The sequence below is a fragment of the Leiobunum rupestre genome, chromosome 10, assembly GCF_980474605.1.
Source record: "Leiobunum rupestre chromosome 10, qqLeiRupe1.1.hap1, whole genome shotgun sequence".
Classification (NCBI taxonomy): domain Eukaryota; kingdom Metazoa; phylum Arthropoda; class Arachnida; order Opiliones; family Sclerosomatidae; genus Leiobunum; species Leiobunum rupestre.
Window position 1 is genome coordinate 49,738,265 of NC_143393.1, and position 144,179 is coordinate 49,882,443.

Sequence of the window (144,179 nt, forward strand, 5' to 3'; positions counted from 1 at the left end):
ACTCCGATAAATATTAATTTTTTGGTTGTAGCGCCTATGATACAAGCTACCCCGCATTTGGCAGAATATCGATGACCGTGGCTTCTTTGGGACCACCCTCCATCAATAACGACGCTGATGTAAGGCACGCCGTTGTCCACGTCACCCCTTTCAATTGCCAGCGCTTTCTCCATTTCTCCAGCGGCAGCCATTTCATCGGTGAGCGATTTAGCCCAAAGCTGTAAAAAAAAGGATTACTTCGTAAAATATACATTTCTAAACGGACTACGCAAACCAGGGCCGGATATCGGGGAGGGCAACACACAAAAAAGGGGCCACCATAACCCTTCTAACGATACCAAATACTATGCAAAATTCGTTCTTCTTTGCAAAATTTGCATTGAAAAAGAAAATCAGATAGTAGACCATTCCGGGTTTCCTTTAAAAATTCAAACTTCCCGCCAATCGCGACACCACAGCGATGAGCGTCGAGATGGCGGACACCTTCGATGAAGTGCTTGATGTCAACAATCCTATTTCCAGACAACTTGAGAAACATCTCATTTGGTTTGGGAGGAATGAAATTGCGTTGTGGCGGCGTACAAGGCTCAATAATCAAGCGGAGAAGATGAATCCATTTTTCCTCCCAAGTATCTTTCACTTGTTCTTCAAACCAACTGTTTTCAATTTTTGACTGGATGAGCGGCTATTCGCCTTTAGTTGGTGTTATAGAAATATTTCTCACTATTTCGACTTCTTGCGGATAAATATTAGATACAAATCGACGTCGTTTTGGGGTCGAGAATAAATCTTCAGAGGCCAAACTTCGGTCAACTTCCCTTTGGACATATTCATTTTCAATTTCTATCGCCCTAAATCCAGAGTTAGACTGTCGTTGATTCGAGGTCGAAGCCAAATTTTGTTCAACTTTCATTTGATAATTTTCGGTTGAAATCGCGGATTCTTCAGTATCGAGAATACAGTTTACTTTCGCCTTCCTGGAAAACACAATACTCAGTCGGAAATTGTAAACGGTCTGCGTATCGTGTATGGTACAAGTACTTACTGATTAGAAATCCTTTTATTTCTGTGGATTCTTTTCCGTGACGGTGGCTTACGAGAAGCGTGACGAGGGGCGGAAATTCTACCCATTTCGCGTTTAGAAGCGAGATTCAATAACAAAGAATTCTATTCGTTTAGAAGTCGCAGATTTATGTAAACGCTAAATAACTTTACAGATTGGCCGTATTCAAATTTAAAAAAAACATCGTTTTACTTAACCTTATATTAAAATGTACCATAAGGGTTTCGTAAAAATCTCTACCAGGGGAACGTTGCCCAAAAGACGTTTACATTGAGTTGGGAATACATAGATATATTGAGATGGAATAAATTATAGGTGAAGCATTAACCCTTTTCCGACTTTTTAAAAACGTACTCGCGCTAAAAAATTACCTCGTGGAATAAAGTGATATAGCGCGCGTTACATTTCAATTTTGCTATTTTTTAAGAAAGTCGCTCACCAAGACCCTAGCGACTTCAAGCGTCAGGCAGGTTAACTACTAGAAAAATGTGGTTTTAATTGAATAATAAATTAGTCTTTCGAGCTAGCCGTTTTCAATCGTAAACTAGATTTATGCCAAACCTATCGAGAACACTTTTAATTTTAAAAATCGGTCCACTAGTAAAAAAAAAATTCAAGGCCGCCAGTTTCCAAGTACTATAGTTAATAAAATATTTCTAATTAAACGTTAAAAAGGAATTCGAATGTACATCTTCAATCATTGACTAGTTAAGGTTTCAAAGAAAATTATGTAAAAACACGCGGTTTCATATCTTAATTATTGTAGAATTGGCGAGTGTCGTAAAAACGTCTTATTTCTATGGTTATTGCTGACTTCCCCCTTAATGAAAAAAATATATGCATTTTAGATTTCAGTAAGTGATAAGTTTTATCTATAGGCAATTGGATGAGGTGCTTTTAAATAAGCCAAATATTGCACCAGTCGTGATGAGAGGCCCTGGCAAGAAGATTAGGCAAACGCAACTAAAGGAAATCTTTCAAGAAAAGTAAAAATCACTTTGTTAAAAATTAACAAAGGTTCATAATATTTCTAATACAAAGACGAAATTATGAGTTTGATTATTTTACAAAAGGCTGTTGCCCTAAAATTATCTGTTTTCTATGGTGCCGATAAATCTGAATCACTACAGCAGTTGCCTATTTTCTTAGTTGGATTTCAACTACATATAAAATTGCCTAAGGTGGTGCCTTGGGTATTAGCCTAGCTGATTATTATTATTATTATTATTATTATTATTTGTAATCTAAACATTTCCCGTTTTAATTTGGACGCATTGATATTACAGCGCTAATACGTCGCAAGAGCCACACAAGAGACGAAGAAAGAAACATCATTAATAATGATAAATGTACCCCAAATACTGGGAAGAAAGAAAAAACAAAAAGAGATTGAGAATGGCGCAAGAGCTCAGGAAATTAAGAGAGGAATTGCAAACCAGCCACGAAGAAAAACTTGAAAATAAAAGGCTACAACATGAGGAGAAAATGAAATTCAATAATGAAAAACTACAAGTTTAAAAAAATTATAATTGAACAGTTGAAGAAATAATGACCAAAATATTAGGATTGATGAATTGGAATTGTGATACTAAACAGTGGCAGCAAGGTTGTGAAAAGTTATAGACGTTCGTGTTTACGACATTTGTATGAGTTGCTGAAACTGTCTATAAATAAGTAAAAAAATTAAGTATTATAAAAACTCTAAAAGCCCAAAGAAGTTGAAGGCCTTTGTGGCGGATCCTTTCGATGTAAAATTTTAATTTGATTTATGCTAATAATCTTCTGTTGTACTTTGCGTTATTGTAGAGTTCCATAACTATAAACCAATCATAAGAAAATTACAAATTAGGATGTAATTTATCTAGGAAAAAATGGTAGATTTCAACTTATTATTTAAATATTGACAATTTGTTTAGTAAAATAAACATATTGTTATATTCTTATTGTTTTATTTTTTCTTATGCTCAAGTTCAAACAAACTTTGAGCAATCCTATTTCTTAATGGCATAGCTTTTACTTTTTGCCTAGCTTCACTTTCAGACAACATCTTCTTCGCCATCATCTGAATCTGAACTGATATTTAATTCAACTAAATCATTAAAATCATCTTCATCACTCAAGTTGTGGAGAACTGAACAAGATATTACTTTGTCGCAAATGAGTTCAATGTCTCTAAAATCTGTACTTGTAACAAATGGAATCTTTTCTTTAAATCGCCAATTAAATTATCTACTTAATTTCTTGTTAAATGTTTTCTACACTGAACTTAAATGACCATTGTCTTGAAATGGCGTCATACAAAACGTCTCTAAGGGATAGGCACTATCTCCTAAGAGGTATCCATCTGTAAGGGTAAACAACTAATTAAATTACTTAACAAGTACTTTTTAGAAAATTATCAATAAAAATATGTTGCCTTTGCAGATTTCTTTAAGATCTGAGTAAATAAAACAGTTCGTCAACACACGAGCATCATGGACGAACCCATGATATCCCGCGAAAACGTCCAAAATATTTTTATCTGCATCACATATAATTTTAATCTTAATTGAATTGAAAACGCAAATAAAAATATAACTTAATTTGAATTAAAACAAGTAATATAACTGTAATTAATAATTTTTTCTTTTAAAATATGTCCACCGGTGAGATTTTGAAGCATTTATTCTGATATGAGTTCCATCTACACATCCTAAGATGTAAGAAACATTTACCATGTTATTTCAAAATATATTCTTGATTCTTATTTAGCTAAATAAAGCAATACCTAAAACAATTAGGGAAATCCGAAATCTGTTCAAATCGTATCCTTAAACTTCCTTTATTTTCCGGCCAACGTATAGCAATTGCCGATATATAATCTAAAAATTAGTTTTCAACCGCCAAGAGTTTAATTTCAGACTAATCGTAAACCAAGTCGTGAACTATACTGGACTTTTTGGTGACGTCCAAGCTCCAGTGGCGTAGCTAGGAAAATTTTACCCATGGCAAACCATAGAAATTGCGCCAAAAACACGACGCCAAATCAGATCGCCAAAATAAAAATTAAAACATAATTTGGCGCCCCCCGTCGAGTTGCGCCCATGGCACGCGCCATGTTTGCCATACCCTAGATACGCGTCTGCCAAGCTCTGCCCTAAGCAGCACTTAAAACAGTTCGGTACTGGTGAATAGTTTTCACCTAATAAGAGTAACGTCTTTAGTGTCATAAATTAGCAGCCTGTAAAGATACTAAATGCAGCTACAGATGCTGTACTTAATCATGATATCGATGTCCAAGACATTTTAAATGTCTTGATTAAAAACATCAATATTAATCACCATGAGCAAGAGAAACTTCTAAATGGACGTGGTGTTGTAGAAGAAGAGCCCTACACTTGTTGCACTTAAAAGCTGAAATCGAAGCCTTAAAACAAAGATTTGACGTACAGATCTACAAGCTTAGACAAGTTGAAAATATTCTCAAGGATGAAGTCAGGAAGCTATAGACGGTGGAAATAAGTTGAAAGTAATGAAGCTTAGAATTGAAAATATGAAAGATAGTGATGGAGATATCTTGTTCTACTAAGAAAAATCTCATCGCACTATTCCAACTACTTAACCCGGGGAAAACTAATTGCATTCCCAATAAGGTATCTCCACCGGACAACTCAGAAATTTGAATGTCAATGAACAGTTTTTAATTATCTTAGATTGTTGTAGACTCCCTCTTTGTTCGACTGGCCAGTTTTGTCCAGTTTTGTCTTGTTTTGTTGTATTAGCCTAATGATTCAACACGGCTTTTTTATTTTTTACTTTATTTTGTTCGGTTTTTTTTTATTTATCTTAATGTTCTGTATTCAGTCTGTTTTCCAAACTTAAACCCATTTTGTGCTTCCGCGTAGTTTCTTCTTTAAGCGAAATTTTACATATTATTACGTCTTTTGAATTTCTTCGCTCTGCTGTCGGGTACTGCAAGATTGTACACAAGCTATAACTAGCTTAACGATCTGTATCTTTTCTTCTTTCAAATAAATAAATAAATTTGGGTTTTCATCAAGTACTATTAGTAACATTTGTACGTTGATTAATTTCACTTCCTTTCGATTAGGCCAAATCATTATATGGCCTACTAGAGAAGGCATAGATGCAATCATGCCGGAAGAGTTCAAAGCTAACTATCCTACCACTCGCGTTCTTCTTGACTCAAGGGAAATCAAGGGCGAAACCCTATCATCTTTGATCTTGCATTCTGGAAGTTATTCCAATTATAAATCTTGCTATACAGTAAAAAGGCTTCTTGGTATTAGCCCAAATGGTTCTCTGACTTTTGTTTCGTATTTATTTACGGGGTCAATATCGTACCCATTAAGAGATAACGCATAGAAGTGTATTTTTAACTTAGAACCATTTTTTTCGTAATCACGCAGTAATCAATTCCCACTACTTTAAACGGATTTGACTGCTCTATTCTTACGCTTCGGGAGGTCCGGCCAGGGCCTTTTTATCCAATGGGCACAATGGGCACTGTACCCAGGGCTTACGATGGTTTGAAGGGGCCTACGAAAGTTTATGAATATGAAAACATTCAAGTAAAAACATTTCTTCTTAGAAATAAATATACGAAGGTCTTAAAATGACACTGGATCCGACGGCCTGTGCCGTTAATCTCTTACATTTAAAACAATTGTTGACTACCAATTTCGCTATTGCTACCTATCGGCTATCAACCAGTAGCACACCCTTTATTGCGTACTTGCATTACTAACTCCACCTTACAAAACTTCGTGGGCTTTTTCGGTTAGTAATCTAGAAAACCTAGTTGTTTTATTAAGTGCTCTAGAGGGCTTTTTATCATGGCGCTCTACTTTAATCTACCACATACTCGTAAAATTTTGTTTCAGGAATTTTCAATTTTATCATTCTACAGGGTAATAACTAAAAAACGATACAAAGCCAATTACTCAAAATGTGTTTTGTGTAAGAATTTGAAATTTGCAGGTTACATAGAGGGTGCTGATTATTATTATTATTATTATTATTATTAAAATGACAATGAAAATTTCAATGACCTTGAACCAGTTATTCAAGGTCATTCAAATTTTATCTCGAGAACCGTTAGGACTAGAAGAATGGTTCCAATTAAGAATGTGTTCTACGTTTAATTTTAAGTCTAAACAGCTGGGACTCGATCTAATTTGACCAATGGTAAGCCGAGAAATGTTAGACCAAAAACCATATGGTCGTGTGTGGTATTCTAATCAAGACACAACATTTAAGGGCTTATAAATCGAAAACTTCCAGATCTAATAGATCAAAATTGTCGTGACACTCTAAACTGAGTGGGGGAGTTCGAAATTGGTAACTTATGATGACCTTGAAACATTAGTTCAAGGTCATTCAAAATTCATCTCGAGAACCATTAACACCCTGTATAAACGTAAGCCCCTACTCTATAGGTTTCCCTAAGAAAACTATACCTCTTTAAATATATAACTTTATGAATTCCGGTTTCCACATTCTACAGTTTTGCACTCATCCTCTAATACTTCCGAAGGTAATTCAGTTTGGTTACGCAATTGGGGCCAGTTTTCTTAAGATTGTCTTAAAAAAGGGGGGCCTGCCTACCAGAGCTTACCACTTTTTAAGTCCTTCGCGGAAATACCTCTCGAGGCTATGTCAGCGGGGTTCATCACCCCAGGGAAATCATCCCATCTATCAATTATCGAGTTTCTTCTAGTTTCCGTAACACGTTTGGTCCGTTCGTTTGATCCACCCGAAAGCCACTGTGGAGTCCGTCCGAGACGTCTTTCATTTATTTTACTAATCTAGCTCCTAAGAGGCACGCTATAAGCTCTAGGTGGGGAATTGCTTGAGTGGGTTTCGTCAATGGGGCTACTCTGGTTTTTCACGTGACGAAATACGCCCCTATTGTTTGATAATTAGCTATATATCTTTAATTAATAACCATTCCGTAAGACTGAGTCGAAACGTCACAGAAAAAAAAGGATTCCCACCTCACTAACGTTAGCCGGAGCCTCGTGAAAAACGTATAGAGGAAGTTTAATTTCATTTAAATATTTTAATTCGTTACGCCATGGTTCGAATTCTAAAGGTAAATGCTCTGTTAACTCATGGTCCCATTTTATTTTGAGACGACACAAATTTTGAAATAACAATTTTCCCCTGATTACGAATGGCGAGAGTATGCCATGAGGATCAAATATTGGCGCTACAGTGCAGATTACGTTTCGTTTGGTCTTTTTTTATAATAAGTTTTTTTATTCAAATTATCATTTAGTTTTTATCAATTAAAAAGATAAAAAAATCCAAAATACTGGCTCGGGTTTTAAACGTGGCCAACAAATCAGGTTACTTGGACAGAACGTACTATAAATTTTTGCTTTCATTCTTAAGGAACAACTGCGTTTTTCGACCCATGTTGCGGCTAATTCAGACTAATATAAATTATATATATATATATATATATATATATATATATATATATATATATATATATATATATATATATATATATATATATATATATATATATATATATATATATATATTTGTTATCGTAGTTGTAATTTATTTCTTGTACGCAATCGTTTAATATTTCTATAAATGTTTTATGGTCAAGTTTTATATGAATAATAATATGCGCTAAATATTAATTTAACACTCCCTGTATCACTCTTAAAAGTGTTTTTGTACACGTTGTGGGCAGGTAATAAAATATATTTTCATTTCATTTCATATATATATATATATATATATATATATATTTATATATATATATACACATATATGTTATTAATACGAATTTGTATAGGAGACATTTAATGAATCATTCAATTTATTTTATTTTTAGATAATTCCATTACAGATATTTAATTTAGTTGATGTGTTTTTAAAATACTCATTCACGCTTTTTTCATTTCCACAAGGGTTAAAATTTTCACATTTTATTTATAACTTTCAACAATTAATTTCAAAATACAAGTCCGTCTAGAGGTCGGGGATGGTTAACTTTTATTCAATAGATAAAGCTCTCAAAATTATTCGTAAAACGTTTTGATCAAGTAATTTATATTTCTGTATTATACGATTAATTGTTTTATAAATTTGTAAAATTAATCGGAGAAACGACGTTTTTTTCGATAAAAAGCTCAAATTTTACGAGTAATACATATTTTTTAATCATCTTCCGAAATATTAACCGGAAAATTTCTTTGTTTACATTTTTTTCCAAAAGAAAAATCAATTTAATTATGGATAATGATTAACCATTACCGACCTCTAAGTCCGTCATACGTTTGGGTTATTATTAACATTATATCACTCATAAATTAACGAATTAGATGTGTTAAACTTTTACGTATTTCAAGCGATGAATGATAAATTATTTAATTTATTGCGATTTATTTTAATGCCAGTGAATTTACTCATTAACAACAGTCTCAAAGAGGACTTTATCGTGCCTTTATCACAGCTTTACGCTTTTTCACTTATTTCACAATTTCTTGAATAAAAGCGAGACATTTTTTAATTAAAATAGACCTTAGAATGATTGATATTAATATAGATGGCGTAGAATCTACCCTATAAATATCGTAATCGGTAACGGCTAGAGTGAACGCCACTTTGCCTTTGGTTCCATCTAGTAATTATTTTTAAATTTAACGAAATCCTCCACAATATACATATATTTCTTTTAAAACTTGAATAATCTATTATATGTTAGAATTTGTTGTTTTTTCGTTTAAATTGACGTTGTGGCTTTTGGAAATCTTGCGGGATGTCGTTGGTTGAGTATTGTAAAATGTCCTCCGATCGGCGATATCATCTTAAGCTCGCTCGGGTAAACGGAACGATTTGAAATCGCCGCAGGAACGGGTAAATCTGTGTTCGCTTTATTTGTTGGACGGGTAGATCGAGTCGGTTCTCTGCCTATCGTTTGTAGAAAGAAATGTAGTTGAAGTTCTCGATAAGGTCCGCCTTCGAGAATACCTTCGGTTGGGGTTTCTTCGCAAAATAGCCCTGATGTACGCGCTGTACACCACATTTTGAACCTAAACCAGGAAAAAGCCGTAAGATTACAATTCGTTCCTTTAAGAGTCAACTCTAAGAGAGTACCAATTTAAAATACTAGATGGCAGTCGATGCCGAGGGGTAAGACACTCTGCGAACTCGGTGTACACTGCCGTACCTTTGACAGTGCTAAATGGAACTCGCGAACTCTTGAAAATATGTACCTTTAACAGTGCTAAATGCACGAACTCGGTGTACAGGTTATGTGAGACCGTCTTACCCCTCGGTCGATGAGGGAGAAGTTGAAATTTGATCAGAAATGAGACAACGAAATTTTTATTGATTGCAGAGTGGTCAAGTATTATTGACGGCACAAATGTATTTATGTTAACAAAGAATATCTCGCTGCATCTAAAGCCCCTGTTTTCATGATTCCAGGAAGATATTCTACACGGCGACTGCGAGAGATCATACAGTCGCATATTGTGTTCACCCTCTTTACCCGAAAAAAGGGGAAATAAAACTTGAGGGAAATCGGAAGGTCGTGGTCTAGTATTCTCTGAATATCATTTTCATGACGACATTAAATACAATTTAAAATTGTTTTTTTTTTAAATAGTTCAAACGTTTGACCCATTTCTTTAAAGACAGTAAAGGGTTTTACTGCCTAATATAAAGAAAGTCGGTTTGAAACTTTCAAAGAAGCTAAAATATTTTTATTTTCGTTATTAACAATAACTAATACTATGTTTTTCAAATATTCAAACATACCCAGAAATAAAAATCATTATAAAAATAATAATAATAATAATTATTATTATAATGGTTAAGAAGCGATTTATGTAATTCATAAAAATAATATATTTATAATAATTAATTAATAATAATAATGAGGTTATTGAATACCCAAGCCACCAACTTACGCTTAACATAATATTACTTAAATAATATTTCGAATATCTTTCAATAGATGGCGCTTTAGACCTAAAATCAAGATGGAGTTTAAATTAGCGAAAGCCGTCGATATAACAACGTAACAGCAGAGCTATTAGCCACAGTCCTAAGTTCTTCTATACATTATTGTCATTGGAAGTAGTGTCATGGTTGTTAATCCTAATAATTTAAACCTGCCACCCAAGAATATATGTTGCCATAAAGCAGTGACATGTCTAGCTGCCATACACAAACATGACTACGTGGAAAATGTGTTTTCGTTACGAAGGAAAACTAAAGAAAAAACCATCGATTTTCCTTTCGTTTAGAACTTTATATATAAGAAAATCGATTTTGTTTCGAGTCCAAAACGGGATGGCCGTTTGTTTTATCCGTAAAAGGAAAACCGGATTTTTGGCAGAAAATAAAAAGGCAGTGTCACTTTTACTATCCGCCGAAACAAATTGTAACTCTCTTCTGTGACGTCATTGTGGAACTCCGACTCCATTCACGTCTTACAAACTATTTTAAAGAAAACCCGTCAATAGAGAGTTTAGAGGGATACATCTATGTTACTAAGGGTAATTCCAAAATTATTCTCACTTAATACGATTTAAAGAGTTTAATTTTTCTAATTTAGAAAATGTATAGATATCCAGAGCTCAAGCAACTCTTTTTTTCAACAGATATCGCTATCATCGAAATCAAAACAAGATGCTTCAGCTAACTTTGGACCCAAAATTATGGACACAAAAGTACCCTTCGCGTGGATTGACTCGTTTGTAAATTTCACAATAACTGAAATTATGGTCATTTTTATTAATATATTTTATATGGGATATATAATTTAGTTTAAGGTCTAGCATAAGGTGTCTAATTATAATACTTTGCAATGGTTCTCTGACGACGTTATTGTTTCGCTTTTTTGAATTTTAGCTTTCTTGGCCATTAATACATATAGATGGCACCACGCTTTCCAGTAAAGTAATTTTTTCGAAGAATCAGATAGATACATTGCCATCTTTAATAACAACGGCCTACTCATAATACAAGTGAAAAGATGGAGCCAACACTTCCTTTAATGCGGAAAAGAGTGTCCCCAATATTAAAGCAACTGTCGGCTCTATCGTTGCCACCTTTATTATGAAAAGGCCCGTGTTATAAGAGATGGCCATGAATCTATCCGAATCTTCGAAAAAAATTAATTTCGTGGAGAGCGTGGAGCCATCTATTAATGGGAACGGAAGCTAAAATTCAAAATAGCGAAACAATAACGTCGTCAGAGAGCCATTATAGAGTATTATATTTAGACCACTTTTACTCTACTTAGTGAACTTTAACCTAAATTAAATATCCCATAAAATATATTGTAAACAATTACTATAATTAAAGTTATTGATAAATTTACAAACGAGCCAATCAACGCGAAGCATACTTTTATGTCCCGCCTTTTGAGTCAAAAAATAGCTTCAGCATCTTGTTTTGATTTCGACGCTAGCGACATCTGTTGAAAAAAGAGCTACTTCACCTAGAGCCGACACTTGCTTTAAATAGAACCCCTACTGATATGATTTATTATTCTTTAATTAAAGCAAACGGTGAATCCGAAAAAGCTCTTGGGTGCTTAAAAAAAGAAATCAGCTACGCTAATACCCAAGGTACACACAGGCCTAAGTAAATTAGTGACTCGTGAAGACAATCACCGGGTACCGGTGGTCGGGTTAAATGCCACGTGAGCCAACAGCTCCCTACACTTACTATTACCACCAACCTCAGCAAGTGTTTGTTATCCGAATCACAATGTTTAATTCTGATAAGAATCAATTATAGGTTGAAATTTAATCATTCATAATTACTATGTCAAAGTAAAGAGCGTTATTGTAAAGGTTTAATTTTAGATAAGCCTAGGCTATTCTGTAAAAAAAGCTAGAGAGAGGATCATTTCGCCGAGCGTTGTCAGACCTCGGTATTGTCAATGGTGGAAAAGACTTATTTAGCGTTTAGGTAATAGCAAGTGTCATACTTAACTATTATTATCTGAAACATATTTTTACAATTCGGAGAAATACATTTGAAGCATTTACCAAAAACATAACGATTGAAAATTGGACAATTGATCATTTCAAATACTTTGAACTTACCTCTGAATTCAGAAAACAGTATAATACTGAAACGAATATCCCCTGAAATTAGACAAGATTTGAAAACCATTATAATAACAAGGTTCCCAAAATGGTATAAAAACGTTTGGTTAATCATTGTCATGCGTATTTACCTGGGACGACTGCAAGGCTGCGTAAAAGACTAAGTATATAGGTTGAAATCCCGAATTATCTCCCGGATTGATACAAAACAAAAGGTGGGGAATTCCCAATAAAGGGAAAAGTAGAGCGGTCGCTTTGGCGGCTTTCCTTCAAAAGTTCACCAAAATAATTATCAATTATCGTCAGTCCACATTAAGATTTCAAATAGACGTTGTATCGAGCTAAAATGTGGGTGCCAACATTTCCAAAATTAAGCAATATTAACGCAATTGAAGAGTTTCCCTGTAGACAATAGTCCATTTAAATATTTTTTATGATAAATGAGGTAGGGTTTCACATTCAGAATCACATATTTTAAATTTCGCCAAACCAAATTCTAGCCTTCGTCAATCTCCTGATGAACATGGGATTAATTTCCCAAATTTAAAATCCACCAGCACTATTCGTTTGCCCTAAGCTGTCCGGAGCTACCCCACTATCAATTTTCTACATTCATTCTCGAATAAAGTGTAGTTCCCAATTGACCAGAAAATGCTCGAGGGTAGGCTAAAGGTATTCGCCGGGTGATGGCGGACATGAGGGGAAATGTCGGCGACCACGTTTTGCCGGGAAACAGAGTCTATACCAGGGCTATTCAACTTTTAGGAGGTTCGATTAAGATGCTATACAGTTTATACTAGTAACAAATTTTCTTCCATTACCTGTGTGAAGAATGAGGATGGGAGAAGTCAATAACTTATAAAATATTTAAATAATTTCGGTATTTTTTTAAAAAGTAGCTTTCATTACTTATTATAGTTAACCTAGATGGCGCTCCCATGCAAGAACGATAAAAGAGGGAAGATTTAGGGAAAGAAAGTCTGACTTATGGGCGCCATCCGAAAACTTCCGTAGTCCAACCTACTAAAGTTGGATAGCTTTGTCTATAATAACAGTTCAAAGTTATAATTTGTTTAGTTTGTTACCGTTGCGAAAGTGTATTTGGTTTTAATAATTGAAATTGGCACTTACGATACTTGCACGATCTCAACGGACGAATTCCCTCGTAATTTCGCCAGAAGGATACGAATTATGTTCACTAGAAAAATAGCATTGACCTGTTGGAAAAGGGGGAAGACTAATTAGCTCTCAAAAGAATTACAAATTTAAAAAGACGATTGAAACTGAACGAGCTAAAAAGGACAACGACCTACTAAAAAGCTAAGACAACCCCCTCAACTCTTGACGTCACTCGCGTGTTATCTTTGAGGAAAAGATTCAAAATATGTGAAAACCTTTAATAATTTGTAAAAGAACTAAAAATAAAACAAGTTGTCGCGAGAAAATATTTAGGCGCCAGATTGTCTGGGAGTAAAATTTCCACTAATGTATTTGTCTATTCTTGTATCCTGTGAATTGCAACACGAGGGTCAATGTGGGAAAAAGTGCAGCGTCACGGGTTGGAAGGGAAAGATTTGGACATCCTTTCCACCAGTGGCGCCACCTGACCCCTTGGTACCTCTCCCCCCTCATGTAACAACTATAAATACCTCCTCCGCAAAAATTTATTCACTGTCTCTTTCTAAAATTCTCTCATGACTTGACGCGAAATAAAATGTTTCTTTTTCACCAACATCGTTATTATTTAACTATACTTTAAGTCCCTAATCGAGCAGGCAAAAGTAAACCTAGCGTTTTTCAGTCGGCGCTATGGTAAAAATAATTAGCTCTCCCAACCCCGGTAGTTCCTAAAACTAAAAACTACAAAATAGCCGACAATGTTTTAATTTCTATGAGTCTATTTTGGAAGGGTTGAACACGGGGCCTTTGTCTTAAGCGTTCTAGAACTCTCGGCACCACAAAAATATTATCTGGAGAGCTACTTACTGTTAAGACGGCCATCATTGGTCCGGTGATGATCCATATGTTTCGGGATCTACCGTATCCCTTCCAACAAGCGCCATCTGACGAGATAGACGTCAAATACGTCCATATTGACATAAAAACGATCGGCGACCCTAACGAAACGTATAGGGAATTTCATACTAATGGAAATAAATTCTCGACTTATAGATATAAGGTAAAGCAGAATACAGGTCTAGGTCGTCCAAAGTCAAACCGACCAAATCTCATTCTAAAAAATATGACACGTGAAATCCATTGTGCAAAATAATTACAAGATACTTAATTTTTTTTGTGATTTCATTCGAACATGATATTTTCGTGACTATTCTGAAAATGTACCTGTTATTTTTTAAAATTAATTTTTATCGGTTTCACCTTAGAAATTGACTAACTACTGTACTGGGGAATTTAACCTTTTAAAGCCGCTATAAAAGAGGTCTATGAAGCTCAAAGATGGAGTGCCCTCTCCTAGTTTCTTTCTAGTCTTGGCAGTTTAAAGACATTACTTAATAATTTTCGTTCGAGAAGATTCACAAAGCTACACGCTAGAGAATCGCGTAAGAATTGACTTTTTCCATCTCCCGCGGTAATCGCGGGATTCCCACGCAAATGACGGGAAAGGAATTTTTTTTGTCAAATATAATCGGAATGGAAATGGATGGAAAAGGGAACTTTCGGGATGGAAATGGATGGAAAAGGGAACTTTCGGGATGGAAATGGATGGAAAAGGGAACTTTCGGGAAGGAAATGGATGGAGAAGGGAACTTTCAGGATGGAAATGGATGGAAAAGGGAACTTTCGGGAAGGAAATGGATGGAAAAGGGAACTTTCGGGATGGAAATGGATGGAAAAGGGAACTTTCTGGATGGAAATGGATGGAAAAGGGAACTTTCTGGATGGAAATGGATGGAAAAGGGAACTTTCGGGATGGAAATGGATGGAAAATGGTACTTTCGGGATGGAAATGGATGGAAAAGGAAACTTTCAGGATGGAAATGGATGGAAAGGGGAACTTTCGGGAAGGAAATGGATGGAAAAGGGAACTTTCGGGATGGAAATGGATGGAAAAGGGAACTTTCTGGATGGAAATGGATGGAAAAGGGAACTTTCGGGATGGAAATGGATGGAAAATGGTACTTTCTGGATGGAAATGGATGGAAAAGGGAACTTTCAGGATGGAAATGGATGGAAAAGGGAACTTTCGGGAAGGAAATGGATGGAAAAGGGAACTTTCGGGAAGGAAATGGATGGAAAAGGGAACTTTCGGGATGGAAATGGATGGAAAAGGGTACTTTCTGGATGGAAATGGATGGAAAAGGGAACTTTCGGGATGGAAATGGATGGAAAATGGTACTTTCGGGATGGCAATGGATAGAAAAGGGAACTTTCGGGATGGAAATGGATTCAAAAGGGAACTTTCGGGATGGAAATGGATGGGAATGCGATTTTTAAGTTCGGAAACGGGCGGGAATGCGTTTTCCCTTTTCTGTACACGAAACGGGCGCGTCTTTCGGAAATATTGGCCTATATAGTGTAGGCGGTCAAATGTCTCTAGTATCAAACTTAAGCGTTACCGTTTCGCCTCTGGTTTTCGGCTACGTTGGGGGATGATACTAGTAAGGGGATATTTTTAGTTTCATTTTTGGTCTAAAACTCAGGAGTGTGAAGTTTGTATTTACAATCCGCCAATCGCCGCTGATGGACACTGCGGACTCTGGGAGAAAATGTTTTATGAACATAAAATTGTCTAACTTGGAATACTCTGGTTTGGTCACCCATGTGGAAAAGATATCCTAATGCTTTTCAATTAATAATTTGTTACTAATTAGACTAAATATTATGTTCGAAATTATTTGATTCGGTCATGGAAATTTCGGGAATATAGGAAATGGACGGGAATGAGAAAATTCCTGCCAAAGGGAATGGATGGAAACAGGCAGTCATGAAATGGGAATGAATGGAAAACGAAACATTTTAATGATAATGGGATTTGAATTAATTTTTCTCTACGGGAATGGGCGGGAACGGAAACATTTTCGACTTAATTGCAGCTCTATACTACAGCCAAAATGAATGGCGGAGGAGGGCTGTGACTTACCCCAACCGATGAAGTAATAGAGTTTCATAGGCGTCTCGTGCCTGAAAACGGACACTGCGATGCGAGAGTGCAACAACAGACCTTCGACAAACATCCAATTGATGATGGCCATAGTCGAGTACAGCTGGCCGAATATTATGGACTTGCAAATGAAATCCTGGTACCCGGATAGGAGAGAAAACTGACATTACTTTCATAAATTCATGAGGAGCACTGCTAAATTCATCGCGTCACCAAATTTACAATTTGACAAAATATTGGACACTTTCCGAAGGGATAATAACCACTTCATTCGTATTTTTCTATACCCCAACATCGATTACGTAATCCATAAATGGATTAAAGAGATTTGGTATCGATTACAAATACTACTGGTCAATTACAGCTGTAACAGATCAACTACCGAAATTACCGATCGAGTACAGAGATAACGGATCGATTTCAGAGGTTACGGATCGAACCCTGCATTTCCTTGGTTCAATGTTCTTCAGGACCTTTACATTATTCGGATAAGTATAAGAACACGGTCTCAGTATAACCTTAATTCAATGTTCTTGGGAACCTAAATACGTTCATGGTATTTAAAATAATGAGCGCATATTCTGTACAAATTTTGGTACGTGTTCGTATCTCATCCGCATTGTCCTAAAGAGCTATAGTTGACAAGTAATGCGAAACCGCTATTTGCGAAGAAGCCACAGAGGAAGATAGGTGTCTGTCTGTCCAAAACGCCGATCGCACCGTCTAGAATGTTATATTTTTTTTAGAAACTCGTTATGAGCGATTGTAACGGGTGGGACAATTCAGTCCGCTCGTCCATTTGATTAATCAGGTGCGAGATATGTGTTACGGCCACGCCAACGGGGGGATACTTGGGGATAGGGTTATTCAACAAAGAAAATGACGACACGTTTGCTAGCCGCCATGACGGACGGTGAAATTCTCTTATTCTGATAATTTTTTATTAGTTTTTCTTTATGTTCTTTTGTGTCCGATGTATTGATATAAATAGGTTTTTCTTTAGACATGTCTTCTATTATCGGCGGTGAGAAATATCCGGCAAAGAGCAGTTGGAAGCTGTCGTCCTAATATTTGGAAAATAAAGACACCTCTTCATTCTACTAGGGTCTAGTTTTCGTATATCGAATGTGACTCTTCGTTATTCAATACTATTTGTTTCCATAAAATCCTGCACGAATGTCTACTGGCACTTTGACGACAGCGACGGCAACACCAAACTTGATGGTAATGCTTTTTGTGTCCATTTAAAAATGCCTTTTAATATGTTTGATATGGTTGAATCGTGAATGAACGTGCTAAATTAGAGCAGACTAAGAATGGTGTGTAATAAACGGTTTTAAATGAAATTATATAAACTTTTTTAAGTCTAATTTTTAATTTTTAAATATTGGGATTTACTGCAAATTTCCATGATGTCATTAACAGAAAACATTTAAATAATGAAGAAATATTTAAGTAACAGTTCATAAGTATGCCATCATGCACTTAATTATACCTAAAGAGACGGGTTATTCAGCTGAAAATTTGGCGCGAAAAGAGTCCGTTTGCGGCCAACTTAGCGGGGCGAAAACTAGGAGTTTCAAGGTCATCGCGTATTCTATTTGATTTTGGAAAAATGGACTTGAAGTCCGTAAATCCTCTCTTTCCTCTTTCTGTCTGTAATCGCTTTATATATTTTTAGTCTTTCAACATGTTACCTTTTGAATATGAAACGGCACAAGGTTTTACCAGATTTTAAAAGTAACTACTTTATACATAGAAATAACGATATCTCAATGGGGTATTAAAGCAAGTGTCGGCGTGAATAACCTCTTTTTTTCCACAGAGGTCACTAGCGTCGAAATAAAAAAAAGATACTTAAAAGGAATATAACATTTAAAACACCAACGTCTGCAGCTATGGCCGCTCTTGGATTTTGAAATGTTTGGCACCTCTGTACAGGATAATTTGAAAAATTTAAGGGGTCTTCCATAAAGATTGCTTTGAAGGTTATATTCCCTTTAAAGCAAGTGTCGGGTCTAGGTGAAGTAGCTCTTTTTTAAATAGATGTCGCTAGCGTCGAAATCAAAACAAGATACTGAAGCTACATTTTGATTCAAAAGGCGGGACATTAAATTATGCTTCGCGTTGATTGTCTCGTTTGTAAATTTGTCAATAACTTCAATTATAATAATTGTTAGCAATATATTTTATATGGGATATATAATTTAGGTTAAAGTTCACTAAGAAGAGTAAAAGTGGTCTAAATATAATACTCTATAATGGCTCTCTGACGACGTTATTGTTTCGATATTTGGCCATTAATAGAAGGCACCACGCTCTGCAGTAAAGTCGTTTTTTCGAAGAATCGGAAAGATTCATGGCCATCTCTAATAACAGGGGCCTTTTCATAATACAGGTGGCAATGATAGAGCCGACAGTTGCTTTAAGCTACATTTTGGCCCAATAGGCGGGACATAAAAGTACCGTACCGCTCGCGTTGTTTAGCTCATTTGTAAATTTGTCAATAACTTAAATTAAAGTAATTTTTAACAATAAATTTTATATGGGATAAATAATTTAGGTTAAAGTCCATTAAGTAGAGTATAAGCTGTGTAATTACGATACTACATAATGGTTCTCTGACAACGTTATTGTTTCGATATTTGGCAATTAATAGAAGGCACCACGCTCTGCAGTAAAGTCGTTTTTCGAAGAATCGAATAGATTCTTTGCCATCTCTAATAACAAGGGCCTTATCATAATAAAAAAGGCAATAATTGAGCCGAGACTTGTATTAATATGGTACTTTCCTCGCTGTTACTAGATGTAAAGATAATAAACTTCCTACCTATGAAAAAAAAATATTGAGAAATGAATTACCCTGACCAAAAATAAGTGGTCTAGGAACTTGGTTTTAAGTTTGTATTTGAGACAAATACAAACTTAATATTTACTAAGACCATACTTAAAAACAACTAAACACCAACTAGACTACTAAAAACCAACTAATTACAAACGTAAAATCAAGTTCCTAGACAACTTATTTTTTGGTAAATGTAGAAATATAGAAAATTTTAAATACTATTTATTTCAAATAAAAAATGCAGAATATTATATTCTGCATTTTTTATTCCAAAACGTGATTACACTTTGGCCCGACGCCTATGTAAAAATGATCAGCAGCGGCGTGTCTCATTTTTAGAGCCTCCCTCGGCGGCGCGCCGACAAATTTGAACGGCGGCGGCGGCGTAATTAGGCTTGCCGGCGTAACAGTGACGGATGCAGTGCCCGGGGAGGGGGGGGGGGCGAAATCATTAAAAAGGCCCGTAAACAATTTAAAACAGTAAATGCACCAAGAGAGACCAGAAACTAAAATATATTTCTTTATACTCTTTCATAGAATTTCTGCTAGAAATCATTCATTGAACAATAATTATAATGACTAGAGTAAGAGCCCTTGGAATTTTTTTAGAAAATAGGAAGATAGTACGGCGTCGCGCCGAAGAAACGTCGGCGGCGGCGGCGGAGTGGCGCGCCGAAAATGAGGGAAAAGCCGACGTGGCGGCGTGAACAGCCCAGGCAGACGGACACGGTGATTGTAAAAAGTTACAAATGCCCACCATTAATATAGAAAAAGCCATTGTAAAATACCCAGCCAACCCATTAATAAAAATACTCTACCCGAAACAGATTGGTAAAGTAGATAAGAACTATACACTACCTCGGGTACCCGTGTGTGCGTTGGGCTTCCTTTTAATAATGATCGTTTATAGAACCATTTCTCTTTTAGAGTTTTCAAAACGATCGAGCAGAGTATATATAAAAGCTGTATAGATGAAACCACCTTATTGACCTCCTATTTCTTTGTAGCCCAGATAATAGGAACCAAAATACGCAAAACCATATGCAGATCAAATATCGGGCTGTGTCAGGTTCCTTCACTAACGAGCCAACCCTTAGTACAAATTGCCCCAAAAATACTGAAATACCCAACCTACATTTTTCATACGCCAGTGGGAGGGTTTTTTATGGGTTACCAGTTATTTGGACTACGCGAGGGGTCGGACACTTGCCTTTATTTTGTACGGGATTTCAGGATTTCGTAGATATTTGGGCGATTTTAGCATTACTTTTTGAAGTGATTTTGGGATTTCAATGTTAATTTACCATAGAGAGAGTTGAAAGATTTTGCGATTTTAGACGAAGTGTACGGGATTTTGGTAAATGTCCGACCCCTCGGGACTACGGGTTCCCACATATAGATTTCACCCCTTTGGAGCGTTATAAATTGTGAAAGATGCATTAAGTCATTTATAATTAATGGACGACCCCTCAATCCTAGAAAAGGAATCTTTATTTGACCAGCGACGTCGATAATGAACGACCCTTAAATCCACGAAAAAGAGTCTATATTTCATCCGTGGCGTCATTTATGGTTGACCCCTTAATTCACGAAAACGAATCTTATTTGACCCGTGACGTCGTTTATGAACGACCCTTAAATCCACGAAAAAGAGTCTATATTTGATCCGTGGCGTCGTTTATGAACGCCCCTTAACTCAACGAAAAGTAGGCTATATGGGTCATTTATGGGTGACCCCTAAATTCACGAAAAGGAATCTTTATTTGACCCGTGACGTCGATTATGAACCACCCTAAATCCCAAAAAAAGAGTCTATATTTGATCCGTGGCGTCGTTTATGAACGACCCTTAAATCCACGAAAAAGAGTCTATATTTGATCCGTGGTGTCATTTATGGTTGACCCCTAAATTCACGAAAAGGAAACTTTATTTGACCCTTGACGTCGTTTATGAACCACCTTTAATACCCAGAAAAAGAGTCTAAATTTGATCCATGGCGTCATTTATGGGTGACCCCTAAATTCACGAAAACGAATCTTATTTTACCTGTGACGTCGTTTATGAACGACCCTTAAATCCACGAAAAAGAGTCTATATTTGATCCGTGGCGTCGTTTATGAACGCCCCTTAACTCAACGAAAAGTAGGCTATATGGGTCATTTATGGGTGACCCCTAAATTCACGAAAAGGAATCTTTATTTGACCCGTGGTGTCGTTTATGGTCGGCCCTTAAAGTGAATATAACCTCAGGTATTTGGTGTGTAACACCAACGTTTGCACATCTGGCCGCTCTTGCCTTTGGCTTTAGAAATATTGGACGCCACTGTACAGGGTAATTTGAAAAATGTAATGACCTTCAATAAAGATTGTTTTTGCAGGTTATATTCCCATTAAATCCACATAATGGAGACTATATTTGATCCGTGGCGTCGATTATAAACGACCCTTAAATACTAGATACTAACGTGATAAATATTGAATTGCATGGAATTCCCGTAAACTCTGGGTGAAGAGAATAGCTGCAAGAAGACGCAGTGGATGACGAGGGCGCTGACGAGATTCTTGTGCACTTGAAGTCTTGAGCAATGAAGAGATCTGCAATTTTTCACACGAATTATTAATCGCAACATTCGGAACAATTAAAACAGGCTTCTTAATGAATCTTACTTGAAATAGGTGAAAATAAATAACGTGACTAAGAGTAGAGTTAATGATATGGCTGAGCCAATGTAAAGGATGTAGAACAAGATGGTCGCAATCTGCAAAAGAATTCAATTGCGGTTCAATTATTTTTGTACGTTTGAGCTACTTGCAGAATAATAAGTAATACAGTGACTTTCGTTTGTTGGCTGGCAGACTGAATATCGTTAGCCATCCGCGGAATATTTGCTATTCAAGATTTATTTATTCTTTACAATTAGCCTTTTCAGTTTACATATAGCTACGTAGTGGCAAATACGAGAAGCTCATAAACTGCTGGATTTTCGTCTGCTAAGCAGACGCCTAATTGAAAAATCGTTTGCTTAGCAGACGAAAATCCAGCAGTTCATGAGCTTCTCGCATTTGCCACTACGTGGCTCTATGTAAACTAAAAGGCTAATTGTGGAAGCTAGGAGCAACGAACACAACACCCCACACAAGGAGAACGCAACCCGTCAAAAGTCGTGGATTTTCTTGCGTACCTTTTTCATTGGCTAGACGCTTTAGCGCCTGCTGCCGTCGGAAGGGGAAAATTCGGAAATCGTCTTCCCCCCCACCCGTAAAACGTTCAGTGTAAAGGCTCGTGACGCTCGTCCAATGAAATTCGTACACAACCCGGCGTTAGCGTGTTTAAAGGCTAGCTGCGTTCTCCTTGTGTTTGTTTGCTCCTAGCTGGAAGGAACTTTACTCCTTTTCACAGCTCGTACGTCCGTGTAACACGTGGGTGTGAATGTTCATTCGCCCTGCCCATTCGTTCGGAAGGACGGAGGATATTCTCCCAAGCGCGGCTGAAGAAGCACCACGGTCCGAAAGCTCCCGAAATATTAAAGAAATGTATAGACCATGAAGTAGCAGTACTTTTATTTAAAGCAAGTGTCAGCCCGACGTGAAGTAGCTCATTTTTCAACAGATGTCGCTAGCGTCAAAATAAAAAAAAGATGCTTACGCTACATTTGTCCCAAAAGGCGAAACATAAAAGTAACCCTCGCGTTGATTAGTTCGTTTATTGGCTTTAAAAAGTCGCTTGATGACTTAGGCCTAAGGTGGTGCTTTGGGTATTAGCCTAGCTGAATATTATTTGCCAATAACTTAAATTACAGTAATTTTTAACAATATATTTTTAATTTAGGTTTAAGTCCACTAAGTAGAGTATAAGCTGTCTAATTATAATACTGAATAATGGTTCTCTAACAACGTTATTGTTTCGCTATTTTGCCAATAATAGATGGCACCACGCTCTCCAGTAAAGTCGTTTTTTCGAAGAATTGGATTGATTCATTGCGATCTCTAATAACAAGGGCCTTATCATAATTCAGGTGGCAATGATAAAGCCGACAGTTGATTTAGCGTATTTAATATTGTAGAATACACTTCTCTATTACAAGGAGGCACTGGCTGGCCCAAGGGGGCAACACGGCTTTTATTTAAAGGGACACACCGGCGGTGAAATTCAACGTTGTATATCTGGGCCGAAATTTTTCAATCGCCGGTCTGGCCCTGTAAAGAGGGTAAACTAAACGCCAACGGCTTCTTGGCCATCGAAGTTTTTTTGAAAATGGGGGAACATTTAGTCACAGCATGGCTGCCAACCTCACGCGACTGAAATAATTACTGATGTAATTTCTTGCATCAATGATGAATAATTCAATTATTAATTTGGATTTCGATTTAACGATTTCGAAGTTATAGCTAAATGTAAAGTTAAACAAGCCTTTATTCCCGAAATATATATATGTTAGTTTACTTAGATGGCACCACGTGCTGGATAAGGACTCATGACTTATGTCTATCATAGATATTTGTTTTTCGGCGACCAGCCAATGCGGTCTTGGCGCCTGCTCAAATATCAGTCAATCCAGCGATCAGTTTTAAAGTATTATCGACAATTCAAAATCCGACCAACCATTGAATATACCATACCGTCCATTGAACTGAAAATAAAGGCTCACCTTCGGAGGCGGAGCCGATTCGATGTAGGGCAGACACTCGTTGTAATTTGTCCAATTTCCAGCCCACGTTCCGTCTCCCGAGCATATTCTGTAGGCGGAAGCTACAAGATTAGAAATGCGTCAAAAACAAGCCCAACCATTTCATTTTCTTCTGCTAAGAAAAACTATTCGTTATTGGCTAGCATCCCTGGAGCGTCTCTAGGGTCCGGTTGCCCCACACGTTGACAAATTAGTAAGTAAATAAATAATCCACTCTTTATTTTTTTCAAAGGTAAACCTGGCGTAATGTTTGTGAAAATTTCGCTAAAAAAGGGTACAGTACCAGTTTATGAAACTAATATTTGCTCAATAAAACGCACAGTGAAATAAAATCTAAAATTTCGAAAAAGAGTCGGTGGCGTGAATCTATCTATTAACTTATTAGTTTTGGTCGGTCAACGGCTTTGGCTCGGTGTTTTTTGCCACTACTCTTACCCAATAGTGTTTTATGACTGGCTAAATAAACCCATGACATTTTGGAAGATGGCGCTGCACAAAACTAAGGGTCTTTCCCGCTCGTATTTATTAACGGCGCACGACGAATGCTCGGTGTTTTTTTAGAGATTACTGCCTTGATAATGAGGACATCATCGAATGATTAAATGATTAAATCCGATCAAAATTAAATCTGTAGCTTTGGCTGTATTAAGATTAAAAATTATGATATTATGATTAAATTATAAATCTTGATTATTAGGACACCCCTCGATCATTGTTTATTTTTCTCCCCGACGTTGGGGGGGGGGGGGGTAACCGGTGTGTACAGAGACGGCGGAATAGGGGGGACAGGGGCAGGGGGGGGGGGGCAAAATCCCCGGGGCCCGGGTGAAAAGGGGCCACGAGGGGGGGCCCGTAGCTGTAGGGCCCATCGAAGAAGTTCAAGGGGGGAGGTGCAAATCAAGATAATTTGGGAGAAGGTTTCAGGGCTCAAGGGGGGGGGGGTGCAAATCGAAGGGGCCCGCGAGTAAGTTTGTCCCCGGGCCCCAGGATACCTCTGCACGGCCCTGGACAGGGGTACATTGTACCCCCGCCCAACGAAAGTAGGGGATGCAAAGTATATATTTTTACCCCCAAAAATGTTATATATATATATATATATATAAACATGTAAAATAAATTTGTTCTGGAAAATTTCTTCTCTATCAAAGGAATTTATAAATCGACGTGCGCAGTTTGCATTCTTACGGACATTTAGGGCCTGTTGCAAAAGTATGCTTGACGAGGACTCGACCATAGAAGTTATATTCGCAAATCCCAGACAAACATACTTTTGCAACAGGCTCTTAGTCTTTTCGTTAGTATCGTCCATGATAGTTTTGTCACCGTCGTATGCCCTGTTTCTAAAAACTACGATGACAGAATACCGCGTAAATAGTCTCTGCATACTACGCGCCGTAGAGTAACCGACTCACATAAGAGTGGAAAGCGATCAGCGAAACTTGTTAACACTTTTCGTACGCAACGTCTTGTTTTCGAGGCGTGAAATAAACAAGTTGGCCTAAAGGTAATATAAAAAATATGGATATATATATATATATATTTATTCACACATATAAAACAAGGTGGCCCGTTAGGATTAGTGTTTCATGCGCTTCCATAGGGCCTTCCACTCTATGCGAGTGGGTTACTCTAAGCTACACGCGTATCAAGATGAACTAGATAAAATTGATATGAATAAGGTAGTTAAAGATTTCATTAATAAAGAGAGTAGAGTTAAAATAAAATTTGTGTGAATATCCTGTGCAATTATTTTTGGTTAGATTGATTCTTTTAACCGATTTAGTCTGACTTCCTATTTCGATTGATTCTAACTTAGTTAATAAACCAGCTGTTTAATTTGACTAAAATAGGTAACCTATAGGTCAAAGAAAATCTCGACAAAACAATAGCGCTATTGGCTCCCGCCCAGACACCCATTTTCAATTCTTTGTACCCCCAAAAAATTCTTCCCAGTGGCTGCTGACGGGAGGGGGGCGAGGAGGGAATTCCGCCACGGGTGCCAGGGAAGCTTGGGGTGCCATTTGCCTGTCAAGACGTTGGGTAGGGTAGCTTACCCTTCGAGCGTTATTGGGATTGCAGGAGCGCAGCTTTATAGTTACGAAGTGATAATCAAATTGACTAAAGAAAATATAACCTTCTTGCGGATGGTTGCCATTTTCAAGTAATACATTTATTTAATCGTCTAATATTATTATCTGGTAAAAGACAAACTTCATATTTACGGTAGTAAGGCGTGTGGTTGGTGTAGAAAGCCTGTGTCAATTCAATCATCGGGAGGATGAGGCTGCACGGTTTGTTGACAGTTTCATTGGCTGGCGTCGGGGGCCAGCAAGACAGAGAGTCCCAGACAGCGGGGCAGTAGATTCCTGCCAGAAATAACACAAAATCACATTTCTTCGTCAAATTGAAACGAAGCAGATGACGCCGAGGATAGAGATGAGTTTTTATCCCCGATTTCTGTTTATTAAAATGTATTATTTCGCGCACTAAAGGTCTCTGTTTAGAAAGTGGATGGCTTACGGCACTATTATTTTAAGTATCTGTTCTTCTGAGTTTTATAACGTAAAACGTATGGCCAAGGATCAGCGGGATTTTATACATTTCCTTTAAAATATTCTTCATTTTCTATTTTTCTAATTATCGTATCGTTAGTGGCAATAGGTGAGTCCGAAAAAGATTGGTGGTCAGATGATTTGGTTACTTTCTGTAGTATGGTTAAAGTATTTGAGCGCGCGCTTTATTTTTCATTTTCAACGCGCGTGCACAATCGCGAGAGCCACAATCTACTAATAAATCAAGAGCGCGCGCCCATAAAATTAACTCTTTTGTACATGTATTTGTCGATATTATATTTCAGAATCACCTATTGCTTCGGGTTGAAGATAACTAACTTTAGCGTATATTGTGGCGCCATCTACGGCATTTTTTGAGAAGGTGATGCCGTTTATATTCTGTAAACCAGAAGAAAAAGCAAGTCACCACGCTTTTTAACGAAGGGTGATATAACGAAATTTATATAATGGGCGTCAGCACAATAAAAGCGCACTGATTGATGTACTAATTATTATTATCAGCGGCATCGCGTAAAAACCAAGCTTCATAAACACAGTGGGGCTCCAAAGAAAACCTATGTGAGGTATTTGCGTATGACTTCTACGAAATATTTTTATTTTAACACCCGACGAGAAGTACCCGCGAAGAAAACTACTTTAATTATAATTTTTTTTAAAACATACTTAATCTTCTACAATCTCTGTTGATAAACATAATGAACTTTTTCATATTTTCACTTAAACGAAAATATGTTTATTACGATTTACGACGATGAACGTGTGAAGTTCGAGAGACACAAATATATGGCAGTTGTTTAATCACCGTTAAAGAAACTGTCCAAAACAACATCTATCGAACCATCCATGTTTTAGAGCCAGCACTTGCTTTAATCTAGGAGCAACAAACACAACACCCCACACAAGGAGAACGCAACCCGTCAAAAGTCGTGGATTTTCTTGTGTACGATTTTCATTGGCTAGACGCTTTAGCGCCTGCTGCCGTCGGAAGGGGAAAATTCGGAAATTGTCTTCCCCCCGCCCGTAAAACGCTCAGCGTAAAGGCTCTTGACGCTCGTCCAATGAAATTCGTACACAACCCTTCGTTAGCATATTTAAAGGCTAGCTGCGTTCTCCTTCTGTTTGTTGCTCCTAGCTTTAATGATGCGACTTATATCCGTGCAATACAGTGTTAAGGAATATCTGGTATCTCCTCCTCCTACTCTGGCGTTGTAACGTAACATTGTAGAAAAAATACTTTTACTGATCAGATAAAATCTGCTAGCCATATCTGAACTTAATATTACTTTACAATAGAAGAAATACATATGGAGGTTTATTTCATATTTTAATAATACAAATATTTTACAGTAGCTTTCGAGCTTGACGCTCTTTGTCAACTGCTCGAAAGTTACGGTCATTTTTACTTTTATTATCAAAATATGAAATAATGTGTATTTTTCTATTTTAAAGAAATATTATATCTCTTACCATGGACAATAATCGTTTTATTTATCTGAATTTATTCATTGATCTGATGTTAAATTTATCAATCTGTTCATTCGCTGTAGACCTTTAAATAATATTAAGTTGTCTAATTATTAATTAATCAAAACATTTAGAAAAAGGTTTACTGTTTTAGGCTAAATTATTATTTCCCTGAAATTAACGTATCGTTAGTAATCTAATCTGATATCTCATATAAAACAGATTGTAAATTCAAAAAAGAATGCATTTTTATTTTTATCTCATCGCGAATTCAGATTACTATGAACTAGATAAACGTTATCCGCAGATCTATGGTTAAAATTTAGTTGATCTGATTTTAATACAGTTGTTATCAAAGAAAATATTAGATTAACAAACCGTGGTTGGAAACAGTAGAAACGAAGAATTACTTATTAGATAACAGAAACCTCTTTGTCTCTGAAAACCGAGTCAAAACAAAGACGTTAGTAAAGATATAAAGTTGCCGCAGACGCCTTGAAAATTCGATCATTTTTCTTTCGGGATTCTTGGTAAATTTTAAAGAATTTTGGCTAGCGTAATTGGACTCTTAAGCCTAGTTCCCACTTGAAGAAATATTTCGACGAATTAATTTTTCGCGTATAGCGAAACAAAGCGCAATTTTTTTAATCTCTAGGAGGTAGGTTCTCATTCTCGCGAATATTTAAAAACAATATTTTAAAACGCTAAGCCTAATATCGCTTCAAAATGAACCAAATGGAGAGTAATGTTGAGAATTTCAATAACATAAATTTAATTTTACTTAATATCTTATAGGTTTATATATATGATACATTTTTATTCAAAAATAAAAGACTTTGGATTAGAGATATATTTCTAAAACGACACGATCAGGGCTATTTCAATAACCTTAATATAGAAATAAGGAATTGTGACCGAGAATGTTTTTTCAAGTTTTTTGGAAATAAACAATGTTTGACAGATTAAGAAAAATACCAGATTTAGAATAGCTATTTCTGAAAACGAAGTGGCCGTCAGAGACCTTCTCTGATTGGCTGAAATGTTATTTCGCTGAGACGCCAACGAAAAAAAATAGAACGTTCGCTCCGAACCGCGGAGCTGCGATTTAGGTGGCGAATTTGAAAATTTTAGCTAATTTTATTCGTGCACGTCAATTTACAGTGCGAAAACCAGTGGCGGAGCCAGGGGGTAGGCCAGGTAGGCCACTGCCTACCTTAAAATTTTGAGGCGCCCCAAAATCACCCTATAAGGGTCCCCAAATTGATCTAGAAAGGGGCTCAAAATTGTCCCAAGAGATAAAATTATTTATAAATAACAATGAAACAATTGTCGATAATGTTTTTAGAAGTTTTTGAGGTATCTCCTAGTAAATAAAATCAGTTCTGTTATATTTGGACTCGTTTTACCGTTGTTAGAATATTTTTGTTCGTCATGTACATCACTACTTTATTTTATTGAAGCATTTCATTGAGAAAAGGGGGGTCCCGGGTCGGGGTCCCATTTATTTGGTTTGCCTACCCTCGCGAAAATTCCTGGCGCCGCCACAAACTGCTTTTTTCGCCAAGTGGGAACTAGACTTTAGAAAGAAAGAAGAAAAATGCATCCGGACGAAAACGTGAAAGATGAGAGCGAAACTAAAGAGTGCCGCCTCGCGACACCTTCGCTGTCCTCAAATCCTCTTAACTTTCGCCGCACTCTCAGCGTCGCGTAGAAACAAAATCGCGTTTGCTTGCTTCTGATCGATTTGGCGAAATGCTTTAGTGGATTACAAATTTTGGAGTTTCATTTAATATTATTATACAGCATTATAAATAGAATTATATTTAAAGAAGCATCATTTTCAGTAAGTGGTGTGAATTTTATTCAATAAAGGGAGTTTCGCCGAAAACCAATTACGAGATATTGCGCAGTGAACGATGAAATGAAATTTTTAAGTATCATCAATTTTCGGAAAATTATTTCTTTAGCCGCTAGGCGCTTGATCAAAATTGTCTTTTCGAACGTAGTACCAAGTCCTAGAAAGTGTTTGTTACGCCTTTCGAAAAAACTAAATTTTAATTCCTTACGTAAACATAAACTAATTCTTTGTGATATTAATGAGAAAATCTGATTTATTCAGAGTTACGTAGTAAGGTGAAAAATAAACCATTTCAACGGAACAAACGCTGCCGTTTTACAATTACACTATAGGAGCAAATTTACCAGGAAAGACTTATATGCCACAGAATTATATTTAACCAAATATTTTAAAACCATCAAGTAGTATTTTTGAGGAATCTAAAGGGAGGATTCGCTTAGAAAGAATCTTCACTTTTCTGATGGTTATTTTAATGGAAAACCAACTTAATAATATTGTAGCGTTTTTTAAAATCCAATTTGGGATTATTAAATAAATTGTAAGTAGCAAGAACTAAGAGAAACGTGGTTAAGATATTTTGTTAATGCGCGTGACATAAGAATAACGATTGCAAGCTCGCTTTCGGTTTTGAAATTCTCACGGAAAGGTTCGTTTTGGAAAAGTTAGGGTTAAGAAATAGTGATTTTTTAGTAAGAGAGTTTAGATATTAGACCCCACACAAATAATATTACGTATTGGTGGCAAAGTTGCACTGGGAAAGGTCAATCCCACGAACAGCATTAGTAGTTTGTTATCGCAATTTGTAACCAATTTCTCCAAAAGCAGCTGGAAGAACTCCAACAACCAGATTAATAAGTTGATGACTGCTTTAAAAGAAACGAAAATTGAAGCTGGTACTTAGCACGAACAAAAAAAACCCTATCAGAGCTACTCGACACGAAATGGAGTTTCCACCTCTAATAATTTAAGGCTTTAAGTGCTTAATGAAGAAAATAATGACAAGCTTGCTTGTTTATGTAAGCAGCTTATGAAGGTAACAAACGCAACTTACAAGGAGAGTACCCGAGGTGTTTTATTTCTGATTTTGTTCAAAGTCGGGCGTAATGTAGACCAATATGATATATGAAATTTCCCAAAAGGAGACGTTGCACTACCCAATCGTTTTTCCATGGCAACCGAAAATGTTTGGACCACTTAAAACAAAAATAAGACTTTTTTCTTATTTTACCCAAAAATGTTCCAATTTGCCCAAACTTGATGAAATTTACCTAAACGTGGTCCAAATTACCCATTTCGTGATATTCATTTTTTTTAAATTTTCGTAGGTAGGATCCTGCAAAACCCAAAAAATCCCACGCTTTTTTAAATGGAGATTTTTTTGTTTTAAGTGGTAAGAACATTTTCGGTTGCCATGGCAAATCGAATGGGTAGTGCAGCGTCTCCTTTTGGGAAATTTCGTTACTCATATAGGTCTACTTTACGCCCAACTTTGAACAAAATTGGCCATAAACCCCTCGGGTACACCGGGAGTAGTGGCGTACTCCTGTAATCCCAAGCGTCTGGGAGGCAGAGTTTGTGGATGGCCGTGTGAGGACGACCACCAATCCCCCAACGGGTGGTCGGAATACTTCCGCCACGGGTGTCCTCACCCCCGTCCCCACGTATCCCCCCGTTGGCGTGGCCCTTACACTTATCTCACCCTGCTTAATCAGTTACTGTGTGCTACTGTCTAAGGCCTTAGGTCAACACCGATTTGTGTATATCAACAAAAAAAACTAAAGAAACACCTCGGGTACTCTCCTTATCAGTAGGCACGTCCAAGTTCCAAAGAATTTTCAAGATGAGATTGAGAAGTCTTCTCAAGCTGGAGTAATCGCGAAGTTGACATCAACTTCACGGAGTTGAATATGAGCTTTGGAGTTCTTATTCGCGAATCGATGAAGTATATTTACTGACTAATCTTCCATCTCGCAGTTAATTTTCGAAATTAAGGCAACTAAGACGAAATGAAATCCAAAGAGCTCCGCGAGAAGGGAACGTCCGAATGGCGAGCAACGCGACTCATTCCGGGCACTCGCATAATCCTTCGATTTCCAGGAAATGGATCTCTATTCCCTCAATGACAGGTTGATCGTCGCATCTATTTCGGACAAAGCTATCTTCATTGAGATGCACCGAATCCAACTAATTCTGAGTAGATTGGGGGTTATCCACAAAGAAAACGATGCTTAATGAATACGCGTCAATTTATTTATTTATTTATTTATTATAAAAAGTTGATAAGGCACTTATACATATAGGTCAATTAAGCAAAGAATTCCACTTTTGTATAATACAGTTTTTATTTTTAAATTTTTAACATTTTTAAAAACGTAACTAGTTTCGCTGTCCCGTTCGGGAGCATCATTGGGTCTAAATTGTACCGTTAGCGCTAAGCTCTTATATCATTAACATACAAAATAAAATGAGTACGAAAAAATATAAACAAATTACAGATAATTAAAATATTAGCCAAAAATAATTTTTAAAAAAGTTTATCTTTGGGGGGACAATTTTTATCCACTTTGAATTTACAATTTTTAATCCAATAATGCGTAATAAGATATTTGGTCCGTTGTCTTTGTGATCTCTAAAGCTTGGCTCACACGATGCGATTTTATCGTACGCGATTCTTTGTCGTACGCGATTCAGAACGCGGTCGCACCAGAATTTCGTTCACACAACGCGTCGATAACAAAGAAGAAAGCAATGACCATAAATGAAACAAGTCGTAGCCTCCAAATAGAGAATCCATCGCATCATTCAACCATTTGCTTATACCAGAAACATGCTCCCAAATGAAATATAAATTCCCATTTTGACCATTTATTTTGGACATTTTATGTTTATGCTAGCATAAACCCGTCGAAAGAAGAGGCAAATGCCCCGGTCCGTATGCTAAAATAGAATTTCGTCGCGTGGAGGAAACTTAGAAATTTTCGAAAGGAATGTCTCCCGTTTACTCCCACTTTTAATACTACCAAAGCTGCCCGTCGCGCGCGATAAAATAGGTTCCAACCTATTTTCGGTCGACGTCGCATGCGACTTCATAAAACCCCTTCATACGACGCGATCTTTGAAAATTTGTCGCGCGCGACCGGTCGCGTACGACAAAATCGCATCGTGTGAACCAGGCTTAATGTTTCGCGTATGTTTAAGTGGAAGAAGTTGTCTACTTTACAAATTAATTTTGTGTCCTCGAAACGTGGGATATTATATTTTTGTGCGCTTGAAATAACGTTGTATACCTACCTTTTTATTAGTTTATTTGCGCAAGTTAAAGCTTAAAAAAAATAACCTTTTATAAAAACGTTGGATATGTTTCGATTCGATCTTGTGTTCAGCCAGACCTGATTTATGGGATCTGTTGTTATTTATTATTTTAACATCGGAACTTGTTGGTCGTTAGGTGGTGATAAAGTAGCATGTCATTTTTTTAATACTTTAAAGGAAACCGTACTAAAAGATATTCCTTTCTAATAATTTGTTTATTTTATAATTTGGGCGTATTATCATTATATTTACTAGAAAATCTACCATACTGCCAAAAATATTACAAAACTAAATCAGTGATTAAATCAATAAAAAGATAAGTTTCAATGTAAGTGGCGCTGAAAGTTTAATTTGAAAACAGAAAGAATATTCCATAAATTTTATATTGATACTTTTCGTCCACACTAACTGCTGTTTTGTCCAATATTTGAACTTCTTCAATGGACTGCCGTAAATATTAGGAAATTTACATCGAATAATAGTAATAAAAATAATAATTATAATTATAATTTCAATTATAGTAATAATAGCAACTATCGAATTGTAAAGTTCCATAGCGTGTTTAAGGCTTGTTTCAGCGCGCGAACCGAATTATACGGGTATTAAACCCTCCAAGGGCCCCTGATATTCGCTAACGAGCCTATAATCCCAGCCTTGATCGAACCTTGTTTAGCAGGCGGCCTCTGTTGTAGCTTGTATTGCACTTTCTGAGATTAACAAGTAATGCGTAGATTCCTCGGTCACCAGGATAAATCAATGAGCTGTACGCTAATAACTCTCTGGAATCCCGATCCGTTCAATGGGTTTTCGCTGTAATTAGATTCTGTGAAACAATCGAGTCTACTTGGGAATTCAGCCTGACGACGCTCGGAAAATTCAGAATTTCGTTAAATAAGCTGAATATTTTACAGATTATTATTTATTGAATCAGGTATTTTTAATAATAAAATCCCATTTATTTAAAATTAAGGCTAAGGAAACGAATTTTAAACATTATCCTTGTAGCAAAGTGAAACTAGATGGCGATAGCGTGATCCTTGTCAATTCATTCTTTCTATCTATGCTATTCTAAAATGGCTGTGACAACCGGATATTTTTCGGACCTATAAGCTACAAATGTTTTGTTTAATTAAGTTGAAACCTAATTTTAATGTGTATAATAATAATTATTTTTTATACCAAAGTAATTATTATTATTTTTATATCAAAGTAATTATTATTATTTTTATACCAAAGTAATAATTATTATTTTTATACCAAAGTAATAATTATTATTTTTTTACCAAAATAATAATTATTATTTTTATACCAAAGTAATAATTATTATTTTTATATCAAAGTAATTATTATTATTTTTATACCAAAGTAATTATTATTATTTTTTATACCAAAGTAATAATTATTATTTTTATACCAAAATAATAATTATTATTTTTATACCAAAATAATAATTATTATTTTTATACCAAAATAATAATAATTATTTTTATACCAAAATAATAATTATTATTTTTATACCAAAGTAATAATTATTATTTTTATATCAAAGTAATTATTATTATTTTTATACCAAAGTAATAATTATTATTTTTATACCAAAATAATAATTATTATTTTTATACCAAAATAATAATTATTATTTTTATACCAAAGTAATAATTATTGTTTTTATACCAAAGTAATAATTATTATTTTTATACCAAAGTAATAATTATTATTTTTATACCAAAGTAATAATTATTATTTTTATACCAAAGTAATAATAATTATTTTTATACCAAAGTAATAATTATTATTTTTATATCAAAGTAATAATTATTATTTTTATACCAAAGTAATAATTATTATTTTTTTACCAAAATAATAATAATTATTTTTATACCAAAGTAATAATTATTATTTTTATATCAAAGTAATTATTATTATTTTTATACCAAAGTAATAATTATTATTTTTATACCAAAGTAATAATTATTATTTTTATACCAAAATAATAATTATTATTTTTATACCAAAGTAATAATTATTATTTTTATATCAAAGTAATTATTATTATTTTTATACCAAAGTAATAAATATTATTTTTATACCAAAGTAATAATTATTATATTTATACCAAAGTAATAATAATTATTTTTATACCAAAGTAATAATTATTATTTTTATACCAAAGTAATAAAGGTATTCTTGAAAATAATTGATGGATTTCACATTATGGTATTTTAACCATTGAAGAAAACGCGTGGTTTTTGTACCATTTAAGACAAATTTAATTTAATTGACAAAACGCAGTTCGACCGTTGATAGATGGATAATTCAATTTTAATTTCCATTTAATTTATTTAACATAGGTGTATTTTTATAAATTTAATAATAATAATAAATAATAATAATCAGCTAGGCGGCTAATACCCAAGGCACCACCTTAGGCCCAAGTCATCTAGCGACTTATAATGCCTTTAAAGGGAATATAACCTCAGGTTTTTTGGTGTGGAACACCAACACTTCGACCATTTCCCGCTCCCTTCTATGGCTTCAGATATTTTTGGCGCTGCTTAGTGATTTCCCGCCTAAATTGTTAACATAAAAACATAAAAAAAAACTTAAAAAAGACTTGAGTTTATATTCCCTTTAAACTGATTATCGGGTTACAATGCGTAGGAGGGTGTAGGCAAGCCCTTCATGTCACGCGAGCCAACAGCTCTCTACACTAGCTATTACCGTTAACTTCGCCAAGTTTTATATGGGAAGGAAAAACTGAAGAACTCGTGGGAAAACCCCTTTAACCAGTGGAGAGAGAACTTGCAAACTCAATGCAGAAGGAGTAGAGATTAAATATAAGATATATAATTCATATATTTGGATATTTTTACGCTAAAAGGACTATAGATTTTTAGCATTTAAAAAAAATTGCTTTAATGGTGCTATATTTCAATAAATTGTTGTTTATTTCAATAAATTGTGGTTTATTTCTATAAACTATATTTTTAATAAATTGTTTTTTTTTTAATAAAGTGTGTTTTATTTCAATGAAGTGTTGTTTACTTCAATAAAGTGTTGTTTACTTCCAAAAATTGTGGTTTATATTCTTAATATGTGTTTTTTAAATAAATTGTTGTTGTTTTGTTGTTATACATAAATTGTTGTTTATTTCAATAAATTGTGGTTGTTTTGTTGTTATTCATAAATTGTTGTTTATTTCAATAAATTGTGGTTTATTTCAATAAATTGGGGTTTATTTCAATAAATTGTGGTTTATTTCAATAAATTGTGGTTTATTTCAATAAATTGTGGTTTATTTCAATAAATTGTGGTTTATTTCAATAAATTGTGGTTTATTTCAATAAATTGTGGTTTATTTCAATAAATTGTGGTTTATTTCAATAAATTGTGGTTTATTTCCATAAAATGCGTTTTTTTTTAATAAATTGTTGTTGTTTTGTTGTTATTAATAAATTAATAAAATACTCCTATAGATTTTTAGCATTTAAAAAAAATTGCTTTAATGGTGCTATATTTCAATAAATTGTGGTTTATTTCCATAAAATGCGTTTTTTTTTAATAAATTGTTGTTGTTTTGTTGTTATTAATAAATGGTTGTTTATTTCAATAAATTGTGGTTTATTTCCATAAAATGTGTTTTTTTTAATAAATTGTTGTTGTTTTGTTGTTATTCATAAATTGTTGTTTATTTCAATAAATTGTTGTTTATTTCAATAAATTGTTGTTTATTTCAATAAATTGTTGTTTATTTCAATAAATTGTTGTTTATTTTAATAAATTCTTGTTTATTTCAATAAATTGTGGTTTATTTCCATAAAATGTGTTTTGTTTAATAAATTGTTGTTGTTTTGTTGTTATTAATAAATTGTTTTTTTATTAAATTGTTTTTTTTAATAAATTATTTTTTTTAATAAATTATTTTTTAATAAATTGTTGTTTATTTCAATAAATTGTTATTGTTTTAATAAATAGTTTTTTTAATAAATTGTTGTTTATTTATCATCAATTGTTTTTCCTATTAATTGCTATTTTTTTTCAATAAATTGTTATTTTTTATAAATTGTTATTCTTTTATAATTGGTTTTAAAAAAGTGTTATTTTTCGATAATTTGCTATTGTCTAGATTTTATTCCATACATTTTTTCAATATTTTTCTTTAGACTTTTGACTGGTAGCCCATCCTCTGAGGTGCTTTTAAGTATGACACCAAAGTGCAATAAGAGTCCGTTGAGTGTAGCCACCTTTCGGTAAAGGCAGCGCCAAACTTGTTTTTATTTGATCAAGGGCGAAGAGACTGTTCCTTTGACAGCCAGTAATCAAGGGTGATGGAGAGTTTGATTGCCTTTTTCGCTCCGAATGTGACAATTAAAGAGAAATTGTGCCCGGGAGTACCTATTCCACCCGGACACATAAAATCGCATCCGTCCGGGAAGGCGAGACGATGGTTGCGAGGACCAACTGACAGAATTGGCCATTTGCGAGTAACGAACCCGGTTGGATTAACAACACTACTTGGGATCCGAAGTGCAGTAATAGTTGGTTGCATTTTGCCATTTCTGGTATTTCGACCTCAAGTATCTAGTGTAGCCATTTGACGGTTTCTTTACTAGAATTCGGTCTTTCGGGTGGGTGTAGTGTAGCCGGGGTAACAAAAATAAAATAATACATAGATATTTAATAGGTTTTGCCATTCTTAAAGTTTACATCTATTATTCTAGATCAATCATTTCGTCTGCCTCAGCAATTGAGCAGTTCCAAACTTGTTTCTTAAGTAATTAATTTAAATAATTATTACTTCCCCACCTTAATGTTGTAACGCGTATTTGAATATTACTCCCCTACTTATTGTAACGCTCCTCTCTCTACATTTACCCTGACTTATCATTATTGTTGAAACGTGAGGTGACGCCTTATCACGTTGTGACGTTATTACCTCTATTATTATCTATAAATAAGCTTGTACCACTATTACATTTTACACTTGACAAAGAACCATGTAAGGTTCGAAACGTTGTGTCGTTGCCGCTATAGATGTTTTGTTTTAACGTCACCTCTCCTTTGTTTAATTTTTAATTTTATTATTAAATATTAAATGTGTTTTAAAACTCATGAGTATTCCGTAATCAAGTTATTTTACTTCAAATTATACTACCATGACAAAAATCAGCCTCTCTATTTGTTTCTTAAGTAGACGACCAAATTCAATGACTCCACTTTTCTTGCTTTTTTATAATAATAATAATAATAATGATAATAATAATAATAATAATAATAATAATAATAATCAGCTAGGCTAATACCCAAGGCACCACCTTAGGCCTAAGTCATCAAAAATTCCATGTTGTGTACGAATTTAAAGTGGACTATATTAGGGTATGTTAAAAAAATACGTAATTTCTGAAAAACCCCTTAGCTCCGATAGCGCTACACTTTCAGCTAGTGTTGCACGAATATAAGCGAAAAATCTGTTGCAAAATGTTGTACCAAAACTGATGCAAAGCATTGCACGAAAACCAACGTATAGCCTTGCCCCAAATCTGATGCAAATTTTGGAACAAATTTGATGCAGTGTTGCACCAAAACAAACGAAATCTTGCACCAAAACTGATACAATATGTACAACCAACACTGACGCGTTTCTCCGACGCAAAATGATTTTGCCGAGTTTTATGTTTTCCACGTTCCTTTCGATATTTAACACAAAATGGTAAAATGTTTCAAAAAAATTTCAATCACTAAATTTTATAATTTGAATTACGAGTTAACATTTCAATCGTGAATTATTTATAGTTTAATTTTTTAACATTTATAAATTACGATTTAATAATTTTAATCATGATTTAAACTGATTTAATCTTTTGGGGGTATTTTCATAGTAGTGACGTAACCCTTGGAAGGAGCTTACAGCTAAAACGGGAGCTGGATTTGGGAGCAACGATAAAAATATTGTTAAAGGGGCTGGAAAGTGGGGTTTTGAAATCGTCTAGTGACGTGGTATCTCCAAAAAAATGTGGACCCTGCTTTATTTTCATTATTCCCCGCTTGAGGAATTTGGCTCTGACGGAGATGTTTTGAAAATAGTGAGGAGCGACCCGAGAGAGATTAGTGACAGGTATTCATACGCGAACTAAGATATTCGGGCCTTTGTGGACGTGGTTTTGGTTCTAGTATTTTATGATTTATTTAATTATAATGAAATTAATGAACGAGTTTAATTCAAATAAAAAACGGAAACGTGATGATACGAAAATATCTCTTGTTGGTGAATTAGATAAGTGGGAAAAGGCAAAAGAACTGATCAAGATGCTCCAGTGAAACCATGGCCCTAAGAAATTGGCTTCGATTCATCTAGTGTTTTTTTACAAAATTCGATGAAACTCGTAAATAATAATTTAAGAAATTACGAACACACTACTACCAGAAGACCTTATCACTCAAATTAATTTTTCGTTAAACATTTGTTGTTCACTAAACTAAATCTTAATAAAGATTAATGAAATTTTAAAACTTCCTACGAGCTCAGCTAACACTAACCAAGACCACGCTGGATTTCGTCAAACAAAAATCCCAACACAGTGGTGCCTGTTTACGTCTTCGCGAACTTGAGAAAAAGTAGTTCTACGCGCCAAATTTCGTTAATGACGTCACGGATGACGTTTTTCAAAACCCCACTTTCCAGCCCCTTTAATATAGTTGTTCGCCCTAAGTGTAGATAATTCTTGGTGGCAGATTTGGTGGAGTGGCGGAGTGCGTATTGGGTATTTAAAATTTAATTACTGACCCCACAATTACCACCACAATTTTTCAACACTTATACTCCACTTAAAGATTTTGTGGGTGAATTTACTCCAAGCATGGCCTACGTTCTTAGAAAGGCCCGTTCACTACATTAAATCGAAGGGACGACTCGTTTATTTGCTTCTGATTCACGAAAGATGTCTTTATGGACCGTACTAAGGACTTTTTCAAACGTTAGGCTTAGCCTTTTACATTACGAAAACACAAGAATTTGTATTAAAACTATTTAAATTTACATTTCAGTTACTTAAATTCTGAAAATTTACTTCTAGAAAGAAACTTTAAAAATTGTAATTAACATTCAAAATTTGTTACAATAGTCTTAGTCGATAATTCAAAATAACGGTCAAAACGCCGCCGATCAGTTTAGTAAAAGATTTTCGGTGGCGTAATCATCGGCCATTTTCGGTATGGAGATACAGGCCGGAAGGCAGGCAAGGCTGCCAGATTTCGGTAGACCGAAAACGGCAAGCTCTCTCAAATGTTTTCGTTTTCAAAACGAAAATTTTGCGGCGTAGCTATCGACTAAGACTATGCAACAGTTTGCACTCTGCAACGCCATATTGTTTTGCGGGTCTTGCACTATTTAAAGTTGAAAACTTGCCGTTACCTAGGCAACGGTCCCCAATGCGCGAGAGCATTTTTATTTATAATCAGCCGGACTAACATAATTCGTTGTTTTAAACTGTTTTTAATTTAAACTAAAAAAACATTGTTTAAAACACGTTTTAAACTCTTATTCGTACTTACTTATCAATAGAAGGATACATTTTTTAGAGATAGTAGTATTTTAGGGCTATTATTATTGCGTCCTCTGCGGGAGCCAACCCCACCACGGTTTTGCAACGGATCTCGGGCTTAAAGTGGGTCTCCGTGGCAATACGTTTAAGATTTATTAGCCCCTACGGCGTCATAGCTATCAGCTACGTTATATAAGTTTTATAGTAAATGCCACGAAAAACCGTGAAAAGATTATTGGTCAATTTAATCAACGCCTGACATTTTAAATATATACTTCTGCTCTTGGGTAGACACGTTTTAAAAGTAAATGGACCACGATAAGAATGAAGGATAAGACCAATAAAATTAGGGTTGTTAATTTTCCGGAAAAATAAAATGCGGAAAAATTTCCAAAAAATTTTCCGGAAAATTTTCCGAATTGCGGAAAATTTTCCGCAAATCGGAAAAATAAAAAAATTAAACATAAATTACTTTTCAAGGGTTTTTAATGTTTTAAACTTTTTATCGATTTAAAATGACTAATATCAGTAAACATACTACAAAACATTAATAGTGTTACATTTCAACCAGTTTAAACTAGTCTATAGGTTTAGTTTTACTTTTAGATTAGAAAAAATGAGGTGAAAATGCCGCTTTATTTAAATTTGCAAACAATATATTAGACAAATCATCGAATGAAAACGTTTTGAATATTTTTCGGAAAAATACGACTTACAACAATAAAATCCTTTAATTTTATAATCTGAATAAGTGACAAATCATAGAAGTATCTAAATTTAATAAGTATATCCAGAAGTTTATTATAAACTCCAGCTGCAGGAAAAGTATCTAAGTCCCTGTTCCGTAGTAGTTTTATTTGCTGGTTTTGATCCTATTGTTGTTTGCTAGTCTGACGTATTATCTTTTTATATAACTCTCGTTTTTGACTCATTATATTTGGTCTTTTCAAACTTGGGCGACCGCGTGTCACAACTCGTCAATAGAATGTAAAATAGAAAACGAGTAGTTAAATTAGATACTCCCTCCCACCCAAAACAGTTATACTATAAGCTTCTGTCATAAATATTCTACGCAATGTGACTATCGAAATGCACCAACATGTGGGGTAAAGAAAACTATATTATATCTTGAATTTTATTCTATCAAAAACAAGAATCTCTGGAGTTCAATAAAACAATATATAGTGGCTTTAAACGAGAGCCAATTTCATAGCAGACCTTTGAATCAAACTCTTTATTATCAAGTCCTTTACGTTTCTTGTGAAACGAATTTTTTGTTAGCTTTCAAAAACCTATTTTATTAGAAATTTATCAATTGCTGTAGTCGTGCTTCTTTCTCACGAAGCGTTACGATCCCCTCCGTTGTGCCAAATGGTCCCATCTTCGCCGTTGTAAATAGTTTTTCAAGTTTTACCATAGCTTTCTCTATATCCTAAAATACCTGCCAAGGGTCGTAAATCTTTAAAATGAACTTTTTTCGTTGTTTCCCATTGAATTGTGTTTCGGGGAAAGGGTCTCTTTTTTTTTGAAGGTCAAATTATTTTTGTGGTCGCGACTTCCCGACCCCAAGCACTGTCATTATCGGGAGAGGAGAAATGCCGTCAAGTGTAATGCGTTATCTTATAGAAGATGCCGACCATAAGGATCATAAATTTAATTTATTGCGTGAACTATCTGAGTCACGTAGACCACTTCGTTTCTCAACTGCGGAAGTAATCTTGAACCTTCTTGAAAGTGTCAGTTGCTGTATGTGATATTTGATTGGCCGATACCCATTATAAACAGCCAAAGAGAAAGTGACCAGGATGTTGGGGTCACGTGGTCGTGCTGGTAAAAACTCGGTGTCAGAATGGAGGAAGAGGGGAGAACGATAGAAGACTCGAGGACGCGAGAACTTAACTGAGAGTTCCTAACAACTTCTGGAGGTGCCGCTGCTTCGGTTTCCGCTATGTCGTGTGATGTTAAATCTCGTACTCTGGAGAATGAATAAGAGTTCTTTGTATCTCGTGTGGTTCTTCTTGCGCGCGCTGAGGACCCAATTAACATGGTGATGTAACCCTAACGACTGCGCACTTTGTATCTAGTCATGGCGTAGACAGTGAATGTGAAAAACCATTTATAGTAGATGGCATCTTCTCCCATTTAAAATGTAGGACTGTAGTGTAATGTAGTTGGGGAGGGGGGTGATTGTAATTGTTTTGTTTTTGTTGGGGTTGATTTCATTATTATTTGAAGGGGTTAATTGGTGTGCTTTATGGGGTTTCTTAGGGTTGGTTGATAATTTGTAGTGTCGGGTAATGTTTAATATTATTGTTGTCTTTGAAATAACTGCGTTGTTGTGATTAGTTAATTAATTTATAGTTGTTATTTATAGTGTTTGGAAAGTTGATTGTTGTTTGATTATAAATTTCGTTGATTTTAATTTAATAGCCCAATATTAACATTCTAATAATGATAAGCTTAGGCATTGTAGCTCCAAGTGTTTGTTTCTATCCCTTTAACCTTCATTAAATAGCTGCGACCGATTCGTTTGCCCGAGGCCTAAGCTCGTACAAAAACCATTACACTTGTCGCAATAGCAATTCATCAATCGTGAAATTTTTTCTTTAATAAACTTCATTTAAAAAAAACTTCTAAGAGTACGTAAAATCTTCCTCGAAAAAATTATATTTAAAACGTTTTAAACATATTGGGTTTTGTTTAAAAGGTTGGTTTAAAACATGTTGTTTAGATCTTACCAGCCCTGGACCCAAGTCCTCTTGCGACTTTTAATGCCTTTATCTAAGGTTAAATTGCGTAAGTAGATGTTGACAAGCCTTTCATACTAACTACACTTACTATCACCGTTCACCTCAGTAAGTTTTTGCGAAAAGAGAAAACCGAGGAACTCGGGCTGAAAACCCCTTTAACTAGTGAAGATTACTAGCAAACTCTACGAAAGAGTTGTTCCCAGCCCCACAAACTTCGATCGAACCCGGCTCGTCTTGCTTCAAGTCGAAAATGCTAACCACTTTGCACGAAACCCTCCCGATATTTCACATTTTAACTGGCGCAACTCAGTACTTATGGTGGCGTCAGTTTTTTGAAAACTGATACTTTTAGGTTTATTGTTAGAAACTTAGCATTACTGTTTTTTTGAGAGAAGATAACGCAGTAGTAAGTACGCTTCCGTAGACATAATTACTGAAGTAACAACTCTGCCACTCCACCTAGTGGCCATATTTGTCGAACTAAAATGAGAGAAATTAATTGAATAAATTACCCGTGCACGGACCTTTGTGATAACGTCGACAACGTCGACAACGATCTAAGGTTTAGAAACACCTCAAAGAAACACTATAATGGCATTTACAAGTATAAATTTTCAAAGCGAGCCTTTTAGGCCAACATTTGTCTCTGGTATTTGAACCTATTAGAGCGAAGGGACGATATTATCCTTTTAAGATGACATGGAGTTTCCCCTTAATCTATCAAAATGACGACGAAATTTACGAAGCAAGGCAAAGAAGGGCCAAGTCGGATTAAAAGCTTTTACTCCAAAAATAGACTTTTATTTGTCATCTTCGTAAAGGATTCCCAAAATATTATTCTTTTTTCGGGAACTTTGTATTTTGTCGCGAATCTTTTGCATTTTTAATAGAATATTTAAAAAAAATTCAATTTTGTTCACGTACAACGAAAACAATACTCTACACTTTTTTATTATAAGTTAATAAATCTAAACAACTTTCCAACGATTACACATCGATAATTTAAATGAGATTAGAACCGCATATTGGCATGTAGGCCGTAGGTTTTAATCTCATTAACATTTTCATAGCGTTGGAAAGTTGTTTATTTATTAACTTGTCCTAGTACGGTTGTACTTTCAATGCCTAAAAATCTGGAGAAGACCATGCATCAAAATATATTAAAATTTATATTAAATTAAGTGAAATGAGAATAAAATCAAGTTACATTAAATTAAATGAAATTAAATTAATATAAATTTAAATTAAGTCAATATAAAGTTAAATTAAATCAATATAAAGTTAAATTAAATCAATATAAAGTTAAATTAAATCAATATAAAGTTATAATAAATCAATATAAAGTTAAATTAAATTAATATAAAGTTAAATTAAATCCATTCAAAGTTAAATTAAATTAATATAAAGTTAAATTAAATCCATTCAAAGTTAAATTAAATTTATAAACAATGAAATTAAATTAATACACAGTTAAATTAAATAAATAAACAGTTAAATTAAATTGATATAGAGTTAAATTAAATTAATAAACAGTTAAATTAAATTAATATACAGTTAAATTAAATTAATAAACAGTTAAATTAAATTAATGAACAGTTAAATTAAATTAATATACAGTTAAATAATAAATAATTTAATTTGAATGAATATTAAGTTTAATTAAATGTATATAGAAAAATATTTAACTAATATTAAATTTTATGAATATAACGTTAAATCATGTTAAAAAATATTACTTTAAATTATGATAAATTTATTTTACGGTACTTCATGTTAAATTAATATTACGTTAATTCATGTTAAATTAATATTAAGTTAATTCATGTTAAATTAATATTACGTTAATTCATGTTAAAAATATTTCGTTCAGTTATGTAAAATTAATATTACGTTACTTAATGTTTAATTAATATTACGTTACTTAAGGTTTAATTAATATTACGTTAAATCATATTAAAAATATTACGATAAATATAAGATCTTCTTGTCATTTTGTTTTACTATTTCAGGCTATTGTTCGCTCAAGAGCGATGTTTGGTTCCTTAGTTTGGGGTGGTTGTAGCGACTACCTTTTTTTAAAAATTGAATCAATTCAAAGAAAATTTATCGTCAATCTTTACTTCTTCTTTTTAAAAAACACTCGTAAATACAATTATTTAAATATGCTCAAATATTTTGGCTTACACAATTATCGTAAGCAAACTTGTGGAACTTGCATTTTTGTACAAATTAGTGAATAATATAATTCCTTGTCCTAACCTATTATCACAACTAAATCTGTCTTCCAAACTACGCTATTCGAAACACAAGTTTGTTTAAAACTAAAATTTGTTCATTGAACCCCGTTAACCGAATTCAAAAAACAGCTAATAAGTATGCTTCCAGGATTGATATATTTTCCGGCAAAATTTCCGACCTTAAAAACTTAAATTTTTCATAACCATTATTTCATTTTTATGTTACTTCGATTTAACAGAATATTCATTTTTGTTTGTTTTTTTTTCTCTGTTTTCAAATGTTGTTAAATATATTGAATGATAAACTTTTATATAATCCTTCTATGTGGTCTATTTGAAACAAGCATATATTAACTTGCTGATACTCCATATATTGTTTTAATACACATTAAACACTCTTTTCATTTCATTTCATTTCATTAAATTTTGTTAAATTAATATAACGTTCAATTATGTTAAATTAATATAACGTTCAATTATGTTAAATTAATATTACGTTAAACCAATTTAAATTAATATTACGTAAAACCACTGTAAATTAATACTACGTTACATAATGTTACATTAATATTAACATAGCCAAAGTTACATTAATATTAAGTTCAACCATGTTAAATTAATATGAAATTCAATCATGTTAAATTAATATGAAATTCAATCATGTTAAATTAACATTACGTTAAATCATGTAAAATATTACGTTAAATAATGACGAACCTTTAACCTCGCGCGTAACCATGGCGACGGGGTCACCGTGTGAAAAAAAGCTTGTTTTGGCACATTAAGATATTTAAGTCTGTTTTCGCTTCGTACACCGAGTGACTCTGTGGGTAGGTTATTCATATTATAATAAAATCGAGCGGATTTTCCCAAAATGGAAAGAGAAATTGGGAACTTTTAAATATATTTAGCAGATAAATACAACGTCGTTTGAATCGCTGCCCCTTTAACGGATTTGATTTCGCTTGTTAACGCCAGACGGCGTATCTTTTCTCTAGATAGATGAAAACTGCGTTAAATTATGAGCTCGCTGAAAGCCAAAGTCAAGCTAGTCTAAAAACCAATATTTTAAATGAAAACGCAAGATTAATAGGTGAAAAACAAAGACTATATAACGCTTCGCTTACTAGACAGGCGTGTTCTATGGCTCAACTTGCATACCGATTGTGGCTCCATCTCGACGCTGGCCCAAAATTTCCCCTAGCTTGAGCTGTGTTACTAGTGGCGCCTCTAGCCGCGGGTCCAAATATTACCCCAGCTTTTACAGTGCTACAGAGGTGTTAACAGGTTTTTCCTAGGAACACGCCTGTCTAGTAAGCGAAGCGTTATATAGTCTTTGGTGAAAAATACCTTTACAGGAATCTTAAATCGATTTTTTTTAGGGATGCACCGATATATCGGCCGATATATCGGCTAATTTTTCAAATATCGGTATCGGCCAATATCGGCTTAAGCGAGGCCGATATTAGCCGATACTTCTGGTATTAGAAAAACATTTTTTTGATCGCTGTTGTAGGAAATAATTATTCGCGTCCAAAACGGTCAGGAATCATAAGTGGTTTTTAGACTCCAAAAGCCATAGATCATATCATTTTTTAACAGGTGGTTACGAGAGTAAACAAAAAAGCATAATATTGTGATAGGTAACTTTGTTAATATCGGCCGATATTATCGGCCACGATTAGCCGATATATCGGCTGTACCCATATCGGTGCATCCCTAATTTTTTTTCAAACATCACGTTTCTCGACGTCCTTGACTAAGGAGCTTATTTTACATTTATTTTTAAAAATAAAAACGATCAATTATTTATGACACTTTTGCTTCATCACTGTAAAATTGTTGGTACATTAAGGAAGACAAAAATGATCTGGATCATTAGGCGGGGATAAATGGGAAACCCTGTTAGTCGTCTTTGCCGAGAGATGGAGTGAGAGGTATAAAAGGGTTTTGAATTATTACTCTGGAGAGCTCTCCCATTTCAACGTGTGACAGATTTTATCACTGACGCTCTGTAGGTCTTTCAATAAATGATATCTCTTCTTTCAGCGAGTCCACTTGTATGTGTCAAAAGCATTTGCCATTGACGGTCCTTACCTTCTCATCCCCAAAATTCTATTATAAGATAAGGCTTCTAATAACGTTAGTATAGGTCCCAAGGGATATAGACACTTTAGCTAGCTATATTTATTCAGTAAGTGATTACACGATGCTGCCTCGATCTAAGTTGGACTAAGCAAGGTGGCCAAAAATTGTTTAAATCGTGAGGTTTGAAGAATAAAAATATTTTTGACTCATTGTTTTGAACTATAATAAAATCAGTAAGAGTTTAAAATCGATTTAGGATCTTCATCATAATCATGGAGGAAGAGAGAGGAGGCTTTATGAATAACCTTTTTACCCCGGGAGCTTGATGCCAACTCCCACAGGGTAGGAGAGTGGGGGCTGACAAAAAAAAGGGATCAGCACCCGTCAACTCTCACGGCCTGGCTGCGCGTTCTCTAGTTGGCTCCCTCTATTTTTGTTGAAATTGTTACCCGTTGTGAAATTACACCGAGTACGCCTAAACACTAAAAGAGGACGCCAAATAGGGAACGCGTGAGACGACAGGCAAACCAACGGATGCTGCTCCCCTTTTCTGTCAGCCCCCACTCTCCTACCCTGTGGGAGTTGGCATCAAGCTTCCGGGTAAAAAGGTTATTCATAAAGCCTCCTCTCTCTTCCTCCATGTCATAATATACTTTGAGCAAATATAGAATTTGAAATTTTTTCCAATACTAACAAGATGTCACGGACACAATCTTCCTGATGTATTACATATATTTTAATTATTCAATTTCAATTTGAACAAATTTCAAATTACCTTGTACATTAACTTAATAAACCAGTTACCTGTTTTTGGAAATAAGGTAGCGAAACTCAAACACGTAATTTATATTAATTTTTAGGTAAACCGAAGTTTTCGAGCTACTAGGTTTTGTAAATAAGGTAGCAAATGCCTTAACTTAAATTAATTTTCACTCAAGCCCAAAGTTTTTTGGAGTTTGATGGCGCCTGTATCAATTGGTACAAAATTCAAAAATCACATTAGTGCGTACGCGGGTTGTGGGGTCCCGTGAATAGGCCAGAAATTAAAATTTCTAAATGCAACCGAAAACGTAGTTCAGATATTAGCAGTACTAACTATAAATCTAATTTTCAACCAAGTCAGTCTTATTTTAAAAAAGGATGTAGATTTAAAGTTGAAAAATCACTAAAATGGGCAAATGACCAACTTGTGGGCCCCCAATCTTCAAAATTTATAACGGGCTACCGAGGGCATATCTCTTTTCGATTGAGATATCCCTGCCTCTGCTTAGCCTAATTCTTGGAGAGGTATGTGGAATATGGCAGCATCGGCTACACTGTACCTGAGGGGAAATACGTATCTGTAGCTTTGAGCCGTTGAAGTCGTCGTGTGACCCACGAAAACGCCTTTTTACGCGTAATAAACCAAACTGAAAAAGTAGTTTCACTTTTTTTTGATTCAACACGGCTATAAACAACGAAAGCAAATACGCCTTAGCTCAATAGCAGAACATCAGAAGGATAATATGTTACAATTGTTCAATTTAAGAAAAATTGATTTTTTAAACGATGTTTTCATCCGTGATTTCCCGCCAAACCGTTTTGGCGCGAAAATTCGTGAAAAGTGACGCCTTTCCAAAGCTGACTAGAAGCGTACTTCCCCCTATTTGCTTCTGATGGTCTGTAAAAACCCCCTTTTAGAATTCGAGACCACCATTTTCAAGGTCGAAAGCGTCAATTTCTGAAGATCGCCCTTTTGGGAACGCCTCGTATAGCCAGATCATCACCGTTAAATTCTTTTTCGAAGGCGATTTTATAGTTATAAAGACAAGCTGCAGCGTTTACAAAATAATCTATTTTTTTTTCGTTTGAAAGGTCAGCAGGGAAACAGCACTTAAGAACCTTAAATAATGCCATACGCCACAAGCACTTGAGCAGAATTTTTGAATTTGTCTTGATCAATCGACATTTTGACTATAAATGTCCCGGTTGAAAAGCCTTTCTTCTCACCTTGGTTTTGTATCACTGATGCACTCTGACCTCCATCAAGATAAGTAGACGAAAGAAGGAATAGAAATACTTAGCGACAGATATGTACAAATTTCGTATTTTACAAATATAGTTTTAAAAGTTGAGCAAGACTTCAGTTAAACATCCAAATAAATTTAAATTCCTCAAAGAAGTCAACTTGACAAAGATTTTCCATGTACAATTCTATGGCAGAAGAACTTGTATGATTTTAGACTTCTGGATTTTAGAAAAATGTGGTCGGGTATTTTGGTAAATGTCTGACTACTGGTCGAACTCTTTCGGAACACGAACCTTTTGCAACTGACCATGTTCGTGAATTAAAAGTTTAAATTCATTTCAAAACACATATTTTTCACTATTGGTGAGAACCATCTTCTTACATAACATTTTGTGGTGTAAAATGCAGTTGCTTTATCAAGGGCTTAAGACAATTATTGGTACTTGCTACTTGGGTATCATAGTTGGTTGTATACCTAATGCGCTTTTCAGAAGAGACTTAAAAATACGAATTTAGACTCTGATTAGGGAACCGAAGTAAATTATTTACCGGTGAAAAATAAACTTTGGTTTACTAAACCCGATTTTATAAGCCTCGTATGACAAGCGTAAATAACCAAATCATTTTGGGACGCACCGTTAATAATTGTTGTCAGCCAATAGCGTATAGTCAGAAATTCGTTAAGAGACAACTTTCAAAAGACAATTAGATCGCTGGGAAACGTTTGGAGGGTACAATACAACTTTCTTCGGGTTGGTGACCGACTTTTGAATTTCATTCAAAGGAAATTGAGATATTTGGAGACATCACTGACGATAGAGATTTGAAATCTTTGACCCTGGTTCAGCTTAGTATATGACATTGATATCAGTGAAATACGAGGGGCAGGTCACTTCCATTTTGGGTGCGTCTAAATCATAGTAAAATGATTAAATCAGGGTAATCGTGATTAAATCAGGGTAATCAAGATTAGAAAATCTAATCACGATTTAATCAATCTAATCATAATTTAAACGAGATTTAATCATTCTAATCAGGATCTCAGGATTAAATCATATAACCAGATTAATCATTTAATCGCTGGATCGAGATTTTACAATTAAAATCAAAACTAAAGTACGATAATTTATTATTAATATTGATGGTTCTATTGCAAATGTATTTGATTGATATGATAAAAAAAATTACTTATCGCATTTTATCGGAAAACATCACAGCTTTGTAACAAGTTATCACAGCTTTGTAACACGAGTTATCACAGCTTAGTAACACGAGTTATCACAGCTTAGTAACACGGGTTATCACAGCTTAGTAACACGAGTTATCACTGCTTAGTAATTAAGGTAACATTGTAATAGGAACTACTTTTTTTTCATGTAACATTATTCTAATCCGCTCGTTCTAATCACGTACAATTATTATCATTCCAATCACCAATATAATCATTCTGATTCTCGGTCAAATTTATAATCGCGATTTAATCATACTAATCATTATTAAATCGGGATTTAATAATTTTAATCAGATTTTTTCATTTTATTATGATTAAATCAGATTTAAACATTCTAATCATGATTAAACGTGGTTTAATCAACAGAATCGTGATTAAATTGAATTTAATCAACAAAATCGTTATAAAATTGAATTAAATCAAAATAATCACGACTAAATCGGATTTAATCTTTCGAGGGGTGCGTCGTTAATCAAGGAAGTGAGCTGCCCCTCGGTGAAATAGCAGATTTTGATTTGTTCTAAATGATATAGGCCTAAATCATTTTTACTAACTATTTAAACCTAATTTCAAAATTCTATACAAGAAATAATAGAGAATAGCAGAAGGAATAAAACACGAGTATTCCAAAGGAGGACTCCAAACAATGCTGAATTACTTCCACCAACCAAAACTCAATATATTGTTGGTGTAAAGGAGTCAACGGCGAATGATGACCAATTCGTTGATAAATCAGATATGAACAACTAATTGTATCCAATGAAATTGTATAGTCTGAATGTTACTTAAATGTTCTGTTGGTTCAAAATTTGGTCAGTCGGGTAATGTTTTACAAATAGGTGAAGGTAATAAATTTAACATTTGGATTTTACTAGGAGTTCACGAAGAAAACCGTATTCAACTTTGAACAGTGTAAATATCATTTCTAAATTTCATACGAGTAATGGTAGATCAAAGATAATAGCATAACAGAATAAAACGCGCATTATATCAAATTGGATGACCCGCTACGATTGACAATAAACGCTTTTATTGATTAATAGGCGTTAACAGCGTAGTGTGACCAAAAAGCTGATACATCAGACAGGAACTGTCACCAATAAAATTCCACGGTCTGAACGTTGAGTCCGGTTTCTTCCTGTACGATTTTTCGGGTTTCCGGTTTCAACATCACGTTGCTAATCATTTGCTCAACGAAGTAATTGGCCTTAAGAGCAGATGTATTTGTTTCTCAACGGTATAGTGATGTTAATTTAGTAGTCAATAAGCTTAATGGATTGATTGATGATTTTATTGCTTATGTATAAAAATGCAGAATAATATCGAAAAAACCAAATAAATAAGATAATTTTTAATATTTTATCTAAATTATTTGTATACGTGGGAATTTCAGTGAAGCCTTTATACACATGAGGTGCTTTTAGGTATGGCGCCATTTCAAAAATTTCGCGGAGGTTTTAGAAAGCGTTCAGTAACACTACGCCACCTTGAGGAAGCGAAAATGAAGTACCATCAAATATACGAGCAAGGGGGATCAACACGAAACTCCCATTTATTAACGGCACTGTACGCGACCTTGTTATCCGCGAGGCCGTATTAAGAGAGTGACAAGTGGGAACTAAATCTGTCAATGAGGCACTCGAGACAGAATGTGTAAGATGGCTGTAAACGGGATTACCTTGTGCTGCTAATGGCGAATGAAAAAGAGCCATCTTGGAATGGAACAAAGGTCTAAACACTGGCCCAGGAAAGAGCTCTTAAAAGTTATCCGTCTTTCAAGAACTGGAAACTCTGGCAGCTGAAAGAAACGCGCGTGCAGTACTCTATCTCCCCCCTCGAAGCCTCGATCCCAACAGACAAAGATTTAAAGATTTACTCCTCGCAGAAGAGGAAATTTTGTCAGGTAGAAAGACCCCACCGCCACAGCCTTGAAAATTTGCCCCGAAGAGTAAACTTACAAATCTTGGGAAAGATTTACGGTACGGTATTATCATAAGTAATAATATATATGTAAGTGTGATACTTAATATTCTAACGACGATATTTTAGAGTAATAAAAATTTTTAATGAGACTATTTCGAGGCAGCGTTAATCAAATACTAGAAAGGTTGCAGCTCAAGTGTAAATGACATTCCCATTGCGTTCCATAGTCGATCTGAATATCACTTAAAGGAACTTTCGAGGGAGTAGTGAGGGGTCGGAAGTTGATTCAAAAAACGTGACTGAAACGTCATCAGAGTGTTACTTTGTAAATGCGACGAACGGCGACCGAATGATGTATTTTAAATGGACTTCACAATATGTAAAAAATTTCAAATTATTTAAAATTAATCTGTATCTAAAATATATCATAAATTCTTCTACTCTAATTTTTTTAGGAGTCATGGTTAAACTATTAACGAAACATTTATATGTAAAAAAGACTTCATAACTGAGATTTTTTTTATATATTAAAATTATTTACAAAGGACGATTTTTCGGACCTAGGTCCGTTTTCAAGTCGTGGTTTACATACAACTGAAAATTTTAACAATTTTTTAGCGTACCCAATGAATTTAGACCCCAGGAATGGAAACTGCAGCTCTATCTAGTATAATTTGCTTGTCTCTAGCCTCCAAAGGCAAACCTAGGTTGACGGGCTTATTTCCGGTTCTATTGATTCGCCTAGCCGGAAGCTCTCCCGTCAGCTCGAGAGCCAAGACATTAACGGTTTTTCTTTCGATTCCTGGGGTCTATATTCTTTGGCGTACCCGACAAATTTTTTTTCCTTCTTTGTAAATATTTTAAAAATATTTTAATAAATCTCAGTCATTGTGTCTTTTTATACATATACATGGTTCATTATATAAAACATTATTGGCGTTACCTAAATTTTTCCCCAAATTGTACTTCTTCGAGGCTACGTGATTTGCTAGCATTACCAATTTTCAAATTAACCCGGTTGGTGGTGAAGAAAAGGACTAATTAACTTTATGAAGAAAACTAGTGACGAAAACATCAAGTTCGTGGATCCACTATCGAAAGCCCCACTTGATATCTCTTTAAAGGCGTAGCTAAGGCGAAAGGTCTATAGTCGGTGGACGAAGTTGAACGGCGAGCCGCCGCCGATGTTTTCTAGGGCTGCTAGAATTTCCGTCGATAATTGTCTCTTTGCAGCTTTAACAAAAATGAAGTTCTTTCTTTATCACATATCAATTATTACTTTGCTAGTGCAAATAAAAGACAGTTTAATTTCTACGAAGTTTCAAATAAACGTCCCGCCCATAGATAAAATAGCTTCGTATATAGATAGGAAACTTTATGTTGTAGAAGTGACGGAAGAATTTTGGCTGACATCTGGTGGCGGCACCTGAATAATATTACTTGGTAAATTTCGCACTACTCGAAGTACGTATTAGAACCTTGGTGTAACGCAATCCCAATTGCAAAGGCTTAAGCGAACTATATGTATTAAAAGTACTTTTTCTTGAACTGAGAGCAAATTTAAAAAAATAGCACTAAAGAAATAGCATTCAGTAAAGATTTCAAGCTTGTTTTAAACGCTATTTCTGGTATATTTGAAGACATTTACCTTGCAAAATACGTTTATTCCCAAAACTCCGACCTCAAATTCCTTAATACGTTTTACGCTCTTGAGAACACAGCCAACAGGCGCAGTCACTAGATGTCAAGGCAATCTCGTGAGAGTCAGTTTGCCCCATTGAAGTTTCCTATCTATATACGATGTTATTTTATCTATGGTCCCGCCACTGTTAAAGTCGGATCGCGCCGCCGCCGCCGAGGAAAATTACCGGATCGCCGCCGCCGCCGATCAAAACTTCGCGGCGTCTTGGTCTATTATAAACGTATTATTTATCGACCTAATTCCTCACTTATTTGAGATACGCTGGAAATAATTGTTTAACCAAAGGTGTAAATTTCCAGGCGTAAACGCGATACGATGCTCTATTCGAACCAACTCGAACGTCCGTATCTCAGTTTTACGAAAGTAGGACATTTTAGGTGATAATTCTGGAGAAAATACGACGGCCCGGGATGCGCAGTGGCGCCCCCATCCGACAAAGCCCTCTAATGACCATAGAAATGCTTTGACGGAATTTTCGTCTCCCCAGTGTGAGAATGATTTCATTTTTCCCGGAAAAAAGCGGAAAGATATTTAGGATGGACGAAAAGAAGTGCGCGAAAAATATTTTTCGAGTATTTTTTTTTTAAATTGGTGATTTAAAGTGATTCAAGCGTGAAAAGTGCAAAAAAGGAAGTGCAAAAAAGAGGTGGCGATATTTTTTACTTCATGAGAAAAAAATACATTTGAAAATTACTTTCGTTTTATCGATAACATGATTATGTTGTTTGACAGGTTTTCTGGAGAATAAATTCAAAAATCAGGACCGGGTAACCGAATAAATGACGTCAAACATCGAATTTGAAAACGCGCAAACATGGTAACTCAGATTTCTGAAAATTTAAGATTATTATTCATTGATTCTTAGAATATCTTTTACGAAGATTGTAGAAAAATGCATTTTTATGGCCACAGCCATCTCTCTTTTTTTCCCTTTAAAAACTGTACGTTCCTTCCAAAAATTGATATGTACATATATTTACTGTTTACTGTTGCGTGGAGAAATGTACATGGAATATTTATAACGGCTTCCGCTATATTTTGAGACACATTATTATGGAGATGTAGAATGTAGATTAGCAATCTTGTTTCCCAACTGCTCTAAATATGGATTTTTATTTTATGTAAATTTACAGGTTGTTGGTATATCGCGAGTTTAAGTCAGATCGTTGTTAAAGGGAATATAATCTTTACTATTTCTGACGCATCCACCCTCAATAGGTACTGTAATCTGAAGTCATTCAATCCTGGCCAGTAGTAAAGCAACGGTCAGTGGAAAGGATTGAGAGGGGGCGCGAGTGATCATCCACATTCTAAAATCAGAGTGGTGCCTATTGGCAGTGGCAGGAAAAAGAAAAATAATCCTTTCACGTACACTAGCGGAAATTCTATAAGCCTTAACCCGCATGAATAGGCTTTACTTTCCATTCGCCTTTGACGAGTGTACTAGCTGACTTTTTCTATTTGATTCATCCTTGGAATATACCAAACACGGTATTTTAGAGGAATTTTCCTAAATAAGCTACTACCATTTCTTTAAGGAGCGGGATCATAGTGTTTGTCTTGGTGACATCTAGTGTCAAAGAGTCGAAACTCACCAAGGTACTCTTCCCCCTTTAAGGGAATTATAACTATAGCATTGAAAATCAAGCTTCCGTCAATAGTCAATCGTGGCGCGACAGTCTAAAACGAAATAAAATAAATCCATTTTCCTGCCGCGAAGTGTTGCGAAATATTGCGGGGGATAAATGCTAGCAGCAGGATTTTGAACTACGTGATAGACTGTAGCGCCAAGAGTGAGTAAATGGCGGAAGCTCAAGGGTTATACCATAGAGTAACCCACTCGCATAGAGTGGAAGGCCCTATGGAAGCGCATGAAACATTAATCCTAACGGGTCAACTTGTTTTAGATGCGTGAATAAATATAGTCCGAAGAGCGATGGTGTGGTTTTTTATCCCTATTTTTTACATTACTTTTAGGCCAACTTGTTAATTTCACGCCTCGAAAACAAGACGTTGCGTACGAAAAGGGTTAATAAGTTTCGCTGATACCCTTCCACTCTAAGTGAGTGGGTTACTCTATGAGTTATAATCTATTTAAGCTTTAGGTATATCCGTATAAATAGTTTCTCCAAAAATCATTGATTTCTATTTAATGTTAAATTTATCCATAACTTCTTTAATTTTTGCTGTATAAATAGAGATTTTTAATACTATCATTTTTTCATTGTCTTGGTAAGATGAAATTGTTGTACCTTTTCGCATCCACAAAATCAGAATAAGACTAGGAGAAGTTACTACAGAGCCTGAAATTCTGGAAGCGCAAATGCCTTACAAAAGCCGGGGGGGGGGGGGGTAAGTTTATTTCTCGTTGAAAGTTCCACCCCCCTCAAAAGGAGAGAAGATTCTCGAGGGACGCTGGGTATCGATACCCCCATCTAACGTGAGCTAACGAAATGAAAATATAGTCTGCTATATCGTACGTTTTACAAGGCTTAGATATTAAGTGTTGTTAGACATGGAAGGGTGGGACTGGGATGACAACTATTTACCTAAGTAACTAATACATTTAAAAACGTTGTAATGTTATTTGTTCAGTCAAGAACTGCGTTTTTAACATATGCTTCAATATTCTATACATTTTTTATTAATTTTTAAAGCCAAAATTCCTAAACACAAATTTACTTTCTTCATAATTTAATTCTACATAATAACAAGGCTTAGTATTCTTTGCCATTTTTTGGTTATTATTTTCCAATTTTTTATCGAAATTAAATGCTACAGACTTATTTTTCGTTTTAGATTTGCTAATTTAATAATAACTGTATTTAGTTGATGCATCCTAGGAGGATGGAATTTCATATTCCTAGATGCATCTGTCTCACTTTCCAAGCCGTTAATATCCATAATAGAACGCAAAGCGGTTATAACGGCTGTCATTTTCCCATTTTTCTATAAATTTCCACCAGGTTCCGAACTCGGTCTTACTCCCGTGATAGGGGGTCCAAAATTATTATCCCTCCTAGTCTTCTCCCTCTCTCTCTGGTAAGTCAAATGCGCCCACTGTGGTCTCTATGCCCCTATGATACCTTAATCTAATCTAATTCTGACAAAATGGATGTCTTAGTATAAATTGATGTTTCTTCGTCGTTTGTCTAAGATCAAAGTGTAGTATCATATCAGCTGCCCAATAATAAAATTGAATCGATCAATACGAAACATATTCGCTAAAACTAAATGCTCGTTAAATTTAGAGTGCGGAAGTGGATAAATATGATCTACTACAGTTTTCAACGGGTAAATAACGGATCGATCTATTTGCGAATTTCAAATGACGTAATTCACCAAAGATGTCTTCCCCGATGTTCCGCTAAAACGTTTGATTTGGGAGAAGTTTTAAAGTGGTCGATTTTAAGTAGTTTATTTTAGTTTAATAACTTAAAAGCGAAGCTTTGGGAATTGGGTTAAGTAGAAGGGAGTTAGTGAAGAGTCCCTGACACTAAAAGTTAAGATCACTTAGCGAACATTTGGCCGATACTTTAAAAGCAATACTGCCTCTGAGCGAGAAACTCTCGTTTTGCTTTAAAGGAAGCCTCGGAAATCAGATAAAATGTTTCGCGAGTCTCCGAAATAGAAAATCAGCGAAGTTCCTTAGACCTCTTTTTTATCTTTGCCAGCGACGCGAAATTAGCTTTACGAAATGTCCGGAGACCTATAACCGTTCCCGTTTAGCCTCGAAATGTTCTGGATTATAAACGTGTGTTAAATGGGTTGACAGATCCTTAAAGAGTAGACGCGACTAACGTAGCAACTCTTAAATTCATTTTTATTGGCTGTGAATCTTTTTGTTTCTTCCCCGGGAGTGTATGAAATTAGTGAATAGTGAATCAATGATTAAGCCTTGTGTTTTGGATAATTTAGGTTAGGTTATGTGAGGCTAGGTTATGTAAGGCTAGGTTAGGTTAATAATAGGCTAGATTATGCTAAGAATAGGCTAGGTTACGTGAAGAATAGGCTTGGTTATGCTAAGAAAAGGCCTAGGACTTGATTTTGTAAAGAATATAAGAATTTTGTCATAAGAGAAATAGGCCTGGCCATAGATAAGCAAGATTATAGAGCGATTTTATAGATAAGCAGAATTATAGATAAGGTCCTTTATCCATAATACCATTTTTTATAGATACCAAAATTATGGAGCGATTTTTATAGAGCCACTGTACTTAACCTCGCCTTTTTTTTGCCTCCGGCGTTTTTACAGAGCCTCGTTCACCACCCGTCCTTTTATGGATACTTACAATGGGTCCCCCTCTTTTTTTCCGACAATAGCAAGCCAAGAATGCCACTCGCTCTTTTTTTTGTAGGAATAAGTCGACGCGCCAGAGCCTCGTTCACCACCCGTCCTTTTATGGATACTTACAATGACCGTTAAAGCCGCTGACTTCTACGCGCCAGGGGTCCCCCTTTTTTTCCGACAATAGCAAGCCAAGAATGTTGCTCTTTTTTGTAGGAATAAGTCGACGCGCATTCAATTGCCTAATATTAGTTGAATAACAAGACATATATTTTTTTCATTTTTTAATTTTGATAATACACCAGGCTAGGTAACTGAGTAAAACACAAGAAGAACAAGTTATACGCTTGAAGAGCAGATGTCAGGTTACGCCTCTCAATTAGATTAGTATAATCGCTTATAATATTGAAGGGACTCGAATAACAACCAAATTTACGCATTACGTCCTGAAATATATCAGAATCTCCTTGGCCGAAATGGATCTCTTCAAAATCTTCGCTGTCAGGGTAGCCGGCAACGCGTTGAACGTGAAGTTTGAGAACTTCGAACATCGCTTCAATACAGGGCCTCTCCTTCTCAATTTCAGTCAAATGTTTGTCGACGGCGTGGATACATAAATTTAAAGCTAGGATACCCGCTTCCCCAAGTTGGAATTCCTCTTTTTTCCCGAAACTTTTATAAGCCAAAAGAGTAACGTTTCCTTTACTAGCTAAAAGTTCAAAAGTACGACCCCCAATTTTGGCAAGCTCGAGACTAAATTTATTTTTCTCAACTTCTCTAGTATGTGATTCAATGAGATACCAATTTTGATACATCTTATTAAAAGCTACAGGCGGGAGGCATATCGAGGATTGGAAAGTAACGTCGTTGAAAAAGAATATTTCCAGGTCCTCACCTTTTAAGCCAATTGATAGACACGAATTTTTTCCTAAACGCCAGCGAAAATTGATTTTCCGCTGAAAGTTAGCATCTTGTTTCCTGCTACCCAAATCGTAAGACATCTTAACGCTTCGAAACCCGAATACGAAATGACGCAAACCCGGGAGCTCCCCCCGGTATTAATATCTCTCGGATGACTCATGCACCCCGGGGAAAAAATATATCGCGCCCGGGCAAGATTTTTTATTAAGTAAATTCCGAAATATACTGCTGAAATTTCAAAAAAAGAAGAAGTACTAAAGGGGTTTCTAACTATATTAGGGGGCTTCTTTTTTACCCTTCCATCACTGATTGTTTCAAAAAAATTATAGGTGGAATAAGAACGAGTATTTGATTTTTTAAAAAAATTTACCTGGAAAAAAGAAATAGGTTTTAATAAAATTTCCGGAGCACCGATTAAAAAAGTAAGACATACTCAAGACATTAATCGGCCCCATCGACCAGCGCCGCGGCTTGAATGGCCCGGACCGCGTCGAGGACCACGTCCGGTAACTCCGCGGTAGGCTAAAGAAATATTATTTTCATTATTAATATTAATATTTTAGATTAGTTAAATTTCTTCTTACGCAACGACGATATTGGAAGATGCCCCGCCCACCGGGGAGTTGACAGCCGCTAACGATAAAAATATATTTAAAAAATAACCGATATTTTATAGGATAATAACTTACGGGTCGGGTATGACGGGGCGGCCACTCCCGTACCCCGGCACGGGGAGGGCAGGCCCGTTCACCGGGACAGGACGACCATGCCCGTACCCCGGAATTCGCGGGGGTGGTCCTCGACTAATGAAAATCATATTTTTTAAGAAATGTAAAAAAATTAGACCAAATGCGACTCACGCTTCTCCGATGGGGCCATTAGCTAGCCTACGCGCCAGCATCCGTTGCAATATCTGGAGGCGTCCTCGACCTCCAGCGGGGCTATGATATTTACATATTTTTTAAAGAAATGTAAAAGAAATTTGACCAATTTCAACTTACACTGCCGCCGGAATGGGGGGAGGGGGGACGTTATTTTCCGCGACTTCGGGACTAACGAAAATCATTTTTTAAGAAATGTAAAATAAAAAATAGGCCAAATTTTAGCTTACATTGACTCTTGCTGCGCTTCGTCGGAAGACATTTTTGGAAATGAAGCCAGAGAATTCTAGCACTAGCGGTCAAAAAAAGATGACAATGAGCAAGTCGAGAGAAGGGGGGTGTCCGCAGGGGTTGAATCACCCACACCTGCAAGTAGAAACTGCCGCGGGCCAAACGGCGAGGGGACAATACCCGACTTTTTTTCCATAGAAAGGAGTAAAATGGTGGAAATAGATGTCAAAAAATAAGCTTACTAGGATTTATTTAAAAAGACGCTTTTTTCGAAAAAACATTTTTTATTGAAAAAACAATTTACAAGAAAATATAAAGAAAATATAAAGTTTTTTAAATCCAAGGAGGCGAAACAGGCGGTGAATTGAGGAGGTCAGAGCTGTAAAAAAAACATTTAGTTTTTTAAAAAAATATACTTTTTCTAAAAAAACGAACTTACGAAGGTATAATTGGAGGAGAAGGAACGGCGACTTCGGGGTCGATAAGAAAATTAGGGATGGGCGGCGGCGCGATTAAACTGATTTCGAAAAAAATGTTAGAAGCCTTAATTTATATCTGAAAATTAAAAAATCAAATACCCCAAGTCCACGGCGAACGCCGTCTCGGCGAAATCGCCCGCTACCACCGAGGTGACATGGGCAATCGCGGCGTTCTGGGCCGCCCAGGCAAGATCGACCACCACCTGGAAGTCCAGAGCGGTGGCTTGAAGGGAAGGCGGATCATGGTGATCAACCGAAAAAAGCCTAAGAGAGTCGCCCATGTTACGTGTCGCATTAAATGCACCGCGTAACACGGCGGCCAAAGAGATTAAAGACGCCACATAACGGTGGTCGCCCGGAATAACGGCGGGGAGAGCAAGGAGTGCCGGTGGTGAAAGAGCCAGCGGGGGCGATGAGGGAGATGATGAAAGCGGGCTTTAGAAAAACAAAATGATTTAGGATATTTTTTTTAAAAAGGGGTTAAAGATTTTTTAAAAAACCTACTCGGGAGAAATTATCACCACATCAGGTGACGAAGGAAGGAGAATGTTGTCGTTCCATTGAGAAAAGCCAGGAACGGGGCTTGCAGGTGAATAACTAGGTAAAAAAAATATAAATTACAATAACGAAAATATATATAAAATATCAAAAAACTCACGAAATAGAGGTAAGAGCCTCCAACTCTTCCCTAGAGGAGGAATCTGAGGATGATGAAGAGAGTGTACGACTAGATAAAATTTAAAAAGTTAGAATTAAAATAACCAAGTGAAATAAAAATTTGAAAAAACTTACCAGCGTTTTCGGGAATTCCCGGAGGCCATATTTTTTTTTACTGGACTTGTTCTGACTTTCGGTAAATTCGCGAGGCTAGATATACCGGTCATTTTAAGGGGCGGGGTCGAAACCCGGATGACCTCTGGGGGTAACCATCTAAGGAGTTTCATTGGACCCACGCTTAATTTACCGCTAGAGATTGTCACGAAATCTAGACAGTTTTCCTCACCAAATAAAATCGCCTCCGAGTTATTGAATACAACCGGAGAGTTTACGACTTAAGGTTAACTTTCAATAAAAGGAGGAATTTTTATAGCGAACGGGGAAAAATACAAAAGACAGGAATGTTATTTTTTTATACAATGTCACGATTATTATTTCTAAAGCGAGATTTTACGAAAGCTGTCGATGAATCTAGGGTCGTAATACGAGCGGTTCAAATTCTGAGTAATGACCTTGTTTTTCAAAAAACCGTGGGAAATATTTTACCCGAATAATATTACGACTTGGATAGACACGATTCATTTTTCCACCCCCCTTCATGTCTGGAATACCATCCCCCGATGGGAAGGGGGGGTCTTAAAAGCGAGACCATAAATAGACCCGGGACCCGATTAAAAAGTCCCATTCGAAATTTTTTAACCGAAAAATATGGAACTAAATTTCCTTAACGCACTCCGCGATTTTAAATCGGATACACGCCCGGTAAGCCTTGATTTCTTATACCGGTTCTTCTACTATTTGACTTCGTTAACCCTTTGCCCTCACGAATTACCGCGTGAATTACCTAAATGTTTGAAAGATTTGGAATTGGTACGCGTTTTTATTGAACTTATTGACTACCTTAAACTTATACCTCTAGCCCCGCGAAATTGTAATAATCTAAGAGAATTGGAATCGCTAATCGATAATGCCCCATCCGAGATTAAAACCCCGACCTTCTTAGCTGAATGCGAGAAACAACGCGATGTATTAAACGAATTCGAGGAATATGTCGACTTCGATTACAATTGGTCTAGCCAATCAAACGATCCAGCGGTCACTCAACCACGTGAATTACCGGTTAACCCCGCCCCCGTTGATGACATTTCGTTAGACGCCGATTTCCCGTTCTCAAATAATTTATGGATGTCCCCGGTTGAAAAGATATCAGATAACGAGAGCTCTTCCGCTTCGAGTGACGAGATAAAATTCGTAAAATGTTTTAACCCTTCCGAAAAATCACCCGAATTAAATAACCCCGAAAAAGAGATGACGAATTCCGAAACATTTACGGACGATTTTTCACTCCCAGCGGAATATTCACAATTTGAAAAAACTTTACTAATCAGGTCGAGTCCCGCGACCCCTCCTCTAGAAATTACTCGACTTTCCCCGGAAAAAAGCCCAGAATGGGGGCACTCCAGCCTATTCTCGCAATTTTCTCAGCTTGAAAAAGCAATACTAATTAACGGCAAAGCCGAAACCAGCGGACATTCGGTAGACCTCGAAAATATTATCCCTAGCGCACCCGATAAATGTCCTTCAAGGCGGGACCTTAAACCCGCAAAGACTTCTCTACTAGAAGATATTATTAGAGAAACAATCGGGGCTGAACTTGAAGGAACGAAAATTTTTAAAAACAATGATGAAACGGGGGCCCCGGAAAACAATTTAGACTCGCTTAATGACGACTTATTTTTACCGTCTGAAGAAGAAAATTGGTTAGCGGAATTCCCTTTAAACGAGACGTCAAAACTCCCAGCTGACAGCCCCGCGACACGTGGCCTAGCTATATCGAGCGGTTCCCCGGAAGCCTCCTCCTCGCGCGCGGAGGAGACGAGAGAGTCGCTCCTTGCCTCGCCAAATATAGGAGCGCTATCGCCATCTGGCGTCGACGCCGCTAACTATTTTAATAAGGAGGAAAATAAAATTTTAAATCCGGAAGTAGATACTTTTCTCGACTTGAAAAATATTTCGCCGGAATTTCACGAGGGTTCAAGCGTTAATAACCTAATTCCTTCTAGAAAAAGGAGATCTTTTTCACAACTTCTAACCCATAATAACTCGGTTCCTGAAGCGGATTTAGGGTTAGATTCGTGCCGACCCGGGACTTTCCCTCAAACTAACGCGGTATTTCTTAGAGAGACTGTTTCTCGCGGCGATTCGCATACCCACGCCGTTACTCGTAAAATTAGATGTCTGAATCCGGAAGTAGAAACCCCACCCCTCGATTTGAATATTACGCCAGAATTTCACGAGGGGCCAATCGTTAATAACCTAGTTCATTCTAGAAAAAGGAGATCTTCCTCGCAGCTTCTACCACTTAATTTAACGGTTCCAGGGGAAGTTTCACCGGGAGCCGGGGCTTCCACTAACGCGATATTGATTAGAGACGCTTTTTCTCGCGGCGATTCTCCATGCCCGGTGTTTTCGTCTTCACCGCGTAAGATCCCGGATCCTTTTCTAGATCAAGCGGGGCCATCACATAAAATCTTGAAGTGGGATAGCGAAAGTTCGATTTCATCATTTAACTGGTATTCGAACGAAGATATTCCTCCTCTTTTATCGCCTCTCCCCGCGGACGATTATGATGACGTTCCACCGCCTCAAGCATTTCAACTCGATGAACTAGAGATCGACCAACCACTCCCGATTCAAGTTGGAGGTAATCAACCGGATATCGCTCAGCCTCTTCAAGCACCCCAACCCGAAGACCTTCCTGCTCTTCAAGAAGGGGATCATCTACAGCTCCCGCCACTTCCGCTTCAAGTCATCGAGGCTCCGCCCGTTCAACAAGATGGCCAGGGTCTTCAGCTGGAACTACCCGCGAATTTTGAAATTATTCAAGATGGAACGAAAGAATACCCGCTATTCAATCTCGTTGGAAGATACGTTGAAGTGCGCTTCACCGCGGATGTAGAGCTCGGGATTACGCAGTTCGTGACCTTTATTTTCGATCAACTTCTCGATGACGACCAAGTTCAAATTTCATGTACCTCGGAAGTTTTCCCGGCGCGTGTGCTCGAAATTTCTTTCCGCCAGAAATCGCAACTCCAGCCCGGTGATGTTTTCGATTTACTCGAAGGCGAGATCTATCTGGATGAGCGGGATGATTTCTGGAACTCGCCAATTTTATTCACGTTAAACGTGGTAAGATTACCTCACGGAGGATCTCTGAGGCGACGCGGACTTAAAAAGCATATCGATTACATACGCGATAAAAGAAGTTTTATCTCAGTCCAAAACAAAGACTCATTGTGTCTCCCGCGAGCATTAATTATTGCTATCGCGTATTTAAAGAAAAGGCGAAACCCCGGAAATAAAGAATATTTCCAGGAGTATAAGGCTTTGTACAAGGCCTCTTCGCGAAAACAAAGGGAAAAAGCCGAAGAGTTACGCGTCGAGGCGGGCGTTTCGAAACGCGAATGCGGGGCTTTCACGAGTTTAGTGCATTTCCAATTTATTCTCTCTGATTATCAAATAATCGTTTTTGAGGTTTATAACGACAGACCTAGGGTTTTATTCCAAGGGGAAGGGGGGAACTCCGAAAATAAACTTTATTTAATTTATAATCAGAAACATTATGACGTAATCGCGAAATTGACGTCGTTCTTCGCCACTAATTATGCATGCTCCGTCTGCTTGGTCGGATACGATAAATTGGAACGGCACAAATGCGCGATTTTCTGCAAATCCTGTTTCAGACATCAGAAATGTTCCGGCGAGCTAGTCAAATGCGCCGATTGTTTTCGCTCCTTCCAGGGACTGGAATGCTTCCAAAGCCACCGCGAATCGGTTCCCTCCCTCTGTAGTCAGGTTAAAGTGTGCAAAGACTGTTACAAATACGTGGACTATCGCTCTAGGGAAACTATCCATTCTTGTTCGGAAGTTTTCTGTCGTATTTGTAAAAAGCACGCGCCGCATCCTCACCTTTGCTTCGTCCAACGAATTAAAGACCACCCCGAGCCTGACATGACCAAACGACGATTAGCACTAGGGGGCGTCCCTTCGTATTTGTTTGTGTTTTATGACATCGAGTCGATTCAGAATAAACAACACGTAAATAAAAAGGGGGCGTTCGAGCATGAGCCGTTTCTTCTAATATCCCAAATTGTATGCCCCGCGTGCATCGACGAGCGAGACTCCAACTTCGATTGCGAGGTGTGCATCCGCTTTAGCTCGCGACAAAAAATATTTTACGGGGGAAATGTTGTGGTAAAGTTCGTGGATTATATCAGAACTTTAGCGGATATTAAAAAAATTTACTTATTCGCTCACGCCGCGAAATGTTATGATCTCCAATTCGTTTTCAAAGCCGTTCTTTCAATCGACGAGACCTTTGTGCCCTTCGTGATAGTAAACGGGACTAAAATTCTCTTCTTTAACTGTTTTAATTTCAATTTTCTCGATTCCTATTCGTTCATCCCCATGGGACTCGCCGCGTTTAGGAAGACGTTTGGACTAGGGCCTTCCATGGATAAGGGTAGATTCCCTCACCTTTTGTTTAATTTTGTCGAAAATAATTTCGATCCCGCTGACCCCGTAACCACTAATTATTCGACCGAGAAGGGGGATAAATTTCCGCCCCTCGAAGCGTACGGGGCTAACTATCTAGGGGTAAAGGAAAGAGCGGCCCTTCTTAAATGGCACGGGGAGCAAATAGCCGCGGGCGGTCACTTTGACTTTCTAAAAGACGCGATTTCGTATTGCACGGCGGATGTCAATATACTCCGACTGGGATGCGCAACGTTTAGACGTGAATTCATGGAAATCTGCGACACTGACCCTTTCCGCGCTGCCATCACACTCCCTGGCGCCTGCAATTACGTCTTTAGGAAACGCTTTCTCATTCCTGACACGATAGGGATACTCCCCCCCGGAGGTATGAGAAATAGGGACCGACAATCAACCGCGGCTTTTGAATGGCTCGCCTGGGAAGAAAAACGCAGGGGTATAAGAATAGTGTCAGCTATGCGGGGGCGGGAGGCTATGGTAGGTAAATTTAAAGTGGACGGTCTTGACGGAAATGACGTTTACATGTTCCAGGGCTGCTATTTTCATGGGTGCGTTCGCTGTCAAGTAGTGGGAAGAGACAGACCTCTATGGTCAGATCCCTCACAAACGTTCAACCTCAGGTACCAACAAACAGTCAGGGTCGTTGCTCAACTCCGGAAACTTAAGAAAAACGTTATAGAGATCTGGGAATGTGATTTTTACCAACTTCGCCGTCAAGCGAAGGATAAGGCGTTTTTCGAAAAAGTACGCGCCATGATAATTTCACCCTTGAATCCTCGAGACGCGTTTTTCGGAGGGAGAGTTAACGCGACAGTCCTTTACTACAAGGCCAAAGGCGATGAACGCGCGTTTAACGTCGACATGCTTTCACTTTACCCGACTGTCAACCTTCTAGATAGAATACCCGTCGGTCACCCTAAAGTTTTACTAGACGCTGATGATTTAGGAGATCTCGATTCGCTAGACGGGTTAATTCAGTGCCGCGTTCTCGCCCCTCCTAGACTTTTTCACCCTATCCTACCCATGCACTGTAATTCGCGACTTCTTTTCGTTTTATGTGGTACATGTGCACGTCTAAGATTTCAAGGACGGTGTCCTCATTCCGATCCCGAGCGGGCATTCGTGGGGACATTCGTTTCCGACGAACTGAAACTAGCCGTTTCCAGAGGTTACAAAGTGCTTGAAATGTACGAAGCTTGGCATTATCAAACAACGCAGTATAACAAGGAGACCCAGGAGGGAGGCTTGTTTTCGGACTACATCAAGACAATGTACAAAATGAAGGCCGAGGCTTCGGGGTTTCCAGTGGGGATCACAACCCCCGACGAAAAAAACAAATACGTCTCGGATTTCGAGGACCACGAAGGCGTTAAACTCGATCCCACGAAGATCGCGTTAAACCCCGGTAAACGTGCCGTCGCGAAGTTAATGTTAAATAGTTTTTACGGTAAGTGGGGACAACGGAATAACCTCGTAAAAACCGAGATCGTTAAGGATCGAGAACAATTCTTTAAACTATTTAATGACCCGAATATCGAAAGGAAAAGTGTCTTGGCGATAAACGATAAGACGTTGCTTGTCAAATGGGAACACCTCAAGGAAATCGATCCGGCTTTGGCCCATGTAAACGTAGTTTTAGCCTGTTATACCACCGCTTTTGCCCGAATGAGGCTCTATACTCATCTAGAGGCTCTAGGGGATAGTATACTTTACCACGACACTGATAGTTTAATATATAGATCACGCGATGGCAATAAGCTAGTGCAGGAAGGAACATTCCTTGGGAATATGACGGATCAATTATCGGAATTTGGTCCAAATTGTCATATTACCGAATTTTGCTCGGGCGGCCCGAAAAATTACGCCTTCCGCGTACTCAACCGCGATACCGGTGAAATTAAGGAGGTCGTCAAGGCTAAAGGTCTCAGGCAGAACTATTCCACTAGAAATTCCATCTCTATGGACTCGTTGAAAGGGATGCTCGGAATCGATGTAGACGCGCCCACTCTCGAGAAAGAAATCGAAATCCCGCATCATATTTGTCGGTTAAATGATCATACAGTGGTAACTGTAAAGCAAGTTAAAAAATATAGGCCAGTTGTCAATAAATTACGCGTTATCGATAATTTCGAAACATTACCGTTCGGATATAAAGAATAATATTTAAAAAAATGACTAGTTCAGAATGAAAAAACATATCCTAATATCCGGGTATAACCCGTTTATAGAATGCCTGTAAAAGGAATTATTGGTTAATTACCCTTATACGCGAAGTTTCGGTATTAACTGTTTTTATCCATCATATTCGAAAGATAAGTCGTTATGGCTTTAAAAACTATTAACCTATAATGTAACTCATATTAGACGATAAGTCCCACTTAAAATGGCAGCATCAGTATTAAGTAAATAACACCGCTAAACTCATATTTTTTATTTTTACCCGAACGGTTTGTTTCTTAAATATCGATGTAGTTTAACTTAGAGACCTCATTTAATAAAAGCATGTTACCACTGTATGGTCCTTTCTCCGCTCTTCTGAGCGGGCCGAGCGGTAGCGGGAAGTCCGTTTTGATGGCGCGAATTATAAAAAATAAAGATGAAATGATTTCCCCCCCGCCGACCAAAATATTTTGGCATTATAGCGAGTGGCAAACACTTTATGACACTTTAAAAGACTCCGTAGTGTTCCGAGAAGGAGTCCCCAATCTCGATGATTACCCTGGTGAAGAAGGCGAACACGTTCTCCTCATCGCCGACGATTTAATGAACGAGAACAATGGTCAAATCGGAGCTTTCTTCACGAAAGGCGTTCACCACCGTAATATAAGCTTCGTATTTATAACCCAGAACATTTTCCCAAAAACAAAGGATGCGCGCGAAATTTCGCTGAACGCGAATTACATGGTTTTGTTCAAGAACCCTCGTGACCAACTTCAACCCGCTATATTATTCCGTCAACTTAGAGGCGCCAATTACCGCTTCGCTATCGAGGCCTATCTCGACGCGACCAAACGCCCTCACGGCTATATTCTTATCGACAATAGGCAGGAGTGCCCCGATGACTTCCGTTTAAGAACGGATATTTTCCCCGACGAAACCGAAATGGTCTATATCCCTAAGAAAAAAAAGTAGGGAGTATAAAGTCAGCGGAGAGGAAGAAGTCCCTATCCAGTTCGAAAATGCCGGCCCTGGTTGCCGGACACAAAGATTTTCTCTCGGCCCTAGGTAGATCAAATTTTAAACAACGACGCGCTATTCTCCATCACGCTAAAAAACCCTTAATTGATGCTATTGCTGAATGCTGCGATAATACTTTGAAAGGGAATTTAAAGTTAAACCCTTGTCAGAAACGAAAACTAGCTAAACAAAAGAAATTCATTAGACAGGTAGCCTCTAAAAAAGTAGCCTGGCGTAAGAAGAAATTAATTTTAGTTCAAAAAGGTCACGGGATTCTAAGTATTCTCATCCCCACCGTTATTTCAGCCCTCAGTGGGATTTTAGGTCGTTCTTAAGGAAATAAAAAAATGTACGCTCAAAAGTTAGCCTTAGTCCCCCTCGACTCGTTAGGAAAAAATAATAATAATAATAATAATAATAATAATAATAAAAATGTTCTCATCCCCTCTCGAGATACCCCTCAATTTTCGTTTCCACATCCGTTAGGGTCCTCCGTGGATGAATTAAATAATAGCATGACCGACGTACTCAATTCCAATCTTGACATTAGGGATAAAGTTAAATTATTCGAGCAGATGTTCCATCGATATCAAAACATTAAGGATATAGCGACGAAGCCAAAAAATAGAAAAGAAACCGGGCAGGACACGGCCTTCTTAAATCTCGTTCCGATTCAGTTTAGAGCGAGTGCGAAGGACTTAATTAGCCGATTGATTAGCTTAGGCGATAAAGTTTCGTGGTCGAGTGAAGGCGAGTTGTTTATAGATCAAACGCGCGTGCCCGGGTCAGATATCGCTACGCTCGTAAGTTACGCCGTTGGGGCTATAAATAGAAAACGAACGCCTCCCCCCACCGGTTGGAACGAGTTCGACGCCTTGTTCACGCCTACGGTATCATTCAAGAAAACCATCCCGCGAGTGAAAAAGAAGAAAAAAATTACATTTTCGGCGAAACCTAGAAAAGCATCGGTCGTTCGGACTCCGCTCCAATTTAAACCCCGGGACTTATCGAAAGGGGTTATCAATAGAGGCGCGAAAAAAAGGAAAACGGAACAACCAATATGGGAAGAGTTTCTAACCCCGAGGCAGTCTTGAAAAAAATTTATTACGATCCAAAACATCCCGCGAGTTTCGACGGATTGGAAAAACTTTATCAGGCCGTGAAAGACAGAGGTATTCCCCGGGAAACGGTAGAAAAATGGTTAACGAAGCAAGAATCGTACACGTTACATAAGACCGCCTATCGGAAATTTAAAAGGAGCAAGGTTTTCGTAACTAATATTGGCGACCAGTTTCAAATGGACTTGGCGGACATGAGAGACATTTCCGAACACAATTCCGGCTTTAATTACCTACTAGTATGTATCGATACATTCTCGCGACGCGCGTGGGCAGTCCCTTTAAAAAGTAAGAAAGCCGAAGACGTAATCGCCGCGACCGAGAAAATATTCGAGGATCTCACGCCTCTTAAAGTTCAAACCGATAAAGGGGGGGAGTTCACGGGGAAAAAATATCAGGATTTCCTTAAAAGTAAAAAAGTTAAATTCTTTACTAGCGAAAACGATACAATCAAAGCGTGTATGGTCGAGCGACTAAATCGTACGCTAAAGGCTAAAATGTATAAATATTTCACTGCTAATAACACCTATCGATACTTGGACGTCCTCCCTGATTTAATTCATAGCTACAATACCACTAAACATTCCACTATAAAAATGTCACCTCTAGACGTGAAACCGGAAAATATTCTGAAAGTATTTAAAACAATTTACAAGGAAATCCCCGTGAAAAGCCGACGTCAACCTAAACTTAAAGTCGGTGACTTTTGTCGTATCAGCAAATACAGGGGGGTCTTTGATAAAGCCTACCCCGGTACCTGGTCAAAGGAAGTCTTTAAAATCACCCGCCTCGTAAATTTAGACCCGCCCCTTTACACGATCGAAGATTTAACGGGGGAGGGAATAAAGGGACGTTACTATCAGGAAGAACTGCAATTAGTCGCTAAACCTCGACTATACAAGATCGATAAAATTCTCAAGTCTCGGAAACGCAAAAATCAGGTCGAATACTTTGTCAGTTTCGTAGGATATCCGTCGAACGCGAACTCGTGGGTCAAGAAAAAAGATGTATCTGACATTACCTTCAAACGCTAGCATGCGGGTTTACGCCGACAATACGATGGCGTCCTATACCTCAGCGTTACCGAAACCTGTCGAATTGGCGGGGTCTTGGGAGTGCGGGCTAGCTGAGATAAATTACACTAGCGCGTTCTTCAACGTCCTCGAGGGACAAAACACTATCGTTTTCATGGTTGTCGACGAAATCCCTCCTGTCGAATGTAACCCGTCTCCAATCGAAGTCAAGCAAAATGAACCGGAGACTAGCATCGAAAAAAACCTAGAGCCGCCTCAAGCCGATCAACCTACTTTGGGAATAACACTTAAAATTACCACGCCGGGGAAAAAAAATCCGAAAGGGAAAAAAACGGAGCAGATTTTCGATGTCGCCAAAAACGGAGAAACTCTTACGGGTGAAGCTCAGATCGCCGAATGCGCGGCTCAGCCTAGAAGACCCAGAGGGACCTCCCACGTTTATAGGGTACCCATAGGATACTATTCTTCCATCGAACATTTAATTAAGATAATAAACGAAATTATTAAAGATATGAAGACGTCTCTTCAATATAACGAGATCACTCGCCGAGTTCGAATAAGCCCCTTTCGTCATAACGTACTAGTGCAATTTCATTTTGGTCTAGCCATGACATTGGGCTTCGATCCCGGGATTCAATCTTTGGAAAGGGGTTACCGGGGCGCTAGGCCGGCCCTTATAGGCTTTCAAATCCCCCCTCAACTTTACGTTTATACTAATATCGTCGAAGATCAAATGGTGGGTGACACTCTCGTTCCTCTCGTTAGGATTGTCCCCGTAGAAGGCTCGTTCGGAGATAACGTCGGGAAAATTTATGACGTACCTCATTACGTGCGAGTCTCCAAACGCTATTTCGACACGATCCAAGTACATATAATGAACCCTCAGGGGAAACCGGCGCCATTTGCCTTCGGGTCTCTGACGGTTAAACTACATCTACGGAAACAAGATGCCTAAGCCGGATGTCCTCGACGCGCGGGGGTCCTGTCCCTATAGAAATTATTATCTTAATCAAGCGCAAACTGGGGGGTCTAATTTCTATCAAGGAGCGGCTTATCAGAAAGGGCACGGTCTCGGAAGTCTGTTCTCGGGGCTCTTCCGCTGGGCCTCCCCTCTTTTAGTTAGAGGGGCGAAGTATATAGGAAAACAAGCGTTGGGGGTCGGCAGTAAAATTCTCAATGACGCCGTTGCGGGGGAAAATATAAAATCTTCGGCGAGGAAACGTTTCGGTGAAGCTCTAGAAGGGATAACCGGACAAAGCGGTTCGGGGCGGAAAAAGCGTAGGAGAACTAAAACGAGAAGCAAGAAGAAGAAAACAACGAGCAGGAGGAAAACTAGAAAAAGGACCGTTAAACGCAGAATCGGGGCAGTAGCTCGTCGGAAGCCCACGAAACACGTTCGTGACATTTTTTCCCTCAACTAAAAAGAACCAAAATGTACAAAGTTGAAGCCTTGAAATCGGAATTGGACCTGTTCTCGGTCACCCCCGTGCAAACTAGCGTCGAAAGCGCGACTCCAACTTTCTATCGACCGATCTCTACGCTACGAGATGATTCCCAGATTGAATTTTGTATCCCTAAAAGCCCCGAGTATACGGATCTCGCGATGAGTCTCCTTCACGTTAAATGTAAAGTAACGCGGGAGAATGGGGCTAATTTAGACCCCGACGTTAAATTATCAACTTGTAATAACCTAATGCATAGTCTCTTCGATCAAATTGAAATCTACTTGAACGACAATTTAATCACGCCCTCGGCAAGTCGATATTCATACCGAGCCTATTTAGAATCGCTCTTGAACTATTCTGGCGAGGCTAAAACTTCTCACCTGACTTCGTGTCTCTACGCCAAAGACGCTGCCGGAAAGTTTGACGATATAATTACCAACTCGGGGAGCAAGATTCGTCAAGCAGCTATTAAGGATTCAAAGGAAATTTCCTTAGTAGGGGCAATATACGCCGACCTTTTCAACATTCCGAAATACCTTCTAAGCGGGGTGGAAATTAAAGTCCGACTTTCAAGGAGTAAAACGGCCTTTGTCCTTATGGGAGACCCCTCGTTAAACGTGGGGAATTTTAAGATCGCTATAACGGACGCTACTTTGGAAATACGGAAATGCAAGATAAGTCCTCAAATCATTCTGGCTCACGAAAACGCTCTCTTAGGCGCCACAGCGAAGTACCCTTTTACCCGAACCGAAGTGAAAAGCCACGTACTGCTCACCGGCGTTTCAAATACGAGTCTCGACAATGTGTGGCTGGGACCGCTCCCTCAACGCGTTATTATCGGCCTAGTCTCGCATACGGCTTGCGCGGGCGATTTTCATAAAAATCCTTATAACTTTCAACCATTCGGGTTAAATTTCTTATCTCTCTACGTTGATTCGGACGCGGTTCCGAGCAAACCTCTCCAGCCCAAGTTTTCCCAGAATCAATTTGCCCGTGAATATTACACCTTGTTTACGGGGACTAATATACACTTTAAAGATGATGGGAATAGTATATCGCACTCAGAATATCCGAGGGGCTATACTCTATATGCCTTTGATATCACGCCTGATCTTTCCGCGAGTGACAACTCTCATTGGAACCCCGTAAGACGGGGACAGCTACGTATCGAGTTGGGATTCGAAACCCCGCTCACTGAATCGGTTTCGGTCGTTATTTACGGGGAATTTCATAGTTTAATGCAAATAGACAAAGACCGCAACGTGGTGATTGATTATTAAAATGAACACGTTAGAAATAAACGAGATCCTCGGGCATTTACCCGGGTATCAAGGTGCCTTTGCTTCCGATAGACTCCCCGAATATATCCCTTCCTTCCCCGCCTCCCTGGTCGTTAACCTCGATCCTCACGATGGGCCCGGGACTCATTGGGTAGCTATTTACCTAGACGCTTTCAGGAGGGCCGGGTACTTTGACTCGGCGGGTCGTCCGGTGACCCTCCCCACGATAAAAAAGTTCCTGAGAAAAAATTCCTCGAAAATACTCTACAATAGACGTCGTCTACAGGCCGTGGGAAGCAAAGTTTGCGGACAATACTGCGTGCTCTATCTGGAACATCGCTATAGGGGGCGGAGTTTGACCTCCTTCGCTGATAGGTTCACGAGGAACCAATGGAGTAATGACATTCGCGTGGAGACCCTATTTAAGAAGCGGATTTAACTTACCTTGAGTCAGAGGGGGTATCAGCCAACAGAAACATCATGGAAAGACCGCTGGTAGTTGTCGATTTTGAATTCTTACTCGGCGCGAAATACGAACCGGTCGTTAAAGAAGTTGCCGTCGCGTTCGTCGGGGAGTTTCCCCTAGTTAAAAGTGTATTCGTTAAACCTCCGTACCACGGTAGCGGTCTTTCTCACCACGTAGCCCGGCAAAATCAATGGGTCTTTACCCATATCAACGGTTACCTCTGGAACCACGGCGATACCCCTTACATCGAGCTAGAACATCGGCTCAAGGCCTTAACCGAGGACTCCGAATTCGTTTACTGCAAGGGAGAGGAGAAATGTCACGTCCTCAGGAAACTCATCCCCCAAGAGGTGATCGAACTCGGGGAAATCGGTTGCCCCAAGGCCAAGGACATCAGCATCGACCAGAACTATCGGTGTCGGTTTCATCGGCGAGGGAGCCCGACGCTTCTCTGTGCGCGGGAGAAGGCCTGCCGCTTCGCCAAGTGGTTGGAGACCCATCACCAGACGGCTCCCTCGCCGCTCTTCGAGGAAGACGAAGGATTCTTTTAAAACTTTTCTTTATAAAAAAACAATTAATTATTTTTCGAACTCTTATGTTTTTAAAAAACCATTACGTAATTTTCTCAATTCGCGCGCGTATTTTCATTTCGTATCATTTTTCTTATATTCAGTGTTATCATTTTTTGTAATATCTTCCTTTGCGTTAATAAATGTTTCGTTCGAATTTATGTTTTTATTTTTTCAACATACACGTCTAAACTCGTAAGGGGGGGATGGGGGAAAGAGAAAGTCGAGGTTTTTTAGTCGTCTAGTACCGGATCATTCCCCGGGTCATTCCCGAAGTCGGAGAAGTAAGAGGTAGACGCTTTTTTTCTTAAGATGAATTTTGAGAAAAACAGAATCGCTAGTTTCAAGAGTTTTCCCTGTAAGTTTTTAAACGTGAGGGAGCTAGCGAAAGCGGGTTTTTTCTACGTCGGTCACCGGGACAGCGTAATGTGTTTCTCCTGTCAGCGTGTCGTCAAGGACTGGACGGCCGACGACGTCCCGTTACTAAGACACGAAAAAGAGTGTAACTTTTGTCCGTTCATAAGAAATGATTTTTCGGGGGATGTCCCAGCCCTGTCGATGGAGCTTGAAGGGTCAAAGCCGATGCGATACGAGATCGCGCGAATTCGTTCCTTTACTAGAGGATTTAATAATAATTATATTAAGAATAATATTAATAATAAGGAAGGTTTGCCGATTGATCCTTTAAGGGAAGCTAGGCATTTATCCAAAGCTGGTTTTTTTTTACGAATTTCAAAGATTGCGTAAAATGCTTTTCCTGTTCTGGGGAACTAATGAACTGGGATAAGGAAGATAGTCCGTTCGAGGAACATTGGGAAAATTTTCCTCATTGTAAATTTCTTATTTCGAGGGCAAGAAGTGGAAATGTAAAGCATTTAATAGCCGCTGAGGATATCGTAGAAAAGGACAACCAGCTGAATTATTCGACTTACCCCGAATCACGATTAATATACGATTCTTTAAACGAAATAGTCGAAGTCTTAGATGAAGGACGAGGTCTAGACATGCCCGGGGAATAATAGATTTATCCCGAGGAATTCGAGAGGGGCCGCGTGATAATAGACTATTTTTAGGGGGGGCCGTTCACCCCTCAGCGAGAGATGGAAAGAGGGATTTACCCTCCCGCCTCGGTTCTAAGGATCATTCGATCGGTCGCGGACGAAGGTGATAGACACCATTTTTACTCGGCTTCCGTTAAAAAAGATGCATTTTGAGAAAAATAGAATCGCTAGTTTCAGAGGGTTTCCATGTAAGTTTCTAAACGCGAGGGAGCTAGCGAAAGCTGGTTTTTTCTACACCGGGCACACTGATAACGTCATGTGCTTCTCTTGCGAGAGGGTCGTCAAGGGGTGGATGACTAATGACGTCCCGTTGCTGAAACATATCGAGCAGAATCGCTTATGTAAATTCGTAAATGACGAGAATACGGGGAATGTCCCCGTCCTAACACTGCCGATAGACGATAAAGAGCAGACGGATGAGACGGAGCTAAATCCTATGCGCCATGAGCTTGAGAGAATTCGTTCGTTTAACAAGGGATTCCCTGTTAATATCGTAGATGGTAGAGCCTTAGCTCGGGCTGGGTTTTATTATTTAAATTATAAAGATTCCGTTAAATGCTTCGCGTGTGAGGGTGAACTTATGGCTTGGGAAAAAGGCGATAGTCCTTTCGGTGAGCATAGGAAATATTTCCCCCATTGTAAATTTCTATTAGGGGAAGAATGTGGAAACGTAGCTCATTTTATAGCTGACGAGGATATTGTAGAAACTAACCAACCACCTTATTCTTCGACTGCCGAGAAAGCCATAGTATACTGTTTTTTAAAAGAGGTGGTTGACATTTTAGAGGGTGAAAAACGGAAACGACTGGAAACCAAACATTTTTGCACAATTGGATAATAGGTTTTGGAGGCCGCGTGAATCTCTCTTTTCCCCAACTTTCTCACGGTTTGAGAAATTCCTTCATTCGGGGTCTCTCTCCCCCCTAGTTAGAGATTTCTCCCTGGATTTTAGTTCGGTAGGAATCATTCGATCGCTAGTTTACGAAGGTGTCAGACTAAATTTTTAACTTCCTCTAAAAAAATGAATACCCTGGCGAAACGAGTCGCTAGTTTTAAAAAGTTCCCGGTGGAATATATGGACACTCTCGAACTGGCTCAGGCGGGCTTCTTCTTCGTAGGGCATAAGGATATCACTATCTGCTTCTGGTGCGACGGTCTGGTGCGGGATTGGGAGCTGGGATCTAACCCCTTACATTGCCACACCGCCTTGTTCCCCGAGTGCGAGTACGCCAAGCTCGAGTTCGCGAAGCTACAGGAGACCTACGATGCCCAACTAGGCCCTATGAGGTATGCGGACGAGCGGTTGAAGACTTTCACCAGTTTCCCGCTAGAGAAGCCGTGCCATATGGAACTCACCAACGCGGGTTTTTTCTACACAAACTTTACGGACTACGTGAAGTGTTTTTTCTGCGGTGGTGAGATCGGAGATTGGGGTGCGGAAGACGATGCCTTTCTGGAACACGGGAGACTATTTCCCGATTGCAAATTTGCAAAAAACTATTATTGCGGGAACGTCTTTTTAAAATCATTCATGCTCAACATCGCGTAAAATTTGATCTCGTTCCCGTAACTTTCTTTTTCCTCGATGTAGAAGATCGAACTAACTATTCCTTATTAAATAATTTCCATTTTAAAAGGAGAATCTCCCTAATTAATAATATTTTACAGCCTATTTTATTAAAACATGTACAGAAAAGTGTAATAAAAAATGATTTAGTATAATATTCGTCTCGTTATTTTTTTCCAATACATTTTAGGTAAAAAAAGATAGGTAAGTGGAGGTATCCATAAAATGAGGTGAAGTTAGAGGGCTCCATAATTTTGGATCTATAAATTCGGTGAGTCTATGAAAATCGCTCCATAATTTTGGATCTATAAATTCGGTGGCTCTATAAAAATCGCTCCATAATTTTGCTTATCTATAAAAAAAGGTGAGACCTTATCTATAATTCTGCTTATCTATAAAATCGCTCTATAATCTTGCTTATCTATGGCCAGGCCTATTTCTCTGTCATAGTGATTTATAATAAGTAATAATTTTATTACGGAAGACTCATGAGACGATTGTATTTAATTAAAATTTATTGTAAAAACTTAATTTAAATACAAACATTTAAAACGTTATGATACGAATTTAAACATCAGCGTTCGACTGATATTCGCTGATGTTAAAATTCGTAACATAATGTTTTAAATGTTTGTATTTAAATACAGTTTTTACAATAAATTTTATTTAAATACAATCGTCTCATGAGTCTTCCGCAATAAAATTATTACTTATTAAGTTAAGAATAGGCTAGGTTATGCTGAGAATAGGTCAGGTTATGCTGAGAATAGGTCAGGTTATGCTGAGAATAGGTCAGGTTATGCTGAGAATAGGTCAGGTTATGCTGAGAATAGGTCAGGTTATGCTGAGAATAGGTCAGGTTATGCTGAGAATAGGTCAGGTTATGCTGAGAATAGGTCAGGTTATGCTGAGAATAGGTCAGGTTATGCTGAGAATAGGTCAGGTTATGCTGAGAATAGGTCAGGTTATGCTGAGAATAGGTTAGGTTATGCCGAGAATAGGTTAGGTTATGCTGATAATAGGTCAGGTTATGCTGAGAATAGGTTAGGTTATGCCGAGAATAGGTTAGGTTATGCTGAGAATAGGTCAGGTTATGTTAAGAATAGGCTAGGTGTAGGTTATTTCAATCTAACTTCTTAAAATATAAAGGTAAAATGGATTGATGTCAGCTGTCTGCTTGAAAAGAATGTTCAGATTGTGGTGTTGTGAGCGATTTTTAACCCATAAAAAATTGCGAACCGTTGCTACGTCATTAATCACACGTGAATAAGTTATTTTATTTGAAATCGCAAATAATTGGGAACACTCATAGACTACTCGCGGTATTTATCAGCGAGCAGGTAATAAGAAATTCCGTTAGAAACTTAAGTAACAATCATGAAATTTATCTGATAATTGGTTTAAAATTACTTTGTTTGCTGAAACCACTTTTGTTTAAAAAAAAATCATGTTTTCATTGGTAATGCGACCGGCATTACAAATTTTAAATGGTAGAAATTGCTCCTAAGGTCGGTACTACCGACAAAGAAGGGGAATTTAAGGAGAGATGGATCTCTGATCTGTACCTAATAATGGGTTTTCAGAAAGTTAGACTCAACCTTTTCCATTAAGACAAAACAACAATTGACATTAAAACTATTTATATTGAATAAATAGGTCCTCATATTTATTATAAATATTAAAGTATAAAAACACGTTCATATGCGCAAGTAAAAATTTATTTATATACAAATAAAATATAAACAGCCGACTAGTTTCGACCAAACATTGTGTCCTTCCCGACCCTAAGGCGGGTTCTTATAAACTTCTGATACGATCTTCAAATACGTGTTTTAAGTTCGTAGTCTTATGGGCTAGTGGGAATTTTTTTTATCTAAATATAAAGTTGGTAATGTTTCTTCCTCGTGTCTGGGTACTTTTAACCCATTCGTACGTCTCGGATATTCGAGACTTATCTTCCAATATATTGGACATCCGTTTTCTAGGCCATGAAAGTCACGTTTCAGCGTGGGGTGTCTCAAGTTGACGGAATTAGGCGACAACGTTTTTAAAGACGGAAGTCGCAGCGCAGTTGTCGATTGCACGCTACGTATTTCCCTGAATGTCTTTTTTGGGTTCTCAAGAAGTAAGCCTATCTAAAGGCTTTCGCATATTCTGTTCCAGGCGTTGCCAGACTAATATCGCGCACGTCAATAATATCGATAATTTCGATAATTTCGATAATTTCAACGGCTTATTTTAGAGTGCGATACTTATTAAATCTGTAACTTATTTTAAAGCAAGTGTCGGCTCTACGTGAAGTAGCTCTTTTTTCAACAGATGTCGCTAGCGTCGAAATCAAAACCATATGCTGAAGCTACATTTCGACTCAAAAGGTGGGACATAAAAGTATGCTTCGCGTTGATTGGCTCGTTTGTAAATTTATCAATAACTTTAATTATAGTAATTGTATACAATATATTTTGTATGGGGTATATAATTTAGGTAAAAGTTCACTAAGCAGAGTAAAAGTGGTCTAAATATAATACTCTATAATGGCTCTCTGACGACGTTATTGTTTCGCTATTTTGAATTTTAGCTTCCGTTCCCATTAATAGATGGCTCCACGCTCTCCACGAAATTAATTTTTTTCGAAGATTCGGATAGATTCATGGCCATCTCTTATAACAGGGGCCTTTTCATAATACAGGTGGCAATGATAGAGCCGACAGTTGCTTTAAATTATAATTTATTAGTCAAGATTTGGTAAATAGCCCCGACATGATTAACGTTATTAACATTTTTGATTTATCAAAAATATAACATTCGAGCACTACCTACGTAATTAAGCAAGACCCGTGCGTGCTCGGAAATATAATACATTTACTGGTCTTTCGATTTTGCGGCAAATTCCCGCTAGGTGCGCTCCGGCCTTGTCTTTAGCATAGGCCATGGTGATTAAATCACGTAAGCTACGGCCGGTAGTGACAGTTTCGTAGGACAGCGTTTAAGGAATAAATTTAATGTTTAAGTATTTTTTTTATAAATCTCAATATTTATATAACATAATTTTAAAATCGAAGTACTAGTAGCCTACATAATTTATCACCGTACCCTATGCTATAGACAATGCCTGAGCAGTAGATTCGACGTACATGCGCACCTATCGGGAATTTGCGGAGAATTTGAAAGACTAAAAAAATTCCGAGCATGCACGGGCCTTGATTTATTACGTGGGTAGTGATTGGACTAAGATTTACTCCAACAATTCAAATGAAATTTAACATTCAAGGATACGAGAATTGTTTTCTTAAATCGAAAATTTTGGCCCATTGGTACGATTATTTTGGCAACGCTTTCAGTTCGTTCATTGGACATTTGAACCTAAGCGTATCATAATCGCAATTCTTTTATTTGGTTGCGCTATTTTTAGTAGATGCCATTACACGGGAACGTTTTTCCATACTTAAAAATATTTGGTGAATATTTATGTACGCTCCCTAAACATTTGAAAGAACCATCGTGTTCTCTTTGGGTTTTACCAGCGCATCAGCTCTCTTTCCCAGACATTGCTAACTATGGTGCAATGGGTCAGATATGTTGTAATTTGCTCGCTCCGAACCCGTGACCTCCCTTTGTCTATCTTTGGGGTTAAAACGACTTCCTGGAGCGAGATTCGGCTGAATTGAGTAAATAGTTATCAACGTCAAGATGCCTTAAAAGTGATCCTGTCGCGAGTTTTGGACCACTACGTACGTGGTTGACGACCGACCGTTGCGGACTTGGGGTGATCTGTGTAACTATATATTTTCATAAAGTATCGTGAAGCCGAACAAGTATGTATTTATATTTAGTTTGTTTTGGCCTGACCAGCCCTGATTTATTAACTATTTTTTCAAAACATTTTGCCACCCTAATATTTTATCTTAATTAAAGGAAACGTTTGTAAATAATGTAATTTTTTTCATTCTAATAAAACATAATCATTTATTAAATTCCCCTAGACAACGAGCATTATTTTAAATATGTTACAATACTCTCAAATAGCTTTGTTGACATCAATCGATGTTTCCTCTTGAGCGCTGTATTATTGACTTTCCTTTACTACAGCAATTTGACATAAAAGGAGTATAAAGTGTTTACAAATTTGTCTCAATTTCACACGCAATCAAATCCACGCGGCGATTTACTAATGTAAAAGGTTTCTCCAGGTTTAGGGGTCCGAAGAATACATAGTTTTCACTAAAGGGGGTTTGGTCTTGTTCCCCCTAAATTCATCCGCTGTTCCCCTCCCCGTACAGAACTGCCAGACCCTGCTTATGAGCCCAACTTACATTCTTCGGTTATATGTTTGTCCGATACTCTCCCTTTCGGTTACTCGGGAAATAGTAGAGATTGAAACCGGAAATCTAAAAGCCAGGTCTTGCACATCTAAGTCAAGTCGCAATCTTAGAAGGGTGACCAAAAACTCTAGAAACATAGACAGTTTGGCGTTTAAACTTGGTTGAAAATGAGCCGAAACTAAATTAAACGTTCCTATTATAATTTTTAAGGTGGGAAGCCTGGTGTAGTAAATGGCACGATTTTCATTAGAATGGATATAATTTTCATCCAATACGCTATTAGAAGCATTTCTTTCGAGTTGAGTAATATCATGCGCGGTCAAATCAGTTTGAGTACATGTATTTACAAACATTACACTTTGTTTATCTTGATATTTAGTTTCTTCTGTATAATAGTTTGAATACAACCGTCAGACACAATGGGACTTCCCCACCTTGTATAGATCGATTTACAATTTTTAACGGGCAAAGACAACTTTAAAGGGGGGAAATTTATCCGAGGTAACGTGGTGATGGGCTGATGGCGTTATTTGTTAGTAGATGGCGCTCTGATAGCAAGGTGACGTCATAATTTTGATTTTCAACGATTGGTTGAAAGTTTTCAGTTTTTAGTGGAGAATGGTTTTGTCGAGATTTAAAATACCAAATTCTCTTCCCTGATTGGATAGTTTAAAATTGTATTATAGTGTCATCTATGGCGGAGAGTGTTAACTACTGTTAAAATTAATTGTTAATTTAAATTACAAAAATTATATATTTTTAATAAGAATTTAAAGTACTATAATTTAGTAATTAATTAATAACTTTTTCAAAAAGTTTATTTTTCATAAACTTTATAGTGTCGTCATCTACCTCAAACATTATTAAATAGGAAGGTACCTCGGGAGGATTTCACCCCTTTTTGCATATTTCCCTGAAGGCAATATGTGAATGCGTCTATAATGTTCGCATTTTCCTATATTTCTGTACCCTCTTCTAAGGTTTCAACTTCGGCCGCGGAAGATATGGCCAACGATAAAGGAGAGTCTATGGCTTTATCATCATCATCATGACTGAAATAGGTGCTTTCGTCGGTAATAGAAGGGGATAACGGCGTCGAAGCCACGCTGGCAATTAATCGCTTGCTATAGCTCTCAGCATCGACCGGTTATGCAAATCTATTTTTGATTTGGGAGATCTAATACTTCTCAAAGAGTTGTAACCCAAATTCCGAGATCGAATCCAATCTGGATGTGTTTCATCTCTTAAATTATTGTACCTCTGATTACAATTAAGGTAAATAACAAATTATTTGAATGTAGCTTACCATTAATAAAGTGATGATATCTATGATATATCTGTGGGTCGACCCCACCTAGTCTTAGAACTGTAATCCAGGCATTTTGTATTTTCAAAGATGGTTCGCGAATGTATATACTTTGGTTCTTAACAACCACCCGGTATTGATGAAAAAGATTAATTTTTATCTTTCCTATTATTGGTTTTACAATTACGAACATAACCGTACAACATTTGAACCAAAATTCCACAATATGGTAAGCCTAAGCCTTGGATCCTATGCTAAATTATAGCCAAGGCTGGAGAGGGAAACCTTTTTAGTCTGCTAAGTTGGACTCACAAGTGTCTGGCAGTTCTGTACGGGGAGGGGAACAGGGGATAAATTTAGGGGGAACAAGAGCAAACCCCCTTTAGTGAAAACTATGTAATTAATAGATTTCTCCACGCTCTCCACGAAAATAATTTTTTTCTAAGATTCGGATAGATTCATGCCCATCTCTAATAACAGGCGCCTTTTCATAATACAGGTGGCAATGATAGAGCCGGCAGTTGCTTTAAAGTTACTAAACTGCTGGATTTTCGTCCACTAAGCAGACTATTTTATAATACAGTCACTTCAAGGCCCGTGCATGATCGAAAAAATATATTCTGGTCCTTCTAATTCGCCGCAAATTCCCGTTAGGTGCGCATGTACGTCAAATCTATTGCTCAGGCCTGGTCTTTAGCATAGGCCATGTTGATGTATAACTAGAGGTCGGCGTTTGGATAAAAATTAATCACTTTATCTTTTTTAATCCACAACCGACGATTAACCGAAAAATAAAATTATTTTTTTCACGTTAAATCCCTTTCTATCCGTGGATAATATCTATAAATAAACAGTTATCCGCAATTTTTATGGTTAATCGATATTTTGGCAGTTAATTTATCCGTTTTGCCCACCTCTATGTATAACGTAGGTAGTGTTACAATACACAAAGCAGCTTGTGGCTAAGTATGTACAACGTAAACCGTTTATTTAGGAATAGAGGCTAAAAGTCAAACTAAATTGAGAAATCCGTCGAAGGTTCCGCTTAATATTCTCTACAAATCGCTAAAGTCGAAGCAAATCAGTCATCGTGTAAATTCATTTCTATGGACGGCGGAGAGTGAGATCCTCAAAATGAGACTTGATGAAATTCTCGGCCAGTGTTATCAGCGTTGCCATGCCGCTGTCAAAACCTAATAACGGTTAAGCGTATCAGCAGCCGATAAGAGCACTGTCTCTTGTCGCTGAGTGATGTTATTCCACTTCATTACGTTTTGAGTTGTCAAGAAATAAATGTAATTTATTAAGGACTAGCTTTAACCGATGCGTTGTTGTCTCGGCACAGTCCAAAGGCATTATTTCACGTGTGAAATCCAAAGACGAAACGACGAGTAGAAAATTACCGCACTTAGTCTTTAATATTTTGGTAAGCAGAGGCGTATAAACCAGGGTTGCAAGGGAGGCAATGCCCCGCCCAAACAACTTGTGGGGGAGACAACTTAAGTTATCCCCAAATGTATGCTCGGTTGGAAATTAAAATTTATCAATTTAATAAAGCAAATATTAAACTACGGTCCTTAATTTTCTTAAGAAATATTGTTTTTTTAACAAAATAAACTTGAAACGTACTAAAATATCTATTTTTCTCTAATTATCAATTTAAATTAATCTTTAAAATTTCCAAATGCAAAAAAGGTCCGTTTTTGGGTTTCAATTGTCTTTTCGACACGGGACTGCCACCCTCCAACTTCTAAAACATTCCTACGCCACTGTTGGTAAGGAATATCATAGGTTTGTAGCTATATTTCACTTAAATGTTTTAGTTCCGAATGTTGCATTTTGCTGCAAGCCATTTCTGGAATTCCTAATACGTGCTCTTTGTCTCGACAATTCGTTTCACCGACCCGTGATTATTGGTTATTATGTTGCGTTTTGTTTACGCTAGTTCAGGTATGACGTCAAGTTTACATCACTTCACGCGTAGTTATCGGTAATTAATTAGACTAACTGGCATTCTCATGGAACGTAACTATAGACTTATTTAAATACATATTTCTATGGAGATGCAACAATTAGAGCTATTATAAAGTTCATTTATGGAATTCGCCATTACTCTCTCCATAACTCAAAATGCAAAATACTTTCTCCACAACTCAAAATGCAAAATACAAAATGCATTTGGAAAATTGGTTTTTCTAAATGGAAAATGTAAAATGGTTTTTGCAGCTCAAAATGAAAATACAAAATGCATATTGAAAATAGTTTTTCAAAATGCACTAATTTTACTTTTTATTAGTCGCCAACATTTACAATAAATTAAATGAATTTTCGTCTGCTTTTGTGTCAGTGAGAAGCTAAGTATCGCCATCTATGATTACTTGGAAGTAAATAGCAGACGAATTTTATCTACAAGAGCTGCGATGATGGTACCAGAGTAAAAACATATCAAACCCACAAAATGCAAAAAGGAAAATAGTTTCCTAGAAATTCACAATGCCAAATCCTTTTCCTAACTCAATATGCAAAATGCAAAATTATTTTCCTAACTCAATATGCAAAATGCAAAATTATTTTCCTAACTCAATATGCAAAATGCAAAATAATTTTCCTAACTAATTTTGCATTTTGCATTTTCAAAAAGCATTTTGAACAACCCTGCTCATTATGTTTCTAACGTACCATCTATGGTGTTCATACATTTAAACGGCTCGACCTTTGGTGGTGAGGTTCTACACGAAAGGTTTTGTGCTCCATTTTTGTTTCAACATTCAGTAAACTGTTAGTTATTTTTATATTCACGAACCTTTAAATAAATTCTGAAGCAGTCTGCGTAAAATGATTAAAGTTTAAAGTTACAAACTTCGAATGCAGTCGAAGGTGGGATACAATGTGAACCGTAAATGAACTACCTCGTTAGAAAGAAATAAAACTTTTCGACGGACAAATGGATTTTATTTCGTTTAATTTTGAACTTTCTCAATTCGAACAATATTTAATTTGAAGGTACATGTTTCCAAAGAAATGGTGTGTTCGTTAAAAAATAACCTTCTAATTTCAGATAATTTAAGTATCTATATTTTCATACAAAATTTAAGAGACTAATAGCAGTTCAGTTTTATCGTCTGGAGGTACTTTAAGCCTTTTATAGTTTTCAGTAATTTTCTGATTTAATAGCGTCGGCTCTTAAATAATATATTAATCTAATTTTGGAACCGTGAGAAGCAGACGATATATAAATATATAGATAGATAGATAGATATATAGATAAATATTTAGATAGATATTGCTCATCTATTAATTCTATGACGTTTTCAATCTTTAAATATTTATTTTTCCCAAAATCTGTTTCGAGATTTCCGCTATTTTGAATTATAAAAGTGTTACTATATTTGCGCATTAAATATTCTGAAAGCCAAGATCGATATTTTTGAGGTTGAGATTAACTTGCTATTTTGAATTTAAGAAATCTTACAAAGTTTGTGTAGTAAAGATTATGGTATTTCAGTCTGTCCAGATTAACATTTTCGAGGCTGAAATCTAATATGGATATTTGGTACTATAAAAATGTTACTATATATCTGTACAATAAAGATTCTAAAAAACAAGATCGGAAGTTGAAGTATCGAGATCTGTAATTGCTAAAGATCTTCTGATTTGATGTCAAAATTGAACTAGTAAACTTATTCCATATCGGTTTTCTTAAAATCATTACTTGTTCGTTATTTAGACCTCACTTCTAGTTAGCTATTTTATTTCGTTACTTAAGCCAGGATGACGATAACCGTTAAGAAATACTGTAATAAAGCTGCACCAGACATTAAGTGAATTTCCCGGTTTGAAAATGTGATTTATGGTCAGAGATGCTATAAAAGCAGGCTCGAAAAAGCTCGGGATTTTCCACTTTCCCGGAAGCAGAGTGCCAAAAATATAGTGAAAATATTTGTTCGTGGGAACACGGCTTAACATTATTTGCCTATTACGTTTGTCGAGAATACTAAAAAGTAAAAACGGCACCTAGACTCAACCCACGCTCAACCACCAGGTAAAGATAGATATGTTTCTTTAATATTGTATATACCACGGGTAAATAGCGGCAAATAATAGCAAATATTCGTAGATAGGGTAAATAATGGTAAATATGGCCTTATAGTGTATAATAATGTTAAATCAAGATAATCATTCAATCTGGAAGATTGTTCTAAAATCAAATTATCAGCTGAAAAATTACTAGCAGTCGAAGGTAAAACCTTTTAACTCGAGAGTCTGAAAATGACGGCGTTTATATAGTTGGAAGCCAAATTTGTGAAATGACGCCTACCTCGTGTGTGCAAAGGCTTAAATATTATTATCACGTAAACAAATAATTTAGATAAAATATTGAATTGTTTTTTATTGTTTCCATAATTCATTTTCGTTTTATATGAAAAACAATCGCAACCGAAACGAGTCTAGGTGGCGTAACGGCGCTAGCTTGTCCGAGGTGGCGCCTATGATCTAGCGTCTGCTACCGACAAATTAAAAAGTCATAAGAATGTTTTTTTCTTAAATGAATTTATCAAAATGTAAACAAACGATTAAAAAATTTATTTTAAAATTCAAGTATCATTATTTATTAAGTCAAATTTACGAATAACGAAACTAATAGCGTCTGCTTTCGCCGCTACCTATCTAGGTTTCAATGGCGAACCAAAGGGGGCGTAGCGATAGTTTTCGTTCGCGAATAGAAATAGCAATCTTTTATTAAGTTTATTATATTTGTGTTATTTATGGTCTTACTATACCGTTGTTAAAACATGGGCAAACTACTACAGGACTCACAATTCTATACTAAGCTTCGAACTGTCGCGCTATTCGACTGGAGCACTACCGTGCGTTATTCGCGAGAATTAAAAATCTGGTACAAAATGGCGAGAATCTCCCTAGCCTGATTTACGAGTTTATAAATAACTTTTTAGCTATGGCCCCGAAAAAATGTTATTACGGTGATTGTCGATGTGATAGTAGGTTATTAAAAGGTGCAAACTTCGATATCCAAATCCCCAAATGCAACCCATAAAGTTTGAGCAATGGTTAAGGGCCAGTGGTTGGGACTTGACATCATCTGAAAAATGTATTTATTCAAAATTGCCTCGATATATTTGCTGGAAACATTTTCTTGGTAGCGATGGGCCTTCGAAATTAAATTCAAATCCAGTTCAACTAACGACATAAATGGAAAGGTAATCATATGTAAAAATTATATTCGTTATACATATATACTAAAGAAATTAAAATCGTTCTATTCATTTGCAACCGTTTTGTCCCAAATTTTAAAATTCAAAGAACTTCACTAGGTGGCGCTGCTCGTCACGTAAAGTTTTATAGGCTTTATAGCCTAACATTACGAGTCCTGTAGTAGTTTGCCCATGGTTAAAACCAGCTCTTACAATCAGTACTGTCGTTGAAATTGTGAAAGTAAAAAAACTGTATTGTGACGCCATTGAGCGTTATGGAACGAAGACAATACGTCAAAATATTTGTAGACAATTTGCTTTCCGGAGGTGCCAGGCCATAGTTTGCTAGCGGAGGTCTGTACAACCTTTTGCTAGGTGCATCGTTATATTTTTCGCCGACCTAGAAGCAAATTAAATATACTGCCTACTAAAGTATACTAGTCGGGTTTTGTATGCAATGGCGGCAAACAAAGTCTATGGGTAGGCGTGAATGTGAATGGCACGAGGAAAACTACTTCTGAAACATTTCAGCAACTGTCAACTTCATAAACAATTTCGCGTGTTACCTTCGTTTTTCTGGTTTCCCGCTCGGCGTTTCAGCATTGCTAGAACCTTATTCCTGACAACGTTAACAAACTGTTATTAACTGTTTGGTATAGAGTTGAAATCGGAAATTTCAATTCAATACAAATAATTCTCGGTCAAATAAAGTTTCACTTCGTAGTTGACAATAATAGAGACGGCGAAATTATGGTTTTACGGTCTTGCTTTGAGTGCGAGGGCAAATTTTACGCGTCGTTCGTGGGAAGCGGGAGTTCGTTTTATGAGCCATAAAATCAACATTTACCGGTTCCTTCACGACCCTCGATGAAGGCAACCGTGTTTGACGTCAAGTCTCCGTTATTTTTTCCGAAAGTGACATATAACTGAAATATAAATTCTCCAAAAAGTCCCGTCAGGCTTCAAATCGGGACAAAGTTGTCTGTGTCAAGCGAGAGGCGTCGATAGTCAATTCGCACGCTGAGCTTTGACCCACAACATATTCGCGACCCTAAACTATCGTCACGCCAACTTTCGGCGGCTGTCCAGAACTTTGATTGCGTTGAAGGGCCTTGGCTCTTGCAGATGCTACCATTACAAAGATTTTAGATAGAAGTCTCTAGAAAGTCGAGGTTTTTTTAACCTCTGAAAATATCTATATATCTATCAATCTATGTGTCTATCCAATTAGTTTATTTATCGATTTATCCGTCCATCTATATAATTATCTGTCTATCTAACTATTAATCTATCCTATCTATACTTCATTATAAATTATATATTATATATATTATTATTATTTTATATATATTATATACAACCAATGTTGTATTTACCCGGTATCTCAAAGCGTCGTTAAAAGTGATGTTTTTGGAGCCGCTTGAAGCACACGTTGATGACGTTGTTCCTCCCCCACCTACCTATGCAAGGAAACAAAATCCGTATATTTTAAAGGCCTAAACCTCGGAGTATAAAATTTGGTTTCATTCTGCCCTGATGGCTTAATTATGGAGTTTCCCAAAGGCTCAACCACTTTGATTTTAACAATATTTGACTTTGAAAGTTATACCAAATATGTATGCAACGATTATTTAATTTTGTTGTTCAATAAGGCACAATTGAAGCGTTTTCTGTACATGTTTTACTAAACATACTTAAACTCTGTTGAAATGCTCCATACATCCCTTTAAAGATAACCATTTTATGACTAAATAGAAATAATTTAAATACACATTTTGATGGCTGATATTATTATATTTGAAAATAGGATACTGCTCTAAAATTAAAAATTCGACTGTTCCACACCACCCTGGAACCGAAGAGTATTATCAATTGGAAATATTCCCACCCTCTAATTTACGTCACAAATACTCAAATCCTCTCTCAATTATAATAGCAAAATAAACCTTCAAATTATTAAATTAATAATTATTAATACTAAATTTTTATGGTTTTATCATTAATTTTAAAATTATTTTCTAAATTAACCTAATCATACTTTTATAAATGAGAAAAAACACGGTACTACATTGGGACTAAATGTTTAAATTATTGATATTTTAGGTTAAAAACTATGATATGTTGCAACATTTCAGCGACGCCACTGAACCTATAGCATTAAGTAACATGGTTGCTTCGTTCATAAAATTCTTAAATTGAATGAAATCAAGTCGAGGTTACACTACAGTTTAAAGCCGGGTTTAACGTGCAGCTTCACTCAATTTCATTGGTCAAAACTGCCTTTCAAACCGATTTAACCGGAATTTTCTAAGGGCTGATCACTCTCCGTAATCAATAAAAAAAATTGCAGCTTTCATCGTTGTAAAGTAATCGGTGTCGTATTAACCCATATAAGAGCTGATGGGCTCGGAGCGTCTTGGGCCCATCGAAATTCCCTTTCCCTCGTGAAGCGTGGGCCCCTTCTCTTGGTGGGGCCCTAGCCTTCAGCCTAATCAGCCTTACGGTTAATACGGCACTGCACGAAACTAATTAAGCATTACCTATGTCTAAAATCAATTTCTTCATTCAAAGAATTAGTGGTATCCAAAAAAATAATCCTTACCATTGAAACTAACGTTCTCGTAAAGTTTCGCGCAGTCATCCTCGAGCGACGTCTCGTCGGACACGCTTAAATCCATATTCACACTTCGATTCGACGTCATTCTTGGCCGCAAATTACAGCATTACGCGGGAGTTGAAACTAAGTTTCAAACTAAGTTCATTGTGGTGAATGATGTAACTTGGGACGTAAGCGGGAGTTCGTGGAAAGAGCGATTATTTGCCGAAAATGAGAGAAGGCCAGAAATCAATCCGTTCGGAGCGAAGGTCGCTTAAGAAGTGAGCTGTCCTCCGACTCTGCCACGGCCTCTCTCTCTCTCAATCACTCTCTCTCTCTCTCTCTCTCTCTCTCTCTCTCTCTCTCTCTCTCTCTCTCTCTCTCTCTCTCTCTCTCTCTCTCTCTCTCTCAATCTCTCTCTCTCTCTCTCTCTCTCTCTCTCTCTCTCTCTCTCTCTCTCTCTCTCTCAATCTCTCTCTCTCTCTCTCTCTCTCTCTCTCTCTCTCTCTCTCTCTCTCTCTCTCTCTCTCTCTCTCTCTCTCTCTCTCTCTCTCTCTCTCTCTCTCTCTCTCTCTCTCTCTCTCTCTCTCTCTCTCTCTCTCTCTCTCTCTCTCTCTCTCTCTCTCTCTCTCTCTCTCTCTCTCTCTCTCTCTCTCTCTCTCTCTCTCTCTCTCTCTCTCTCTCTCTCTCTCTCTCTCTCTCTCTCTCTCTCTCTCTCTCTCTCTCTCTCTCTCTCAATCCCACTCGCTCCCTCGTCTTGCCTGGCAAAAATCATTCGGAAGAGCTTGACGCTTCTCACTCACCCGAGCCTTCATTTCACTCAAACTTACAAGTTTTAGTTGGACGATAAAGTTTTCCAACCGAAAGCGCTCCGCGAAATCAAGGTTGTCTCATTTAAATCATCAATTTACAACACGATTTAACCCACTAATTCCTTTTTTAAAATTCATTAATTTGTGTAACGATTTATATTAACTGATTTTTTTAAAATCATTGATTTTAAATAAAGGTTTTAAGTCACGATTAAATTCGAATGGTAAATTTCAAGTACTAGTTATATGAAATGAACAAATCAATAAATCAATAAATGATGACTTAATGAGTTAATAAATGAATAATTAAAATGAATTAAGGAGTTAATAAGTTAATAAATATCAATGAATTCATGAATGAATTAATAAAAATAATTAATTCATGAGTTAAAAAATTAATGAAAAATAGCGAATTAAAGGCTTAATAAATAAATGAATGACTTAATAAATTAGTAAATTATTAAATAAATGACTTATTAACTTAATAAATTATTAAATAAATGACTTCCTGAATGAACAAATTATTAAATTAATGACTTACTGAATGAATAAATTATTAAATTTATGACTTACTGAATGAATAAAATTTTAAACTAATGACTTACAGAATGAATAAATTATTAAATTAATTACTTACTGAATGAATACATTATTAAATTAATGACTTACTGGATGAATAAATTATTAAATTAATGACTTAATGAATGAATACATTATTAAATTAATGACTTACTGGATGAATAAATTATTAAATTAATGACTTAATGAATGAATAAATTATTAAATTAATGACTAACTGAATTAATAAATTATTAAATTAATCACTTACTGAATGAATAAATTAATAAATAAATAAATGGATGAATGGATGAATTAAAACATGAATAAACGAATCATTTCATGGATAAATAAATAAATTAATTGATAATTAGTACATTAGTAAATTAGTTATTAATTAATTAATTAGTAAATTATTGAAATAATTAATTGATTATTTAATTAATTAATAAATCGGTAATTTAATTTAATTAATTAATTGATAAATTAATTGATTAATTAATTAGTAAATTAATTGATTAATTAATTAGTAAATTAATTCACTGGAAATTAAATTAATTAATTAATTAGTAAATTAATACACTGGAAATTAAATTAATTAATTAATTAGTAAATTAATTCACTGGAAATTAAATTAATTAATTAATTAGTAAATTAATTCACTTGAAATTAAATTAATTAATTAGTAAATTAATTCATCAAAAAATAAATAAATAAATTAGTAAATTAATTCATCGAAAATTAAATTTATTAATTAGTAAATTAATTCATCAAAAAATAAATAAATAAATTAGTAAATTAATTCATCGAAAATTAAATTTATTAATTAGTAAATTAATTCATCGAAAAATAAATAAATAAATTAGAAAATTAATTCATCGAAAAATAAATAAATTAGAAAATTAATTCATCGAAAAATTAATTAATTTAGTAATTAATAAATTAATAAATTATTTCATAAAAAAATAAATAAATTAATTATTTAAAAAATTAATGAATGACTTAATGAGCCCGACTAGTTGTTCCCATGCGAGCAACTTTGGCTGGCCGACTGCGTTGGCTCCTGTGAATAGCGGTCGCGTCTTGCCCAGCTGAGCCGCTTGACAGAGACAAAGTGGAGTGGCTGCCTTTTATGAGAGGAGCGTCCTTCGAAGGCTCTCTGGCTTTTGCTTATTAAGACGCGTTGAGTAATCGATTGTATATAATATTAAGGGGGGGTACATTCATCCACCGCCTCCTGCCGCTTAATATTCCGGGATGGATTTGGGACTGTGGGAAGACGTTTATTTTAGCCCAAAATAAAACTCAGATTAACAGAACGTCCTGAAAATAAACTCGCCGGAAAATTGGTTAAAAACAGAGAATTCGCAGCTTGAATGATACTAATGTTAGTCAGCCAGGATGCTCTCATTTTTAAAAAGCTGCTTCCAAAACAACCGCTTTTAGTCGAGTCTAGAATGAAGTAATAATATTAATTACCAATCGCGATGACTTTTCCACTTCCTGTTTTGGTTACTCCCCCGTGTTTTCGATACAAGGGTTCGTCAAGAATTTTTGGGTGCCAAAACAAAAATGTTTCTTAGTTCCAAAATCAGGCAACTCGAATCAAGCAAATTGTTTTTTCGAAGGCGCATTTTTTCCAATATCTAAACAGCGTTGTGAATACATTATTTTAAAAGGAAAGAAAATTAAAATGCCGAAAATTATTTTTTTGTCGCTCGTATCAGTCTGGATAGACTTTTAAAGATATAAGGCTCTAGGAACCTCTACGGATATTGCTTTATGCAACTATCGAACGCTTGGATCTTTCCCGCGGGCATTCCTCCAAGATGCAGGCTTCCAAAGTCGCTTCATGACTTAGGCCTAAGGTGGTGCCTTGGGTATTTGCCTAGCTGATTATTATTATTATTATTTTTATGATTCGTTCGAACTAATGGAAACTTCCTATTGAAATAAACAAAAATTATATACAGGATTGTATTATTTTATCAGTGACGTAATATCTTTAGCACAGTCAAAGTTACAGCATTTTACATTAATAAAGTATTATTTTTAATACAAAATCTATTTTAAATAACCTTAATTACAAGCAATTAACAACTTATGTAATTGAATTAGGTACTTTGTGATTTTTCTAATAAAAATAAAAACACTCTAATTTGAAATAAATAAAAATCATTACCAATCCTCTTGATCTGTGGACAAGCCCGTAGATTTGACTGTACTATGTAAAGTTAAAAGGAACCACCTATGGACTGTAATGCAAAGGTTGATAAAACTAGCAAATTAGTAGATTAGTCCATTATAAAAAGGGATAAAAAAGCTACACCCTAAACAAATTTGAAGAAAATTTAAAGCCAGATTTCCCGCACGGTACTGATGAGTTCCAACTAGGACGAAACCGGTCTATACCGTTGGAAATTCTGGCTATTTTATTTATTTTTAATTTAGTTTTTCACTCGAAGATCTATTGGTCCGAGTTTCACGTCTTTTGTTTGCTCGAAGACCTATCGGTACGAGCTATGTAAGTTTTTAAATTTTCTTCAAATTTGTTTAGGGTTTAGCTTTATTATCCCTTTTTATAATGGACTAATCTACTTATTCGTTAATTTTATCAACCTTGACTGTACTATAGTGATTACGTAATCGATTACAAATTTAGCACTACCAAAGGCTGTAGTCGCTGTAATCATGTATTAATTAAATTTAATTTAATATTTGAAATTTTGACTCGTATTGGAGTAGCTTAAGTTATATAATCTTCAATGGAGTGGTATATTTATTGAATTGAATTTAAGTTTTTTAGTTTGGATTTGTATTGAAATGGTTTTATTTACACAATCTTCAATGAAATTATAAAACAAATCTCTATCCGTCAAAAACGCAACGCGCCTCTGGAGAAGGAGCGGATATCGAAATATCAAACTATCAATTATGTAAAATTCATTTTTAAATAGTGGCAGTATGTTACGCTATATCCGGTATTTTAGTCAAATCATAAACTAAATGCTTAAGCGGACGACAAATATTTGTTTATTTTTGGTGCCCGACGATTAAATAGGCACCATCGACCGTATGTCGAAGCTTTTCATTAAAATAACTTACGTCGGCATTACAGACTGCCACCTAGGAGCACCAAACACAACACCCCACACAAGGAGAACGCAACCCGTCAAAAGTCGTGGATTTTCTTGTGTACGTTTTTCATTGGCTAGACGCTTTAGCGCCTGCTGCCGTCGGAAGGGGAAAATTCGGAAATTGGCTTCCCCCCCCCCGCCCGTAAAACGTTCAGCGTAAAGGCTCGTGACGCTCGTCCAATGAAATTCGTACACAACCCTTCGTTATCGTGTTTAAAGGCTAGCTGCGTTCTCCTTGTGTTTGTTGCTCCTAGCTGCCACGATTTTGAATTTGACCAATACTATCGATGGTTTGATATTTCGATACCAGCCTCTTCTGCAAACGCGCATTGTCATTTTTGACAAATCAGGATTTTTTGTCATTTTAGATTTTTACAGAATAGCCTCCCTGATGTGCCCACCCTTGGAAATTAAGGCATTCGTGTAGTTAAATGTGAACGCTTTCAAAGTTCTCTAGCGGTATTTTTTTTTATCGGGAAGGTAGGATGATCTGTGCCCTTCCGGAAGGCTCGACACAAAAAGACAATTCAGCTCTTGGTATAACGTCTCTGCAGTACTCTAGTCGAGAATTTCCAATTTCCGAAACAATATCTTCCAATAATCCGGATCCTGCCACCGGAATTATAGAAAATACTAGAAAAACCGTTATCGTAATAATGGGATCTAGAGGGCCTTCGAATAGCAGGTCAATAAGTTTTGCCAACAGGTTTTTCCAACAAATTGGGAATGAAATAGGACAATTGGCAGTGTCAATAGCAAAATCTGGGAAATGTGTTGCAGGACTAACACTCCAACACTTAACATTTTTTGGGTAAATAAATAATTTTTGGGTGTTCAATAATTTGGAGATATCGAAATATTTTAAATTCAGCTAACGAAATTGACGACACTAACGAACGAACTTTGAAACCTTTGTTCGCCGTTCGTTAAGTATTTATTATTGCTATTATTTAACTAGCAGCTCACGCATTTTGTTTATATTAAAATGCCATGAATAATTTTGATTGGCTATAAGCCTAATTTATAAGAATCATAGTTTAGCAGACAGAATAGCAGACGAAAATAAAATAGACGAGTATAACAATTGTAAAATCCTAAATCGTGAGCCCACAATTGCTGAAGTACTTCGAACAGCCAAAATTGAATATGTTGTTGGTGGAAAGGATGTACCAATTCGTTAGTAAATTGGACATGAACAACTAATTAGCACCGACAAAATGGCAGTCCACATGTTGCTTAATCGTTTATGTGTTTCTAATTTGGTCAGCCGATTAACCTTTTTCGAAAAACACGATAAGTGCAATTTGAATTGATTGTGGAATAAATAAGTGATCTATGAAATTCAATGTTTGGATTTTAGAGTAGTTCATAAAGGTCCTAGTTAAAATTTAAAAATATGTAATTAAGGAGTCAAACTTATGGTTGTAACCGCTCACAAAGGAGTGAAAATAGTGGATCAAAATTTCAGCGATCACAAAGGAGTGGAAAGCGTCGATCCAAAATTTCAGCGCTTACAAAGGAGTGGAAAGAGTGGAGCAAAATTTCAGCGATCACAAAGGAGTGGAAAGCGTCGATCCAAAATTTCAGCGCTTACAAAGGAGTGGAAAGAGTGGAGAAAAATTTCAGCGATCACAAAGGAGTGGAAAGCGTCGATCCAAAATTTCATCGCTCACAAAGGAGTGGAAAGAGTTGAGCCAAAATTTCAGCGCTCACAAAGGAGTGGAAAGAGTTGAGCCAAAATTTCAGCGCTCACAAAAGAGTGGAAAGAGTCGAACCAAAATTTAATCGCTCACATAGGAGTATTAATAATGTCCAGAGCGAAACTTTCACCGCTTACGAAAGGGCGAAACGAGATAAGATAAAATTTAACCTCAGTTGGTGGCTCTTGAGCAAAATTGCCCATCACTGCTCAATAGCAGGGTGAGATGGAATTCTAAGAGGGGCCGCTGTATGCCATTAGCCTCGCCAATAATTTCACGGAAAAGCGATACTTGTTGTAAATCCGAACAAATTTTATTCAAGGTTTAATCATGTTTGAGCAGCTAAAAAGTTTCCTTTGTTGACAGTTCATTTTGATAGGGTACGCTATTAACCGCTGTTGCAACAAGAGATAACTTGTGAAGAAGATTTCGATCGTATTTTAGGCATCTAGTTTGATGGATCATTGTTAATAAATTTTCATTGAATATAAAATTCAAGAATGGATTTATTTCTACTATGGGATAATAATAATGTCAAGACGATTTTTTGCGTTGCTTTCAATCCCCCTCATATCCGGAAAGTAAGATACTCTCCTTAAATCAGATCGACCTGGTCTGACTGAGTGCGTCTTCGAACGCGATTGAAACCAAGGATCCTATATGTTAGAAGGATATGAGGCGAGGGACAAAAAATGGCAGCGCCGTCGGTGGGTCATGCGCGATAGAGAATCCGTCTTTAGATTCCGTCAAGGACAAAACTTGTAGGAAGCACCGCCAAAATTTGTCCTTGAGGGAATAGAAACAAGACGTCCCACGTTTAGAGGCTCTCTTAATATCGACGGCGCTGCCGGCGTTTTGAAAGCACGGGCTGGCCGGAGGGCTACCTATCCTTCTAACATATAGATCCTTGATTGAAACGAACGCTTCCCTCCTCTCGGGCCCAGGGGGAAAGTGGGGTGGCGGAGGGTAGGCACTATCGCCTCGCAGGAAGAGGAGCCGGGTTCGATCCCAGCTTGTGCCACTGGGTGGAAACTCGGAACAACTCCTTCCGCGTTGAGTTTGCATGTTCTCTACCCACTGGTTTAAGGGATTTCCCCCCGAGCTATTCGTTTTCCGCTTCCATAAAAACTTGTCGGGGTTACACTGTTAAAAATAAAAGTTTATAAAACGACCAAAATTGGGCTTTTCATTTTTTTCAAACCATTTGGTTATTAAAAACGGTCTAATCAATTATTTTAGACCCATTTTACTCTTTCGTGTTGAATACAATACATTTTGGAGTATTGAAAGGGAACGAGCCCTAAGAATAAACCTTTTCCAGTCCTGGTGGTAAAGGTATAAAAATGTTATGTTCTAACATTTAGTCCTTTTGAATACCCAATTAATTCCCTTAAACGAAGAAAAAAATGATATGGACCAATTTCGAGACTATAGTATTTGAATACTACGTTATTTCTTTTTTTAATATTTTCTTTAATTTAAAATAACATAATGCGGAGAAATTCCAATCACCAGGAATATTTAACTAAGGTTAAGTCTTTAAAAATTTTATAACAGATTTTAAATATAGGGGATATTGATTAAGGCGTCAAACTATGATAACCCAAATATCGGCATCAAAGCACTCTTGCTATGTGTACATCAAAAACCAAAAGTACTAAATGATATCTTACGTGATCAATTACCTTCGTTCATCGACTTCAGGGACGCTCATTCGGCTATTTCTCCCGAGCGAATACCAGCCTAATCTAGTCTTGTTTATGGTTAATATATTGAGTCGTATTTAATATTAAAAAATTAATTAAATAAGGGCCTAGAAAGGACTGACTTCTTACTGTTTATGAAGTAAAATGGATAAAAGAGTGTTTAACAAATCATCAGCTAGGCTCAGGGGCGTAGGAACCAGGGGGGGCAGGGGGGCAATGCCCCTCCCTAGAATTTTGCTCGGAGGGGCAACTAATGTTATTGCCCCCTCCAACTTTTGGTCTGTTGAAATCTTCAAAAGGCTCAAATGCTCATTTTAAACGCATATAAAGCTTATAGAACCACAACTGTGTTTAAATTTCAGTCTTTTCCCACCAATTCACATAGAAGTAAAAAGTATACATGCACTCGGAGAAAGCTACACTCCATTAAAAATTCAAACCATTCTTTAGACGCCTTTTCGTTTCTCTTTGCCCCCTCCAACTTCTAGAACGTTCCTACGCCACTGGCTAGGCTAATACCCAAGGCACCACCTTAGGCCTAATTCATCATGCGACTTTTGAAGCCATTAGTACTTAAACACTCCACAAAAGGACTGAATTTGGGGAGTAGAAGGTTTCAATATGTTTTAGGATAAAACCCCGAATGGTCTTAAATATTGGAAAAAGTTTTAACCACTTTAGAGGTCTAAAATAAAACCTTAATTTTTAACAGTGTAACGGTAATAGTTAGTGCAGGGCTTGCCACCACCCTCCTACGCATTGTAATCTGGCCACCAGAATTAATCGCGTCATAGCCATTCTATCTTAGAATCAAAAAACACAATAACAATATCACGGAATGAAACATAAGGTGGGGTGGTGAAGTGGTTAACACTTTCGCCTCGCTGCGAGATGAACATGGCTCGATTCCAGTTTGTGGCAGGAGGTGAAATCTAGGAGGAACTTCTTCGGAATTGATTTTACAATTTTAGGCGACACTAGTTAACGGAGGGGTTTTCCCAGGTTTTTCGGTTTCAATTTCCCTAATTGCTTAACGGCAATAGTAAGTGTTGGTTGTTAAGTTACCCGTCTTAAATATATATACGTTATTATTAATTTTCGGCCTCACTTCCTTTGTGAGAGAGACTTATTTGAGCATTATCATCTGAAAAAATATCACAGTTTCATTTATTTAACGAGACTATTTTGCTCAGTATTTTTTTCTTATTTTCCGTTAGTTCTCTTTTTTGAACCAAGAAGTAACTGGAGAAATCCCCACCGAGTTTCTTCGACAGCGTACCAAAAAATACAACATTTCAAAAGTTGTCGAAATCCGCTCTGAACATGGGCAAAAAGAAAGATAAAGCTTGCAAAGAATGTCACCAGAACTCGTTTTTCGGGAGTTAATCCCTTTCGCCGTCCACTCGTCGCCAGAGCTCTCTCTTGGCAATGGTTTTGTGCTTTTAAACTCCCTCGTGAAAATGTGACTTCATATACCAAGGTTTATTTTGACTATTAATGTTAGGTTTCGAAAATTTCAAGTATTACATGCTTTCACTAGTTTCATACCATTTTATATAACTTTAAATTAATATTTCGTTTTGAAATTGGCTTTTAAATTTAATTTATAACAAAACATGCATTAGTATTTTCTTAAAAACTCATAGAATTTAACGAAAGCGTCACCTTATCTCTAATGCGTAGAGATTACTGGTTGTTTTTTTACATTATTTTTGTTTAATTTTATGAAACATGACGTGACCAACATACCTGTTCCCCTTGCTTTTACATAATCTTCCTATTAAAGCTTCTCTACATTAAACAAGAAGTGCATTAATTTATCACTAAACCATTTTTACGATTTGTGTATAAGAAGTGCAACGGCTCAATCTCATTCGCGTCATTGTACAAGAACATAATCGATTGGTATTTACAACGGTTCCTTGAGTGCCGTTTCCACTTCTGAGTATATGTTAGGGTTGCCTTCCAAAGCAACTTCCACGAATGGCACCGACTTTCGTTATTCTGACCCGAAGGTGCGTCACGAGGCTTGGAGCTGTATCATTCTTAATGCTTACGATAACGTTCTATATTTGAGCTTAGCGATAATCCAGTATCTTTCGCGGGACTTACTTCGAGTCATTATTTGTTTTTCTAACTTCTGATTTTTATATATAATAATTGAGTGTTTACGTCCGTAGCGGAAACCAACTTAGTCTAGTCTCCCACCTAAGCGCAGTGGCGTAGCTAGGGGGGGAGGCTGGTGCGGTCCGCCTCGTGTGCTACCCGTTTGGGCGTGATTTGGAGGTGACACCCGACCGTGTAAAAATAAATCTTACACAAACTAGAGACTAGTAAGTATCACATCATGATATCCACCCAGGATGTCACCCCATGCTAGCTACGCCACTGTCTAAGCGTTGAATTCCTTCGTCGTTTACTTTGGTTTAATTGTCGTTATGCTGGACCCTTTCATAAAACGATGTTTTCTTTTAAAGATTTAATTAATAATACAAGTAATCAGCTAGGCTAATACACCTTAGTCCCAATTCATCTAGCTCGACGTTCGGATAAGAAAGTGTCCGTTCATTTCTTTTATATCCATATCCGAATAAAAACTTATTTGTTGCTTCTTAAATCTTATAATAGTCGCGAATAATATACATAGATAAATTGTTAATCGAATTTTATATGATTAATTGAAATTTTGGCGGTTAATTTATCCGTTTCCCCGAGTATAGATTACACTATGTAGGAGGATAGTGGCAAGCCCTTCACGTTTTTAGGGAAGGGGGAAACCGAAGAATTCGAGGGCTTACAACTTTAAGTAGTGAGGAGAGATCTTGAAAACTCAACGCGGAAGAAGCTGTTCTTAGTTTTCACTCAGTGCTGCAAGCTGGGATAGAACCTAGCTCCTCTTGCTGCGAGGTGTAAGCTCTAACCACCTCACTGTTTAATTTATCGACCACACAGTCGTCATTTTGAATATACAGGGTGTCCACTAAAAAATGAACCAGGGCGAATATAGAAAAATCTGTTTTAGGTACGATTTGGAAATTTTCAAGTCGTATGCAAGATGTAGGGGGAAACCTACTGCGAACATGTCGATGACCTTGAAACATGTCTTCAAGGTCATCTCAAATCTAACTCGAGAACCGTAAGGGTTAGAAAGTTGGTTCCAATTAGACACGTGTTCTAACCCTTACGGTTCTCGAGTTAGTTTTTGGATGACCTTGAAGACATAGTTCAAGGTCATCGACATTTTCGCAGTGGGTTTACCCCTACATCTTGTATACGTTTTGAAAATTTCCAAATCGTACCTAAAACATATTTTGAGATATTCGCCCTGTTTCATTTTTAGTTTACATCCTGTATATCAATAGTTTAGTTCAGTGTGAGCCATATCACCCACGGCTTTTTCACCGTAAGCCATTTTCAGAACTTATCATTGGTAAATGACTTCTCAAAATTGTTTGAAACTCACATCTGTGAAGCAATGTAATTTCACGATACTCTCACGTTTATCTTGGTTCATCTCAGAATTTTTATAATTTCTTCGCACCACGATTGGAATTGTAAATTCATTTCCTCTGTAAGGGTATCGTTCCAGGATAGTCGCTTCTCTTACTAACTACGTTCTTCCATTTCCAAAGTCGTGGAACGTGAGTTTTACCCTGATTGAGAAAGGGGTTAGTATTCCAACCGGATCGAAGGATCGCGTCCAGTGTTTTGATTAGCTTTATGATTACTTGTGACTTTGGGAAATCCATCTATAGTTCTCCGTTTTCGGATTCGAGAGCGAATTACATTTGTTCCGCAGATTCCTGTTCTCCGTCGAACTTAACTATGTCGTTTTCCCCGCTGGTTTTTCTTGAGCTCAGACGAATTTGTTTGAGCTTTTTCGTTTTTCCGTTATTTTTACACAGTTTTCTGATCGCTGATAGACTATCCTGCCAACAGATCGTCCACATAGAGCTGCTCGTTTAGTGCCTCCTATGTATTCTGGTTCTTCTTTTCTTTTGTATTTGTTGAAAAGCGATTTGAGGGTGAGGGCCAATTAATACCGGAAGTATTATCGCGATGTCATTTACACTATAGTGAAAGGCCTTTTCCATGGCCGCCATCTTATCTAAAGGTATCGTAAAGTCGTTGGAAACCCTTTTAACCAGTGGGCAGAGAACTTGCAAACTCACCGCAGAAGGAGTAACTCCGGGTATTCACTCAGTGGCACAAGCTAGAATCGAACCCGGCTCCTTTTAGTCATGCCTCTACAGCAATCACATCGTACTCAGGCAATCCATGTACGATCTGTATTCACGGATGTAAATGAATAAATTCATGACTTTCTCTAGTTCATTTGACTAATCTTTGGACTGCTGTTTTTGGAATTTCATTTCAGAAACTTGGCGAATAAAACTGGGCTCCCCGGGTTTAGTAGAGATCTAATTTATTCCCCTTTGCCGATAATTGTGTTTTTGCAAAAGCACACGATGATCTTACCAACCTTCAATTGGTCGTGTTTCGAGATTTTATCTTATTGAGCTCGTTTTCAAGGCAAAGAGCTGGGTTACGTATGGAGACGAAAATTCCTTGGGTTCGTGTACGAATCTCTGGCATACGCAGCACCGGTGTGACTCGTTTATGAACAGTTTCTACCTTTTTAAATGAAATGTGTCGCTGTTTTTGCGGAAGATGCGAAATAAATTTAATGTCGTGGCAGCGACGTACGCGTTCAACACGAAAGTGTTAAGCGGGGTTTGTCCCCTCTTCATTGACCTCAATCCCATCATTGCATCGGATGGACGGTTTGGTTTTGGCGGGATGTTTCCAAGAAATTCACGGGTTCCCAATCACCAGCTATGCCCTTTCATTTGTATTCCCGAGACGAATGTCAGTACCGGATTTACTGAAGGTGGGGCCCTAGCCGGATTTTGGTGGGGGCCTATGTAAGGAAAGAATAAAAACGCAAAACTCGCGTGTCCCGAAGCTGAGCTTATGTCACGAGAATAATTATTTTTCAAATAATAAAGCAACAAACCTAATATAATTTTCTCTTAAAAGCCGAATCAGTGAAAAATCCATTGATTTCATCAGCGGTGGGGGCCTTCTGTTGGTGGGGACCCATAGGCTGGTGCCTAGTAGGCTTAGTCCTTAATCCGGCCCTGACTCTACGATTATTTTCTTAAAATAAAATATTTTACTGCTGCATTACTATTCGGTTATTATAATATTTCTTTCGGAAAAAGGGCCTGAATAAATACGTCATATAAAAAGGTTTCTAAAAGTATTTCATCGAAAAATATGGTTGATAATAGTATTAACAATCAGCTAAAACCCAGCATCGGCCCCAGTCAGCTAGCGACTTTCAATGGCTTTAAATCAGGTGTCCGGGTTACAATGCGTAGGAGGATGGTGGTTATCCATTCGTGCCATGTGACCCAACAGGTCCCTGCACTCACTATTACCGTTAACCTCAACAAGGTTTTAAGGAAGAATGAAGCCGAAGAACTCGGGGAAAACCCCTTGAACCAGTGGAGATTTCTCTCCACTGGTTCAAGGGAGCTGTTGTTGTTCAACAAGCTGGGATTGAACCCGGTTCCGCTCGTTACTAGTTAGGCAATTTATAATTTATTATTTATTATAATTATTATTGAGATATCGCTATCTTAATCTTAGTTCCAAAACTAGGTAACTCGACTAGTCAATTTGTTTCTTTCGCGTTTTTTGAAAGAGCATCACAAACCGTCACTTCTAGTCAAAAAATTAAAATAGAGCAAATACAGAATTTTTCAAAGTTCACAATTTTTAATTGCTTAGTATAATATTTTTAATAACGTAATCGTAAATTTTATTAACATGATATATTTCTTGTGAAAATAAATGTTAATTTTTTCACGAGTTGGTTCATCATAAATAGTTAAACATAATAAAATGTTTTAAAGAAAATAAGTTCTTAATAATGTGTACAAACTTCATTGAAATCAATAAAATGTAAATAACAAATCTATGGAAATCAAAGCAAAATTGTATCAAATAACTGGAAAAATTGTGAGAAATCACTGCAAATCACAATTAATTTCAACCACTACAAAAGTGAAAATTTAAAAAAAAATGAAAAATTAGTAATTAGGTGTAATAATCATTAAAAATCGCAGAAATAATTTTAACAAATCACTGAAAAATTGTGACAAATAATAAGAAACAATGTTTTAAAATAAGTAAACAGATTTGAAAATGTTGCTAAATACCAACCGTTTTAAGACTTCTTGCTTACTAAGAAGAGAGCGGCCTAATAAATGAAAGTTGGGTTTTATAGAATTGGGGCGAAGTTTCTTATGTATAAATTGGGCTGTTCCGGATTGGTCCATTTTCTTCTTCCATTCCCGGCCAAGCGACAATAGCGCACTTCTTTCGAGTCCTTTCAGAGAGCCTCGAGATGCTGAACTTCATAAGTTCATCCATAAAAGATGATTTTCTTTTCCAAATAAACTTGATCTTCCTCTTCTTGCGTGAAATAAGGCGGAACGGCCGCCGCCCCCTCTGACGGATTATCCGCGACTAATAAGAGACCCGGCTTCTTCTCTCCCTCTCCGGAAACAGCCTGATGGGCACGATCCCCTCATTATCGAGCGACGTTGAGGGAGATCTATTTATCAAAGTCTCCTTTACCGCCAAGTGATTACAGCCGGAGAGGATCCCTGCCACTATACGACCTATACGAAGACCTACCAGCCCCTCTTTCCTCGTTGAGTTTGCAAATTCTCTCCCCGTTCGTCAAAGTTATTTCCTACGAGTTACTCTTTTCAGTAAAGAGTCGTGGAGGTTTTAAAGTGGTAGTTAGTGGTTCGTTAGTGTTGTAACGCGGGTTTTAAAAAAACGTACGTTTATTTAACTGAGTTAAAAACGACAGCTACCGTTGGTCAACGGAAGTACAACTTCGAACTAAGCGATCATGGAAAACAGATCAACAACTTTGTTACAAAAAATCCAAAATAATATCAAATAGGATCTTATGAAATTGTTGGTTCTAGTCAATAGGAGAAAAAATAATAAAATAACTGATACGCAAATTATTAATGAATCAAAATCGTTAATATCAAAAACAAACAAAAAGTCGTGGTTTAAATTAAAAACGAACATAAAAAAATCGTGGTTTAAATCAAAAACGAACAAATGAAAAATTGTATTTGAAATCAAAAAATATTTTTGTTTAAAAAAATAAAATTAAATTAAAAAAAGTAAAAAATATTTTAATAGAAAAATAAGTAAAAAATATATTATTAGAAAAATAATACAAAAATATATTAATAGAAAAATAAATAAAAAATATATTAATTGAAAAATAAGTAAAAAATATATTAATTGAAAAATAAGTAAAAAATATATTAATAGAAAAATAAATCTAATAAATATTTTAAACATTTTAAAAATACAATTTTTTTTTGGTCTGTGAGAAAGAATGAGTATGAGCGCTTCGCGAGCTGAGCGAGAACCTTTCGATGACGGCCAACTTTGGGAAAGCGCTCGAAAGTCGAAACTACATTTTAATAAAGGTACTCGCGGCAGAGGAAAAGATTGGAAGAGCGGCGGTTGCTGTCAAGCCTAACTTAGTTATTGGAGCGAAAAGAATAGCTTGGGCTTTTTAATTCCCCGTTCCTCCGCCTTTTGATCCTTCGCGGTCAAATCGCTTATTAAAAATATTTCCATTTTTTCCAGAGCAGTTCAATCTCCGGCAACAATTATCTCTCTTTCCGGGCAGGCGCCGGAGCTGTCTCTAAGCTCTTCTAAATGCGTTAAAAGCCTTCTCAAACTCAACGCTTTTAATCGCTTGAGCCGGAATAAAATCTTTCGAGTTGTATTTTTAGTTTGCGTTTCAAACTTTAACGCTTTGGTTTCATTTCATTTTAAATATTAAAATAATAAAATACACATCTTGTTTTAACGATCGTAACAAATATATTATGTTAGCTAGAACTACGTACGTCATTTTCCCAATAAATAAATTATATTTTAAATTTTTGGGGGCTGAATTATGATGTGTTTTCCAACAATTAAAATTTCTATAAGTAAAAAGTAGGGCGTTCGTTATAAATAAAATGTATTTTTTTAATTTTTAAGTACCTTAAAATTGTATATGAAATAATGAACTATGTTTTCTTCCGAAAGGTTTTTTGAAGCTTAATCTTGTTTTAAGCTAATATAAATAGCAGTACATAGAGGTGACAATAGGTTTCTGTTTTCATGTAGTTTTTATAATTAGCGTAAAAAAAAACAAAAAAACATTACTTTTAAAAACCTCGATTTCTTAAGAAAGTAAGATATGAAATTTAAAAGTTTTCACAATTTTCGCACCAGGGGCTACTATTATATTTCAAGTAGTAAAAAGTTAAAAGACAACAAGTAGCATTCAGTTTATCCTAAAAGTTAATTTTATCGGCGTTGATAAATCGACTGTTTGCTTATTTGATTGGATTTTCCAGCCGATAAGAATTCTCTAAGCTAGTTGACGTAATCTTTTTTTACCCTTTAGATATATCAAAAATATTAAGATTAATCACTTCAAATCTTAAACATGACTAGCCTTATCGAACTTTAATCCCACCTTATCACCTCAAATTTGAAACATGACGAACATCATCAAATCTTAATGATGCTTTACCACCTCAAATCCTAGTCATGTCTTACCATCTCAAATCTTAATAATGACTTACCACTTCAAAGCTTAATTATGACGTACTACCTCAAATCTTTATCATGCCTTTCTATCTGAAATTTTAATCTTGACACACCGCCTTATATCTTAATCATGCCATACCACCACAAATCTAAAACTAGTAGAAACGCCTCAATATTGGAATTTTTGGTAAATTTTTAAATAATCTTTTTAGCAAAACGGTGAAAGCTAATTGTATGATGTTTGCTGTATTTTGTTAAATTTCTAAGATATTACAAATTTTAAATTATATAAAAAATATTTAAAATAGGTTTTTAAGTCAAACTTTCAAGTCTTAAACATTTTGAGGAGGAGATATAAATAATAAATAGTTAATGTTTTGGAATTAAGCCTTGGAGACCATGCCATGACGAATAAATTTAGATTGCCGTTATTAATCAACAGCGTCAAGAGAATACTTAGTCCATCTACTAGGAGAAACCGCTATAGCGTTTCACCATAAATATAATTAACAAAACTTTGAATATGGAAAAGGCCGAAAATTTTATTTTAAGGAATTACTAATTACGTAACAGAGTAAGGGGCGGGAAGTCGTACAAGCGTTACCAGAAGTAGAATAATAATAATAATAATCAGCTAGGATAATACCCAAGGCATCTATAGCGACTTTTAATGCCTTTATCCCAGGTGGCCGGGTTTTAGGGTGGTGGCAAGCCTTTCATGCCACGCGAGCCAACACTAACTATTGCCGAGAACTAACTAACAATTACCAATTTATAAACAGTATTTTACCGATTAAATAGAATTAGAAAATCAATATTTGATGGTCTTCGCACAATTTTTCTTCCCAAACCTTTTTGTAAAAATCAACGGCAGCCTGGGTGTTTAAAGCGAATAACACGAACAAGAGAGGTAGATGATAACTTTTCAAGTAAGAGGTATTTTCTGGCGTTAATAAATGCAACTAATATTTTACGTCACATATCATTGCTCAATACCGGAAACTAAATTATCAATTATTTTAATTTGCAGTGGCAATTTAATAATGGTTTTTCTCATTTAAAACAGTATAATTTGATTATTTGAAGAAAAAAATTAGTTAACTATAATACACTAAAACAATAAATTAACGTAATTTAGAATGTAGTTATATCATTTGAAATATTGTGGGGCTATTAAAATTAAGGGGTTTGATTATTTGTGACAAAATTTCGGGTTGGGGCTCTTGTCAAATGTTATTCTATTAAATAATAATAATTATAAATAGCTATGCTAATTCCCAAGACACCACCTTAGGACCAAGTCATCGAGCGACTTTTAAGAGGCATTACGTAATTCGTGAACAGGCATAACAGGCTTTTTTTCATAAGAAAATAGATCGATACACATGAAAAGGGAGGAAATTCGTTCCACAGGGTAACGCCATTTTAGGTTAGATTGTAAATACGATAATTTATACTGGACGGCGGAACCAGTCTGCAAAGTAGAATTTTTAATTGTTATTTTTCTTTAACTTTTTCATAATTTGAACATTGGTTCATAGTTTTATACATAGCACCTAGATGATAATAGTTTTATAAGCTAATCTAGGAAATGAATAATAATTTACGGTTTTCTCTTCAAAACGTTTGAATTGGCGCCATCTAGTATAAATAAAAAAAATATTCTTTATTCCGTTCAAAATTAATGGCCTTCTTGGGGTTAGAGAATTGATTGTGTGTGTGTTTTTTTTTTTTGGTTTTCGGTTTTTTTTTCTGTTTCCTGTTTTTTTTTATGTTTTTTTTTATTGTTATTTCTTTATACTTTTTCGCTTGTTTTGATCTCTATGTATTCATACTTGTATTTTATTATTAGCTATCATATTTTACTTTTGTATTCGGTTTTTCTGCGCACACGTCAGCTTCTTGGCTTTGCAGATATTGTTTTCAAATAAATAAATAAATAAATAAATAAATAAAAGCTTTAAAATCGACCCAGAAATGCTTAACCAATTGGCCCGTTTCTAACGATGAAATTAAAGTTTTTTAAATAGGTATATCAGTCCTTTAAATTTTGTGTTTTTGAAATTTTTATACTTTTATATCAGTGAAAATGTTACAATCTTGAATATATGTAATTTTCTTTCTTATTAAATTTTAAATGATATTTATTAAAGTTTTCAACGACTTTGAAGAGTACGGCAAAGTGCGGATATTCCATCGTAAGTTCCGGAAAAAATATTTTAATATAAAAATCTGTAGGCATTAGATTGATAAAATTCATTCGCTTTGCAATGTACGGCAAAATGAAGGAAAATCTCGAATGGTAGATAGCTTTCATAATTTCATCCAAGGCCGCTCGATGTAAATAGTTTTGGTCATTTATCTTTTGCCGGATATCTACATGGCTGAATTCGAATAAGACTGCAATCTAATAATGTCGTTTTTATACGGCTTTAGGGTGACGTGGGTGGCCTTATTTCTTCCCAGCTTATTTCCACGAGTTTGCAGTCGCAGACACGTACCCACATCGTCAAAATTAATAAATGCTCAGAATATTAAGCCCGTTTTACTACCAAACGTAAATAATAAACCCCTTCGGAGGGAAACATATCAAGACTTTCCTAAATAAATTATTCACAAGATAGAAATATATAAATTTCCACCCACCGAACTATTCTATTTAAATCAATGTTTTAATTTAATTTGCAATTTAATTTATTAGTTTTCAAATTTCAAATAGTACAATTCCATATTATTAATAAGGAAGGGGCCAAGTCAGCGAGCGGCTTGTAAGCCTCTTGGTAGAAGAGGTATAAATAAATATATAGATAAAAATAACAGGACTCAGAACAAAAAAAAACAGAAAACAAATATTGATAAAACAACCATGACTTTAAATAAATATAAAGAGGAGCAAAAGAGAATAAACTTACACAATTAGTAAGCTATAATGAGTCTGATAGCATAAGTTTTTAAGTTTTACTATTTTTTAAATTTTAAATTTTAGGGCGTCTTAAATTAACTTATTGATTATTTTGAAACAATGGTTCCAGGCGAGTAATGATCTATATATATAAATAAATATGTTTTATTGAAATCATTGATTTAATTCACTCGTTATACTTGTAAAATTTACCGGTATAATTTATGTAGTAATGGAAGTATACAAGGTTTAAACTTAATTTAAAGAACTAATTAAATGTAATCAATAAAGTTAATTAACATTTAACAAATTACCATTGAACGGAAATTATTAATCAATTTGTCAGGAAAAAGATCAACACAAATTAAAAAATCAATTAAATAAAACAGCTGATTTAAATCAAGGATGTCTTCTTGGAGCAGCCTAAGAGCAAAATAAAGCAAGTTCAAAAACCCTGATTTGATATAATCCATTTTTGTTTTAAATCATAATAATCATAATAATTAAATAATGTAAATTTCCTAAAGTTGAGTTAAAATCCCCTTTTAAAAATAAACAATGAGTCAACCTAATAGAAAATCACGAAATGGATATTATTTCGAAATAATTTCAAAAATGAACTTGCTAGATTTTTTCTGACAGGTTGTGCGTGTTTAAACCGCTCTACGTCATTTCTTTACCTTAGTTCCAAAATCAATTTTCTCAAAATATTACTCTTAGAGTAAAAGACCATTTATGTTTTAAGAAATTATGTTACGCGATACTTTTTTATAAAAAACAAATACTAGAAGTGTTGAATAGTGGCCATTTTGGATGTTTATTTACAAAAGAGTGCGTATATTTTTCGCGTCAAAACATGGCCGCCTCCATTGCGGCCATATCCGCTCACTATATCCGCAATTGTCTCTCACCAAAGATTTTAATTTTGGGAGCTTTCTGATTGACGGTTTTCTAACAAAGCTTTTACCCACTTTTAGCACGTGACCTCCGAAATTTTAGTTATTTAGTATCTAGGTTACGAGGTCTATGTTATCTTTGCTCTCACCTAGCAAATGATTGTAGATGGTGATTTCATCGGTCCTACAGACGTGGCTTTTACAAAATTCCGGCGCTCACATTTTGGCCCGGAACAAAGTCTATGGCAAATACGTGATAATATTCTTCTAGCTCATAAATCAAAATTAAGTCTATTTTTCACGATTCTACATCTAGAAATGTATTCTAATAAAAATGAGAAAAATAAGTATTAAATTGTTAGTGTATCTTGCAATAATTGATAATTTAGGCTTCGCTATAGACTTTTTCGTGGCGCCAACACCTCTCATCTAGCAGTTCTTCCCACGGTCTAGTCTCACGCTATAGTGCTTTGTTCCTGTTCAGTATAAAGAGTGGAAGTTGTTAAGCAAACCATTGTCTACAGTGTAACAAGGATGTCTCAATGTTGACCCAAGACTGAGAGCTTGTCGCGAAGTGAAAAGACAGTGTAGAAGAGGAGCAAACTATACGTCATAAAATTTTAAATTTTCGCTACTCTAGCGCCACCAAGTGCGGCGTTTTAGAACGTAGCTCTATGAGCAACTGAATAGACGAGAGAAAATCGCGCCAAGACCAATTAGCCCATAGACAAAAGAGTACGCCTCTAATGCTAGCCATCTGGTTGGCTTTGTAGCCGATGGTGAGACTAGCTCTATAGGTAAATATTTCAATGGTACTTTTCTAACTGTAGCATTTATATTGCCTACTTATAAGCAACCACGGTTTGTACAAAATGGCGGATCCCACAGTTTGGCGTTAATTATGATTTGTGACGTAACACAACTGCCCTAGTAACATTCAGTGACGTTAGTACGAATTACTTTCCCCCTTATACGGCGTTACGTAATTTGTGAACGGCTACCTTAGTTCCAAAACAAATTAACTTGACTTACGATAAATGAAAGGTCATGTCCAACTTCATTTATAGTAAAAATATAAAAATAGAGTGCTCCCATAAAGTTTCAAAGTTACCATTTTTTTACTGTTCTTATAAAAGCATTGCGTAATAAAATATTTGAAATCTACTGCCCTTCCGGTGTCAACACACATTTTTCGTTTCCTTTTGAAAGGGCGTAGGCACTTAGCAAGTTATCAATGTACTACGACCTTGATCTTTCACCGTACTAGCACTAGACATACTATTCAATCATCACGGTGCAGCAACTGGGTGGCTCATTTTATCACCTTATATCACGTTGCTACTATTAGGAGTATGCCAGGTCCGACTTGTGAAAAAAAATATCAGCCTATAACTTGTAAATTCCTGGCCTGATTGTTCTCAACAGGTTCTAATTTCCCGTCAAACAAATTACGTCGAGATAACGCTAAAAGTACACTCTAAGAAATTACCGTAACTGAACAGTAATATCACTGTAAAATTAACAGTTATATAAACGTTTTAAAAATCACCGTCAAATCAACGGTCAAACTATAGTTTTTTATTTAACGAAAAGTTGATACTTAAAGCAGGTGTCGGCTCTATAGGTGAAGTAGCTCTTTTTTCAACAGATGTCGCTAGCGTCGAAATCAAAACAAGATGCTGAAGCTACATTTTGACTCAAAAGGTGGGACATAAAAGTATGCTTCGCGTTGATTGGCTCGTTTGTAAATTTGTCAATAGCTTCAATTATAGTAATTGTTTACAATATATTTTATGTGGGATATATAATTTAGGTTACAATTCACTAAGCAGAGTAAAAGTGGTCTAAATATAATACTCTATAATGGCTCTCTGACGACGTTATTGTTTCGCTATTTTGAATTTTAGCTTCCGTTCCCATTAATAGATGGCTCCACGCTCTCCACGAAATTAATATTTTTCGAAGATTCTGATAGATTCATGGCCATCTCTTATAACAGGGGCCTTTTAATAATACAGGTGGCAATGATAGATTAACGGTTTAATCACATTTTGAATTTTTGACCGTTTAATTAACGGTGAATATACAATAGGTGATTCTGAAATATAATATCGACAAATACATGTATAAAAGAGTTATTTTTTTGGGCGCGCGCTCGAGATATATTAGAAGATTTTGCTCGCGCGATGAAAATGAAAAAAGAAGCGCGCTTAAATACTTTAATCACTCGACAGAAAGTAACCAAATCATGTGACCATCAATCTTTTTCGAAACCACATATTGGTTTTTCTACGGTAATACAACACTAAATAAAAATATAAAACGTAAAATAGATTATTTAAGATTTGGCACTATTGTTGAAAAGCTAGTCGACATAAATATCAGCCCACAGTACCACCGGATGGCATGAAGTGATTGATTTCCACGTGTACCAACAAATGATTTACATGTTACAAGTACTAATTCGCGAGTTCCACACTATAAATTGTAAAATTATTAAAGGTTTAAATCTGTAAATTTGACAGCCAGGTCACTCTTTTACAAACATTATTTGTTTTATCATTCCCTTAACCGAATATTAAAGTGCGTAATAAATAAAAAATATATGACTTAATGAATTTTTTTTCAGTCTATGGTGTAAATCCTAATAGAGGTATAATTTTAATAGTTATTAAAATTAAATTAACAGAGTACGCGAGAGTAGTTTTATGTTTAAAAATTGGAATGCAACATCACGTTAGGGATATTTCTAGTTTATCTCAAGTAAAATATGTCTGTCGGTTGCAGACGCTGACACACCATTCCAACTATTTCAATAAGTCAGGCTCTGAAATCCTACAGTAGCGGCGCCAGGATTTTTGGAGTCTATATTCTTTGGATAGGCCAACCATTTGGAGGCCCACACCACAGTTTTTTCAAATCCGTTCACGTGGATTATTTAAATAGTGCAATTTTTGGGTGAAATGGGTACGCGTCGAAATAATTAGAACTAATTATGAATTTAAACATTACTTAAAACAGAGTGTGTGGTGATCCTTTTTTGTGTACCGATAACACTTAACAAATGAGTGGTTATTTAAATATTTCTACCAATGAACAGTAGCGTAGCCAGGATTTTGTTTCGGGGGGGGGGGGCACACCATTGAAAAAAAAGTAAAAAAATAAAAATATTTGTACGTACGACCATACGTTTCGGGGGGGCATGTGCCCCTTGTGCCCCCCCTGGCTACGCCACTGCTAATGAACTCCAGTCTGTTAATTTACATTCATTCCTTCGGTAATTCGCATCAGAACTTACAACTTTACGAAAATGAATGTAAAGTAAGTTTAAGAACCATTTATTTGTAAAGATAAAATTAAAGTTACAATTTGGATATAGTAGCACTCGCGAAAAATGAAAACTAAAAAAAAACTACTGTCAAAGAAATGTTACTCGTACCTTCGAAAGGAATAAAAAAAGCAGTGACGTTAAGCGAAATATTAATAAATAAATAAATTATTTCGCAAATAAATTACAGAATTTTCTGATATATAATAATTTGGAGGCCCATATATTAAATTTTGGAGGCCCTTTCCAAAATTTCAAGTAGGCCCAGGCCTACCCCGGCCTGTTGCTGGCGGCGCTACTGAAATCCTCCTAATGTGCCAGTTGGTTTTTGTAGATTGCGTGTAATTCTCAAATACTGTATTATCGTGAATAAAAATTATGGGAATTGGAAATTCTGACGATTGCGGCGGAAAAGGGGGAAGCAGGGAATGGGAAAGAAAAACAAACTATAGTGATTGAGGGGGAGCGGAAAGCAGCGATTGCAAAATCTGGTGATTGAGATATAAGACTGATTATCTCTATCACCAGGCAGTTATCCCTTTAACTGAGAATGGATAATGGTAATCGTTTTTTTGTGAGAGTTAAGTTATTTTTTCTATTAAGATATTTAAGGATTGAAATAAATACAGGGTGTTTCAAAAGGTTATGGAAAACGTTTAAGGAGTTGTAGGGGGGAAGTTGAGAAGTATGCCTAGTTTTTCCCCATTTTCCTACGATGAGTTAAAAGAGCGCTAGAGAGCTTCAAAGTGTGGCCTACTAGCCCCGGAGAGTTGGCTGCAACAAGCACCATACCAAGCAGCAGGAAAACACCTTTTTCTATTTTTTCTTCGGTGTTTAATTAAAGTCATTGCACATTTCTTATTTACTCATTTGTTTTTTTGTTATTTATCTCAATTCCCACGCATTCGCAAATTCATCGTACCCCTGAAATCGCATTTCCCTGCTGCTTGGTTTTGTTTTTGTTGCAGCCTACTTCCAGGGGCTAGTAGGCCACACTTTGAAGCTCTCTGGCGCTCTTTTGACTCATCGTAAGAAAATAAGTAACACAGGCATAATATAAACTCACCCCCTACAACTCCTTAAATGTTTTGCACAACCATATCGGCCTAGGAATTTTAATTTTACGAGTTGATTGCATTTAATTTTGTAGGAGAATGTTTATCTAACGGCATGATCACTGTAAAATACAATATAAACTTTACAATAAAATCAACATATGATAGATCATTCAATTTTAGTTGTAATTCAGTCATTTGAAAGGTATTCTGGTCGTACATTTTGTTTTAATATAGTTATGAATTTTAATGATCAATTCTACATTTTATTTTACGATCAAATTACTGGCAGGTAGCTTCCAGTAATTTGACCGTAAAGATTACGGTAATTACTAAGAGCGTACTCGAAGTGTATGAGAAGTATAGTTAAAGATGACGAGTATTACGTCGAGGTTTCAAGAAGTTCGACGATATTACGTACTCATGACGATAAGCGTGTACACAGGGTTGTGCAGAAGTTAAGAGCACAGAGGCAAAGTCCCTGAGGCCCGGTGAATAAGGGCACACGATCACGCTTTTAAGGGGCCCGGTACCATAGTGGCCTTTCTTTTTGCCCTTCAACAGCGGCCCTTAACTGGTCTCAATTTGCAATAGCTGGTGGCTTAACCGGGAAGTCGGGGTCCGGCTCTTTTAACCCATAAGGGTGGTGGTGCATTGGGATATGTTCACCCTGATCAAATGGTCCTATATCCACCTCCAACTTCGATCACGTAGGGGCTGGAAACTGAGTTTCGTCTCAGGCTAACAGAGAGGGTCTACGTATCTTTGATACCTTGCCGGATCTGGTTTCCAGGTGGCGTGTCTAGTGTTCGGAATTGTTTATTCATTATCCACAAATTTTCCGATTTATTTAAAAAAACGTTGGTAAAACGAATATCATTTTAATTATGTTTTTTACGCAACCAAGCATTAATTTGAATAAAAGTGGTATTTATTTAAATAATTGTTTGTTTTATTTAAATAATAGGTTTATTCACCTTCGATTATTTAAACATTTTACAATTTTTATTCAACTATTGGTTATTTAAATAAATATTATTTAAATATAGCCGGGCTTATTTTATTCATGGATAAAAATTAATCGACTGCCGAACACTAGGCGTGTCTCCATATGAAGCGCCGTGGCCCTTGCTTTCTCATCTTTTGGAGTCCACCGGGATATCCGGTGGCAGTCAGCGGTTTTTCTATCTACCCACCTTTCGCTACCATTTCCAAAGGGCCTATGTAGGTAGGGTGTCAAATGGGGGTGGTACAGCTTCTACCGTTATTCCCACAGCTGTGCTTGAAATGGGAGATGGTCGTCGCATTGCTGAGCCTTTTGGTGGGTTGGTAGCCTTGCATCAGCTGGTGCAACTGTCTGTAGTAGAGTTATCTAGCTACCTCTGGCGGTTTCGTCCTGGCCGTGGATGCTAGCATAGGTCATTGTGATGAGACCACTCGTGATATGGGTTGCGCTTGATGGCACCAAGGTACACCGGTATTATAACTCTGACCAAATGCCCTTCAACAGCACCTTGTTAATTTTAGTTTATAATTTACTAGAATTGATCAGCTAAGAAAGACGTTTCAATCAAACTAAGAACACTTAGCAGTAAAGGAAGATGAATTCGTTTCACTAACAAAGAGACATCCCGAAGTGTAACCCACCGATTTTGTTCAAACTCGGGGGATTGGTAGACCTTCATGTATCATGAAAAATCCTAAATGGAATTTATTCAATGGGCAACCGTTTTGACATGGCAACGAGAAATGTTTTTGACAACACAAAATATTAAATTTTCCCATTGAAAATAACATGGGATTTTGACCTCAAATTGATAATTTTTATTAATTTTTATCATTTTTTTAAATTTTTGGCATTTTCGAAATTTTTAAATTTGTTAAAATGTTTCACAGGGGGGTCCTAGGAATCGTTCAGAATCCCATGTTATTTTTAATGGGAAAATTTCCATTTGTTGTTGTCAAAACCATTTTTCGTTGCCATGGCAAAACGGTTGCCCATTGAATAAATTCCCTTTAGGATTTTTCAAGTTACATGAAGGTCTACCAATCCCCCGAGTTTGAACAAAATCGGTGGGTTACACTTCGGGATGTCTCCTTGTAAGAGATTGCTTATGCCCTTCCAGGATCGCGTATCTGTAACTACGACTAAAATCCAACACTATTGAGACCTTTTAAAGTAAAAGTCGAACACCTAAAAAGAGATTTGGAAGAGCAATGTGCAGGAAAAAGTTTCGCTTCGGATTAACAAAGGGGGAAATGTCTCAAGCAGATGCAATTTTAATTAAAAGGCATTCCAAATATAACAACAGTGCTATAGAAGAATATTTCTTGTATGAAAAACCATTCTTGTATTCATTTCAATACGTTTGTTTTAAGTCTTGTTTACATTTGGTAGTTCTTGGGCGTAAAACATTAATGAACCTCTGAATGAAAGAATATTTATTTAGTCTTTGTTAAAGAACAAATCCGTTTTGTGACAGGGAGGAAACCATAAATATGGATTCACGAGTTACATATACTTTAAAATATATTTTCCCTCGTCAAAAAACATAAAATAATAATAATCAGCTACGCTATCACCCAAGGCACCACTTTTAGAGTCATTAATTCAGATGGCCGGGTTACAATGCGTAGGAGGGTGGTGGCTAACCCTTCATGCCACGCGAGCCAACAGCTCCCTACACTCACTATTACCGTTAACCTCTACAAGATTTTATGGAAGAGCTCGGAGGAACACCCCTTAAGTCAGTGGGGGGGAGAACTTTTAAATTTGGCACTAACTAGAAAAGGTTTTAATTATTAATTGTCCACAACGCCGCAGAATTCATTTCGTCACGACCAGATCTTGCCATTCCGCACTCCCCCATCCTAAGCCCAAAAGAAACGCCACGCAATCGTCCGACTTGTCCAGTTCGTTCGCTTAAATATATTATTTTCGGACGCTTTCGAATATCTGACATTCAACTTCGATTAACCCACCACAGGGCGGGCATTCCGTATTTTCCTCGATGATGTCCGCGAACCTCGCGGCGGTTGGGAGCGCCCCCGTTCGAGCGAGAAAGAGAAGGTGGCTGGGCCTGTCGTTGTTAAAGCAAGCCCCGACCTTGACTTCTTCCTTTCTGCTATATAAAGCGAGACTCGAGTTTTCGCGTACCACTTTTCTACGATTTTGGTCCAATCGGCCGCCATCTTCGCCTCCATTCGAGAGTGTCCATATCCATAGGAGTGGTTCAAGTTTCCAACTCTCTTTATCCACGCAGTTGGATCACTTGAATGAGCCGACTCAGGTAGAACAATTTACCACGAGCTTCCCTTTCTACAATGAGATAACTCTAAAACGTTTAAAAAAAGAGCCAAAAACATACTAACAAGGAGACTACCCGAGGTGTGTATCTCCGATTTGGTTCAAACTCGGGTGGTAAGTAGACCTTCATGTAACTTGAAAATCCCTAAAAGGGTGGACTAGAATGGGCTTTAGTTTTGCCGTGGCGACCAAAAATGTTTTTCACAACTTAAAAACTGATTACTCGTATTTACCCAATATATGGATATATACTCATATTTACCAAAATTGACGTATATTGGTCCAAATGTACCAGATTTAGCCAGTATCTAATTGATGAACCTTTTTTAATTTTTTAAAAAATATTGTTATTGATTTTCCCATGTTAATTTTCATAGAGAAAATCAGTTTTTAAGTTGCGAAAAACATTTTTGGTTGCCATGGCAAAACGAAAGCCCATTCTTGTCCACCCTTTTAGGGATTTTCAAGTTACATGAAGGTCTACTTACCACCCGAGTTTGAACCAAATCGGAGATAACCACCTCGCGTAGTCTCCTTGTAAGTAAACAAATCCTTAACATGGCAATAGATTCATCAAACCAAATATCCCCCCCCATAACCTTTTACTAAACTGATCAAAAGTCATTAACCTAAACCACCCTCACAGGCTACGACAAAGAAAGACGATACCATAATAAGTGGCGTAAGTGGCGCAGATATTTAGAAGCGTTGGAGGTAAACCACCCTCACAGACTACGACAAAGAAAGACGATACCATAATAAGTGGCGTAAGTGGCGCAGATATTTAGAAGCGTTGGAGGTAAACCACCCTCACAGGCTACGACAAAGAAAGACGATACCATAATAAGTGGCGTAAGTGGCGCAGATATTTAGAAGCGTTGGAGGTAAACCACCCTCACAGACTACGACAAAGAAAGACGATACCATAATAAGTGGCGTAAGTGGCGCAGATATTTAGAAGCGTTGGAGGTAAACCACCCTCACAGGCTACGACAAAGAAAGACGATACCATAATAAGTGGCGTAAGTGGCGCAGATATTTAGAAGCGTTGTAGGTAAACCACCCTCACAGACTACGACAAAGAAAGACGATACCATAATAAGTGGCGTAAGTGGCGCAGATATTTAGAAGCGTTGGAGGTAAACCACCCTCACAGGCTACGACAAAGAAAGACGATACCATAATAAGTGGCGTAAGTGGCGCAGATATTTAGAAGCGTTGGAGGTAAACCACCCTCACAGACTACGACAAAGAAAGACGATACCATAATAAGTGGCGTAAGTGGCGCAGATATTTAGAAGCGTTAGAGGTAAACCACCCTCACAGGCTACGACAAAGAAAGACGATACCATAATAAGTGGCGTAAGTGGCGCAGATATTTAGAAGCGTTGGAGGTAAACCACCCTCACAGGCTACGATAAAGAAAGACGATACCATAATAAGTGGCGTAAGTGGCGCAGATATTTAGAAGCGTTGGAGGTAAACCACCCTCACAGACTACGACAAAGAAAGACGATACCATAATAAGTGGCGTAAGTGGCGCAGATATTTAGAAGCGTTGGAGGTAAACCACCCTCACAGGCTACGACAAAGAAAGACGATACCATAATAAGTGGCGTAAGTGGCGCAGATATTTAGAAGCGTTGGAGGTAAACCACCCTCACAGACTATGACAAAGAAAGACGATACCATAATAAGTGGCGTAAGTGGCGCAGATATTTAGAAGCGTTGGAGGTAAACCACCCTCACAGGCTACGACAAAGAAAGACGATACCATAATAAGTGGCGTAAGTGGCGCAGATATTTAGAAGCGTTGGAGGTAAACCACCCTCACAGACTACGACAAAGAAAGACGATACCATAATAAGTGGCGTAAGTGGCGCAGATATTTAGAAGCGTTGGAGGTAAACCACCCTCACAGACTACGACAAAGAAAGACGATACCAAAATAAGTGGCGTAAGTGGCGCAGATATTTAGAAGCGTTGGAGGTAAACCACCCTCACAGGCTACGACAAAGAAAGACGATACCATAATTAGTGGCGTAAGTGGCGCAGATATTTAGAAGCGTTGGAGGTAAACCACCCTCACAGACTACGACAAAGAAAGACGATACCATAATAAGTGGCGTAAGTGGCGCAGATATTTAGAAGCGTTGGAGGTAAACCACCCTCACAGGCTACGACAAAGAAAGACGATACCATAATAAGTGGCGTAAGTGGCGCAGATATTTAGAAGCGTTGGAGGTAAACCACCCTCACAGACTACGACAAAGAAAGACGATACCATAATAAGTGGCGTAAGTGGCGCAGATATTTAGAAGCGTTGGAGGTCTGCCAGAGTCTCAGATGTCGTTTTTACGTCATCAGCGAAAATTTAACCAGAGAAGGTGTACAAAATTTCAGCTCGAAAAGGATGTTGGAGATGAAATCCAAGACCTGATCTGGATAGTGCACGATCAAGCGGTTCCAAGTACAGGGCGAAGATAATCTGATACAATAGACAGCCCTGTTTCCGGCCCACAGTGGATCGAATCCAGGTAATCGAGATAGCCCCGAATCAGTAGCGATAGTCAGTTGATGCATAGTCTCATAGATGGCCCGAAGATGATAATAATCAGCTAGGATAATACTAATAATAATAATCAGCTAGGCTAATACTAATAATAATAATCAGCTAGGCTAAGGTATACCAAGTTTAAATTGAATATAACCTCAGGTATTTGGCGTGGAACACCAACGTTTGCAGCTCGCTCTTGCCCTTGGCTTTAGAAATGTTTGGTGCCACTGTACAGGGTAATTGGAAAAATTGAAGGGGTCTTCCATAAAGATTGCTTTTGTAGGTTATATACCCTTTAACAAGAGTATTCCGCAGAAAATGACGATTTACGCTATCGTACACTCTTAAAAAAGGGTGTTTTAATGGTATTTTAAGGGTGTAATATCTGTAAAAAACACTCTTTAATGTTAATTTAAACGCCCTAAAGGGATTTTTATTGTCCCAAATTAAAAACCTGAAAAGGTGTATAAAGGGTGTTATATTACCCCGTAAATTGAGTGATTTAACACCTGGTAAGGGTGTAGCTCCCTTAAGGCAGTAGTTTAGTACCCTAAAAGGAGTATTTTAACACTTTAAAGGGAGTATTGTAGCACCCTTAAGGCAGTAGTTTAGAACCTTAAAGGGAGTAGTTATAAAACTTTAAAGGGAGTATTATAGAACCCTTAAGGGAGTATTGTAGAACCCTGAAGGGGGTAGTGTAACACCCTGAAGGGAGTCGTTTGGTACCCTAAAAGGAGTAGCCTTGTACCCTAGAGGGAGTCGATAATAACCCTGAAGGGAATAGTTTTATACCACAAACTGTTAACAAAGGAACCAAAACGGAGGACATAAGCACCCCAAACAGTGTAAATAAACACCCTAGCAGGAAAACTGCTTTTTAAGGTGTAGAATAACATAATAATAATAATACACCCTTTTTTTAAGAGTGTAGGCTTTCTTTAAATCTAAGAAGGCAACGTACAGAGACCTCTCTTAAAGTTGGGCTATTTCAATCAGCGGCGTAAGTGTTAAAATATTATCCGACCCTCTTTGATCTTAATACATTTAGTAAAGTTGAAGATCCCTTCACAGGGGTAACGTCTTTAAAGAACGATTTTTAAATAACCGAAAAATTAGTTGATGACGCCTGGAATCTGAATGTTTCCTGTCTAGTTGAGTTTTCCCTTATAGTTCAATCACGATTTAATCACTTCAAGCTCTATTTAACAGCTTTAAATTCTATTTAATAATTTTAATTTATTTAATAATTTTAATTTGTATTTAATATTTTAATTTATTTAACGATTTTAATTTCTATTTAATAATTTTAATTTATATTTAATCATTTCAATCTTGGTTTAATCATTTTAATCTCGAATTAATGTTTTCAAACACGATTTAATTCTTTATATCACGATTAAATAATTTTAATCACGATTTAATGCTTTCAATCACGATTTAATCCTTTCAATCACGATTTAATCATTTCAATCACGATTTAATCATTTCAATCACGATTTAATCTTTTCAATCACGAATTAATCATTTCAATCACGATTTAATCTTTTTAATCACGATTTAATCATTTCAATCACGATTAAATTATTTCAATCACTATTTAATCATTTCAATCACGATTTAATTCTTTATATCACGATTTAATAATTTTAATCACGATTTAATGCTTTCAATCACGATTTAATCTTTTCAATCACGATTTAATCATTTCAATCACGATTTAATCTTTTCAATCACGATTTAATCATTTCAATCACAATTAAATTATTTCAATCACTATTTAATCATTTCAATCACGATTTAATTATTTCAATCACTATTTAATCATTTCAATCTTGATTTAATCATTTCAATCCCGATTTAATTATTTCATTCACTATTTAATCATTTCAATAACGATTTAATCATTACAATCGTGATGTAATCATTTTATTCTTGATATAATAATTCAAATCCTGATTTAATCATTTTAATCTTGATTTAATAATTCAAATCCTGATTTAATCATTTTAATCTTGATTTAATAATTCAAATCCTGATTTAATCATTTTAATCTTGATATAATAATTCAAATAACGATTTAATCATTTTATCCTTGATTTAATAATTCAAATGCTGATTTAATCATTTTATTCTTGATTTAATAATTCAAATGCTGATTTAATCATTTTATTCTTGATTTAATAATTCAAATCCTGATTTAATCATTTTAACGCGATTTCTCCAGATTTATTTGGAGGGTATCCTTCTTTCATGCGCCTATCAAATAGCTCCCGTCCAAAATAGAATTATCCTTCTAGATAGTTATAAGAACATTTTCTATTGATAATTTCAAAGATTATTATGTATTTCATCATTCCGCAGTACCAACACATGCATAATAAAAATTTTGTTTTCTCAACTTTATTTTATATACGGCTGTTTTTAAATTTTGTTAACTTGATGAAATCCCGCGTTTCACAAAATGGGATTTTTATTGAATAAAACTAGAAAACATCTTGTTTGGAATTTTTCAGTTCCTACTAGTTTTATGAGTTAGAGCTAATTTTACATCGTTACCTTAACGCTCTTCGGTTATTCCCCGGTGTCATCTCAACCTCGCTTTTAAATGAAGCAAAAATCCATTTGAAAATAGTTATAGCTTTGAAATGCAAGGTTTTTCATTTTCGGTGGTTATCGAAGCACCTGCGAGTATTCAATATATCGACGTTTTAACGAACGTAACCTGCTAGTTGATGGATATGGCGCGTTGTTTGTTAATTCTTTCAGTAGATTCCAAGAATTAAACTTCCGGGAAAAATTTAAAATATTCCTTTTGATATTTTTATATTTACAAGGAACTTAAATTTTGAGCTGCTCTTGCGTTTTTGAAAAATATATTAAACCAGTTCTGTAAAAGGACAAATTGAAACTGCGACAGTCTAACTAATTAATATCGTTGAAATGTACGATAAAGAGTGTCAAAATCATATCTTATTATTTTTCAAATATTTAATTTTAATTCAAGTTTCCAAAGTAGCCAACCAGGGAAATAGATTTGGAAAGTTTTAAAAGCGTGTGCCATAAATTATTAAGCTTCCTTTTTCATTCTTTACTGGCGAAACAGGAACCTTTTGGAAGTTTGCAAACTTTACGTTAATCTATCTTGGTAGTTAAATCTGCGGATTTGTATTTGATGGTAGATTATTTATTTATTATCTGGATTTGTGGGTTTTCTAAATTTAATAGAGTTTTTCGGATTTTCGGATTTTCGGAATTTTTCAAGAATAGTCTGGATTGCTTTCGTGTATTGGAAGGATTTAAGAATAATTGTTTTTTGAGAATTCCCGTTTAAACGCCTCAAAGGCTTTATTGAACCTCAACTGTCCAAGGCAAAACCTATTAAATTCCAAATTTGAAAATTGCCAGTTAGTAGAAAATTCAAATACTTATACGAATTGTACACCTTCTAAAAAATCTACTGTATGAGATATACCATTAAATACAACTTAAGTTACAGTAAGAAATAGAGTTAAGCGATATAATAATATAATGTAATATATTATAAATCCCTTTCTAGTTTTTTAATATAATTTTTGAAGAACCGGGCGGTATTTTTCTGAATATCTAACTCTAACGTTGTCTAATTTGTCGTGAAATATTGTGCACTTTCCGGTCAAAAGCTTTCTCAATTCGCCGTAATTGTTGAGTTTTCGTCTTTTTCTAGGGTACAAGTACTCAAATATAAGTAGCCGCGCCTAGATGGAAGCCCACATTTCGTAACTCTTGTCTCTGTTCCAGTTTAAGTGGAATCTTAATAATTTAATTAGTATTGTAATTGCGACTCTTAACCCCAGAATTTTTTCTTTTAATTATCGCTTTCAACTTAATGAGCGGGAAGGTCTTTGCTGTCTTTGCTGCCTTTCAGACGTTTGGTCCATATAACTTGTAACAGGAATCCATACCTCTACTTGGAATGCTTATAGCGGCAGATTCTCGTCTCGATGTAGCTGTCGGTTGTTTTGACGTCACTATGCTAACTTAACAAACAACTACGTGGGATGGGATATTTTCTCTCGTAGGCGGGGCCGAAGCCGTCAGAGTGATCTTACCATACGCGATAAGGCATTCCGAGTAGAGGTATGGATTCCTGCTTGGAAGTATTGTCAAAGCATTTTAAGATCCCATTACAATTTCTTTAGGGATAAATAATAATATTAATAATCTGAAACAAATGCGCATGAACATACAATCGTCTTCATACCATAGTTCGTTAGTATTATTATAAAAGTGTGTCAGTTATTTGAAATAACGAGGCAGCTAGATTGTATGCTGGAGATGGTGATCCACAACATTAAGGGGCTTACCCGCTTCTTTTTAAGAACGTTGCATGACTAGTGCTCGGTGACACGTTTCAGTGCTCCTCTGTCCGAAATCCACCCACAATGGCTGACAGTAAAATGGAACACACGGTCGCATTTATGTCGAACATAAAACGATACGGTAGAACCTTTCATTTTAATGAATTTTATGCGGCCCATTATAAATGTCCCTTCTGAGAAACATTTGAGCTTATGGGTAGACCAGAATAAGCTTTTACATAAAGCTCCACTAATTCTAGTGGAAGTAGCCAAGTTTATTTACTTTAAATGCTAGATTTGATCTTTTCAAGATTTCGAGGTCATTTTGTAATAGTTCAGTTTCAGTCATTTAACTTGATGGAAAACTACCAGGAATATATACATTTAATTTCTGACTGTTTTTGGGGAAATTAACCTTGAAAGATATTACGCGGAGGATTTCGTTTAATCTTGACAGAATATCAGACAGATGAAGTTTAATCCTCAATTCTTAATTAGTGTTATATTCCACATTTTCTTCGGCATTAATTCGATTTTTCAAAACTTTCAAATTGACTGTGACCTTGATTTATGACATATCGTTATTTTTTCCTACTGGGAAAAGGTAACCAATTCTATATATTGGTAAGGTTTCAAACAGGGATTTTACAAAATAATATAATGAATTTTAACGCGTTATATTTTGACACATCTATAAGCGCATTAAAAACACGTGATAAAGAAACTTCCCAGATCCTACGTTTTTATGAATACCTCTCTCCTAAGAGGCATATTTCAAACTTCTATTCTTAGAAATATTATTTTATTTAAAAGAACGGAAACCGATAATTGATGAATTAAACTTATTTTATTTAGATCGTTGTACGAAATATATCATTAACTACTCCACTTTTAATTACTAAAATTGTGTTCAGAATTAGATAAAATTTTGGAATGATAGTTTGTTGCTCTAAATGGAAGCTAGAAAGTTCATTATTGGGTAGCAAAGTGTACCCGACATGCCCATTTTGTGTTTCGCAGAATCCTAGGGCAAATTCTTATCATCATATTTTTACATTGTCAGTGGCATTTTGAAGATGATTAAATTTATTTTAAATACCCATTTAAAGACATAATGGTAACAGATATCCGATTATTCGAAACTTAGCTAAATTTATCTTTAGCCAACCGACAGATTTTGAGCAGATTTCAGATGCCTCACAGTTATCGAATTTACATATCTCTATTAAAACCCTTTCGTAATGTTAATTATTGTTTAATTTCATTTGCTTTAAACAATGTATCAGATAAAGCTTGAATTCAGATTGTTGGGTTACGGAAATATAACTGATCTGACTAACTGGTTACTCTCAGGTCTCTGATAATTGCTATATGAATAACCTGATCAGTTGGCCGTTGGAAGAACCCGCTTAAAACTTTGCGCGTGAAACGTGTTCAGGACATCATGTTAGCGACGCTGTTTATTATTATTTTGAGCTGATATTTTTATCTTAATATTGGTTCGCTAGATAAAATGATTGCTCTGGAGTAAATAGCGTACTTGGTTAGAGTTAAACATTAACATGAAGTGAAATAAATTGATTTGTCAAAATTTGGAAAAGCACTGTTGGTCAACACAAGTCGCAAACCAAGTTGATCTGCGTGAACAAAGAAAATATTTTCAAAACGTGTTGGCCACAAATATGCTGTTTTTATGACCGAGGCTTAGTGCCAATATTTAAGTCGAACAATTTTTGTACGAATACTTTTCATTAAACAAAACTAAATGGTAATATTAATATTAAATACCTTTGTTAATATAAATTGAGATATTTTGTAGTAGAAGAGGGATTTTCTTAATAACTAAGGCGGATTGAGGTCAAAGGTTAACACGATAAATGCTACGTGTTATGCGTTTTGAAAAAATGGTTGTTCTCTGATGAATAGGCCTTAACATTTGGCTAAACCGTACGGGCAGAAAAGCAAATACTAGGAACCAAGATCTAAAAAGTAAGAAATTGTCGGAGGTACCTTAACTTTAACAATGCAAGGAATAACTGCGAACTTTACAGGAATTTAATTATCAATTTGTATTTTATGAAAATATCGATATATTACATTTATACCACCAAAATGTTTTACAAAACACGAAAAAAGTTTTCAAATACGACACTGATTTGGAGTTTAAGAAAACAGGGCAATTTCTGCAATATTACGAAGCTCATTTTAAAATCCAGGGTCAAATTTGGATTATATAAGAATGTTGGGTACTAATTTTCAAAAAAATAAACGTGAGCAAAAGAAATCAGAAAATCCAGTCATTTTGGGATTCAAAGAGGGTATCTTTATTTGGCCAATGATTTGGGCTATACACTCTTTTTTTGGGATTTTTTATGGGCGCGTTCATGTTGAGTTTACTCCCCTTAACCCCCATTCTTCATATCCTGGGACCAAAGACCCGAGCCTAGACGGTAGACCCCCCACCGGTGGTTCCAGGTAATGGCCGACTAGCGGGCGGCCAAAAAGAGGGGTCGAAAAGACCGCGAAAAAGAGTGTATAGGTTCGATAGACATTCTGGAGGAGTTTCTCAAAAAACATTTATCTAATTAACTCGCGTAATTATCTTTTATCCGCACTTACCAGCGAGAGTGTAGTTTTTGACTTGAGTCAAACATTCCTCTTCTGGAGACGGGGCGTTCGTCACGATTAAATCCATTTGCATCGTCTGATTGACGATGGCCATCGCGAGCGTAAAGGGTAAAACAACAACACCACAGTGACAGTCGGACAATGATTCCAAAGAATATCTTCCCGAGTCGCGGTTTCGGTGCGTTTGAACGTATAGCTTTCTCGGGCTATTGGCGGAGCGCTACAAAAATCAATCCTCTTTCTGGGAGCGGAGCTCGCAGAGTGAATTAAAAGCCCTCGCAGCGGAATCCTCGCTGTCGTCCACGCGTTTGAAACTGCCGCCGAAAAGCTGCCAGAGTTCCAATCCCCAATACACCAATACCAAAAGTGACATAATTACCAAAAGTGTGTCAATCGTACCTATTTCTTAATGAATGTTACGAGCGAAATACAAGTTGGGAGTGGAGAAGGGAAAGTATGCCTTGGGTAGGGAAGGAAGATAAAACCAACAAAAAACGCCTCGTAGTGAGTAACGGAGGAACGAAGTAGCACTGGTCAAAGTTAGTGTATTTTTTTCTTTTTTGTCGTTCTGTGGAAGTGCTATCGCCATCTACCTACGATATCATACCATAGACTAAAAAAAGATCCAGAAAGGCGAAAATAAATAGTCTTTTATGTGGTCGATCTCGAGTCGAGCATTCATTAAACCTTTAGCATACGAAAGTACAGGGATTGTCACACTTTTGGCAATTATGTCACTTTTGCCAATACGCATATAAGAAGGGAGAAGACCCTTTTACAGGGGTACCACCATTGTGTATAAATTTTTAATAATCTACTTGTTACTAGAGGGCGCCATCAGTTCCCAATCAGAAATATCAAAAATTATAAAACCCACGAAATTCTAATTTAAATTGTGGTTATTTAAAAGCTGAAATTGTGAATAACTATATTTTCTAAAATATTTTATGTACACTTTCAGCTTGAAATAGCACTTAAATTATTATAATTATATAATAAATATAATAATTTAATTTTTTTTTCTTCAAATTTTGCGCTAAAATATCCACACTGGCGTCATCTAGTGTAGAAATACGAAATTAAAATTTTATACTCCATGGTGGTTTCTAAATGTTTGTTTCTCTGTATGTAATACGCGAATTGGTCTAATAGAAGAGAATGTTTCGTCGATGTATTTTAAAGCTAACGTGGAATTTGTTCACTGATACATTTCTTAAGAACTATTAAATTTAACGGAGTTCAAACTCAGTCATCTTAAGTTTAACTTAGCTTCAGATTTAATTTTCTTCTTTGGTGGAATTAATAGACATTTTAAGCGGCAATTCAATAAAGCGAACGAGTGTACTTCGTACGTGATAAAGCTATACGAGGGATCCGACATTTGCAAATTTTACGTACGGATTAGGAATCTCAAAGTAATTTCAGAAATCCAAAACTGATTTTGAGATTTCAGAACACAACTTTCGTGTTGATTTCTGTTTTATTTAGGTTCATTTTGAGATTTTGGGACTAAGTTTCACCCTGCAGATTTCAGGATTTTCAAGTTGATTTAAAAATTTCTAAAATCATTTTTCTCGACATTGAACGGTATTGGTTACGAATTTCGGACCCCTCGTTACGTCTACATTAGTAAATTCCTACAAGTTTCTCCTAGACGTTGTCGACTGGTGGGTTAACCTCTCTACTGCCAGGTATGGTTGAGCGAAAATATTGGTTATTATTAAGACGTTTATGAAATATCTTTTTCGATGGAACTATTCATTTAGCCTTAAAATGAACAGAGGAGGAAATTATTATTATTATTATTATTATTATTATTGTTATTAATACTACGCTTGATGATGTAAAACGTAAATATTACTTTACGTAGGGATATTAACTTATTTGTAACCCATGTTCTCCAATGTAACAGTTTTAGAAAATCACTTCATGGTTTTGTTCACACTGCACTATTTGTTCACCCCCAAAATTAGTGGGAGCTTGCCAAGGCCTAAGGTGGTGTCTTTAATATTAGCCTAGCTGATTATTATTGTATTTCAAGCGTTAACATTAACGGTATGGGAAGATTTTTAACATATTATACATCATCATCATACTTCTTCATTAATTATAAAATAAGACTATGATTATTGAATAGAACGTTTGAATTTCCAAAATATGGTTTAAAAAATGCTAAATTATCATTGGTTGGATCTGCTATCACGAGGAGATTAAATTTAATTAAAATTAAGTAATGCGACAGCCTCAAAACACTCTAGCACTCCCATTTCAAATTTGTTTATCAAGAGTCACGTTTGATTTCAGTTAGAGTTAACTTTATTGCCCTTGCTTTTTAATAAAAGAAAAAATAAAGTTGTTAGTAATAGGCACATTCTTCAGTCGTGATTCTTAATTAAATTTCTCTGACCATAAGCTGAGAAACTTGTCTTGACAACTGCTCTCAAGTGTTGATGAAATTTACCAACAGCCTAGAGGCACACGAACCAATATATTCTTTGTTGGTAAGCGTAGTTTTCGATCGCGTTGAGAAAATTACTAAAATAAGAAAACGCTTTACCTACTACAAAATATGTCAAATTAAATAAAAAGAGTTATTTTATATTAATTTTATCATTTATTTTTATGCAATCAAAAGGATGCCTTTTAAAATAATTAGATTTTAATATTTGTATCTTAGCATCCGTCACAAAAATGGCCAGTTATTTAAAACTTTTCCAACAATAGAAATTATTGGACTAAAATAAAAAAGGTAAAAGGCACTTCAATAAAACATCTTCAAGGAAATTGCCAAGAAGTAATATTTCTGTGAGCCAGGACCTGCAAGTTATTGTTAATTTGGTGCTTATTGAAATATCGGAAACGATTCACCTGTTAACAGAACGCATGGTCTTTGCTAAGCCTTAATATTTCAAAAGAGCTACCTGGTTAAAAGGAAACACTTGTTGCATACCGTACACGTAAAAAGTTTCCATTATTTTAAAAAGCACTATATAAACCGTATCTTGCAGGTCCTGGTTCTCGGAAATGTTACTTCTTAGCGATTCTGAACGTTTATTTTTAATAACGGCACGCGACGCACGCTCGGTGTCACGTGTTAATTGAAACTTTCCATCAAGCGTGCGTCGCGAGCCGTTATTAAAAAGAAATGGGAAAGCTCGCCTATTGTTGTGTATCATAGTTGGGGTAAACATCTTTATCATTGGCCAATACCACGCTTCAGAAATATTTAGCATACATGTGTCTTCCTTTTATATACAAATCTTAATTAGTATCTGCTTTCGGGAAACCGGTCACAGATGGCACCTCGATAAACTACATTGTTTTACCTAGGAGCAACAAACAGAAGGAGAACGCAGCTAGCCTATAAACACGCTAACGAAGGGTTGTGTACGAATTTCATTGGACAAGCATCACGAGCCTTTACGCTGAACGTTTTAGGGTCGGGGGGAAGACAATTTCCGAATTTTCCCCTTCGGACGGCAGCAGGCGCTAAAGCATCTAGCCAATGAAAAATGTACACAAGAAAGTCCACGACTTTGGACGGGTTGCGTTCTCCTTGTGTGGGGTGTTGTGTTTGTTGCTCCTAGGTTTTACATTGTTTTCTTAATTTTAAATACAATTGCTAATTAAATAGATAAAATGTCAACTCCAAACCAGCGAAAAAATAAAATGGCCTACCTTTTTAGACAAGGAATGGTCGGTATGGATGTAGAATTAAAGGAAGATAGTTTGTATACCGCGCATTAGTTTTCTTATCGTTTCGGGTATGAGGTTACACTGCTAGTAGTGACTATATCAAGAATGAATTCAGGTATATAAGAATATGAGATTCTTAGCCCCATCCTCGTATACTTTGTAAAGATAAATCGTGTGCTTTAAATGTTTCTCTATGTTTACATTTTGTTCTTAAAGAGCATACGAATTTACCCAACGAAGTATTTTTAGGTACCTCAATGCATTCTTGATTATATAGACTATTGAGACACATTTATAGAATTTGTAGATTTATAATATCTGTGAAATTCTGTAAACTGAATTAATATGTTTGAAAATCCAGCAGATAACTGAACTTTGTGCATTTGTGTGAGTTCGAATAGCATTCTGATTTCAAAATAATGGGAAAATGAGAATCACTTGTGCACTGATGGTACTATGGAATTTTCGTGACTCCCAAACAACTACATTTTCGTCTTTCTGAGAGTTCGTTTGGTGTGATTGCAGCCCGTAACTGTAGTCTAATTTGTTAATTACAAATAAGTATTATCAGAAGCATATAATATTTATCTTAATTATTTATCTCACTCTCTATAAGTGATGTTAATGTTATACGTACCTTCGCTGGCGATTTGGTGGGAAGTTTGTGCTGATTGGAATGTGGAAAGGTAAAGATTTAATTTTGATAACTTGATAAGAGATAAATGATCTGTTACAACTTCTGGAAGAACTTCAAATTTATTTTTCGAAATTACTGAAAATCAGTAAAATAGTAAATTGGAGAGGAGGAGAAAAACATAGTCCACGGTCTATAAAGAATCTTCTGATAAGCGTCGTTACTAAATTGACGGAACTTTACCTCGGGCAACAGCAGGATGATGACCAAGAATTATGAAAGAGCCATTTTCTCGCCCCTAAGAGGATTAAGCTAGCGCAAAGTAAAATCCCCCATCAGCTGCGACGGATGTTGAAGTGCAAGGCTTCGAAGGCCGAGCTTAGCTCCGAGCCACGCTCTGTTTGGTGTTTGTACGGCAGCTAAAGAGGGTTTCCCATGGAGATACAACGGCTTAGAAAAGGTAAAGAAGAACTTTTCTTTGCTAGACTGCTAAGACAATATTTCCCGCCCTACGGCGTCTAATTTTCTTATTGCAAAAAAACAATAGACTTTTTTAGTTAAAATACGCTGTTGGGAAATTTGCATATTATAATTTGTAATAACCCGGTTGAGGGATTCACGCGAAGAATAATTGTCTATTCATTTGAACGCAATTTCTGAGAGGGTTACGAATGTAAGACATTTGATGTACAATTAACGAGTAAGTAGAAATAATTATGTCTGGAAATATCGGAAACCTTTGAGAGATTTTGGAACTCTTGGGAATATTTGTGAGATATTTTAACTATCGGGAATTGTTGTGAGTTATTTTAATTATCGGGAATTGTTGTGAGATATTTTAACTATCGGGAATTGTTGTGAGATATTTTAACTATCGGGAATTGTTGTGAGATATTTTAACTATCTTAAATTGTTGTGAGATATTTTAACTATCGGGAATTGTTGTGAGATATTTCAACTATCGGTAAGTTTGAGATATTGGAAATTTCGGAAATATTTTAGACATTTTGGAACTATCGGGAATATTTGAGAGATATGGGAACTACAAGGAGTATTTTAGAAATACTGGAACTATCGGGAATATTTGAGTGATGTTGGAACTCTCAGAACTATTTGATAGATATGGAAAAATATCGGAAATAATTATAATAATTATCTAGGCTAATACTCCAGGCACCACCTTAGGTCCTAGTCATCTAACGACTTTTAATGCCATTAATTCAGGTGGCTGAGTTTTACTGCGTAGGAAGGTGGTTAAAACTCTTCACGCAACACGAGTCCACTAACCGTTAACCTCAAAACTTTAACCTCAGAACGTTTTTGTGGCAGTTGAAACCAAAGGACTCGGGTTATTCCTCTTAAACCAATATTTGAAACATATTTCAATTATCTCAAATATTTACGATATTTTCAATATCTCCCAAATATTTGGAAAATATTTAAAATATTTGTTTTAGAGGTTTTTTATTGTAAGTATCGGAAATATTTGAGAGATATTGTAAATATCGGAATGATTTGTGATATTTTGCAAATATCGTAAATATTGGAAATATCTTAAATATTGGAAATATTGGAAATATCGTAAATATTGGAAATATCTGAAATATTGTAAATATTGGAAATATCGTAAATATTGGAAATATCGTAAATATTGGAAATATCGTAAATATTGGAAATATCGTAAATATTCGAAATATCGTAAATATTGGAAATATCTTAAATATTGGAAATATCGTAAATATTGGAAAAATTTTCAATTTTGGTAATATCGTAAATATTCGAAATATCGTAAATATTGGAATTATCTTAAATATTGGAAATATCTTAAATATTTTAAATATCGTAAATATTGGAATTATCTTAAATATTGGAATTATCTTAAATATTGTAAATATCGTAAATATTGTAAATATCTTAAATATTGTAAATATCGTAAATATTGTAAATATCGTAAATATTGTAAATATCGTAAATATTGTAAATATCGTAAATATTGTAAATATCGTAAATATTGTAAATATCGTAAATATTGTAAATATCTTAAATATTGTAAATATCATAAATATTATAAATATCTTAAATATTGTAAATATCTTAAATATTTATAAATATCGTAAATATTGTAAATATCTTAAATATTGTAAATATCGTAAATATTGGAAATATCGTAAATATTGGAAATATGGGAAATATAGTAATTATTGTGAAGTAATATCGTAAATATTGTGGAGTTAAATTCGTAAATTGTGTGAAAATGTTTTGTAAATATTGTGAAGTAATGTCGGAAAAAAGGGATATCAAATAATACATTGAAAATAACAAAAATATTTTGAAACCAGAAATGTTTTGTACATTTTTTGTAAGTAGGCAGCTCAGGCGATACTTTATATGCCAGGAATGAAGTACCCGTTTTTTAGTGGCGTCCCAGTACGTCGTTCGAATTACACATTCCAGCCTCGAGTTATTTGAAACGCAGTTATTTGGAAAAGGAGAGTACAAATTCGTTAAGACTTGTAGTTTTAATATAAAATATGGCAAATCGATTTTTTGCGTGGTTGAGTACCGAACATTTTCCTCAAAATCTTCAAAGAATATTTTTGAATTTCTTAGAGTTTATAGCGAATGAGAAATTCTAGAAATAATTCGTAATTTTAAATTGGCATTTCTTCTTGTTTACTGTTGTTTTTGCCTGACTTTTAGAACGCTTTCCCAGCTCTCCCACTACCGAGCTAGTGAATTCGTTCATAGGCTTGACTGCACTATCTTAAGAACAAATTGGAAAGACCAATTAGATCGTGAAATTTGTCTCTCATCTTCCAATATCCATTTTCTTTCTGAATGTTATTGAACTAACACTTCAGTGTTTGTGTGTATAGCCAACACTAGATTTCTCCAAAAAAGTGGAATTTTTAGATATACACCAATTGATATATCTTTCTTTACTACATATTTTTGAAAGTCTTAAAAGCAATTAAAGCAACTGTCGGCTCTATCATTGCCACCTGTATTATGAAAAGGCCCCTGTTATAAGAGATGGCCATGAATCTATCCGAATCTTCGAAAAAAATTAATTTCGTGGAGAGCGTGGAGCCATCTATTAATGGGAACGGAAGCTAAAATTCAAAATAGCGAAACAATAACGTCGTCAGAGAGCCATTATAGAGTATTATATTTAGACCACTTTTACTCTACTTAGTGAACTTTAACCTAAATTATATATCCCATATAAAATATATTGTAAACAATTACTATAATTGAAGTTATTGACAAATTTGCAAACGAGCCAATCAACGCGAAGCATACTTTTTTGTCCCGCCTTTTGGGTCAAAATGTAGCTTCAGCATCTTGTTTTGATTTCGACGCTAGAGACATCTGTTGAAAAAAGAGCTACTATAAAATATTTTGTTTTGTAAAGAATTGGTTAGTTGAAAGTGTAGTAAATTTTCGTGTTAGCTGTTAGTCGTATTAGCCACGTGCAACATTACAATAGGATAGATTTATACGGTATTTACTTTATAATAATTAATTAATTAAACATAATTTAAAAGATAATGCCAATCACCTATACTGATCCCAATACATCGCTACGTCACTTATGTCGTGGAGTCTACCTCAGCAGGAAAATAATGATATTCAGTTACGCCCCTTGAGTTGGGAATAAATAGAGGTACAACTAAATCTGGCTGGCGCGGGACCAATTTTGTTCAATTAGGAGACTTTATCAACTTTATCGTTCTACCGTGGCGGCATCTGTCTCTAGTGATGGAAACTATATAGCAATTGAATTTTTTCGCGAATCTGATGCGAAATTGAAATGTATGATTACTCGTAACAAACAAAACTTGAAGTTGTTTAAAATAATTTTATTCTGTCAACACGATCCTTTTTAACTCAAGTTACGGTGAGTTAGCTAATAATTATTTATTTTTAGCCATATAACTTTACAAAATATAGATGGCGCTACCACCTTATTATAACGATGAATTTCGTACAATCTTATCAGAACAGGTCCCACGTAACCATGGCAATCGAAATCGTAATTGTAATTCTAGCAGTATTATTCCCAATTCAATGGTTACGCCTTTATAAAAATACCTTTTATCGTTGCAATTCACCCTTTGTTGTCAATGCTTTTATCCGCTCTTCTCCTACAAATTTTGACAGCTTTATTAAATTACGTTGGCTACTTGGGAAAATGCAAAAATTAGTTTAGATAGTCATCCTTTTGCTTTTAAATAGCCAATTAAGCGGCCATACCATTCGCTGCCACTACGAGTATACTTTCATATGAAGCGAAGCGAGCGTTACCGGCGAATCCAATGGCAAAATGTTTGATATCGTCGTAGCCATAGCACACCTTCATGAATTCTAACGAAATTTCGATTGCAACCGAGAAAATGTGCTTAGATGTAAACTTTTATTTGAGGGGTGAGGTATTCGAAGTTGAAGTTTATAAAGCGCGAGTCTATGGAAGCCTACAACTGCGTGAAACAAACTGGTAAAATTTGGGTGAAAATCAAGTAGCTTATCTTTTCCCGTTGCTCTTGATAGCGCATCTGATATTATTGAATTTGGCCAGCTTTATTTCGCGTGGGAGGTTAGCCAAATTCTAACGCGAGTCAGCCAACGAGCGTGGAATATGTGCATAAATTTAGCGAAATTTTACGTGCATATTTGTTCGCTTCACTGTTGGATCCGTAATCACCTTTATGGCCTCTTTATAAGTCATTTAAGGTACTTTAATAAACCTCCTCGTATAAAATTTACAAAGGCCAATTCACACGAGCCGCCATTTTTGTTCAAACACTGTTAAAGAGATAGTGTCAGAATTTTCTACGTATATGAAGTTTTTTCATCAATTATTGAAACATATATTAAAGAAAAATATAGTTATAAAACATTTGGTATAAATATAAATATTCATGATTAATTTCAAATTATAAAATAGAAAGATAGCGTAACTTTTTTTTATCACATACTGTCTACGTCATAAATAGGTTGATGTTTATTGGTTGATACTAGAGCGAGCTGGAAATAGAATTTTTAGGGGATTACAGGAGGAAATTTTACTCCCATCGCTTTCTTTTGATCCGAGTTTCCCGCTTTCGCACGCTTTAAGACCCTCATTCTATGGAAAGTAACGGAAAGATAAGCCACTTTTGTTGTTATTATTACTGCAGGAAGGAACTGCACAATACACTGTGGCGCCCACGGTCTTCGGTGCTTTCGGTGGCATCTTTGATCTTTCCGTAGAACAGAAATATTGTTATAATGACTACATATAAGAAATAATGATATAATTTATAAACAATACCTTGTTATCGATTTTTTCTTCAATTTCTACTTTGATAATAATATTTTTACACGTAGCCGGCTCGTGAAGTCGTGATTAGAGAATCTCGAACCACGTGGTCCGCGAGAAGAAAGTCAAAAAATGGGCTAACAAATCATCTACGCGATAGTAGAAAAAGACTACTGGAAATTCCCCGCCGCTCGAGCGCGCCGACATCGACCAAACTCATGACGTCAACAATATGTAAAGTTTGGACGCGGCTATTGAAATACCATTATTTTACATTAAAATTTTATCTAAATACTAATTGGAAGTGCTTATATGTATATGTATTCGGATTCAGGACTTAAAAATCTATCATAACGTGTAAGCCAAAGAACAAAATTTTAAATTAATCTGAGTTGGCACTATTTCTTTAATAATCAAATTACTAAAAAGGAGATACCCCGAGTTTTTCTCGCCGATTTTTTTCACACTCGGGGATTAAGTAGACCTTCATGAACCTTGAAAGCTCCTAAAGGGAAAAATTTCAATGGCCATTAGTTTGTAAACCCTTACGATTTTACCGAATTTTATTGTTTTTACCCATTTTTATCGATTTTACCCATTTTTATCGATTTTACCCATTTTTATCGATTTTACACATTTTTATCGATTTTACCCATTTTTATCGATTTTACACATTTTTATCGATTTTACCCATTTTTATCGATTTTACACATTTTTATCGATTTTACCCATTTTTATCGATTTTACCCATTTTTATCGATTTTACCCATTTTTATCGATTTTACACATTTTTATCGATTTTACCCATTTTTATCGATTTTACCCATTTTTATCGATTTTACCCATTTTTATCGATTTTACCCATTTTTATCGATTTTAACCATTTTTATCGATTTTAACCATTTTTATCGATTTTACCCATTTTTATCGATTTTACCCTTTTTTATTGTTTTTACCCATTTTTATCGATTTTACCCATTTTTATCGATTTTACCCATTTTTATCGATTTTACACATTTTTATCGATTTTACCCATTTTTATCGATTTTACCCATTTTTATCGATTTTACCCATTTTTATCGATTTTACCCATTTTTATCGATTTTACACATTTTTATCGATTTTACACATCTTTATCGATTTTACACATTTTTATCGATTTTACACATCTTTATCGATTTTACACATCTTTATCGATTTTACACATCTTTATCGATTTTACCCATTTTTATCGATTTTACACATCTTTATCGATTTTACACATTTTTATAAATTGCCAAAATTACAATCCGTGATTTGCCCATGCTATTTTACGTATATAAAGTTTCAAATAGCTTTTAAACCAGCTCAACGGAAGACCACGAATACAAAGTCTTTCCATTTTATTCAGTAGAATATTATGACTAACTGTATCGAACGCTTTTGCTAAAACGATAAATATCGCTTATGCTTTATCCCGAACGTTCATACAATTCAGCACATGTTCGTAGGAGGGTGGTGGCAAGCTCTTAATTCCACATTTTTAACTAATCTCAACAGCTGCAACCCCAATTTTTAATCCTTAAATGAAGAGTCTGATCAAGTTTATTGAAATCTTTGCTAATTCCTTATATTTTAAGGAGATTTCCTGAACAAAGTTTTGAGTTAAAACTAAAAGTGCATTCATCTTCAACAACAACCTAGGGTAGATGCACTCAAAATTAGGTTGCTATATACCCAAAGGGCTGATAAGTATCGATAAACAAATTGACGAGCTTCAACGGGCAACCAGAGAATCAAGGCCAAAATATAGTAACTACTATTTGCACGTTTTGGAGATAGAAGTTGGTTAATTGAAATGCTGGCTATAAATTTATAATGAAAACACGTTTAGCTCGGAAAATTAATCAAAATTTATGTGTGAGATTCAAAACTTGAGTTACAGAAGCGACAGAAATCTGACTATAAAGTTAATGTAACTTCCTGTTAGTAAATCCTCCTTAAATAAAATAATGATGCTTGTGAGTTTTAATAGAAATAAGCGTTTACTTACGCAATAATATTCTGATTTGGTTGCTATTTTAAAAACATTTATATTTAAAGTGCACAGTTTTTACCCTTCTAACAGCTATAATTACGAGCACTCCAAGATTTCTCAAAGCATTAGAAGGATATACGTATTGGGACAACGCCTACCTCAAACCTCGTAGCGCCACTGTGGCCGAAATTGGAACTATTTCCACCGAAATAAGCGTAATATCTTTAGTTCCTCATCTAAGAATTTTAAGCGCGTGCTTTGTAGTTGAGTGGAAATATTTAGATATTTTCTCGGTAGGAGCGCTGAAGGGCGTTGTAATTTGATGAATGAGGTTTTAGTTAATGATACCGTCCATGCAGTAGTTTATTTATCCAACATTCGTGTTTTAAAATGCTTTTAAATTTGTACTTAACGGATGATTTCGGACCTGCCATATTGTGGCCCTGAGTCCAACCCTTTCACCGTTTCCTCGTCTTCTGGTCTCTCCGCAACGGGCGTTCTACTCCACCTTAGGTGTCCAGTGCAAAGGCCCTTTTCATTGAGGCCTTAGGCTAGACGCCCACTGGCTCTCCGTTTCGTATCCGTTCTGCCTTCCACAAGGCATTGTCTCCGGTACGAAGCAAAGGCTTGTGGAAGCTAGGACGGAGACGTTAAGAAGAGCAGTGAGCGCCTGGCCTTATCCTTCCGCCGGAGCCCGGTCCACCTCTCCGCCTCCCTCTTGTAGCGCCGATAAACACACTTCATTTGAGGGAAGCCCGCGGAAGCGAGTCCTCAAGATAAACTTTCACTGTATTACCAAAGACGTTGATTAAAACCGAAGACAACAAATTATCTTTCAGGTTCGAGTTTGGCCCTTTGCGAAAGGGACGCGGAAAGAGAGACGTAAAGTAGTCGCTGATAAATCTATTTTTGTTGTTTAAGGTAGTATGAAGGGTTTTGAAAATTGGGGCTAGTAAGTGTTGGACCGAAATTTCGTTTCACATTTAGCCAGTTCTGAACTCTGGTATGCTAGCAAGAATGTTTTTATTTCTACTTAGGAATAATGACAAGGATGAGTCGCTATTTTGTGGTGCTGCCAATACTCGTCATGCTCGATAAGTAAGCTCCTTACCCTTAAAACATTAACGTAGCCTGGTATCTTATTGGTTCTTTAACAGTGACGTCTTCCGCAGTTGACGTTAGTCCTTCCTTCCTGTCGTGCCATGGCGAAATTCGAAATGATCCCAGAAGATCGTCGCTATATAATAATACTATATAATATAATAATCAGCTAGGCTAATATCCAAATCCCCAGCTTAGGCCTAAGTCATCGAGCGACTTTGAAAGCCTCTAATTCATGTGGCCGGGTTATATTGCGTAGGCGGGTGGTTTTCGAGTGTGCTCTACATCTTACTCATTGAAATTTTTCGTCTACCACTTAGCCTTCAAAAACTACAATTTATAAAACCGTGAAATACTTCACGATTTTTCTGAAATTCACAAATAACAACGACCGCCACCGAGAGAGTACATACTAAAAATTTCACATTTCTAGAAGGTATAGTGTTTGAGAAAAATGCCTGGGCCGATCAAATGAGGACAACCCGTATATAAGTGGTTTAAATATAATAATAATCAGCTAGGCTAATACCCAAGGCACCACCTTAGGCCTAAGTCATCGAGCGACTTTTAAAGCCTCTAATTCATGTGGCCGGGTTACATTGCGTAGGTGGGTGGTGGAAAGCCCTTCATTGCACGCGAGCCAACAGCTCCCAGCACTTACTACTACCGATAACCTCCACAAGTTTGCACTAACTCGACAAAACGTAGTAAATGCCATTTTCTTAAATTAGAGATTATTTTGATTTTCAGTAACCGGTCATCGACGAGTTTTATTGGTTGGGGTGGCGAAAGGGAAATTTTACAGTAGGTGTAAAATTCGCATTTATTCTCAAATTTAATACTAACTCGAAATTTTCGAAATTGGCGGTTACTTGGTTTTGACGTGAGACAGCCGAACTCCTCTAGAATGTATACCCTTCTAAGGTTGCAACTTACAATATAAATTTCCACAAATCCCGATAAATTACCTTTTACCACGTAAATTTCATGATTTAGAATTCCTATTCTGTTCGTTTTTTTAGTCCCACATAAAATATAAAAGAGGAATAGCAACTCAGTTGATTTATTAATATTTCCTAGGCAAACCTTTAAAACGGATAGAGATATCCTTTCCGTATATTGTTTGTAAAATTTCAACCCACAGGGCCACAACTAATAATAAGGTTTATTATCCCAGCCAAAACATTCACGATCCCTATTTACCATGAGCACAATACTCCTAGCGCCAGAAATGCCGAGCGGAAGTCTCAAGAATTACAGCACGCAGCGATAGGCGGAGAGGAGATCAATAGATCACGTGCTTGGAGAGTTGGTATATTTGTTTTTCTCGTCAGTAGCGGTAGGTGGCGTAACTACGTTACCGCCACGAAATAAATGTAAATTTCTATAATTTATTACATTTTCTTGAGTTGTTAAATAAAATGCGGAAAAAATTTCCACAAAATTTTCCGAAAATCGGAAAAATAAAAAAGTGAAATATAATTTACTTCTTAACGGTTTTTAATGTTTTTAACTTTTTATCGATATAAAAGGTCTAATAACAGTAAACTTACAACAAAACATCATATACTAACTCGAAATTTTAGAAATTGGCGGTTACTTGGTTTTGACGTGAGACAGCCGAACTCCTCTACAATTTATACCCTTCTAAGGTTGCAACTCAAAATATAAATTTCCACAAATCCCGATAAATTACCTTTTACCATGTAAATTTCATGATTTAGAATTTCTATTCTGTTAGTTTTTTCGGAGTCCCCCAGAAAATATAAAAGAGGAATAGCAACTCAGCTGATTTATTATCTCGAGGTTCTTTAGGCTTTTTAGCCTCCGGTAATATTGCCCAGGCAAACCCCTACCTTTAAAACGGATAGAGATGTCCTTACCGTATTAATTGATGTATAGTTTTTAACAATTAGCAAAAAAACCAAACAATTGAGCCCTAAATGTGAACTATCTTTCACGTAACTTGAATTGGGTCATGATGAGAGTCAATCAATGAAATAACGAGATAGGATTACGTTAGTGGCTAGTTATAAGTGACGGCTAGAATGAATTAAAGTTAACAGTCACAAAAATAACCTTTTTATTTGGTTTTAGAAAGGATTACTCTAGAAAGGGTCGTTACTCACA

The 144,179-nt window shown here is 36.2% G+C and overlaps 2 protein-coding genes across 3 annotated transcripts; both read right to left on the reverse strand.

The window, feature by feature from the left end:
- Nucleotides 1–7,926: 7,926 nt before the first annotated feature.
- On the reverse strand, nt 7,927–91,966 carry LOC149926138 (corticotropin-releasing hormone receptor 1-like). 2 transcript variants are annotated; one of them, XM_090159901.1, is made up of 12 exons: nt 91,728–91,966; nt 26,032–26,175; nt 23,771–23,871; nt 21,789–21,880; nt 21,587–21,716; nt 16,256–16,412; nt 14,140–14,270; nt 13,285–13,370; nt 12,285–12,420; nt 12,151–12,192; nt 9,056–9,117; nt 7,927–8,995 (listed from the first exon to the last, which is right to left on the reverse strand). In XM_090159901.1, exons 1-12 carry the CDS (start codon nt 91,825–91,827, stop codon nt 8,959–8,961), a joined length of 1,218 nt encoding a protein of 405 aa, XP_090016027.1. In that variant the 5' UTR covers nt 91,828–91,966; the 3' UTR covers nt 7,927–8,958. The 2 variants fall into 2 exon arrangements, with proteins under 2 accessions (XP_090016027.1, XP_090016026.1); XM_090159900.1 differs by having other exon boundaries at nt 7,927–9,117.
- On the reverse strand, nt 61,151–62,233 carry LOC149926139 (uncharacterized). The gene is made up of 6 exons (XM_090160836.1): nt 62,089–62,233; nt 61,955–62,023; nt 61,801–61,893; nt 61,396–61,731; nt 61,257–61,334; nt 61,151–61,196 (listed from the first exon to the last, which is right to left on the reverse strand). Exons 1-6 carry the CDS (start codon nt 62,178–62,180, stop codon nt 61,151–61,153), a joined length of 714 nt encoding a protein of 237 aa, XP_090016962.1. The 5' UTR covers nt 62,181–62,233.
- Nucleotides 91,967–144,179: the final 52,213 nt, after the last annotated feature.

Excerpts from the sequence above, each read along its gene's own strand:
- LOC149926139 (XM_090160836.1), bottom strand. The coding sequence starts at position 62,180 with ATGACCGGTATATCTAGCCTCGCGAATTTACCGAAAGTCAGAACAAGT. Across the intron at positions 61,894-61,954 it reads GAGGCTCTTACCTCTATTTC|TTATTCACCTGCAAGCCCCG; the intron begins GTGAGTTTTTTG and ends TTTTTTACCTAG. Across the intron at positions 61,335-61,395 it reads GCGTTCGCCGTGGACTTGGG|TTTAATCGCGCCGCCGCCCA; the intron begins GTATTTGATTTT and ends TTTCGAAATCAG.
- LOC149926138 (XM_090159900.1), bottom strand. The coding sequence starts at position 91,827 with ATGACGTCGAATCGAAGTGTGAATATGGATTTAAGCGTGTCCGACGAG. Across the intron at positions 23,872-26,031 it reads CAACCACACGCCTTACTACC|CTTCCGCCTACAGAATATGC; the intron begins GTAAATATGAAG and ends CTAATCTTGTAG. Across the intron at positions 12,421-13,284 it reads GTTGAGATCGTGCAAGTATC|GAAAGCCGCCAAAGCGACCG; the intron begins GTAAGTGCCAAT and ends GAACTTTTGAAG.